This window comes from Ovis aries, chromosome 1 (assembly GCF_016772045.2).
Source record: "Ovis aries strain OAR_USU_Benz2616 breed Rambouillet chromosome 1, ARS-UI_Ramb_v3.0, whole genome shotgun sequence".
Classification (NCBI taxonomy): Eukaryota; Metazoa; Chordata; class Mammalia; order Artiodactyla; family Bovidae; genus Ovis; species Ovis aries.
In genome coordinates this window covers 207,100,443-207,244,621 of record NC_056054.1, presented here as the reverse complement: position 1 = coordinate 207,244,621, position 144,179 = coordinate 207,100,443, and the positions used below count along the sequence as shown (strand labels likewise).

Below are 144,179 nucleotides of genomic sequence, written 5' to 3'. Positions count from 1 at the left end.
CATGGGCTGCAGCCCACCAGGCTCCTCCATCCATGGGATTCTCCAGGCAAGAATACTGGAGTGGGGTTCCATTGCTTGCTGCTGCTAAGTCACTTCAGTCATGTCTGACTCTGTGTGACCCCATAGATGGCAGCCCAGCAGGATTCTCCAGGTAAGAATACTGGAGTGGGTTCCCATTTCCTTCTCAAATGAGGAAGAGTAGTGTGGAAATAAAGATCAACCAAATTAAAACAAGCAAAGCCTATTTATGCAGAACTTGCTATAAAAGAGTTAGCCACTATCACATTTTGGCAGAAACTCAAAGCAGGCAAAGGAATGGGGAAAGCTTTGCAGTGGAAAAAAGAAAAGGTTTCAGGTATTCCTGAATGGAGGCTGTTAGTGTGGAGAAATTCCAGACTGGCTAACTAGAAGTGGGACATCCTATGCAATTAGTTAGAGGTACATATTTGGCTTTTTCTGGTTGGTCCTAAATAGGAATCTGGGACAAAAATTAGGGAAGCTGTTAATTATTAATTAAATCCTAATTTGGAGCAAATTGTAATAGGGTTATTATTTGGTTGAGTTGTTGTTGTTTTTTTTTTTTTAATTGTTACGCGAGGTAGACCCCTGACTTCCTACCAGTCAGATTTATAGAAAGCTGGATTCCTCAGCTGCTTACTATAGGCAATGAGTCAGTTTCCTGGGCAAGTTGCTACAAATTGTGGGCCAGAATTCTATTCATATATATGGTCTGGCCATTATCCATTTGTATATTTTGTCTCTCACTAGCCTTGCTTCTGTTATTCATTGTAAAACTGTACTTTTGAATTTAGTGTAGCTCAGGAATGTCACATGCGAGATGTCAAAAGACCTGAGTCATTATCTCCATTCTTTCACAATTAGTAGTAGAGAAGACAATGACACCCCCACTCCAGTACTCTTGCTTGGAAAATCCCATGGACTGAGGAGCCTGGTAGGCTACAGTCCATTGGGTTGCTAGGAGTTGGACATGACTGAGCGACTTCACTTTCACTTTCATGCATTGGAGAAGGAAATGGCAACCCACTCCAGTACTCTTGCCTGGAGAATCCCAGGGACGGCAGAGCCTGGTGGGCTGCTGTCTATGGGGTCGCACAGAGTTGGACAAGACTGAAGTGACTTAGCAGCAGCAGGATGACCCTAAACTCATCATTAAACTTTTCTGTACCTCAAATTTTCTCGTCCACAATCGAAGAGAAATCAAAAGTTTTAAGCTGCAAAAAATACAAAGAGAAGACAGAAAGGAAAATATGAAGGAAGATGGCAACCGCAGAACAGAGAAAATTAACAATGCTTCCATATAAATAAAATGTAATTAGACAATAAATTATAAATATAAAAATATTAAAACTCAATCTAGAAGTGAACAAGGAACAGAGAAATGAGAAGTCATAGTTAGCCAAACAATGGGAGAAATTAGAAAAAAGTGTATGTCAACAATTAAGACTAAATTACAAAATGTCTATGTACCAACACAGGTAATAGGTGAGAATCAAACAGTGTCATCTGAAAGTCATAAACTAAACAAAAGCCTAAGTAAGAAAAAGTGGTACTGAAGGATATATATAAAGAAAATTATTAGAATTAGTATAAAATAAAATACACTGGAATAAAAATACAAACCTTTCTAAACCAATATAAAAAAGAACAAAGGAAACATAATAAATGTGAATGACAAACACCAAAACATCAATAATATTAACTAGTTCAAACTCATATATTATAAGTACAACCCCCCTCTATACCATATATAAGAGAAATCCCTAAAACAAATTTATTCAGAAAATTTAAATATAAAGAGATGGACAAAGGTATACCAAAATAAAAGCAAACAAAAAAGAAGGAAGGAATAGTGATCTTCATACCTGACAAACTAGAGTTCAGTACCTTAAGCAATAAAATAAATGACAATAAATGACATGCCATTAGCAAAAGAATATATAATAGTTTTGAATACTTATGTGCTATCACCTCATAAAGCAAAAACTATAAGAAATACAGGGGCTTCCCTGGCGGCTCAGACAGTAAAGAATCTGCCTGCAATGCAGGAGACCAGGGTTTGATCCCTGGATCTGGAAGATCCCCTGAAGAAGGGAATGGCTACCCACTCCCTTGCCTGGAGAAGTATTCTTGCCTGGAGAAGTCCATGGACAGAGGAGCCTCGAAGGCTACGGTCCATGCAGTCGCAAAGAGTCAGACACAACTGAGCAACACAAGAAATGTAAGGAAAAATAGCCAGAAAAACACAGTAATGCACAATTTTAATATTCTACTCTCAGTCCAAGACACTTGACAAAAAATAAAGATATAGAAATCCTAAACAACATAAGCAATAAAGTAAATTATATGAATATATATCAAACTTTGCATGCCAAATATATCTTCAAGATCCCATAAACATTCATGAAGACAGTCAATATATTATGGTTCAAAGAAAATCTCAATGAGCATAATAACAAAGTAGAAGTGATACAAAAATAATTCTCTCATATTAAAAACACAGAAATCAATAACAAAATTAAAACATAAATAGACCTTTCCATACAAAGTTAAGTAATGATTAAACAACTCAAGGCAAAGGGGAACTGAAATTTCAGAATTATTTATAAATAAAAATAATGGAAATGAAGTATTATTTATCAGTATCAATGAGATACAATCAAAGTGAAGATCAGAGAAAAAAACCATAGCCTTAAATGGTTATACAGAAAAACATGAAAGGATGGCAATAAATAAATATCCACTTGAATTGACAGACATTTCTTATTCTTAAATAGGACTTATTTAATACAGAGATGTCAATTCTTCACCAGTATATAAAATTTCACTTGGGAGTAATTAAAAATAAACAGAAAATGAAAAAAGGCAATATTAAAAATCATGGCAAAATAATGAGTTATAAATATAAAAAAGAATAAATTAAAATGTTCAGTGTTGGAAAATATTAGCAAAATAAGAATCAGCTAGCTAATTAATCAAGCAAAAAAGGAACACAAATATATAAAAGTAACAATTAAACAGGAACTTTTTAAAAAAAATCATAAGACATTGCATGGTACAACTTTGCTAATAAACTATAAAACCTAGATGAAATATATACATTCAGATATTGACCCTAGTGTATATAAAATGTCCAACAAACTAATTTTCATAAAAGAAATAAATATACTTTTTCACAACAGTAGCCCATAGAAGGCACAAGGCCAAAATGGTTTCATGAGGGAATTCTAGCAAACGTCCAAAACTCTGTCTATCCTCCTCCTAAATACCTCTTTAATTATGATCCATACCCAGAACCATTCATTGCCTGAGCTCAGAGCTTCATAATCTTTTGCCGGGATGGTCCATTCTTTTTCCTTTATTTTTTTCCTATAATCTGATGCTGGAGTGCTATTTTGAAAATGAAAATATGATCACAATTTTATTTACTTTTTCAACTTTAATGTACTGGTAATTGAAGTCATAGGAGTGAAAATTACAATGGGGCAAATTCTGCCATCATCTTAAACACACTCTAGGAAAAGAAAGGAAAGTGAAGTCGCTCAGTCGTGTCCAACTTTTTGGGACCCCATGGACTGTAGCCTACCAACCTCCTCTGTCCAGGGGACTGGAGTGGATTGCCATTTCCTTCTCCAGGGGATCTTCCCAACCCAGGGATCGAACCCAGGTCTCCCGCGTTGTAGACAGACACTTTATCTTCTGAGCCTCCGGGGAAGTCCTTAAACACACTGTAATAAATCTTATTATCAATATACTTTCTGAGTATGTGGACTTAAGGTACCTTTGGTACATTCAGACTGTTTCTTTGGAAGACATTAATAGTAAAGAATCCACCTGCAATGCAGAAGATGCAGGAGATGTGGGTTCAACCCCTGGCCTGAGAAGATCCCCTGGAGGAATAAAAGGCAACCCACTCCAGTGTTCTCGCCTGGAGAATCCCATGGACAGAGGAGCCTGGCGGCTACAGTCCACGGGGTCGCAAAGAGTCATACACAACTGAGCGATCGAGCACACTCACAGAATTGAAATCACAGGTAAAGATGGAGTTCTAGATAATATATCAAAGGAAACTAAAGGGAAAAAAAAAAGAGGATTTAGTAGGGAAAAGATGAGGGCATAAGACACATCTTTCCAGTGATTTTATGGCATAGTCAGGTAAGTAACCATTTCAATCTTAAGAACCTTGTCTCAGGATAGTCAGGGTCATATAGCTAGCATGTGCTATAGCCAGAACTAAAGCCCAGATTGTAGCCATAGCCAGCATTCTGTAAATAACTGTCTTTCTTCATCTACTAGTCCTCCACATATCTATTCTTTGAAATGTCAAGACTTTTTATACTACCTGTATAAAAAGTATACTTTTTATACTTTTGATAACTCACTTCTCTTAAATTTTATTCTCCTTAAAAGCAAGAAACATATTTTATGGTACCCTTTAATCAACAAGGGTACCTAGCATAGTGAAGCATTAATTCATGCTGCTTAACTCTTGTATATTAGTAACTATTATTCTAAAACATATTTTCTTAAATCTATTAGATTTCTGTGAAGACTGGTACATATTTTTAACACAGTTTTGAAAATGTCAAACAATAATCAGTATTGATGCTGCAAAAAACAAAGAGCTTTATTTGGGGGTCTTAGGAATTGCAATTTGGGGACTTCCCTTGTTGTGCAGTGGGAAAGAATTCTGCCAGTGCAGAGGACATGGCTCAATCCCTAGTCTGGGAAGATTCCACATGCTATGGAGCAACTAAAGCCCACGCGCTGTAACTACTGAGTCTGAACTCTAGAGCCCATGAGGTGCAACTACTGAACCTGTGTGCCACAACTACTAAAGCCCGAACACCATAGAGCCTGAGCTTTGCAATGAGAAGCCATCACAACAAACCTGTGCACCGCTATGAAAAACAGCCTCTGCTTGTCACAAGTAGAGAAAGCCCATGCAAAACAACAGCAACAAAGATTCAGCACAGCCAAAAATAGATTAATTTAAAAAAAAAATTTGAAGAATTGTAATTTGGGACACACAGATTCAGGTGAAACCAAAAGACTGTTCTGAAGAAGAGAAAGAGGAGTTTAAAAAGACAAAAATCATAAGGATGTTAAATTGTGAGAGAATTGTGATAGATTCTGGTGCAAATAGATGGGGAAATGATGAAAACAGTGAGAGACTTTATTTTATTGGGCTCCAAAATCACTGCAGATGGTGACTGCAGCCATGAAATTAAAAGACACTTACTCCTTGAAAGAAAAGCTATGACCAAACTAGATAGCATATTAAAAAGCAGAGACATTACTTTGCCAACAAAGGTCCATCTAGTCAAAGCTTTGGTTTTTCTAGTAGTCATGTATGGATGTGAGAGTTGGACTATGAAGAAAGCTGGGTGCCAAAGAATTGATGCTTTTGAACTGTGGTATTGGAGAAGATGTCTTCTGCAAGAAGATCCAACTGCAAGGAGATCCAACCAGTCTATCCTAAAGGAAATCAGTCCTGATTATTCACTGGAAGGACTGATGCTGAAGCTGAAACTCGAATACACCTGATATGAAGAACTGACTCATTGAAAAAGACCTTGATGCTGGGAAAGATTGAAGGCGGGAGAAAAAGGGGACAACAGAGGATGAGATGGTTGGATGGCATCACCGACTCCTTGCACATGAGTTTGAGTAAGCTCTGGGAGTTGGTGATGGACAGGGAAGCCTGGTGTGCTGCAGTCCATGGGGGTCGCAAAGAGTGGACATGACTAAATGACTGAACTGAACTGAACTGATGCAAGTCAGGGGATATTTGTCCTTAAGGAATCACGAGTTGTTTTAGGGTAAGGATTCAGTAAGTATATAGGCTGTCACAAATTTATATTAGGGTACATGATGGATAAGTATCTTGAGTAGGATGATAAGTGTTCAAAAGGTCAGATTCCATCTGGACTGAGAGGTACATAAGTCACATTTCCTCAGTAGCTTCTCAGTCTCCACTTTAGAAAGCTCTCTTAGCAATACTGACTCTATTTTGATTTTCACAATAGAGATTAAGAGGAAATGTGTCATGCATAAAACCTGTACACATAGCAATCTTATGGCTTAGATATTTTTTCCTTAAACCAGAGACAATTTCAAATATTTTGGTCCATTATCACAATAAAAAGTTCCAAAAATTATAGCAGCCATATATTTATTATTAGTTTGAACTGCTGTTGCATGTAAAAATTGTGCTGTAAATGAAGTCAGGAAAATCTAATGACGTGGAAAAATATCTCGACTGATTTAATAAAGTATTCGCAACCTAACGTGTAAATAATACTCTGCTTAATCTTGACTACTGGATATACTTCACACCCTCAGGCTAATACTGAATATCTGAAAGAAGTATGAAAGTATTAGTCACTCAGTCATGTCCAACTCTTTGCAATCCCACGGACTATAGCCCACAAGGCTCCTCTCTGCATGAGATTTTCCAGGCAAGAATACTGGAGGGGGTTGCCATTTCCTTTTCCAGGGGATCTTCCCGATCAAGGGATTGAATTTAAGTCTCCCACACTGCAGGCTGAGTCACTAGCTGTTAATCCATTATGTACATTCAAAGGTTAATTTTTTAATATTATATCAGATAAAATGCTCATCAGTGCTCATCATTCAGACTAACTGAAGTAAAGGCTAATGTGATAAAAAGTTTGAAAGATGTATTAAAGTAAACTTACTACTTAAAATATACACAATAAATACATGATACCTAGTTAACTGCTTCAGTGAATAATTGGAAATTAGCATTTTACAACTATGTCTTTCTGAAGTATATAAAGACCCATGGAAAGTTTGCTCTCTTAAGCAGTTTTTAACATAAAGATGCAAATTTTATTAACATTGTTAATTTTCTTAGGAAACCCTTTTTACATAGATGGACAAAAAAATTTTAAGCAAATTATCAGAGTGTAAATTCAGCAACTGAACTGAACTGAACTGAAATTCACTAGATGTAAATGAATATTTATGTGCATATAGATTGCTGCCATTTAATTTGGTGTGCATTTCTAGATTATTTATTCATTTTTATTCAAAGAAATTCAAGTCACCTTCTTTTTATAACCTAAAGAAGTGAAAATGTAAGTTTGTAAGAGCATTGTGACTCTTACTTAGAGCTGCTATGGATAACAAAGAAGATTCCCATCATGGCAGCACTAAAAGGTAATTTCTAGAAGTGACAGACTAGAAAAGAATCCAAAAAATCTTAAATAAGCCCCAGCTCATATAGATGACAACAGGCCTCAGTTCCCCTCACCAAAGACTTCCTAAAATTCTATGCATTGCAAAAAGTCTGAAGCCTTGTCTTGATACTCAATTGAGCATTCAATACCAAGCAATAAATTATTCAAATAGAAAGACTGATTGTCTTTAAACTACCACATATTTATGTGGTTTATGTTTTTTTTTTCCTTTATATTGAAAGTGAAAGTGTTACTCAGTAGTGTCTGGCTCTTTGTGACCCTCTGTCCATGGAATTCTCCAGGCAAGAATATTGGAGTGGGTTGCAGCTTCCTTCTCCAGGGGACCTTCCTGACCACAGGAAGCCAAGTCGAAGCCAGGTCTCCCGCATTGCAGGTGGATTCTTTACCATCCAAGCCACTGGGAAGCCGAAATAAACAGAGTAGGAACCACTCAGGTCCTGACACAAAGAGATAACTCTGGATTAGCCTGAAATTGGATGACTGAGGATAATTTAATAGACTATAAAAGCATGGGAAGGGTTACAGGAAATCAATTAAGCACAATGCTTTAATCCAGGGCTAGCAGTTGTAGGGTGGTACTATTCCTCTACATCTGAGTGTATGAAGGGAGAAAATGGCTATTCAAACCTGGAGAGAGAAGGACACGACAGGATCTACATCCGCTGCAAGAAAGAGTAAGAACCCCTAAGAATAATAGGGAGTAACTGCCCTGACTTAATCTTCCAGAGAGATTTCCATTGGCTGAACATAACCAGAAGCCAGAGAGTAATAGAACTCTCTGATGAAGTCCAGATAGGTTAGCCCTCTGGGGCATAGACAGAACGGAGAAGAGTAGGGAGTAAAGTTGGAGGGCAAATGGAACATATCTACTATAGTACTCTTTTGCAGATAACATAAAATCTAACTCAAGCTTATCTAAGTAAACAAGGGTATATATTCACCTAAGTATCGGAAAACTATAAAGGTAGCTCTATCTTCAGGCCCTTCTTCACTCAGCATTTCAAAGGATATCATGGGATTCAGTATCTTTCCATCTCTTAGCTGTGCTCCCTTCTGTGTAGATTTTATTCAAAGCTGCAAGATTTTTGATAGCAGTTTCAGGTTGAAATTTTGAATTTCAAAAATTCTTTTTGAAAAAAGTAAAAGAATAATAAAATAAAAATAATAAAGTAAAAAAAAAAAAACAAACAAAAAAACACAAGATCCTTTCAACAAGTTTAAAGAGAGTTCCTGGGCTTAACTCGCAGTGGCCTAAGTCAAGTCACCTGCTCATTCCTAAACCAATCAGTTTAAACAGGAATGAAACATGATGGCCTATAATGAATCACATGCCTATTCTTAGACTCAATAGCATGAGCCACACAAAGCCCAAGTACAGAGGGTGGGGAAAAGGTGGGTAGTGTTACCAAAACTAGTAAAAAGATAGGCATCCGAAAGACAGCGAATGACCACAGAAGCCTATTTGGTAATCTAGTTCACATCTCAGCTCTAATTATCATGACCTTCAGGAATATATGAATCCGCCAGTTTAGGCTGACCATGGAGCATTAGAAAAATATGGTAAAAACTTTCACTTTTCTTTTATTTCTACATTTGATGCCAATAAACCCATGGCACACTTATTAATATGTATAGATTTATATGTACATATATGTAGATATTGCTATATATAAATATGTATATAAAACTTTTCATCTTGGCAATAATTTGATTTGATGTTGTATTAAACATTTATATTAGCTTTCTAGATCTAAAAGCAGTGTGCACATATAAGCATTCTCTTTAGGACACCAATTCTTGAAAAAAAAAGGAGGCATTTCTTTTTTAGTTAGTGTCACTTCTTTCCAAACTATTGGCATAGAAAGATGAATTAGTGAGTCAATTTGGGGCTAATAATAATAAAATTACACTTTGGGATATTTTTCTCTGAAAAGGAAACATCAATACTTTCAAACATAAAGCACACTGTCACAGAAATTTAAAGCCGGAAAAGCCTGGATTATTTCTCAGCTTCTAGCTGAGAACCAAACAAGTTCAAGTGACCTAAAAACTAGGTAACATTTTAAAATCAAATCCTGAAGAAAGGAAAGTCTGTGTCCGATATAAATTAGCCAGGGACACTATATGAACTTGCAGTCCACAGTAAATTAAACCATGTGAGTGGCAAGTGACTATAAAGGCTGAGCCTGGATGTATACTCCCCTTAAATCAACCTGTTAAAGAAAGAAAAGCTCAAAACAGGTAGACACAGAATTTAGTTCTCTCAGATCACATTTATAGGGTAAATGGAGTTTTTTTAACTGCAGCTGTGTATTTGCTGATAAGACAAAGTAAAGAATGCAAGTACTTAATCATCACATCTCAAAAATGATACAGAAATTCATCTATTTTTAACTGTATACTGTGCTTTTTTTACCCTTTCCTCTTAATAACATACCTACATATTGTTTTGAAATTGCTTACCTACACAAAGCACATAGCTTCTCATAGGTTTATAGGCTGCTGCTGTTTATAGGCTGGCTTCATGTTTATTCCTCTACAGAAAGATCACATCTCTAAAATTATCCAGTAACAAATATAAAGCTAGATGATTAGAAAAGCAACTGGAGAGCAGGAAATCATTTTCTTTTAGACTGTTTAACAATAAACAAACTAAGATGTATCAAAATGAAGACTCATTCCTATTTAAGATTGCTTTCCCTTTCTCCTCTTCCTCCTCCCTGTTGAGCTGGGGGACTTAAATATGCCACGATGATATCTGGATACAAGAGCTATCCATTTTGCATTTTAATCAGTCTCATTTTTGGAAAATGGTATCCTTGGAGATCATGTTTCACCATTGTGTTGTTGATAATCCATTGAGATGTGGCACCATCCTCTTACCTTCTCCCATCTCCCTAGGGTTCTTCTTACCCAGGCTGAGAGACTGGTGAACCTCCTGCCAAGTCTGCTGAGTCTTTCTTTCTCACTTATATTCTGGGCCCTTTCTTGTGAACACAGAGAAATGTTAACTGTTTGTTCATACATAAGGTTCCATGGTTGCAGCAGGCACTTGCTGTGACATACTATCTCTAGAGAACACTCTGTTCCGTAATGTTCTCTTGTTGTCATAGTGTGGTAAACCTCAGCAAGTCTACCAAAGTCCCAGACAGAAACAGTGATACATAGAGAGCAAACCCATCAGAGCAAGAGGGGAAGGATTCACGACCATTCTCTCCTCTACCTATATGTGCTCCAGAATTTATTCCAAGGGTATTAGTTTCATTTACATAGAAAATAACAAAGTTATCTTTTCTCTATCTCCATTACCATTCTAAATCTTTATATATATTTATAATAACTGCTTTAAAAGTCCTTGTCTATTAATTCCATCATCTCTTCATTTCTTGGTCTATTTCTATTGATGGATTTTTTTTTTCACCTGACTATGGGTCACAGTTTCATGATTCTCCATATGTCTAGCAATTTTTTAATGAATGTTTAATATGAAGAATTTTATTGTTGAACGACTTTTGTGTTTCATTAAAGGGAGCTGAGTTTTGTTCTGGTAAGTAATTAATTTACAGGCATACGTTGTTTTACAGCATCTCACTTTATAGTGCTTCATAGATACTGTAGTTTGTTACCATTTGCATTGTCAGATGATGGTAAACATTTTTTCAGGAATATTTTTAATTAAGGTATGTAATTTTTAAGGGTTTTTTAGATTGCATTCTTTATAACAGACTCCAATATAGTATAAACACAACTTTCACATGCACTGGAAAACCCCAAAATGCATGTGACTCAATTTATTGTAATACTCTCGTGCTGGGGTCTAGAATGGAACCCACAATATCTCTGAGGTATGCCTACACCTGAAGTATAACATGATCATTTTGAAGCTTCTATTTTAACTTTATTAAGGTTAGTCTGTTCTAACAGATTTTACTCTAGAGATAGTTTTAGCCCTTCTTCTTAGAAGTAAAATGAACAGCATATCCATTTGGTATCTCTATTGAATTCCCTGAGCATGAACAAGCCTTTCCATCCAATTGGTCAGAACTCAAATATCTACCAACCCTGTGAAACTCTGATGGTTTTTCAGTTTATAGCTTTCTTATAGTTGCTCCTTTGCTGGTAGTCATTTGTCTTGTGGAGTCTCACCTCATATATATACAACTTGTGGAGTTCTTGTGGAGTCTCACCTCATATATGTACAGCGTAGTATTCAGTCAAAATGCTCAAAGGGACATCCATACAAATTTCTGGAGATCTTTCCCTACCTCCTTCGTTTTTGGCCCTCTGCCCCATAAATTACAGTTTCCTAAGCCTCTCTGTATGCAGGTCAGGAAGCAACAGTTAGAACTGGACATGGAACAACAGACTGGTTCCAAATAGGAAAAGGAGAATGTCAAGGCTGTATATTGTCACCCTGCTTATTTAACTTATATGCAGAGTACATCATGAGAAACGATGGACTGGAAGAAACACAAGCTGGCATCAAGATTGCCGGGAGAAATATCAATAACCTCAGATATGCAGATGACACTACTCTTATGGCAGAAAGTGAAGAGGAGCTAAAAAGCCTCTTAATGAAAGTGAAAGTGGAGAGTGAAAAAATTGGCTTAAAGCTCAACATTCAGAAAACTAAGGTCATGGCATCCAGTTCCATAACTTCATGGGAAATAGATGGGGAAACAGTGGAAACAGTGGCAGACTTTATTTTTGGGGGGCTCCAAAATCACTGCAGATGGTGACTGCAGCCATGAAATTAAAACATGCTTACTCCTAGGAAGAAAAGTTATGACCAACCTAGATAGCATATTAAAAAGCAGAGACATTACTTTGCCGACTAAGGTCCATCTAGTCAAGGCTATGGTTTTTCCTGTAGTCATGTATGGATGTGAGAGTTGGACTGTGAAGAAGGCTGAGCACTGAAGAATTGATGCTTTTGAACTGTGGTGTTGAAGAAGACTGTTGAGAGTCCTTTGGACTGCAAGGAGATCCAACCAGTCCATTCTGAAGGAGATCAGCCATGGGTGTTCTTTGGAAGGACTGATGCTAAAGCTGAAATGCCAGTACTTTGGCCACCTCATGTGAAGAGTTGACTCATTGGAAAAGACTCTGATGCTGGGAGGGATTGGGGGCAGGAGGAGAATAGGACAACAGAGGATGAGATGGCTGGATGGCATCACTGACTCGATGAATGTGAGTCTGACTGAACTCTGGGAGTTGGTGATGGACAGGGAGGCCTGGCGTGCTGGAATTCATGGGGTCGCAAAGAGTCAGACATGACTGAGCAACTGAACTGAACTGAACTGAAGCCTCTCTGACTCTGTTATTTGTCTCCTCAGTTTAGAAAGCCTGCCATGTTTTGTCTGGGTCCCACATCTCTTCACAACTGTCTGTCTGTGAAGTGCCTCCAGCCAGAAAACTGGGAATCGTAGGACTAATCTAGCTTGATTCCCTTCTTTCAGACACTGTAGTTTTGCACTGCCCGTTGTACGATCTCTGAAAACAGCTGTTTCATATACGTTGCCCAGTTTTATTTATTTATTTATTGTGGAAGGGTGAGTCAAGGCTTTTGATCATCTCATTTATACAAATATTATTGACAACCCCTAAAATAATGGATATCCTTTTATGTAGGTGCCAACTGAGAAGAGAATCACCATTTAATCATTTATGCTAGGAAAAAAATCAATTAATAATTCATAAATCACACTATCAAAACCCACCCTAAATTTCAATAGGTATATAAAATAGATTGTATAGTCAAATTTTATCACAACTGCAATAACTATAATTCAGATACACCATGTAGAGATATCAGCTAGTAGATTTATTCATAAAACAGAACAAAAGAGAAGTTATTGGAAGAGAAGAATATGGGAATTAAAAATGACTTCCTGGAGAACAAAGGAAAAGCAATTTCCTAGAGAACAAAGAAGGGATTAAGTTCTCCTCTTTTCTAATAAAATTGAAAAGTTTCAGAATTTAATAATATGAGTTTGCAGTAAATAACAGGATAGGGAACGGGTGTTTGTTCACTGCAAGGCCTTAGGATAATAAACCCATTAGAAGAGGACAAATAGGGATTTAAGTAAGGAATATCTAAGAGGATTTTCACGGTTCCCTCAAAAACTGAAAATGTGATAAGTTCAGACTATCCTTAGAGAAGACATTTTTAGAAAACTGAGAGAGTGTATGACCTAAATAGGACAAGCATGCCAAAAAGACGTGTCCCAATGTTCATCCCAATGTTCATCTCAGCACTGTTTATAATAGCCAGGACATGGAAGCAACCTAGATGTCCATCAGCAAATGAATGGATAAGAAAGCTGTGGTACATATACACAACAGAATATTACTTGGCCATTAAAAAGGATACATTTAAATCAGTTCTAATGAGGTGGATGAAACTGGAGCCGATTATATAGAGTGAAATAAGCCAGAAAGAAAAACACCAATACAGTATACTAACACATATATATGGATTTTAGAAAGAAGGTAACAATAACCCTGTATGCGAGAGAGCAAAAGAGACACAGATGTATTGAACAGTCTCTTGGACTCTGTGGGAGAGGGCAAGAGCGGGATGATATGGGAGAATGGCATTGAAACATGTAAAATATCATATGTGAAACGAATCGCCAGTCCAGGTTTGATGCATGACACAGGGTGCTCAGGGCTGGTGCACTGGAATAACCCAGAGGGATGGGATGGGGAGAAAGGTGGGAGGGGGGTTCAGGATAGGGAACACATGCACACTCATGGCAGATTCAAGTCAATGTATGGCAAAACCAATACAACATTGTAAAGTTAAATTAATTAATTAATTTTAAAAATAAAAATAAAAAAAAGAAGAGCTAAGGCATCAATGTTTGGAAAAAAAGTTGGCTTGTAAATAATGAGATTGCCCAGAAAATTTCAGCATTTATATGCTGTTAATTCACTTTGTATTTCTTATACAAAATGCATTTGCGTTTAATCATTTTAAATAGAATCTGTCATAAGAATACTTGCTCACAATTCAACATTCTCTATCTCCATGAATGCTGGGAAAGGGGATTATGTTAATTCAGAATATTCCATAAAACAAATTTCCTAGTAAATGGTATAAAAAATTCAATTCCAATAATTCAGTTCTTATCCACTAATTCCAAGGATCCTACAGATACTCTTTTGCCATATAGTACAGGAAATGAATTATCCTTAATTTAATAAGAGCCAATGACAAAGACTTGGAAATATTTTAATTATACAGAAATAATCAATGTAATGACATGTTACTTTGAAATGATACTATACTATTGTGAGGTTTATTCATCTCTAAATCTTTAAATTTTAACAAGAGTGCTAGTCCTTTTATTTTGTATAACTGATAAAACCTATGGAAATAATTCACTTTTGTATCCAGATCCATAGGTTTAGAATTAAGGGAGATTCATCAGGATGAAAGCAAAATACTAGCAATAACCATTCATGCTATCTTTTTCAAATGTGATGTTTCTATGACTTGTTCATCATTGAATTCCCAGCACCTCAAGATGCTTGGCACAAGTGGATATTCAGTAAACACTACGTGAATGAATGAATAAGTTACAACTCTTACACCCTTACTACTCACGATGATGCCAATAATGAATATGACAAATTCATTCAATACAAAAAATGAATACAATAAATTCTGGACCAACAGCTAATGAAAGGTCTAACTGTCACAGAAAAACAAACAAACAAACAAAAAAACAAAATCAAAGACTTTTCCTAACATGATGGTTCTTGGTTTTGTTTGTTATTTCTGGGGATGGGGTTGAAATGTGCCCACAGAAATGAGCATGAGACAGTTTACAGTTAAGGCTATTACCATAAGAAGAGATGTTTTATTCCTGCAACGGGAATCACCTGGGGTCAATGATTCCCAGGCAGGGAATCAAAAGGCAGAAACATGTTTATGCAAAAGGCAGAAAATGTATTACTCAAGGCTCAACATGGAAGTTATTTTGCAGAAATCAGAAGACTGAATAAGAAATCTTCTTAAGTTCTAGATCTTGGAAATAGCAAAATAAAAAACTACAAGTGTAGAAATTTTGTTGATAAAGGCACTTAACTGAAATCAAAGTAATTTCAAGCCAAAGAACAGTGAAATGTCTACAGCTCATACTATAACTCTGACATAAGATGTGATGATTCAACTCAGAAAGATACTGGGTATAAACAAGTGTGGAACCCAGTAGGCCAAACAACGCAGAATTTCTAAACAACCCTGTCCCTTCAGTTGTTCTTCACATGACATTGTCTCTAGCTGCTTTGCCATCATGGGGTTGCACAGCTCCAAATAAGCATCATTGTCTTAAAATGTGGCATTGAAGTACAACGCAAATGTGATAGTTAATTTTATGTGTCACTTTGGCTGGGACACGGTGCCTGGATATGTAGCCAAACATTCTGGGTATTTCTGTGAGGGTGCTTTGAGATAAAATTAATATTTAAGTTGGTGGATTCTAAATAAAGCAAAATGCACTCCATTATGTGGGTAGGTCTCATCCAATCAGTTGAAAGGCAGAATAGCACAATAGACTGACTTCCCTCAAGCAAGAGAAAATTCTGCATTTATACTTGAACTGCAACATCAGCACTTCCTGGATCTCCAGCCTGATGGCCTTCAGACTTGAACCGTAGCATCAGCTCTTTCTGCCTGCCCACCCTGCACATCTTGGACTTGTCAGACTCTATAATCACATGAAGCAATTGCTTAAAATAAATCTCTTTATAAACATATATTTATTTATATATATATATAACACACAGAATACTGCGAAGAGATTATTCCTAGTCACACCTCAGAGAGGACAACCCTTAATCACAGATAAAATGAAATCAACAAAGATTAATACAAGATAAAGAACAACAACCAAATGTAAACCAGGAGGAAGAGAAAAAATTACATTTGCTTTTTCAGTTATCAAACCATTTAACTCATAATTGAGCTAAAGGGGAAAAAAAAAACTCCTTTTAAGTGTTTTTAAAATAAATCAATCCATCTGCCTCTGGAGTATCCGGTTACCATGCTCCTCTTACCTGTCCAGAAAGCACTTTTATTCCACATTGAATAAGTGTGAATCACTTATAAGTGTGAAGAAAAGTGTGAATCACTTTTTTGAAATACCACCTTTTCTTTGTTGCTATAACTCTCAGATGACATGTTTTGTTTGCCATGACTACCCTGCAAGGCAAGAGGTGGTATCACAGCCCAGAATGTGAAATTATTTCCAGGTCCTCTACATGGTTAATTAAGCCTCAGTTCAGTTCAGTTCGGTTGCTCAGTCATGTCCGACTCTTTGCGCCCCAGGAATCGCAGCACGCCAGGCCTCCCTATCCATCACCAGCTCCCGGAGTTCATTCAGACTCACATCCATCAAGTCAGTGATGCCATCCAGCCATCTCATCCTCTATCGTCCCCTTCTCCTCCTGCCCCCAATCCCTCCCAGCATCAGTCTTTTCCAATGAGTCAACTCTTCCCATGAGGTGACCAAAGTACTGGAGTTTCAGCTTTAGCATAATTTCTTCCAAAGAAATCCCAGGTCTGATCTCCTTCAGAATGGACTGGTTGGATCTCCCTGCAGTCCAAGGGACTCTCAAGAGTCTTCTCCAACACCACAGTTCAAAAGCATCAATTCTTCGGCGCTCAGCCTTCTTCACAGTCCAACTCTCACATCCATACATGACCACGGGAAAAACCATAACCTTGACTAGATGGACCTTAGTCGGCAAAGTAATGTCTCTGCTTTTGAATACGCTATCTAGGTTGGTCATAACTTTTCTTCCAAGGAGTAAGCATCTTTTAATTAAGCCTAGCTCAACCATGTATGTGACATGCTGCATATATATGACATGCTACATATATGTGACATGCTACATCCTATCCCTTACTCTGAGTGGGTGTGATATCTACATGTAAATATTTCTTCATTGTTATTCATTCACTCAAACATATTTCCTTAGTACCTTATATACCCCAGACACTGAGCTATTGAGTACGAAGTCCTGAACAAGAGAATGTTCAAACTACCGCACATTGCACTCATCTCACATGCTAGTGAAGTAATGCTCAAAATTCTCCAAGCCAGGCTTCAGCAATACGTGAACCGTGAACTTCCAGATGTTCAAGCTGGTTTTAGAAAAGGCAGAGGAACCAGAGATCAAATTGCCAACATCCACTGGATCATGGAAAAGGCAAGAGAGTTCCAGAAAAACATCTATTTCTGCTTTATGGACTATGCCAAACCCCTTCACTGTACGGATCACAATAAACTGTGGAAAATTCTGAAGGAGATGGGAATACCAGACCACCTGACCTGCCTCTTGAGAAATCTGTATGCAGGTCCGGAAGCAACAGTTAGAACTGGACATGGAACAAGAGACTGGTTCCAAATAGGAAAAGGAGTATGTCAAGGCTGTATAATGTCACCCTGCTTATTTAACTTATATAAAGAGCACATCATAAGAAATGCTGGGCTGGAAGAAGCACAAGCTGGAATCAAGATTTCCAGGAGAAATATCAATAACCTCAGATATGCAGATGACACCACCTTTATGGCAGAAAATGAAGAACTAAAGAGCCTCTAAATGAAAATGAAAGAAGAGAGTGAAAAAGTTGGCTTAAAGCTCAACATTCAGAAAACTAAGATCATGGCATCCAGTCCCATCACTTCATGGAAAATAGATGGGGATGCACCTGATGCAAAGAGCTGACTCATTTGAAAAGACCCTGATGTTGGGAAAGATTGAAGGCAGGAGGAGAAGGGTACAACAGAGAAGAGATCGTTAGATGGCATCACTGACTCAACGGACATGAGTGGGTAAACTCCAGGAGTTGGTGATGGATAGGAGGACTGGCATGGTGCAGTTCATGGAGTCGCAAAGAGTCGGACACAACTGAGCAACTGAACTGAACTAAAGTGAACTACCACCTTCTATCATATTACATTATTTACTTATTATGTTTATTGTTCCGTCTCCCTTCATTAGAAGGTGAGCTCCATGAAAGCAGGAATCTCGGTGTATCTTTCCACTATTATATCCCTAATATCTGAAACACTGCCTAATTCTCAACAAATATCTGATGGATGAATTAAATCATTTATTCAATTAACTGTATTTGGAAAATTGACCACTTGATGTCTACCAATAATCAAATGTCACATTTAAAGTGAATAGGCCAAAACTTCCAGAACTATGTTGAATAGTAGCGGTGAAAGTGGACACCCTTGTCTTGTTCCTGACTTTAGGGAAATGCTTTCAATTTTTCACCATTGAGGTTAGGGTGTGGAGAAAAGGGAACCCTCCTACACTGTTGGTGGGAATGCAAACTAGTACAGCCACTATGGAGAACAGTGTGGAGATTCCTTAAAAAATTGCAAATAGAACTACCTTATGACCCAGCAATCCCACTTCTGGGCATACACACCGAGGAAACCAGAATTGAAAGAGACACATGTACCCCAATGTTCATCGCAGCACTGTTTATAATAGCCAGGACATGGAAACAACCTAGATGTCCATCAGCAGATGAATGGATAAGAAAGCTGTGGTACATATACACAATGGAGTATTACTCAGCCGTTAAAAAGAATTCATTTGAATCAGTTCTGATGAGATGGATGAAACTGGAGCCGATTATACAGAGTGAAGTAAGCCAGAAAGAAAAACACCAATACAGTATACTAACACATATATATGGAATTTAGGAAGATGGCAATGACGACCCTGTATGCAAGACAGGGAAAGAGACACAGATGTGTATAACGGACTTTTGGACTCAGAGGGAGAGGGAGAGGGTGGGATGATTTGGGAGAATGACATTCTAACATGTATACTATCATGTGAATTGAATCGCCAGTCTATGTCTGACGCAGGATGCAGCATGCTTGGGGCTGGTGCATGGGGATGACCCAGAAAGATGTTATGGGGAGGGAGGTGGGAGGGGGGTTCATGTTTGGGAATGCATGTAAGAATTAAAGATTTTAAAATTTAAAAAATAAAAAACTAAAAAACAAAAAAAATAAAATAAAAAAAATAAAGTGAATAGGATCAAAGTTAATCTTTACCAAGATATGCTGGCTCTTCCAACAGATTCCATTAAGAAGGGAATATCCTAAAGCAATAATACATTTCTAGTCTCTGAAATTATTCTGTAGTGTTGCCATTAATAAAATAAAAAAGGGTTACTATTTAAAAATTAAAAGATGATCATCACAAGGATTTACTGTATAGCACAAGGAACTATATTCAATATTTTGTAAAACTCTATTCAATGTAATAGAAAAGAATATGGCACTATACACCTGAAATTAACACAATATTGTAAATGAAATACAGTTAATAATGTTTTTTAGAAATATGATCAATTACTTTTTTTCAAAGAGATGCCAAAATTGCATTAAAAATGAGTATCGAACCAACCCAAAATGTATTGACAAGAAATACTATTTCTTTAGCTTCAGTTAACCTGTCAATTTTTCTTGGTTATAACCATGTTCTCTTGCATAATATTCTGAGAAACTGCCACAAAAGGAGATTTCGAGAAGTGTATGTGTGTGTGTGTTGGTATCTTTATAAACAGTCATGACAAATTACACAAAGCTAAGCATACTGATATGTCCATTGCATGTAAGTATTGCACACATCTTTCAACTGGTCTGTTTTCTCAACAGTCATAATAGATTTGTCCTTAAATATCCTCATTCTATTTCTAAGTATTTTTTGTGAACAAACATGGATAAATGGCTAACTGAGAACAGCCCTGCAGGTGGCCACTGTGTGTGGTCAAGCATTACACATCTCTGGGAGTGCCACATGTATCATGCATGGACTATGATCCTAATGCGTTACCACCACCCTTCCGGAGTCGCACAGTATTTACCCATGGGTCTGTTCAGTCTAACCAGCCCAGAGTGGATCTAAACTCAATGACCTTTTCTCCCATTGCTGTTCAGTCACTCAGTCATGTCCAACTTATTGCCACCCCACGGACAGCAGCACACCAGGCTTCCCTGTCCTTCACCATCTCCCAGAGCTTGCTCAAACTCATGTCAGAAAAAGTAATTCAAAATTACTGAGTTAATCAATCCTAGACAATGAGATATGGACTGATTTACATTAAAATAATATCCTCAAAACATTTATCAGTAAGTAAAAAAGAGAAGGTGTTAGAGACACAAATATCTTTAAATGACTTTATGTGACAGGTCAGTTTCCAGTTCCTGAATTTTCATTTAATGGCAGTTGGTTTTCTAGTAAAGGATGGAGAATTTGATACTCATGATGATCTTATAGCACCCTCAAGTGGCAATGTTTTTCTTAGATGTTTTAGCTTTGATAGAAAATAAAATGAAAAAAGAAAGTGGTAGAAACAAATAATCCTGAATGAATGAAGACGTATGAACCCTTATCACAAGGGCTTGTAGCCATCAGCAGCTTATGCAGCTCAACACCAGAAAAACAAACAAATCAAAAAGTGGCCATAAGACTGAAATAGGCAATTCTCCAAAGAGGACATACAGATGGCTAATAAATACATGAAAAGATGCTCAACATCACCAGTCCATCCTAAAGGAGATTAGTCCTAGGTGTTCATTGGAAGGACTGATGTTGAAGCTGAAACTCCAATACTTTGGCCACCTGATGTGGAGAGCTGACTCATGTGAAGAGACCCTGATTCTGGGAAAGATTGAGGGCAGGAGGAGAAGGGGACAACAGAGGATGAGATGGATGGATAGCATCACCAACACAATGGACATCGGTTTGGGTGGACTCTGGGAGTTGGTGATGGACAGGGAGGCCTAGTGTGCTGCGGTGGACAGGGGTCACAGAGTCGGACATGACTGAGCGACTGAACTGAACTGATCACTCATTATTAGAGAAATGCAAATCAAAATATGATGACGTATTACCTCACACTGGTTAGAATGGCGATCATCAAAAAATCCACAAAAAACAAATACTGGAGAGGGGGTGGAGAAAAGGGAGCCCTCCTGCACCATTGGTAGAGTCAGGGGAGTTTGCAATTTCCTCGGTTCTGTCTCATCACAACAAAAATTTGAAGCAATGGACAGACCAGTGTTACAGCCCTCAGACAGACCGGTGTTACAACCCTCAAATGGGACCAGTGTTACAGCTCCATGTTATAGCTCAGTTTGGGGTGTTTTTTTTTTTAATTAATTAATTTATTTCAACTGGAGGCTAATTACTTTTAATACTGTAGTGGGTTTTGCCATACATTGACATGAATCAGCCATGGGTGTACATGTGTCCCCCATCCTGAACACTCCTCCCACCTCCCCTGCCATCCCATCCCTTGGGGTCATCCCAGTGCACTAGCCCTGAGCACCCTGTCTCATGCATTGAACCTGGACTGGAGATCTGTTTCACATATGGTAATATACATGTTTCAGTGCTATTCTCTCAAATCATCCCACCCTCAACTTCTCCCACAGAGTCCAAAAGACTGTTCTATACGTCTGTGTCTCTTTTGCTGTCTCTCATATAGGGTCATTGTTACCATGTATATACGCTAATATACTGTATTGGTGTTTTTCTTTCTGACTTACTTCACTCTGTATAATAGGCACCAGTTTCATCCACCTCATTAGAACTGATTCAAATGCATTCTTTTTAATAGCTGAGTAATATTCCATTATGTATATGTACCACAGCCTTCTTAGTTTTATTTAGAAAGTAAAAGAAAATACTTCCTCGAGGCATGAGGGCATGCCAACTCAAAAGACGTCAAGAGAAGAGAGGCACCCCACCCCCAGCCCAGTTTTGGCTCCTCTTTTTATATGTTTTTTCTCCTTCCCCTGGACCTGCCCTATGTAAACTGGGCTAGCCAGGCGTGCTGTTTGTTTTACCTGAGGTCCTCACTCCAGTCCTCAGACCTTCCTTTGTTCTATTTTCATGGGCTTTTCCCTTCCTTGTCTTTTAGCCACTGCCATTCTAGACTCCGTTTTCCTATTCTAACTGCCTAACAGTAGGAATCTAAACTGATATAGCCACTATGTAAGACAGTATGGAGATTCCTTTAAAAACTAGGAATAAAACTACCAAATGACCCAGGAATCCTACTACTAGGTATATACCCTGAGCAAACCAAAATGGAAAAGACACATGTACCCCAACGTTCACTGTAGGACAATTTACAGTAGCTAGGACATGGAATCAACCTACATATCCATCGACAGATGAATGGATAAAGAAGTTATGGTACATATATACAATGTAATATTAGCCATAAAAAGGAATGAATTTGAGTCAGTTCTATGAGGTGGACGAACCTAGAGCCAATTATTATACAGGGTGAAGTAAGTCAAAAAAACAAATACTGTATATTAATGTATATATATATGAAATCTAGAAAGATGATACTGATGAACCAATGGCTAGGGCAGTCGGACACAACTACAGTGACTTAGCATGCAATGGAGATGCAGACAGAGAAAAGACTTGTGGACATGGGAGTGGGGAGGAAGGAGAGGGTGGCACAAATGAAGAGAGTAGCATGGAAATATATACACTACCGTATGTAAGATAGATAGCCAATGGGAATTTGCTGTATAATTCAGGGAACTCAAACCAGGCTCTGTGACAACCTAGAGGGGGAGCTGGGGTGGAAGGTGGGAGGGAGGTTCAAGAGGGAGTGGACATATGTATATCTATCGCTTATTTATGTTGATATATGGCAGAAACCAACACAATATTGTGAAGCAATTATCCTCCAACTAAAAATAAATAAATAAATAAATAAACATCTTGTAGTTTGAATTATTTCTTTAATAATGAGGATGGATTTTGGCTGGTCTAAGCATACTTTCCATTTAATATTCTTCACTTTTTTTTGAGTCAATTTAGGAGGACTTTGAATAGAACTCTGAATAGACCCAAGCTACCCTACATACAGAAACCTACCCATCATGAGAAACGATGGACTGGAAGAAATACAAGCTGGAATCAAGATTGCTGGGAGAAATATCAATAACCTCAGATATACAGATGACACCACCCCTATGGAAGAAAGTGAAGAGGAGCTAAAAAGCCTCTTGATGAAAGTGAAAGAGGAGAGCGAAAAGTTGGCTTAAAGCTCAACATTCAGAAAACGAAGATCATGGCATCCGGTCCCATCACTTCATGGGAAATAGATGGGAAACAGTGTCAGACTTTATTTTTCTGGGCTCCAAAATCACTGCAGATGGTGACTGCAGCCATGTAATTAAAAGACGCTTACTCCTTGGAAGAAAAGTTACGACCAACCTAGATAGCATATTCAAACATTACTTTGCTGACTAAGGTCCGTCTAGTCAAGGCTATGGTTTTTCCTGTGGTCATATATGGATGTGGGAGTTGGACTGTGAAAAAGGCTGAGCACTGAAGAATTGATGCTTTTGAACTGTGGTGTTGGAGAAGACTCTTGAGAGTCCCTTGGACTGCAAGGAGATCCAACCAGTCCATTCTGAAGGAGATCAACCCTGGGATTTCTTTGGAAGGAATGATGCTGAAGCTGAAGCTCCAGTACTTTGTCCACCTCATGCAAAGAGTTGATTCACTGGAAAAGACCCTGATGCTGGGTGGGATTGGGGGCAGGAGGAGAAGGGGACGATAGAGGATGAGATGTCTGGAATGGCATCACTGACTTGATGGATGTGAATCTGAGTGAACTCTGGGAGTTGGTGATGGACAGGGAGGCCGGGCGTGCTGTCATTCATGGGGTCGCAAAGAGTCTGACACAACTGAGCGACTGAACTGAACCGAACCCTATATGGTAAAGCGTTAGTCACTCAGTCATGTCTGACTCGTTGTGACCCCATGGACTGTAGCCCACCAGGCTCCTCTGTCCACGGAATCTTCCAGGCAAAAATACTGGAGTGGGTTGCCATTCCCTTCTCCCGGGGATCTCCCTGACCCAGGGATCGAATCCAGGTCTTCTGCATTGCAGGCAGATTCTTTACCGTCTGAGCCACCAGGGAAGCCCATATGGTAGCAAGTCATAATCTAAACCTCTTGTACCACATGCTTTTGAATGAAACCAAGTGTCCTCGTTACAGGAAAAAGTGTTCAAGATTATCTTTAGATGTTAAGATACTAGACCTGCTTTAAATAAAATAAGTTTGATACATATATACTTATAAATTACATCCTTAAGGAGCATAATTTCAGTCGACCCTATAAACGATACAGCATGGTAGAAAGAGTACCAGATATACAGTAAAGTAATGTGTATTCTAAAATTATTTTTGAACAAATTATTAACCTCTCTGTATCTGTTTCTTCACACACACACACACACACACACACACACACACAATTAGAGTAGAAACCAGAGCAGAGAGTAGTTGGTGGCTTCTTCGTGTATTAGTCAAAGTTCTTCTGGTTCCAAGCCCTAAATTTACTCAAGCTGGCTTAGGCAATAAAAAAGAACTTTTTTAACAAAAAAAAAGAGAGAGAGAGAGATGCTGAAAAATTGAAGGGAGGAGTAGTAACACATCACTAGGATGTTTTCAGTTCTACTCACTCTTTTCTGATATACACATCCCAACCTTGACCCCAGATGAGGAATGGGCTTTGCTGAAATTGTTTATATCAGTTCAAGAACCAGAAAGAACCCGTCTACAAATATTTCTTATAAAAGTCATAGATTAATCTGTGTAAATCTTTTCCAAATGGTAATATACAACTTTCTGAGATCCAGACAGACCTTATCTGTGGCATACAGTGTTACCAGTAACCACACGTTATTTTGCGAAAATTGGGGGATCTAAGAAAAGCTACTTTGTAATATGCTCTTTCTTCCCCTACTTCATGTGGCTACCTTTTTTCAGCTAAGTTTTTGTGTTCTTTGCTAAATAAATCAGGAACTTAATCTGTGAGTTGGTGTATGTGTGTGCATTCACACAGAGACAGAGGATCTCTTACCACCAATCTATAATTTGCCTGAAAACCCTTAAATAATCAAAATGTCCATTCTTAAAATAAAAATAAAATATCCCTAATTCAATTTCAGTCTTGCAATCGCCAGAAAGTATTTTGCTTTCATACATCTCTACTCCTTTAATTACGTTGTTCCTCATCCTAAAATACACATACTTGCCCCTCATCCTAAAATACACATACTTGCCCCCTCCTCTCCTCTCTTACCTTCATCAATTCCCACTACCTCATCCCCCAGAAACAAAAGGGGGAAGCAGATGCATAGCAGGTGTTCACAACAATAGTACTTACCATTGTGCCATATTTGTTTCTTTTTGTGTTTATTCTTTTGTTGAATGGTGTGCCAGAAAAGAGCCAGATGTGTTTTTTTCATATTTAAATATCCAGAGCCTAGAGAGCATTTATTAAAAGCTGTAAATATGTATTTATTTAGAAATGGAATTTGACATAAAAATATGCCCAGGATTAAGACACCAAAGATCTAGTTGTCTTTAATGCTCTGCCCTCTCTTACCTCCCATATATTCATGTAATCACTCATACTGCTTAGTGTGGAAAAATTATTTGAAAATATTTTTAATGGTCAAGCAAACAACCAAACAAATTAAATCAAGAAATGAAAAAAAGGGTCAGCTTTCTATGCCCAACTCAAAAAGCCCCATATGTAGGACTAGTTTCTCCTAGAAGCAAAACTAGTTTCCCCATTTTCTCTCAGTTCCTCCAGTCCTACTTCAAAGATCCAGTACTTGGTCCCCTTCAAAGCCAAAAGCAGCCATCCCAGCAGAAAATGACTAGTTTCTCCTAGAAGCAAAACTAGTTTCCCCATTTTCTTTCCTCACTTCCTCCAGTCCTGCTTCAAAGATCCAGTACTTGGTCCCCTTCAAAGCCAAAAGCATCCATCCCAGCAGAAAATGAATTGAAATACACTTGGAACTGTAAAAGGCTCAAACCCCTGCTGTAGGAGTGTTATTTGGAAAGTGAAGAACAATGTTGCCTCTACACTTAACTATCACTACTCCATTCAAGGCACTAACCAAAGATGGAAAACCCCAGCCTGAGCTTTGATTACCCCTGCTTGAAATTTACTAGCATTTGATAAATGTCACTTGACAACAATGCTTATCCTCTAAAAGCAGCTACTTTTTCCTATTTTCATGGCCATATCACAGCAGCTTTAGATGTTCAAAATATGGGGTAGTAACTCTGATGTTGGAATTAGGAAAAGGAGTGTTGCTGTTTAGTTGCTAAGTCGTATCCAACTCTTCTGCAAACTGATGGACTGTAGCACCCCTGGCTCCTCTGTCCATGGAATTTCCCAGGCAACAATACTGGAGTGGGTTATTTCATCCTTCTCCAGGAGATCTTCCCCAACCAGGGATCCAACCCACGTGTCCTGCACTGGCAGGCAGATTATTTTACCACTGAGCCACCAGGGAAGCCCAAGAAGAGTAGCCAGATCCAATAGCAATGTTACTCAAGAATGGCTTTATAAGGGGACATTCTCAGAGTAGGTGCCACATCTGCTTCTCAGCCACTAGCTTCTCAGTCTCTCCAGAGATAATTAGATCCTTAATAACAGATCAACTCTAACTAAAATCACATACCTTATTTATCATAAGGTCCATATAGTTTCTTTTTAGAAGTCAGTTTTCCTTTTCAGCACCCTCTTTCCTAAAAATAGCTATTGTCTGAAGCTATAGCTTAACACAAGTCAGTCTGTACCACTGATTAAACTTTCCTGATGTGCTCCTCCTGACTTGAAAGTTATTATCTTTTAAAGTTACACTCATTGTTTCATTTTCTGGAGTCTCAATAAACTGTTTACCTATTTGCCTGGGTTTTCCCCAAAATAGTGTGGAGGCATTCACTATATTCTGACTGGATCTTCTATCCAGGTGGTGAGAGGGCAAACTAAATTCCCCAATATACATAACTGAAGATGTGACAGAATAACCACCGCTATTTATTTTTGTTCAAGAGGACGATACTAAACTACACGATTTAAGTAGTACAGACGTTTGATATATTTTAATAAGACAAAGTCACATTATTTTAATATTAAAGACAAGCCTTCTAAATGATAAAAAATACTTTCTCCAGCAACTCTGCCGGTGAAGATCTATTCAGTGGTAGGTTGAAATTCTAACTCTAGCATTTTGCCAGCTGGTGATATTGAGCAATATACTGAGAGTCTCTGGGCTTGTTTCCTCAGTAGAGCGGTTAGGATCCAAAGTCAGTAAGTGTGGGGGAGGAGGTGAGAGCCTGTCATAATTATCTTCGAAAAATCACTTGAATTACACAGTAAACCTTATGGGCACTAAGTTTTGAGAAAACACTTAAACTACAACAAATAAAAAGGAATGTATATATACATTTGGGGCTTTCTAGGTAGCTAGTGGGTAAAAAATCCGCCTGCCAACACAGGAGAGGGGGTTCGATCCCTGTGTGGGGAAGATCCCTGAAGAAGGAAATCGCAACCCACTCCAATATTCTTGCCTGGAAAATTCCATGTCCAGAGAAGCCCGGAGGGCTACCAGTCCCTTGGTTGGCAAAAAAAAGTCCGACACGACTTAGCGACTAAAGAACAAAACAAAATATGCATATGTCTAGGCATTAAAGTCATTCTGGTTTTAACACTAAAATCACTAACAGTGAACAGGGTACGGCTAGAAAACACAGCTCCAGTGTTTAATAAATGTTAATGTTCTTCCTTTCTTCTGCCCTAAAGCCTAACAGGAAGTCTCCCAGAGCAATCGTTTAAATGCGGTTATGCCTGAGGCATAGATACTTATCCAGCGATAAGGTAAGAAACTTTGTAACAGTTCAGGGTTCTTTTCCTGACACTGGCACTTAGAAGCGCCTCGCTAAACACAAGGATGAATTATTATTTACCACAGATTAGAACTTGGGCCATTTCAATGTAATAACACCTCAGAAATTTTAAAACGGAAACTTGTTACACACCTCACTATCTCAGAGCCACAACCGGCCCTAAACTCCTGAAAAGTCTTGCCCCAATCCTCCCGGCTTCCGTAATCTCGCTCAATTTCGCGATACCAAAACTGCGCTCCGCAGCACTGCCGCTGGGGGCGGTTCCAGAACACTTCCGGGAGGCCACTCGGGAGGTGTCTGCGATGTGTGCTTCCGGCGGCTTCCAGGCCGCTTCCTCAGCCTCCTCGACCACGGCCTGAAGTTGTGGGCACCGAACCGGGGGCTAGCAGCCCACTGGCCTTTGGTCACGACAGTCTCTAGCCATGGACCGAGACCTCTTGCGGCAGTCACTAAATTTCCACGGCCCGTCTTTGCTCTCCCTGCTCCGGAGCGAACAGCAGGACAACCCGCACTTCCGGAGCCTCCTGGGGTCGGTGGCCGACCCTGCCCGGGGCCCGCCGGGCCAGCAGCAGTTCCCGGGCAGGTAATGGCACGGCGGCGCCGCTGCGAGACGGGAGAGGGGAGGCAGCTCCGGGCTTCATTACCGCAGTCCGGCTCCTGAGCCGAGGCTGTGAGCACGTGAGGACTGCGGCGCAGGTTTCGAGGGCAGGGTGCAGGAGGGTACCTTCTCCCTAATGTGGGCAATGCGGGATGTGGGTTGAACTTTTAAATCTAGTACTGCCACCAGAGGCGCGGATTCTTTAGCTAAAATCTTTGGGGCTTGTGTATATCTGGAACAGCGCGGCTGTGTTTTTAAGTTTCCGCGCCCTCCATCTACAGACTGGCGTATGAGGGGATCCCTGGTTAAAACTTTTTCGGAGGATGTGTGCCCAACAGCTTAGGATGGTCACGATTGGGCGATGAAAGCAGAGAGCAGAAGCTTGTACGTACTAAAAAGTTATGCAGAAAAACCAGTTTTCATAAATTTTGTTTTCTTTTTAAGAAAAGAGAGGAGAGTTGACAACATTGAAATACAAAAATTCATTTCCAAAAAAGCGGATCTGCTTTTTGCACTTTCCTGGAAATCAGATGCACCTACAACTGCTGAAGTTAGTGAAGACAATGATGGTGTGTTTAGTCTTAAAATCGTTGCGTTTTGGTTTAACAGCACTTTGATGAAGCAGAACACAGAGCTGTTGTTAGTAATTTTGTTACTTATTTTTTCAGATTATTATGCAGTCATGCCACCGTTAGAGCAATTCATGGAGATACCTACTATGGACCGGAGAGAGCTGTTTTTTCGAGATATTGAACGTGGTGATATAGTGATTGGAAGAATTAGTTCCATTCGGGAATTTGGGTTTTTCATGGTGTTAATTTGTTTAGGCAGTGGCATTATGAGAGATATATCCCACTTAGAAATCACAGTAAGTTACTCACCTTTTAGTTATTTGATTGTTTTTGTTTTTGATAAAAATGTCATCTCAGTGCAAAAATTATATCTTTTCATCCAGCTGTAATTAAGTGTACTCTGCAGACCTAGTTTTGAGAATTAAATAAGTATTAATAGAAAAATTAAGTACTTTTTTACTTTTAAAAAAATTATTAGCCGTAATGGAATTACAGTTTCTGCCACTGTTTCTAGTTTGGGGGATTTGGTCCTTTGGCTGGCAGAAGTGGGGTCCTGTTTTAAGTGCTCAGATATTAGTGGACCTGGTGAGATTCGTTAGTAGCCTGGGTTATCTCTTCTAGCTGAAAAGTCTTTAATTATTTAGTACTCAGCATTAGATACTTGCATGTGGATAATTTAGAAACAAGTTCCTGTCTTTTCTGTATATTTCCAATAATTAAGTGATTTGTACATCATGATACTTTGCCCAAGGTGAATAGATATAAATTTGAAATACACTATGTCGCTTTTAATTTGAAAGGTTTGCTATTAAGACAGATAGGGAAGAAAACCAGAAGATACCGCAAACTCGATAACACCGAAACCTAGAAGAATTCACGTTTCATATTCTTGGAAGTCTCCTGCTTTCTGGACACATTTTAATTTTATATTTAAGAAGCACAAAATATCTTTTTGTTTCATCATACATACTTATATTCTGTTTCTAAAACTAATTGCAAGTTTCATGAGAGTTTAGCTTTGACCTGAACCAGAAAACTTTTTTTCCTTATGTTTGGGCACAGAAATTTAAATTTAGACTCTAGGGTGCTAGTTGTTTTCTTAATGTTCCTTTCAAGTCTTAGCTGTTTATACTGAACTGCTAGAATAAAAGAAGACACTTCTCTCTGAAGAATAGAATGTCTAGTGTTTTACAGTGCTTCTTGTTGCAGGCTCTATGTCCACTAAGAGACGTGCCTTCAATCAGTAACCATGGGGATCCTTTATCATATTACCAAACTGGTGACATCATTCGAGGTGATCAGTTTCCTCATATTAGTGAAAAAAGTAACTGTGGTTATGTTTATGTTAGTTTGCATTGCTTTGCTAATCAACTTAATTTTCTTATTTTTTAAGCTGGAATCAAGGATATTGACAGATACCATGAAAAGCTTGCAGTGTCTCTATATAGCTCATCTCTTCCACCACACCTATCTGGTATTAAGTTAGGTGTAATTAGTTCTGAAGAACTTCCTTTGTACTACAGGTAATTTTATCCACATTGTCTCAACAAGTTAATTGAAAAACAGTTTCTTGGCTAAAAAATTGCAAATTTTGCCCAACTTCTAACAAGAAGGTAGAATTCTAATTTCTCTTATTTCAAAATATGCTAATTTTATTTTTATAACCCATAAATCGGTTCAAACTTGGCAAAAGGAACCAAATCACAATTGCCACACTTTCATGTACAAAAATAGACTGAATATTTAAATCCCATATAATAATAATATTTCCATAATTAAAATGGGACATGCTATTTAATTGTCTTAATCATCTATATTTTGTGTGTGTTTTTTTTTTTTTTTTTTTTTTAAGGAAAAGCGTTGAACTAAATAGCAATTCTTTGGAATCCTATGAGAATATCATGCAGAGTTCTTTGGGATTTGTTAATCCAGGAGTAGTTGAATTCCTTTTAGGAAAACTAGGAATAGATGAATCTAATCCACCATCTTTAATGAGAGGCCTTCAAAGGTATAGTAAATCAGTATTTGTTCTGTTAAGTGGTGAGGTCTGTGGTGCTGATGTGAGAAGCTGCATAACTGAAGAACATAATTGATTATCCTAAGCCTGGTGGCAGCAGTATGCCAAAGTTTGAATGAACTAGGTTATCCTTTCTCCTTCTGGAGTGGAGTCTTATCGGTGATTGATATGTGCCGTGTGACCAGGTAGATGCAGAAAAAATTTATAAGATGCAGAAAATTTACAAGAATTTCATGTATATGCTAACGGAAAATACTTCTTAATAATAATAGTCATTCCTGAGAGTCCAAAAATTTCGCATTATAAATGGGAATACAAGTTTCTTGCTTGAGATTCAGTTTTTATCTGTCAGGTAAAGTGAGATGTAGTTACCCAAAAAAGTATTTACATTTTGACTTTTATTTTCTTTAATAGCAAAAATTTCTCTGAGGATGATTTTGCTTCTGCGTTAAGGAAGAAGCAGTCTGCATCATGGGCTTTAAAATGGTATGAAGATTTTGTCATTCAACAATTGCATTATTTAACCTAACAGGTTAAGTTAAGGCAAGCATGCTTATGTAATCTTTAAGACAAAATTTGTTTATAAATGAATTTAAATGATACCTTTTTGAGATTAGCTTTTTTATAGATAGAAATGCTAGTATGTTGTAAACTTTAAAGATTTACATTTTAGCCAATGTTTTTTTAATTTTGTTAAAAAGGAATTAGTATATTGATATCTGGATTTCATAAATATTTGTTACAAAATTATCTAAAGACTGTTTCTTAGTTATACTGAGAATATTGAAGACTAATAACTAGTAAATTTGGTTTGCTTTAAAATTTTATTTACACTAACATTTTGTTTGGATATTCTGTGAAATATTTGTTATATATGCTTTAAAATATATTTTTAGTGTGAAGATTGGAGTGGATTATTTTAAGGTTGGACGCCATGTGGATGCTATGAATGAATACAATAAGGCTCTGGAAATAGACAAACAAAATGTGGAAGCTTTGGTAGCTCGTGGTGCATTGTAAGTGGATCATGGGTTTTGAGGAATATTTACAAGATAAATGTATATAAGATTTATGAATAGCTCACAAGATAAATTCCTCTAATTTTGTCTCATATCTATAGATATGCAACAAAAGGAAGTCTAAACAAAGCAATAGAAGATTTTGAACTTGCACTGGAAAACTGTCCAACTCACAGAAATGCAAGAAAATACCTCTGCCAGACACTTGTAGAAAGAGGAGGGCAGTAAGTGTCAGATTTGCTTAATAGTAGAGATCTAATATTTAATAGCCAACTATAAAATCTTGAACTTAAAGAAATCACATCTTTGACTTAGTTCAGATACTCTTAGTTTCAGTTTTGATTGAAAATGTTTTTTAAATGTAGTTCTTTTTACATTCTCTGGTCCTTTTATTCTTCCTTATTAGTTACTTTCTTCATGATTGGAGATATTTTAGTGTCTTGAGTTCACTGTTCTGAGTATGTATTATAATACATAGAAAGTTAATAGGTAAATCTTATCCTGGACACACACCAAAAGCTTTTGTTTAATAGAAATTTCTAACTCATTTCATCATTCTAGTAATTATAATGCCAAAAATATAAATTGAGAACTCTGTAGTTCATTGTACATAAGATTTCACTGTTGTAGTCAACTTATTGCTCTACTTTGTCTAATAAAATCCATGAACTTAGATTAAATGAAGAGGAAAACATTAAGAACAAACCCTGTAACGTAACCTATATTATACTGTCCTGAGATACTGGCATAGTACTTGGCATAATGACTAACAGACTAGTCTAACTTATAAAATATTTTGAAGAAATATAGTACTTTTAACATAAATAATTTCGTAACATCCTGCTTTAGTAATTAAGGGCCAGCATCTTCTTTGCTATCATTTTTTCTTAAATAGAATCATCCCCTTTCTGCCTCATGAATTTGCCAGATCATTAGTTTGTATGATCATTTCAGAACTCCATATAAATGAAATTTTGCAATGTTTGTTTTTAACTGATAAGAACTTCTACTTGGACCCAAGTGATTGGAGCAGCTTTTTTCTTTCTTACATAGCTTACATAACTGTGCTTAGTCGTTCAGTTGTGTCTGACTCTTTTCGACCCAATGGATTGTAGCCTGCTAGGCTCCTCTGTCCATGGGGATTCTCCAGGCAAGAATACTGGTGTGGGTTGCCATGCCCTGCTACAGGAGATCTTCCCAACCCAGGGATCAGACCCAGGTCTCCCGCATTGCTGGCAGATTCTTTACCGTCTGAGCCACCAGGGAAGCCCCTAGGTACATAGGTAATGCCTCGTTAGATGTGGTTGTCTTACTATTCACATACTTGTGATTTTTAGCTCTGTGAATGGCAACACCATCTATTGGGTCATCCAGTCGAGAAATCTTGATCATCTTTGGCATTCCTTCCTCCCCTCATCCTATCTGACACAGAAGTGATTGCATTGAAACTACTGGGTTTATTCATTTGTTTTACAGTGAATACCTTTTCTTACTTTCTAAAAACTGAAAATATTGTGCAAAATCCTTTCACTGATCTGTGTCTAAACTTTCTAATTCTGATATTTCATAACATAGACTTGTGAGCATCATCTAATAATGATGACTATTATCCTTTCTGCAAGCTGGTTGTGATATGTGTGCCTTGGTATTTGTGATGTTAGCAGTGAATTTTCTGGAAAAATTGTTCTGTAGAAAGGAAAACTCTTCATAAACTACTAGGAGAAGCCAGCCTACATAATTCTGTGCTAAAGTTCAAGATCATAACTAAATTTGAGAGGTTGATAGTGTGTTTTCACAAATGATACTAAAATGCCACTGCTTGACCTACAATATGGCTTTAGTTATCAGTAATGAATTCCTGTTTGTTTTTTATTTGTTTAATTGAGATTTAGTTGACACGTAACTTTATGTTAGTTTCAGGTTATGTTCAACACAGGATTCAGCTTATGTATATATTGTGAAGAGTTGACCATTGTGTCTGGTCATCATCACACAGTTATGTTTGTTTTTTTTCCTTGTGATGAGAACTTTTAAGATGTACTCTTTGCAACTTTCAAATATACAGTATGGTACTAACTCTAATCACCATGCTGTATATTACATCCTCAGGACTTTATTTTATACCTGGAAGTTTATAAAATGAATCATTTTCACCCATTTTACCTGCCCCCAACCCCATATCCAGCAACCACCAGTCTCTGTATCTTTGAGTTCAGTTTCTCTGATTGGTTTTATGTAGTTTTATATTGTCTTTTACAACAACACTAACAAAAAAATAGCAGAAGCACAGTATTTAAGTATTGTTCAATTTGGAAAATAATTTGCTAAACATAGTTTTCCCTCATGAACTCACATAAGCTTCTGCCCTATATGCATATTTGAGAACTCCTAATTTTTACCAAAAAAGCTAAATTTTTCTTTCGAATTTAGGTTAGAAGAAGAAGAAAAGTTTTTAAACGCTGAAAGTTATTATAAGAAAGCTTTGGCTTTGGATGAAACTTTCAAAGATGCAGAGGATGCTTTGCAGAAGCTTCATGTATATATGCAGGTGATTCTTTATTTCCTCTTAGAAATGTAGTCATTTTTAAGATTAATGCCAAAACTTCTAGGGAAACTATTCTAGATCACTTAATTATGGCATTATGAAAAGTTTTTTAGATACAGCTTTTCTTAATTGGGTTTGACATTACTTCATAGTTTTGTTGAGAAAATTTCCTTTGCCTGTTTGGTATGAAGTTGTCCTTGTAGAATTGTCCTTGTAGTGAGCTTTCCTGATGGTTACAAAATTCAGTATTATTACTGTAATTGAGCTAATTATAAAAACCATTCTGAAAAATATTTTAAACTGTCTTTTCCTGTAATACTGATGATGATGTTTTCTCATGCATTTTCTTCTGAATTGGACCATTGCTGCTGTGTCTGACATCTGGTGCTGCTCATCCCCATCCTCAAACTGGAAAATGATTTCTTATGTAACCATGCATCCAACTGGGCTGTGCTATTTTTTAAATGGTTTGTATTTGAACATGGTGATTCCCCTCTCAACTCACCATATTGGGATTTCTTCCTTTGAATTTTATTTATAAAATTTGTGTCCTGTTTCAATTTTTAATGGTTTTTTAAATATATATATTTTTTCATGTATTTTATTTTTTCTTTTTCTTGCACTCTGGGTCATGGGTATCAATGCAATGGCTTCCCTTTTTTTCCCATGGAATACCAACTGCAATATGGTCCTCAATACTGTTCTGGCTGTTTAATGATTAATGCCAAACACCTGTGATTAATTTTTATATGTTAAAAATACTTTTTTAATGCTGGATATATGGTGATTTGGGTATACCACATTTGGTTTCTGGTTGGGGGGTGGGTTGGTCTTTTGAAAACTGGATTTTATATATTCTGCTATTTTTAACGTGTGGTTTTTTCCGATATCTGGGTTCTAAAAGAAATCTTTGGAATTAAGAGAAAAACAAGCTGAAAAGGAAGAAAAGCAGAAAACAAAGAAAATAGAAACAAGTGCAGAAAAGTTGCGTAAGCTCTTAAAAGAGGAGAAAAGGTAAACTATAATATTCAGTATTTTTAAACTTAAAGCAAGTACTCAGTTCAACCAAAGTGCCATTTGGGAGATAAAGTAAGTAAAAAAGTGTTTCAAGTCATAATCAATGATTCTTAGCAAGTATGTATACCATAAATTTTTCTGTAAAAGAGATAGAGCAAAGTAGAATGGATGGCTAGAGTTCTGCAAAAAAAAAAAAAAAAGAATTAAAATGTTATTTTAACTATCTGTATTTTAGGGAGAAATGTTTCAAAATTAGAGCAGTAGTTCTCAACTGGGTGTGATTTCCCATGGGACATTTTTGGTTTTCATAACTGGTAGGTGTTACTGGTATATAGTGGATAGAGATCAGAGATGCTGCTAAACTTAAACAATGATGTAGAATTTCCCCACTGCCACCCTACCCTCCAAGCAAAGTTATTTGGCCAAAAATGTTTATAGTCCTGAGGTGGTAAAACCATGAACTAGACATAGCCAAATGTAAAACTTCAGTTCTCCTTTATGTATTCAGATGCTCTTAAATTTTTAAGGTAATTTTAGAAATGTCACTGTGTATTTGAAAAATGATGGATTTGCTTACAGTGACAATTGTCTACACAAGTATTTTTTCCCAAAAGTCATGACTAAGGGTAAAATTGGATATTGTAGTAAAAACTAAACTTATTACTATAATTCTTATATAGGCTGCAAACTTTTATGAAATCTTTAAATAGAGAATAAAATAGAACTAAAATCTTTATGGGTAATTAAACATTTTTATACTCAACATATCTGATGAGTTAACTACATTTTTTTAGGCTAAAGAAAAAAAGAAGAAAATCAACTTCTTCTTCTTCAAGTGTTTCTTCTGCTGATGAATCACTTTCTTCTTCATCCTCCTCTTCATCTTCTGGTCACAGAAGGCATAAGAAACATAAGAGGAACCGCTCAGAGTCTTCTCGAAGTTCTAAAAGGCATTCAGCTAAGGCATCCTCAAATCAGATAGATCAGAATAAGAAAGATGAGTGCTTCCCAGTTCCAGCTAATACGTCAGCATCTTTTCTTAACCAAAAACAAGAAGTGGAAAAACTATTGGAAAAGCAGGATAGGTTACCATATCAAAAGAAACAGGTAAAAGAAAAAGATAAATGTTCTTTCTCATCATCTTCTGTTGAAATTCCGGATGATTTTGGAGGTAGGTCTGAAGATCCAAGAGATTTTTATGATAGCTATAAAACTCAGGCAGGTAGTAGCAGAACAGAAAAGCCATATAAATCAGAAAGACATTTTTCCAGTAGAAGAGATTCCTCAGATTCTTTTTATAGGAATTCAGAGGATAAGGTAAAAATGTATGGTTATAGAAGATTTGAAAAAGATACAGAAGGAAGAAAAGAGCACTATAGAAAGTGGGAACCAGGTTCCACGAGACATGCTACTTCACCAGCAAGCTCAGACTACTCTTGGAAGTCAGGAGAAAAATATAAGAAATCCACTTACTCTGGATCACGTGATCTAAGTAGACATGAGCAAAGATATCAATTAAATAAAAATCAAGGAGAATATGAAAGAGAGGGTAATTATGAGGAGGATATTAAAACAGAGATTCAGGGAGAGGGACTCAATAGCAAAGACCATTCAGAAGGTGGAGTTAAAAAAAATTTACCTCAAAATTTACTCAATATATTTAATCAGATAGCTGCATTTGAGAAAGAAAAAGGAAATAAGCCAAAAAACTAATATGCCAAGGGTATCCTCAACATTACACTAAAGACTTTTAATAAAATATTTGGATCTTTTAGTAATACAGTCCAGTGCAGAAATCTGCTCCCGTGGTTATTTTATTTGTAGACATTATGGAAATCAATTGCTTTTTATAGCGGTTCTCAAAGTATATTTGTTTCAGTTATAGGTCCTCTTTTCATAGCTGATTTTTTTAATGTGTGTATGTTATGTACAGTTATTTCTTATTCTGATGATTTAAACTTCTTCACCTAAAGATAACTCTCAAAGTATTGTTTCTTCATTGTACTATGGTATGTTAGAATTCCTCAGGTTCACCTTATCCTGCTGTTTGACAAAATATTAAATTTGTGCATTGAACACTTGGATCATTTTTATGAAAAATTATTTCATTCTGTTAAAAGTTCTTGACTTTCTAAAGAGATTATTTGAATGTTAAATACCATTTTATAATCGTTATTTGTTTAAAGGTTGATTTTCTTGCATAACATTTTTAAATGGTAGACAGATATGTGTCTTGTCTAATTGACCTCTAAAGCCTGATTTAATTACAATGATTTATGTTCCAGATGTTTTAAAGTACTCTAGGAATAAAGCCATGAAAGTTGAATAGGGGCCCATTTTGCTCATCTCTCTTTTTTTCTTCCTTGCTAGCAGTGTAGCCATAAGAAATTTCTTTAAATACTGACAAGACCATACATTCCAGGCAAGAATAGATCAGAGTAGGAAAGAGTCCTGGCAAAAGCAGCAGTGGCAAGTGAAGCACACTATAAATGTGGTCTTCCACTAAGGGAAAGGAAGTTAGGAAACTGTCCTAGTATTGCAGATGTCCAGTTGAGTGTGTTTTTTGATAGCCTGGAGCTGGCTTCCATTTCTGCTTTTCTTCCTAGAGTCTGAATAAATGATTCAGCTGACAGAAGCTGGACTTACTCAGAATTAATTTCAGCAACTAGAGCTGAAGAAGGAAGAAACTTGGATCATAATGATTCTTCCCAAATTATTAAAAACAGTATAGATGAGAATAGAGAGAGTATACATAGGAGTCATAGGTGTTTAGAATCTCATAGGCTTTAGAATGTTTCCAATTCATGATGACACTGGATGGGTGGGTTGAAGGGTAGCAAGTATCCCCATCTACAAATATCTAAGTGACAGAGAATGCTGGGGAAGAAGACACTTAGTACTTGTTCTCAGTTCTTGCCAGCAATAAAATACCAAAACTTAATATAACTTAGTTCAGTTCAGTTGCTCAGTCATGTCCGACTCTTTGTGACCCCGTGAATTGCAGCATGCCAGGCCTCCCTGTCCATCACCAACTCCTGGAGTTTGCTCAAACTCATGTCCGTCGAGTTGGTGATGCCATCCAGCCATCTCATCCTCTGTTGTCCCCTTCTGCCCCCAATCCCTCCCAGCATCAGAGTCTTTTCCTGTGAGTCAACTCTTGGCATCAGGTGGCCAAAGTATTGGAGTTTCAGCTTCAGCATCAGTCCTTCCAATGAACACCCAGGACTGGTCTCCTTTAGGATGGACTGGTTGGATCTCCTTGCAGTCCAAGGAACTCTCAAGAGTCTTCAACACCACAGTTCAAAAGCATCAATTCTTGGGGCGCTCAGCTTTCTTCACAGTCCAACTCTCACATCCATACATGACCACTGGAAAAACCAACCGTAGCCTTGACTAGATGGACCTTTGTTGGCAAAGTAATGTCTCTGCTTTTTAATATGCTATCTAGATTGGTCATAACTTTCCTTCCAAGGAGTAAGCGTCTTTTAATTTCATGGCTGCAGTCACCATCTGCAGTGATTTTGGAGCCCCCAAAAATAAAGTCAGCCACTATTTCCACTGTTTCCCCATCTATTTCCCATGAAGTGATGGGACTAGATGCCATGATCTTCGTTTTCTGAATGTTGAGCTTTAAGCCAACATTTTCACACTCCTTTCACTTTCATCAAGAGGCTTTTTAGTTCCTCTTCACTTTCTGCCATAACGGTGGTGTCATCTGCATATCTGAGGTGATTGATATTTCTCCCGGCAGTCTTGATTCCAGCTTGTGCTTCTTCCAGTCCAGTGTTTCTCATGATATACTCTAACTTAACCATTCCACAAATACTGTGCTAGGCTTTGGTTGGTGGCTCAATGATAGGTAGAAGCTACTGTGCAATTCCAGGGCTTCCCTGATGGCTCAGTTAGTGAAGAATCCACCTGCAATGCAGGAGACTCCAGTTCAATTCCTGGGTAGGAAAGATCCGCTGGAAAAGGGATAGGCTACCCACTATGCTATTCTTGGCCTGGAGAATTCCATGGACTATATAGTCCATGGGGTCACAAAGAGTCAGACATCACTGAGCGACTTTACAGTTTTACTATGCAATTCCAGTGTGTTGGGCCCTGTGCCTTTATATAAATTATCTGATTTCAATCAACTTAACATAACTTTTACTGTCTCCATATTATAAATGAGAAAAAAAGCATAGAGAAGTAACTTTCCCAAGGTCACAGTACTAGTCCCTGCCTGCTTGGAATATACTTCAACTTCCAAGTAATTTGCAAAGTAAAATAGGGCAAAGAATGAGAATTTTGGTGAACATTCAAAGTGATGGTAAGATTAATCAGTTCTTATATTTCACAAATCTCACTGGAATAATGTTTTACAAAAAAAAAATAAGCTTTTTAGCCATCTTATTCATTGGACTTGGCTGTGCCTTTTGCTGCCTATTACAAGAAATGACAATACACCAGTGATCCAGAGAAACAGGTTTACTACCATTACTGCCTTTCAGAAGGAATTGCAAGTGACAGTTGTAAACAATGACGGTTTTTGTAAGAAATACTTTTTCCCAAGATTTGAAGGAGAAAGTACTCATTTAAGTATATATATTCTGATACATTTATTTGAAAACCAGTTTTATAACATAGTCATACTTCACCCTCTGTTCCAAAGTTCAAAGTGTTGGGCACATGTAATGATAAAGGACTGACAGAAATAACTAATTCTTAATCTGGTAGTCTATCTTTACTGGAAATTTACAGAATTCCTATTGCTAAGCTAATTATGCCTGGCTTTCTTTAAACTGTTCATTAAATCAAGGAAATATTGAAAACATTCTTGGTTGTATCTTGAGAGCAGAATCTTCACTATGTTTGACTTCTTTCAAGATCAGAGTGGCCTCCTAGAAATTTAAGTTCCACTGTTGATACATAGCGGTTCTCTTTCCTTTCAGCTGTTTTCTGGTGGAGGGAGGGGGGAGGTAATGCTAAAAGAAGAAACTAACAGATTTCTTCTCCTAAAGTCTGAGAAATATGTTTCTTGTTAATAAATAAAACCTACTTTCAGGATCATCTAGGCTAAAAGAAAATTTTAATAGTGTTGTAAACTATATAGTACAATAAATCTTAGAGATTTCTTCTGAAAAGATTCTGTTACATTAGAAGTGAGAAGTTTCATGGCTAGCATGAAGTTTTTACATTTTTCACTGGATAAAACTTTTCTCTGGTCATTTTGTATTTCTAACACTTATCTCATTAGGACTATATCAGTATAAGGCACCCAGAAATATAGGGTGTGATATACTATTTTAAAATTAGGAGACTTTTGGTTTTGTGTTAACAACTTGTTCAAGAGAGATCTAAAATTTTATTTGTTGGTCTTTCTGCTTTTACCGGTACTGGAGGCACTGCTAGCACTAGTCGGTCTGGAAGTGCTGCCAGTTAGCGGAGAGGCTGGGAAGTTCAGCTCTAATACTTTGATCGAACTCTGAGAAGCAGAAGTGCTTGTACTCTTAGATGACCTAGAATAAAACCAGAATTACTGTAATTCAGAATTTTTATTTTAGTAGAGACCCCCTCATTAATTGCAAAGATGCCATAATCCCACAAGTACTTAAAGAGATCAAAAAAGATAATCCTGTTAAGAGTGCTAATAATGAATTTTAAAAGATGACCATTAATAGTATCAGGAAATTAAGAAAAAATGATAAAGTTTCAAATCAGTAGAAAAATAGTTCTGCAAATATATTTCTATTTAAAAAATGTTTCAACTATAACTAATTTAGAATCATTAGGTATTAAGTTTGCCAAATCATTCAACAAAAGGTAGGAAAAGAGGCAAGAAAATTTGAGTGCTGGCAAGAGTGATTAAAATGATAGATTATACAATTTGAGCCAAAAAGAAAAAAATGAGGGACCTATTGACAGGATAAAGTGGTGGGGTCATTTGAAAAGCATAACTATCCATACAATTCTGAATGCTAAGTTTTTAAAGTATGCTTTTATGAAAATACTAGGGTGGAATGGGTGAATTTAACTCAGATGACCATTATATCTACTACTGTGGGCAGGAATCCCTTAGAAGAAATGGAGTAGCCATCATAGGCAACATGAGTATGAAATGCAGTACATAGATGCAGTCTCAAAAATGATAGAATGATCTCTGTTCATTTGCAAGGCAAACCATTCTGTATCACGGTAACCCAAATCTGTGCCCTAACCAGTAATGCTGAAGAAGCTGTAGTTGAGTTCTATGAAGACCTACAAGACCTTTTAGAACTAACAGCCAAAAAAGATGTCCTTTTCATTATAGGGGACTGGAATGCAAAAGTAGGAAGTCAAGAAATACCTGGAGTAACAGGCAAATTTGGCCTTGGAGTACAGAATGAAGCAGGGCAAAGGCTAATAGAGTTCTGCCAAGAAAACGCATTGGTCGTAGCAAACACCCTTTTCCAATAACACAAGAGAAGACTACACATGGACATCACCAGATGGTCAACACTGAAATCAGATTGATTATATTCTTTGCAGCCAAAGATGGAGAAGCTCTTATACAGTCAGCAAAAACAAGACCAGGAGCAGCTCAGATCATGAACTTCTTAAAGCCAAATTCAGATTGAAATTGAAGAAAATGGGGGAAATCACTAAACCATTCAAGTCTGACCTATATCAAATCCCATATGATTATACAGTGGAAGTGAGAAATAGATTTAAGGGACTAGATCTGATAGAGTGCCAGATGAACTATGGACGGAGGTTCATGACATTGTACAGAAGACAGGAATCAAGACCATCCCTAAGAAAAAGAAATGCAAAAAAGCAAAATGGCTGGCTGAGTAGGCCTTACAAATAGCTGTGAAAAGAAGAGAAGCGAAAAGCAAAGGAGAAAAGTAAAGATACAAGCATCTGAATGCAGAGTTCCAAAGAATAGCAAAGAGATAAGAAAGCCTTCCTCAGCAATCAATGCAAAGAAATAGAAGAAAATAATAGAATGGGAAAGTCTAGAGATTGCTTCAAGAAAATTAGAGATACCCATGCAAAGATGGGCTCAATAAAGGACAGAAACGATATGGACCTGACAGAAGCAGAAGATAAGAAGAGGTGGCAAGAATACACAGAAGAACAAAAAAAGATCTTCATGACCCAGATAATCACGATGGTGTGACCACTCACCTAGAACCAGACATCTTAGAATGTGAAGTCAAGTGGGCCTTAGGAAGCATCACTATAAACAAAGATAGTGGAGTTGATGGAATTCCGGTTGAGCTATTTCAAATCCTAAAAGATGCTGCAAAAAGTGTTGCACTCAATATGACAACAAATTTGGAAAACTCAGCAGTGGCCACAGGACTGGAAAAGGTCAGTTTTCATTCCAATCCCAAAGAAAGGCAATGCCAAAGAATGCTCAAACTACTGCTCCATTGCACTCATCTCACACACTAGTAAAATAATGCTCAAAATTCTCCAAACCAGGCTTCAGCAACACATGAACCATGAACTTCCAGATGTTCAAGCTGGTTTTAGAAAAGGCAGAGGAACAAGAGATCAAATTGCCAACATCTGCTAGAAAACAAAAAAGAAAGTTCCAGAAAAAATATCTATTTCTGCTTTCTTGACTATGCCAAAGCCTTTGACTGTGTGGATCACAATAAACTATGGAAAATTCTGAAAGAGATGGGAATACAGACCACCTGACCTGCCTCTTGAGAAACCTATATGCAGGTCAGGAAGCAACAGTTAGAATTGGACATGGAACACCAGACTGGTTCCAAATAGGAAAAGGAGTGCATCAAGGCTGTATATTATCACCCTACTCATTTAACTTCTATGCAGATTACATCATGAGAAACACTGAGCTGGAAGAAGCACAAGCTGGAGTCAAGATTACTGAGAGAAATATTAACCTCAGATATGCAGATAACACCACCCTTTGGCAGAAAGTGAAGAACTGAAGAGCCTCTTGAAAAAGAGTGAAAAAGTTGGCTTAAAGCTCAACATTCAGAAAACTAAGATCATGGCATCCGGTCCCATCACTTCATTGGAAATGGATGGGAAACAGTGGCTAACTTTATTTTGCAATCACTGCAGATGGTGATTGCAGCCGTGAAATTAAAAGACGCTTCTTGGAAGGAAAGTTATGACCAACCTAGATAGCATATTAAAAAGAAGAGACATTACTTGGTCAACAAAGGTCTGTCTAGTCAAGGCTATGGGTTTTCCAGTAGTCATGTATGGATGTGAGAGTAGGACTGTGAAGAAGGCTGAGCGCCAAAGAATTGATGATTTTGAACTGTGGTTTTGGAGAAGACTTGAGAGTCCCTTGGACTGCAAGGAGATCCCAACCAGTCCATCCTAAGGGAGATCAGTCCTGGGTGTTCTTTGGAAGGACTGATGTTGAAGCTGAAACTCCAATATTTTGGCCAGCTGATGCAAAGAGCTGACTGATTTGAAAACACCCCGATGCTGGGAAAGATTGAGGGCAGGAGGAGAAGGGGATGACAGAGGATGAGATGGTTGGATGGCATCATTGACTCGATGGACATGAGTTTGGGTAAACTCCAGGAGTTGGTGATGGACAGGGAGACCTGGTGTGCTGTGGCTCATGTGGTCGCAAAGAGTCAGACACTACTGAGTGACTGAACTGAACTTAGGGTGTTCAAGTGGGTGCTCACCATGTTTACATAGAAAGTGTTTTTGTTTTACTTTAAAAATATCTTTTAGGAAATCCTTTCATGACATCTTGCTGTGGAGTAATGAAAAGTAATACGGTGCTGAATGTGGCAGATTGGGAATTTTAAGATGAGGATCATCTTTAATATTAATAATTATTATTTTGTCAGCAAGGCACAGGAATGTTGACTAAATGTGCACCTGATAGAATTCTGGATAAAACTAAACTTCAGAAGAAAGAATAATTTCCTTTTTAGCAAAACAAAGCAGCATAAATAAAATTCTGACTCCTTAGATTTCACAGTGGATTTTAATCTTATAAATCTTACTCAATATCTGTGTACAGCTAAGTGGTCCTTTTATGGATTAATCAATTCACCCCACACTCGGGATGACCATGCTATGTGTATCATCCAAAATTTCACCCTGCTTTATCCTACTGAAATATCTGATAGTCACAAAGCTCTACATGTCAAACTGGAAATGATAACTCCAGACAGAAGCCAGAAGGGAAGAGTCTTGTGCTGCTGGCTGGTTTCTGCCTCTGACACAAACATCAGAAGGTAGGGAAAGCTGGGGAGAGTACTAGCCGTGCACTGGCAGGTCCAACAGCTATGGCATATGAAGTGGCCGAATTTGCTTGGGATGGAAGCTGTAACTGAGTGAATCAGGAGATGGTGGTTTCTCCTTCCACTTACCTTGCTGATAACAGTGAAGTCTGGGAAGGAGATCTAGAACTGTGACGACTACCTTTAGTACTAGCTGTAGGCAGTTCTAAACCACTCTGGAAAAATATTCAAGAGCAATCATTAGTACCATGCCATTTCAGAATACTTTTCAGTAAATTTAATTTTATGTTGAATACCCTAAATTTTTCTTCATGAAATGTTTAAGAAATATTTGACTAGAAGATAAGTCTTATTACCTGTTGAAAGTATGTTTGAAGGATAACACTGATCTCAGCATTTTCTTGTGTGATATCAACTAACATTTCATCAATGATCTTGTGAAGCTGTTTCACTTCACGAAGTTTAATATCTTGTTCTTCTAATGTTTCATCTTTTGTATCTTTCAAAAGACGGACTTCCTTGGTGAGTTTTGCACACTGTTGGTCAACAGCAGTCAGTTATTTAAACCTGTTTTCTAGAACTAAGTATTTGTTAATGGATGAAGGAAGATGTGAGGTTACCATTTGGAACTCCAAAATATAAATATGACAGGTCAGTTTTTTAAAGTTTCCAATACCTGTTTAGTTACTCTCTCTAATTTTGGCTTCTGTTCCTCAGTTTCTCTTTTTAATTGAAGTACGTAAGCTTGCTTCTCTCTTACTTTTTCTTTGACATTATTCGTTAAGTGTTCTATAACTGTTAAAGTATTTTCCATGCTCTGCAGAAAATAAATATAAACAAATTTATTGGTTAGGTTCAGAAATAACTTTTATAGTTGCCACTTGTCAAGTATTTAATTCTGATTCCTTTGTTTTTGTATATATGTGCTCAGTTGCTCAGTTGTGGCCAACTCTTTGCATATATAATGTACATTCTATTGGTAGATAATAAGTATAATGGTTTTATGGATTAAGTTTTATATATAATTCCACTGGAAGGTTATTTTTATGGTATTTGGGAGAAAAACAATTCAAACAATGACTATTGAAAGCACATAGTTTTCAAAGATTCCCAACTCATATAATCTATTTCTATTTCTTTAATCAAAAAAAAAAAAAAATCTCTGTAAGTGCACTCAGTAATGTCCAGGTCTGTGACCCTTTCAACTGTAGCCTGCCAGGGCTCTTCTGTTCGTTGTAATTTTCAGGGAAGAATACTGGAGTGGGTTGCCATTTCCTCCTCCAGTGGATCTTCCCAACCCAGGGATTGCACCCCTGTCTATTGTGTCTGCTGCATTGGCAGGTGGATTCTTTACCATCAGGGAAGCCCTTAAATGTTTATATAGAGCCTGCTTATTACCAAACACATTGTTTTCTCATCTTTCAAATTTTTGCTTTAAGGAACAGTCTTTTAAGGTGATTTTAAAGGATTTAACTGAAAAAAAAGATTAGGGGATATCATAGTTAGCTAGCTATAATTTATCCACTGTACCAAGTAATTGTCAGGGCTTAGCACTGGGATTTTAACTAGTTAATACTTTGATCACTTTTTTCTCATTTAAGTAACTGCTTCTCTAAAAAATTGTATATTAACAAGAGTATAATAATTATAATAGTGATAGTTAACTTTTACTAAGGGCTTATTATTAAAGCCTATAGAACTTACCTGGATATCTTCCTGTAGTTCTCTGATTTGTCTTTGTTTGTGTCTGTATTTTTCATCAACAGCTCTTTTTTGTTCTTCTAGTTGAATTTTTACCTCATACTCAGCACCTAGAATTTAAAAGAATTTTTGCTTTAAATTTTTAACATGCTGTGTAGAAAGCCAATTTAAAATATTACATAATTTAAACTTCTAACATTTTTCATTATGAAAGGTCAACTTCCGTATGTCTAATTTTTGAAAAATAGGATGTGAAATAACTATTCTTATTTTGTCAACATACAGCACCCAGTATACTGCTGTTTTTTTCAGATTTGAAATGAACTCCGTAGAGGAGTACTATGCCACATCACTACAACTAGTAACAGGTGGAATTAACACCTTAGCACTTATTTTAAGTGGGGGAGGGAAGGGGGGTTGTGGTGATTAGGTTTTCCAGCTGAATCAAATATGATGCATTTGTTTTCCTTATCGCATAGTGATCCTCTTTTTAAAATAACTATGCAGCTTTCATAGCATGTACATTAATTTAAAAGTTTCAATAATGTCTGCATACTAGATGGAGTCACTTTCTGAAAAGATTGTTTGTAATTGTTGTTGCAGCTGTTCAGCACTTGCAGGGTGTTTCCTAGAGCATAGATTTCTTTTTCAGCTTTGTTGATCTTAGCATCCAAATTGTCACCTTCCCTTTGAAGTTCTTCTTTTTCTTGAGCAGCCTATTTAAAACAGAATAGAATAGATTGGTTAAAAATATTTTATCATGATGGGGGTGGGCAGAAGAATGTCTGTGATCAGGGCAGGAAGTACTTCACTCACAACAATACCAATTTGCCTTGGGACGTACATGCAGCACCAAGCATTTATTTCTTGCACTTGATTTACCAAATCCTGAAGGCCTTCCAAATATAGCACTTAGGATACAAAACCATGATGGGAGTTAATTAAAACTTAACATGAAAACTCAAACAAAAATGACCAAAAAATATAAACTTTACTGAGAAAAGAAAAGGTTAAGTAGAAGAGGTTTCAAACTAGATATTAAATAAAAGGAATGTATGTTTCTTGCCTGGAAGAGGCTTGGCACACTTTGTCATTTTATCTTAGGAATAAGAGGTTAGCAAGCTAAACCCATGAAAGTAAAAGTGTTAAGTTGCTCAGTTGTGTCCAACTCAGCAACCCCATGGAATGTAACCCGCCAGGCTCCTCTGTCCATGGAATTCTCCAGGAAGAATATTGGAGTGGCTTGCTGTTTTACTCTCTAGGGGATCTTCCCATCCCAGAGATTGAATATTTTTAAGAGGAAAAAATACTGCATGATTCTACTTACATGAGGCACCTAGAGTAGTCAGATTCACAAAAGCAAAGTAGATTGGTGGTTGCCAGGGATTTCAGGGAGGGAGAAATGGGGAGTTACTGTTTAACAGGTACAGTTTCAGTTCTGAAAGATAAAGTTCTGGAGACGGCTGTTGTGTTGACTGCATAACAATATGAATATACTTAATACTACTGAATTGTACACTTAAAAACTATTAAAACAGCATATTTTGAGCCCAATTTCATGTATATATTCCTGGAGAAGGAAATGTTAACCCACTCCAGTATCCTTACCTGGAAAATCCCATGGACAAAGGAGCCTGGTTGGCTACAGTCTGTGGGGTTGCAGAGTCATACAGAAGTGAGCAACTAACACTTCACTTCATGTATATATTATCATATTTTAAAACAGCTTTAATTAAAGACAATTATGATAAATGTGGCCAGGAACAAGTGAAGTGTAAACTGCTGAAAACCAAAAATTCCTCAGTGAGCAGTCAGTGGACTTCTGGATTAGGCCTTCTAGAGTTGTACCAAAACAGTTCCAAAACACTTCTCCAATTAAAGATTGAGAGAGATAATATGCATATATATATTTAAAAATGCCCCCATGAAAAGATGCTCATCACTATTCATTCAGTTCAGTTCAATTCAGTTCAGTCGCTCAGTTGTGTCCGACTCTTTGCAACCCCATGAATCGCAGCACGCCAGGCCTCCCTGTCCATCACCAACTCCCGGAGTTCACTCAGATTTACGTCCATCGAGTCAGTGATGCCATCCAGCCATCTCATCCTCGGTCATCCCCTTCTCCTGCCCCCAGTCCCTCCCAGCATCAAAGTCTTTTCCAGTGAGTTAACTCTTCGCATGAGGTGGCCAAAGTACTGGAGTTTCAGCTTCAGCATCATTCCTTCCAAACAAATCCCAGGGTTGATCTCCTTCAGAATGGACTGGTTGGATCTCCTTGCAGTCCGAGGGACTCTCAAGAGTCTTCTCCAACACCACAGTTCAAAAGCATCAATTCTTCGGCGCTCAGCCTTCTTCACCATCCAACTCTCACATCCATATATAACTACTGGAAAAAACATAGGCTTGACTAGATGGACCTTAGTCAGCAAACTAATGTCTCTACTTTTGAATATGCTATCTAGGTTGGTCATAACTTTTCTTCCTAGGAGTAAGCGTCTTAATTTCATGGCTGTAGTCACCATCTGCAGTGATTTTGGAGCCCCAAAATATAAAGTCAGCCACTGTTTCCACTGTTTCCCCATCTATTTCCCATGAAGTGATGGGACCGGATGCCATGATCTTCGTTTTCTGAATGTTGAGCTTTAAGCCAACTTTTTCGCTCTCGTCTTTCACTTTCATCAAGAGGCTTTTTAGTTCCTCTTCACTTTCTGCCATAAGGGTGGTGTCATCTGCATATCTGAGGTTATTGATATTTCTCCCAGCAATCTTGATTCCAGCTTGTGTTTCTTCCAGTCCAGCATTTCTCACTGATCATTACAGAAATTCATATCAAAACTAACCCTAACCCTAACCTTACACCAGTCAGAACAGCCATCATCATAAAGTCTAAAAATAACACATGCTAGAGAAGATCTGAAGAAAAGGGAATCTTTCTACACTGTTGGTGGGAATGTAAATTGGTGCTGCCACTGTGGAAGACCTGTATGAAGGTTCCTGAAAAAACCAGAGTTGCCATATGATCCAACAATCCTACTCCTGTGCATATACCCATATAAAATGATAATTAAGAAAAGATACATGGACCCCTCTGTTCACAGCATTATTCACAAGACATGGAAACAACTTTTATGTCCATAGACAGATGAATGGATAGATGTGGTACATATATACAATGGAATATTAACTCAGCTATAGAAAAGAATGAAATAATGCAATATGCAGCAACATGGTGGACCTAGAGGTTATCATACTAAGTGAAGTAGAGAGAAAGACAAATATCATAATATCACTTACATGCAGACTCTAAAACAAGCCTATCTGTGAAACAAACAGTCCCAAAGACATATTAAACAGACTTGAAGTTGCAAAGGGTGGGGTAGAGGAGGGAAAGAGTGGGAGTCTGGGATTAGCAGATGCAAATTTAGCCACTGGTCCACCAGGGAAGTCCAGAAGACTATTGGTTTTTAATGACCAACAAATTTGGAAAACTCAGCAGTGGCCATAGGACTGGAAAAGGTCAGTTTTCATTCCAATCTCAAAGAAAGGCAATGCCAAAGAATGCTCAAACTACCACACAATTGCACTCATCTCACATGCTAGTAAAGTAATGCTCAAAATTCTCCAAGCCAGGCTTCAGCAATACGTGAACCATGAACTTCCTGATGTTCAAGCTGATTTTAGAAAAGGCAGAGGAACAAGAGATCAAATTGCCAACATCTGCTGGATCATGAAAAAAAGCAAGAAAGTTCCAGAAAAAAACATCTATTTCCTTTTTATTGACTATGCCAAAGCCTTTGACTGTGTGGATCACAATAAACTGTGGAAAATTCTGGAACAGATGGGAATACCAGACCACCTGACCTGCCTCTTGAGAAATCTGTATGCAGGCCAGGAAGCCACAGTTAGAACTGGACATGGAACAACAGACTCGTTCCAAATAGGAAAAGGAGTACGTCAAGGCTGTATATTATCACCCCGCTTATTTAACTTCTATGCAGAGTACATCATGAGAAACGCTGGACTGTAAGAAACACAAGCTGGAATCAAGATTTCCAGGAGAAATATCAATAACCTCAGATATGCAGAGGATACCACCCTTATGGCAGAAAGTGAAGAGGAACTAAAAAGCCTCTTGATGAAAGTAAAAGAGGAGAGTGAAAAAGTTGGCTTAAATCTCAACATTGAGAAAACAAAGATCATAACATCTGGTCCCATCACTTCATGGGAAATAGATGGGGAATCCTTGGAAACAGTGTCAGACTTTATATTTTTAGGCTCCAAAATCACTGCAGATGGTGACTGTAGCCATGAAATTAAAAGACGCTTACTCCTTGGAAGAAAAGTTATGACCAACCTAGATAGCATATTGAAAAGCAGAGACATTACTTTGCTGACTAAGGTCCGTCTAGTCAAGGCTATGGTTTTTTCAGTAGTCATGTATGGATGTGAGAGTTGGACGGTGAAGAAGGCTGAGCGCCGAAGAATTGATGCTTTTGAACTGTGGTGTTGGAGAAGACTCTTGAGAGTCCCTCGGACTGCAAGGAGATCCAACCAGTCCATTCTGAAGGAGGTCAACCCTGGGATTTGTTTGGAAGGAATGATGCTGAAGCTGAAACTCCAGTATTTTGGCCACCTCATGCGAAGAGTTAACTCACTGGAAAAGACTTTGATGCTGGGAGGGATTGGGGACAGGAGAAGGGGACGACAGAGGATGAGATGGCTGGATGGCATCACTGACTCGATGGACGTAAATCTGAGTGAACTCCGGGAGTTGGTGATGGACAGGGAGGCCAGGCGTGCTGTGATTCACGGCGTTGCAAAGAGTCAGACACGACTGATCAACTGAACTGAACTGATGGTAAAAGCAGGGTTCAGGAATCAAACCTCTAGTTCTCGTTTATTCTAAGCAAGCAAAAAGTTCTCACAGTCAACATTACTGCCTCCTTCAAACCTTATCAAATTTTACATAACTTAAGATCTCCAGTTTTTCTTTTTAAAGTCCTTCTCAGGTTCACTGTTGTGAAATTAACTATATTTTAGTTCTTTCCCAAAGTGTTAGCTATTACAATTGGCTCAATTACACGCAAATTTTGATAAAATATATTTCTAAAAATAAACTGATTGACATAGAGAACAGACATGTGGTCACCAAGGGAGAGGAGGTGGGGAAGGGATGGGAGTTTGATATTAGCAGATGCAAACTAATATATACAGGTGGATAAACAACAAGATCCTACTGAATAAACCATAATGGGAAAGAATATTGGAAAAAGAATATATGTATGTATAACTGAATCACCTTGCTGTACAGCAGAAATTTAACACTAAACAAATCAACTATACTTTAATAAAGTTTTAAAAAAAAAAGTACCAAGACCTATTTTAAGGCAAAATCAACCAATAGTTTCTTTGGTAAAGTTATCCAATCCAAAGTATCTATCTTTAAATCAAAATGTGGTCTCTGGAAGAGTTTTGGTAACATTTCAGTTCTTAACATTTTCACTGTTTGTTTTATTATGCCTCAAGATATACATTTTATATCAAATAGTATGCAATAAAAAGCTTAGAAAAAATTCTGAGATAAATTACATCTAGTTCTTTCAAGTTGAGTTTAGAATTAGCAAACATTTCATTTAAAATATAGTGTAGTGGGGAAAAGAGCTAGAATGAGTCAAAACAGATTTCCCACTAGTAAGCTGAATAGCATTAAATAATTTACTTCACTACTCCAAGTTCAGTTTGTCAAATAAAGGCATTGGATTTGTTCATTTATACAAATTCCTGATCTAGTTCCATATATACCTTAAACTTCTAAACCTTTATGGTCCCATTTGCCTGTAAATCACCAATTATATAATGTTTACCTTTTATCCTGGATTAGAAGACAGTTATTTGGAAAAAATGTTTATACCTTTCTGTCAATATTTTTAAGTAATTTTATTGGGCTGTTTCATTAAATTCTGATCAGAATTGAACTGTTTCCTTATAAAGATAAAAGGGAACTTGGAAATGTGATTTGAAAGATGCTAGATAGCATATTGAAAAGCAGAGATATTACTTTGCCAACAAAGGTCTGTCGAGTCAAGGCTATGGTTTCTCCAGTGGTCATGTATGGATGTGAGAGTTGGACTGTGAAGAAAGCTGAGCATTGAAGATTTGATGCTTTTAAACTGTGGTGTTGGAGAAGACTCTTGAGAGTCCCTTGGACTGCAAGGAGATCCAACCAGTCCATTCTGAAGGAGATCGGCCCTGGGATTTCTTTGGAAGGAATGATGCTAAAGCTGAAACTCCAGTACTTTCGACACCTCATGTGAAGAGTTGACTCACTGGAAAAGACTCTGATGCTGGGAGTGATTGGGGGCAGGAGGAGAAGGGGATGACTGAGGATGAGATGGCTGGATGGCATCACTGACTCAATGCACGTAAGTCTGAGTGAACTCTGGGAGTTGGTGATGGACAGGGAAGGAGGCCTGGCGTGCTGCGATTCATGGGGTCACAAAAAGTCAGACACGACTGAGCAACTGAACTGAACTAGACCTTCACTGAATGCTGATTATATTTTTTTCTGACTCTTTTAAGAATCAGATATAGACTCTGCTAAGGTGGGAAAGATTAAAAGCAGGAGGAGAAGGGGACAGCGGGACAAGATGGTTGGATATCATCACCAACTCAAGGGACATGAGTTTAAGCAAGCTCCAGGAGATGGTGGAGGACAGGGAAGTCTCATGTGCTGTAGTCCATGGGGTCACAAAGAGTCAGACATGACTGACTGACTAAACAATACAAGGTGGGTAAAAGGGAACATGACCATGTGTGTAACATAGACAAGAGGATACTTGCAGGACCAAAAATGAGGACTGTGGGTTGAACTGTTAACCTAAAAAAAAATACAAGAAGTCCCAACCCTCAGCACCTCAGAATGTGACCATATATGGAAATAGGGTCTTCGCAGATGTAGTCAAGTTATGATGAACTCATTAGGGTAGGCCCTAGTCCACTATCCCTAGTGTCCTTACAAAAATGGGAAATTTGAACACAAACACAGACGAAGAAGAAAGGCTGAAGAGACACAAGAAGAATGCCATGTGAAGATGAAAGCAGAGCTAATGATGATGCTTCCATAAGCTAAGGAATTCCAAAAACTGCCAGCAAACCACCAAAAACTAAGAGAGAGGCATATATTGTCCCTCCCAACCCTTAGAAAGAACCAATCCTGCTGACACCTTCATCTTGGACTTCCAGCCACTACAACTGTGAGATGTCTATAGTACAAGCTACCTAATTGTGATACTTTCTTATAGCAGCTCTAACAAATTAATACAAGGGTTCACCAAACAGTATGGGAAAGAGTAAATATTTTAGGCTTTATGGGCCAGTCAGTCTCTAAACCACTAGTACTTAATACCACTGCTATTGTAGCATGAAAGCAGCCAGAGACAATAAATAAATGAATGAGTTTATGTATTGTGTGGTTCAGCGCTTATTTATAAAATGGTAGTGGGCAGCATTTAGCCCAGAGTCCTTGGTTTGCTTACCCCTGAAATAGAGTATGCAGAAAATAAGAGTGGTTTGCTGTATAACCAAACTCCTCTCCCCCTGTGCTATAAACATACATATATGCGCCTATCAGGAAAGACCACCTCCAGGAGGAATGTAAAGGGTATAAGGAAGGGAAAGGAGCCTGAGTTGAGTGAATTTACATCCTAAGTCTACGACATCAAAACTAGAAATGATGTTTAGCTTCTAAGTTTTTTCCAGCAGTGAAACTGCTGAAATCATATTTTCAAAAAGTTAAATATTATGCTCATATGAACAAAAACAGGTCAAAGAGTTTATCCAATTCATTAGTGAAAGAACCAGTAAGACATTTAGACAAATTCAAAAAGAGAATTAGAACAGATTTTACACACATACAGAGTCAGAAATGCTGAAATTAATTTTCTTATAAAACGGGCTAATATCTTTTCAATTCAGTTCAGTTCAGTCACTCTGTCATGTTCGACTCTTTGCGACCCCATGAATCACAGCACGCCAGGCCACCCTGTCCATCACCAACTCCCGGAGTTTACCCAAACTCTTGTCCATCAATCGGTGATGCCACCCAGCCATCTCATCCTGTGTCGTTCCCTTCTCCTCCTGCCCCCAATCCCTCCCAGCATCAGGGTCTTTTCCAGTGAGTCAACTCTTCACATGAGGTGGCCAAAGTATTGGAGTTTCAGCTTCAGCATCAGTCCTTCCAATGAACACCCAGGACTGATCTCCTTTAAGATGGACTAGTTGGATTTCCTTGCAGTCCAAGGGACTCTCCAGAGTCTTCTCCAACACCACAGTTCAAAAGCATCAAATCTTCGGTGCTCAGCTTTCTGCACAGTCCAACTCTCACATCCATACATGACCACTGGGAAAACTATAGCCTTGACTAGACGGACCTTTGTTGACAAAGTAATGTCTCTGCTTATATGCTATCTAGGTTGGACATAACTTTCCTTCCCAGGAGTAAGCGTCTTTTAATTTCATGGCTGCAATCACCATCTGCAGTGATTTTGGAGCCCAAAAATATAAAGCCTGACACTGTTTCCACTGTTTCCCCATCTATTTCCCATGAAGTGATGGAGCCAGATGCCATGATCTTCGTTTTCTGAAGGTTGAGCTTTAAACCAACTTTTTCATTCTCCTCTTTCACTTTCATCAAGAGGCTCTTTAGTTCCTCTTCACTTTCTGCCATAAGGGTGGTGTCATCTGCATATCTGAGGTTATTGATATTTCTCCCGGGAATCTTGATTCCAGCTTGTGCTTCTTCCAGCCCAGCATTTCTCATGATGTACTCTTCATATAGGTTAAATGAGCAGGGTGACAATATACAGCCTTGATGTACTCCTTTTCCTATTTGGAACCAGTCTGATGTTCCATGTCCAGTTCTAACTGTTGCTTCCTGACCTGCATACAGATTTCTCAAGAGGCAGGTCAGGTGGTCTGTATTCCCATCTCTTTCAGAATTTTCCACAGTTTATTGTGATCCACACTGTCAAAGGCTTTGGTAATAAAATATAATGCTTGGGTTATCTTTCCTACAAGCATAAGTGAGTTGTATTACACTGGGCAAAATTCATTTGCATTGTTATGAGTGAGAATCATATGCATTACCATCATTTTTCCATAAGATAAAGTCTATCCCTCTAGAGAATGGTAAAATAGATTAGTCAACAGAAAATCAGTCAGAGGTGTGCATTCCTGTAGAATCAGATAATCCTTGGAGGGCCTGATAGAAAATGGCAAGCCTTCTTTGTCACCATGAAGTGGCATCATTGTACACCCACTGATTGCTTTTCCCTATTTTCAGACCATGGATGATTTTTCTCAACATAAGCCAGACTGACTTTAGTTATTAAAGAAAGTTTCAGTTTGATACATCTGGCACACATGAGGTATAGTGAGTAAAACATTTACTAACACATATATATGGAATTTAGAAAGATGGTAATGATGACCCTGTATGAGAGACAGCAAAAGAGACACAGATGTGTAGAGTGGACTTTTGGACTCTGAGGGAGACGGAGAGGGTGGGATGATTTGGGAGAATGGCATTGAAATATGTATACTATCATTTAAGAAACGAATCGCTAGTCTATGTTCGATGCAGGATACAGGATGCTTGGGGCTGGTGTACGGGGATGATCCAGAGAGATGATATGGGGTGGCAGGTGGGAGGGGGGTTCATGTTTGGGAACTCATGTACACCTGTGGCAGATTCATGTCAATGTATGGCAAAACCAATACAGTGTTGTAAAATAAAGTAAAAATAAAAATTTTTTTTAAATGATTTTCAAACTAAAAAAAAAAACATTTAAATGTGCTATAAACAAAACATGTAAATAACTGTGTGGCAAGCTATGAACCCTGGAGAAGATGGAAAGAGGAATGTGGCATCAGGAAATTGAGAACAACTGACAGCCTTGATTAATGTCACATATTAGTTATATTGGTGCAAAGGAATACTCCTCCTCATATGACCTGCCTGTTTTTTCCTAAAAAGTGGATACTTCCCATCAACATCATCATCATAACAGCAATAACAATAATTTCAGCTAACATTCATTGAGAGCTCATTTTGTTCCAGGCACTGCTTTAAGGGCTTTACATATATTTTCTCATTTACTTCTTACAACAAATGTAACAGTATCCTAATTTTGCAAGTGAGGACATTGAGGCCCCAAATGGTTAAGTAACTTATTCAAGGTCACCTACCTAATCAGTGATAGAATTAAGACTCGGACAAAAGCACTGTAACACCAGTGCTTTTTATGTCACTCTCATCAGAGCCCTTGTTGGGAGAGAAACTTCACTGCAATTGCAGCATCTATCTACTTCCCAAAGAATTAACAGAACAGAGCCTCCAATTCACCCCTTGGGAACCTTCAAAACCTGAGAGGAGGAAAATACTGCTAATAGTGGACAGAAGCCTGAGGTACTAAAGACTGATGAGGTAAGAAGCATTTGAGAGCTGGGACTCATTTCTCATACAGGTTGGATGGAATTTCCTGAGGCAAAGTGGCAGACATATAGTATGTGTTCAGGGCAGCCTAAAAGAAGGGCTACAGAAGGAAACTGAAGAATAAGTAGAAGTCAACCACAAGATGGCAATCAACTCTCAAAACATCAGGAAAAAAACAGTAAATTTATCTGATCTGTTTGTCTCCTAATATGAAGGCAAAGGAACAGCCTCCTTTCTCTTTGGATATCTGCCATACCAGGACAGCAATGGTAAACTGGAGTGTAAGATTCAGAGGTGGTGGAGCTCCAAGAGACAAAATCTAGGTTGTGGTCATATGAGTGGATACAGTGAAGTAAAGCTTTGAGCCTAAAGTGAATGGGTTGTCCCAAGCATGTGATACTGAGAGTGATAGTAGGTTTTAGAGTAAAAGAGTTTATGAACTTTGAATAAATGGGGGAACATAACATGACACAGATGTGAAGAACTGACTCACTAGAAAAGACCCTGATACCGAGAAAGATTGAAGGTAACAGAAGAGGACAACAGAGGATGAGATGGTTGGATGGATCACCGACTCAATGGACATGAGTTTGAGTAAATTCCGGGAGTTGATGGGCAGGGAAGCCTGGGAGGCTGCATGCAGTCCATGGGGTTGCAAAGAGACAGACACAACTGAGTGACTGAAGTGAACTGAACTGAACGTGACACAAATGATAGCCCAAAAAAAAAAAAAAAAAAAAACCCTGTGTCAGAATGGTCTAGGCTTTTCTTTGACCTCATGTGTATAAAACTAATAGTCCTTCAGTACCTCTATCTAGCAACTCATGTTCTATGACCCTAATTATGTGCAATAGCTACTGGAGTGCTATGAATTTTGAAATTCCATAGCAAAAAAAAAAAAAAAAGGCATTTTCATTGATAACAAAGAGCTTTGGATTCATTCCAATCCCAAAGAAAGGCAATGCCAAAGAATGCTCAAACTATCGCACAATTGCACTCATCTCACACGCTAGTAAAGTAATGCTCAAAATTCTCCAAGCCAGGCTTTAGCAATACGTGAACTGTGAACTTCCAGATGTTCAAGCTGGTTTAGAAAAGGCAGAGGAACTAGAGATCAAATTGCCAACATCCGCTGGATCATTGAAAAGCAAGAGAGTTCCAGAAAAACATCTATTTCTGCTTTATTGACTATGCCAAAGCCTTTGACTGTATGGGTCACAATAAACTGAGGAAAATTCTGAAAGAGATGGGAATACAGACCACCTGACCTGCCTCTTGAGAAATGTATATGCAGGTCAGGAAGCAACAGTTAGAACTGGACATGGAACAACAGACTCGTTCCAAATAGGAAAAGGAGTACGTCAAGGCTGTATATTGTCACCCTGCTCATTTAACTTCTATGCAGAGTACATCATGAGAAATGCTGGGCTGGAAGAAGCACAAGCTGGAGTCAAGATTGCTGGGAGAAATATCAATAACCTCAGATATGCAGATGACACCACCCTTATGGCAGAAAGTGAAGAGGAACTAAAGAGCCTCTTGATGAAAGTGAAAGAGGAGAGTGAAAAAGCTGGTTTAAAGCTCAACATTCAGAAAATGAAGATCATGGCATCTGGTGCCATCACTTCATGGGAAATAGATGAGGAAACAGTGGAAACAGTGGCTGACTTTATTTTTCTGGGCTCCAAAATCACTGCAGATGGTGATTGCAGCCATGAAATTAAAAGACACTTACTCCTTGGAAGGAAAGTTATGACCAACATAGACACCATATTCAAAAGCAGAGACATTACTTTGTCAACAAAGGTCCGTCTAGTCAAGGCTATAGTTTTCCCAGTGGTCATGTATGGATGTGAGAGTTGGACTGTGCAGAAAGCTGAGCACCGAAGATTTGATGCTTTTGAACTGTGGTGTTGGAGAAGACTCTTGAGAGTCTCTTGGACTGCAAGGAGATCCAACTAGCCCATCTTAAAGGAGATCAGTCCTGGGTGTTCATTGGAAGAACTGATGTTGATGCTGAAACTCCAATACTTTGGCTACCTGAGGCAAAGAGCTGACTCATTTGAAAAGACCCTGATGCTGGGAAAGATTGAAGGTGGGAGGAGAAGGGGACAACAAAGGATGAGATGGTTGGATGGCATCACTGACTCAATGGACATGAGTCTGGGTGAACTCCAGGAGTTAGTGATGGACAGGGAGGCCTGGCGTGCTCCAGTTCATGGGGTCACAATGTCGGACATGACTGAGTGATTGAACTGAACTGAACTGAACTGAATGGATACTTCATTTTACCACAACTGTAAATCCATTAGAAGTGTAAGTGTAAGTCACTCAGTCCTATGCACCTCTTTGAGACCCCACGGACTATAGCCCACCAGGCTCCTCTGTCTGTGGAATTCTCCAGACAAGAATACTGGAGTGGATAGCCATTCCCTTCTCCAGAGGATCTTCCAAACCCAGGGATCAAAGCCTGGTCTCCTGCATTGCAGATGGATAATTTACCATCAGAGCCACCAGGGAAGCCCATAAATCCATTAAGCTTACCTTTATTACATAGTAGGCCTGTGTTTTCTCCTCTTCTCCTTCAGGAGGCAGCATAACAACAGTAAGAATTTCATATCTATTCTTCAGCTTATCAATTTTACTTAGCCGCTCATGAAACTCAGCACTAACATGAAAAGAAAAGTTAAACACTGAAAAACAAACAATATACTTTTTTAAAAGACTATACTGTTCTTAGAGAAGACATCTGTATTTGTGTTACTACTGAAACAGTTTAAATAGGTTCTCACTTTGCAGTTTTACATTTCAGTTTGAAAATAGGAAATCAGTCCTGAATATTCTTTGGAAGGACTGATGCTAAAGCTGAAACTCCAATACTTTGAGCACCTGACGTGAAGAACCAACTCATTGGAGAAGACCCTGATGCTGGGAAAGATTGAAGGTGAGAGGAGAAGGGGATGACAGAGGATGAGATGGCTGGATGGCATTACTGATTCCTTGCATATGAGTTTGAGTAGGCTCCGGGAGTTGGTGATGGACAGGGAAGCCTGTCGTGCTGCAGTCCATGGGGTCGCAAAGAATCGGACACAACTGAGCAACTGAACTGAACTGAACTGAACTGAACTGTGAAAGGTCTCAGATTCCACCCTATTTAAAAGCTAGCAAGTTAGTCTGCCACTTTCATGGATGCTGGCAGAAAACACAATATATCTGGGTAACAGAAAAAGGACTTTACCACTCATTGGCATACCAAGTAGCATGAGCTGCCTATTTGCATTGGTTCCCCTTGCTCTTAAAGTCACATGCAAGTAAGGAGGGGCTCAAATGGATGCTGCACATACAGTAGGTTTATGTCACAACTGAAGAACTCAAGCTTAGCTAATTCAAATATTTCATAATGGGAAATAAGCAAACATACCTAACCTTTGCTCCAGAGGGAGATACTGTCTCTAGTTCCCAAGGCTACTCACTATCCAAATATCCTTTAAAAAAATATGCAAATCAAAACCACAATAAGATATCACCTCACACCCGTAAGAATGGCTACTATCAAAAAGAAAAAATAATAAATATTGGTGTGTAGAGAAACTGAACCTTTAAGAACTGTTGGTGGGACAGTAAAATGGTGCAACCACTATGAAAAATATGGCAGTTCCTCAAAAAGTTAAAAATAAAATAGCTGTATGATCCAGTCATCCTACTCCTGGGTATATATCCTAAAGAACTGAAAATGGTTTTCAAAGACATGTCTGCACATAGATGTTCATATATTATTCACAATAGTTCACAATAGGCAAGAAGTGGAAGCAAACCAAATGTCCATAGGCAGATGAATGGATAAAATGTGATACATACATACAATGAAGTATTATTCAGCCTTAGAGAGAAAATGTATCACATGCTACATGGGTGAGTCTTGCGGACATTATGCTAAATACAATAAGCCAGTCAAAAAAGACAAATATCAATACTACATGATCTACTTATGTGAGGCATCTAGTGTAGTCAAATTCATACAGGCAGAAAAAATAGTGGCTATCAAGGGCTAGGGGAAGGGGAAAATGCAAAGCTAATATTTAATGGGTATAGAGTTTCAGTTTTACAAGATGAAAAAGTTCTAGAGATTTGTTGCTCAAAAATGTCAAAATAATAATACTACTAACTGTACATTTTTAAATGGTTAAGATAAATTTTAGGTGTTTTTCACCAAAAATTTTTTAAAATATGGTCCAGAACAGGATAGCTATTGCCTCTCCTTGCAAGCTATGCAGAAATATGAGAAACCTTTGGAGAATTATCTCTTGAGATTTACAGCCTTAAAATTGCTGGTTACTTTCTTCCTTTTATTCCAGTAAATTTATATTTTTAAATCATTTTAACTTATTTTGTAATAATACTAATAATGCTAATATATGTACAGCAACATGGAGACTCATTTGCCTGCTACAGCTTGATGAAAATCAGCCTTCTAACCATAGTGAAAAGAAATCTTCAACATACTAGGTTCCTACTCCTAAAGAAAGTTGATGGTAAAATATAGTAAGTATCAGAAGTTATAGCTTTGCTTATTTTTAAGTATTAATATTGTTTCATCAGAAAATATTTACTCATCCTTTATGTGATTGTAAAAGACAAGCCTTGTTGGCCTTTCAGCTTAAGATGGTGGACCAAGCACAAACATGTCTCCTCCTTCCCAAAACAGAAAGTATTAAAAGGAAAAAAAAAAACCTACCACAGCTCTGGAAACAAGAAAGATAATTTTCTTTATGAATGAAAAAATGGAAAACAAATGTGATATGATTGAGAGGAGGAAAAAAAGGAGATACAGAAGATTATGCAGAAATTAGAGCCACTTTTCATGAAAGAAGTCTGTAGAAAATTTTTTCTAGAGAAAAATAAGAAATTTACTAAAACAGATGCAAGAAAAAATACAAGATCCACACTGTCCCATAACCAATAAATAAACTGAACCAACAGTTCAACTGAACTAAATCTTCCTCAAAAAACTCCAGATGTCCAAAGGCTTTACCGGTGAGGTATTCGAAAATTCAAGGTGTTAATTCTGCTCTTTCACAAACTTACCTAGAGTATAGAAAAAAAAAAGAAACACAAAAATCATTTTATAAAAGTAGATGTAACCTTAATAACCTGATAATTTGACAAGGACAGGAAAGAAAGGAACTATAAGCATAGAATGTAAAAATTATATAAAAATATTAGCAAACAAAATCTAGATACATACAAAATATAATATGTGACAGTTACATTTACTACAAGAAGGTAAGTCAGTTTAACTTTGAAAAAGCGATCAATATACAGTTTTCAATTATACTAACAGATTGAAGAAGCTATATCATATCAATGACTGAAAAAAAATCACATAATAAAAGTCAACATTCATTTCTGATTAAACAAATTAAAACAACCTCTTAGCAAAGAATGAAAATAAATGGGATCTCTCTTAATATTGTAAAAAAAAAAATCAAAAAACACTATAGTAAACTTGATACTTAATGATAAAACAATGAACACTTTCCCTTTGAGATCAAGCACCTGCAAGACAAGGGTACCTGCAATCACCATTACTATTTGGCATTGAACTGGAGGTTAAATAGCAAGGACAATAAAGAAAGAACAAGAAAAGTTATAGAGGTTGAAAAGGAAGACAGAAAACTGTGGTTTGCATATGATGTCAATTAAATACCTGGAAGGTAGAATCTACAGATCAACTGTTAGGATTAATAAAAGTTTAAGCAAGGTTCCTGAATACTTAATGAAACCAACTGCATTTCTACATACCAGCAACAAATCAAATATGAAATGCTTTAAAAAGAGATAATATTGACAGTAACACTTAAAAAGTAGCATGTAATCCAGGAAGGTGAAGTCTCTCAGTCGTGTCCAACTTTTGTGACCCCGTGGACTATAGCCTACCAGGCTTCTCCATCCATGGGATTCTCCAGGCAAGAATACTGGAGTGGGTTACCATTTCCTTCTCCAGGGGATCTTCCTGACCCAGGGATCGAACCCAGGTCTCCCAATTGGAGGCAGATGCTTTAACCTCTGAGCCACCAAAACAAATCTTATACAAGATAGGTGAAATCTCTAGGGGAAAATTGCTTCAATAAATGCAGCTATTGGGTATCCATAAGGGAAAACATGTTATTGGACCCTTGGGCATGCGTGCATACTCAGTTGCTTCAGTCATGATCGACTGTGCGACCCCACAGCCATAGCCCAATAGGCTTCTCTGTCCATGGGATTTTCCTGGAAAGAATACTGGAGTGGGTTGCCATGCTCTTTTCCAGGGGATCCTCCCAACCCAGGGGGGATCTTGGGTCCCCTTGCAGGATCCTGAACCCGCATCTCCTGCATCTCCTGCATTGCAGGCAGATCCATTAAGGGAAAGCATGTTATTGAACCCTTATCACGAACTATATATAAAAATCAATTCCAAGGGAACTGGTGATCTTAACGTAAAATGATAAATCTTCAGAACAAGGAGTTAGCCTAAGGAAAGAGAGAGAGAGAGAGAGAGAAGCATAGATTTGCTACTAAAATATGGCCTATGTATTATATTAATCTTCCCTGGTAGTTCAAACAGTAAAGACTCTGCCTGCAATGCTGGAAACCCAGGTTCAATCCCTTGGTCAAGAAGATCCCTTGGAGAAGGAAATGGCTACCCACTCCAGTATTCTTGCCTAGAGAATTCCATGGACAGAGGAGCCTGGCAGGCTACAGTTTATGGGGTCACAAAGAGTTGGACATGACTGAGCAGACACACACACATTATATTAATAGCCTTTTCAAACAAATAAGAAAAAGATGGACAGGGAAGGTGGTGGAGGGAACAGTCAGTTCTTCTAACATTACTCATGTTTTCAAAATTCATTAGCAATATTTAAAAATTCTAATTATTACCTTATATTTTGCCGTTCTTGATCAACGTTTCTTATTTGTGATGCAAGCATTGTTTTGTGAACCTTAATTTCTTCGGTCCGTTCTTCCATAGCTGTGTGTAACTGTTGTTTTCTTTTTTCCAGAGAAAGAACTTCTTCTGCCTTACTGTGAAGCAGTTCTCGAGTACGTTTAACCTCAAGTTTTAAAAGATTGTCTTCTATCATCAAATCCTATCAACATAACAAAATCATCAAATATTGAAACAATTATTTGTATAACCAATCCAAAATATGTTTCTTTTTTATTGCTACAAAAGTCAAACTTAAAAATACAATTTTTTCTAATTTGACTATTTTCCAAGATATTAATTAGCGTTAAGTTTAGATTGCTCTGAGTCATATCTCTGCTTTTTCCTTTTAAGAGAAGGGTTTATGACTATTCCAACTTTTATTATAATGTAATTGTAAATTCAAGTTTTACTATTAATAAAAAAACAAAAATAAAATCGAAAGTTATAATATCCAGAAAATATATGATGCCCTATGGATAAGCATTTTTATATTTTAAACTAATTCTTACAAGATAATGTATAAATACACTTTTATTTTAAAATAGTTCAATCATAAGTAGAATCCTGAAGGAAAATCATGAGTAGAACAGAGTACAGAAGCAGAAGAGATTAAGAAGAGGTGGCAGGAATATAAAGAACTGTACAAAAAAAAGATCTTAATGACCTGAATAACCACAAGGTTGTGGTCACTCACCTAGACTTGGACATCCTGAAATGTGAAGTGGGCCTTAGGAAGCATTACTACAAACAAAGCTAGTGAAGGTGACTGAATTCCAGCTGAGCTATTTCAAATCCTAAAAGATTAAGACTTTTAAAGTGCTGCACTCAATATGCCAGCAAATTTGGAAAACTTAGAAGTGACTACAGGACTGGAAAAGTCAGTTTTCATTGGAATCCCAAGGAAGGGCAATGCCAAAGAATGTTTAAACTACCATACAGTTGTAATCATTTCACATGCTATCAAAGTTATGCTCAAAATCCCTCAAGCTAGGCATTAATAGTATGTGAACCAAGAACATCTCGATGTGCAAGCTGGGTTTCAAAGAGGCAGAGGAACCAGAGATCAAATTGCCAATATGTCTTGAATCATGGAGAAAGCAAAGGAGTTCCAAAAAAAAAAAATCTGCTACATTAACTATGCTAAAGTTTACTGCGTGGTTCAAAACAAACTGGAAAATTCATAAAGAGATGGGAGTACCAGACCACCTTACACGCCTCTGAGAAACCTGGTATATAGGTTAAGAAGCAACAGTTAGAACCAGACATGGAACCGACTGGTTCAAAATTGGAAAAGGAGTATGACAAGGCTGTATATTGTCACCCTGCTTATTTAACTTATATGCAGAGTACATCATGTGAAATGCTGGGCTGGATGAATCACAAGCTGGAATCAAGACTGCTGGGAGAAATATCAACAACTTGAGATATACAGTTGATACCACTCTAATGGCAGAAAGTGAAGAGGAACTGAAGAGCCTCTTGATGATGTGAAAGAGCAGAGTGAAAAAGCTAGTTTGAAACTCAACATTCAAAAAAGTAAGATCATGGCATTCAGTCCCATCACTTCATGCCAAATAGAGGTGGAAAAAATGGAAGCAGTGACGGATCAGATTTTCTTAGGCTCCAAAATCACTGAAGACAGTGACTGCAGCCATGAAATTAAAAGGGAAGCTATGACAAAACTTGCCTGGTGACTCAGTGGCAAAGAATCCGCCTGCCAATACAAAAGATGTAAATTCAATCTCTGGGTTGAGAAGATCCCCTGGAGAAGAAAATGGCAATCTGCTCCAGTTCATGCCTGGGAAATCCCATGGACAGAGGAACCTAGTGGGCTATAGTCCATGGAGTCACAAAGAGTCAGACATGACTTAGTAACTAAACAACAACAATGACAAACCTAGACAGTGTATGATAAAAGCAGAAACACCGCTTTGCCAACAAAGGTCCTTATAGTTACAACTGTGGTTTTTCCAGTAGTCATTACGGATATGAGAGTTGGACCATTAAAGAAGGTTGAGAGATGAAGAATTGATGCTTTTGAACTGTGGTATTGGAGAAGACTTTTGAGAGTCCCTTGGACTGCAAGGAGATCAAACCAGTCAATTCTAAAGGAAATCAACCCTGAATATTCATTGGTAGGACTCAGGCTGAAGCTGAAGCTCTAACACTTTTGCCACCTGATGCAAAGAGCCAATTTATTGGAAAAGACTTTGATGCTGGGAAAGATTGAAGGCAGGAGAAGAAGAGGATAACAGAGGATGAGACAGTCAGATAGCATCACCAAACAATGGACATGCATTTGAGCACGCTCCAGAAGTTGGTGATGTACGAGGAAGCCTGGCTTGCCATAGTCCATGGGGTTGCAAAGAGTCAGACATGGCTTAGTGACTGAACAATATCAGAGTTCTGACGTAAGATCACACTTAATAGATCAATTTTCAGAAGACAAAGCCCAGGAAAAAAAAAATCCAGAATATAAGATTTTACTATTTCAAGACAAAGCTTGTTATTTAGAGCAAAGATTAAACCTCCATATCTCATATGTACCAGAAATAAATTCCAGTTGAATGAAACAACTTAATGTAATAGATGAAACCAAATGCAGCCACTAAAAATAGTAGATATTTTTAGTGTGACTAAAAAGTTTCTAAACATATAAATTACACAAGGAAAAACACTTAAACATATGATGTTTAAAAATGTTTTATGGAAAAAACTGAATAGAAGTTTAAAGACAATGAGACAAATACTTATGAGTTAATATACAAAGATCTTTTGCCAAGTATTTTAAAAATATAAACCACCTAATAGGAATATATGCAAGAAAATGAACTAGAAATCTAAAAGAAAAATTATAGAAAATAACATAGCATAAAAAATGCTTAAACATTTTCAATGAAACATAAATATTTTAAATTTTATGCTTAAAATGTTTTAAAATGTCACTAACTTTAAAATGCAGGCTTCCCTGGTGGCTCAGATGGTAAAGTGTCTACCTGCAATGTGGGAGACCCGGGTATGATCCCTGGGTCGGGAAGATCCCCTGGAGAAGGAAATGGCAACCCACTCCAGTACTGTTGCCTGGAAAATTTCATGGATGGAGGACCCTGATAGGCTACAGTCCGTGGGGTTGCAGAGAGCCGGACAGGACTGAAAACTTCACTTCACTCACAACTTTAAAATGCAGACTAAAAACAATGAAATACCGTGTTTGCCCATCAAACTAACAGTAATTTTATACACTATATTATCCAGGCTTGGTGGTGGTAAATAAAATAGAATGCTTATACATTGCTGGTGGGAGTATTAATTGAACCTTCTAGAAGGCAAATGGTTTGAAAATAGTTTCAAGATACTAGAAATATACATTCTAATTATACAGCTAGAAATTTATCCTAAGAAACTATATGAACAACTGTACAATGAAATATGTGCACAGTACATGAGAGTACTATCTATAACAGCCAAACACTGGGAAAAATACATATCCAAAAATAGACGGTCAAATAAATTATAGTAACTTCATGCAATGGGGTGTAGGATGTCTTTAAAGATACTTAATGTTTGGAAAACATGTATCATATATTTTTAAATTTTTGAATACAATATATAAATCCATTTTCTTTAAAAAACTGAAAGACAATAATTCACTATAACACTGCTTATTATCTGTACAGTGATTATAGTGACTTTTTTCCTTTATAATTTGGTATATTAAAAATTTTTTCTACAATTAGCATGAAAATATGTGGATTTTAATATTATATATAAATATGACTTTATTGCACCTGTTTTAAAGCTTTGGCTTTAGTAAGTTCTTTCTCTGATCTGTCATTGAAAAGGATTAGTTCGTTTATTTTGGTCATGAGGGACTGTTTTTCATCACGATATTTACTATTTGACTTCTTGGTAAAGTAAAGATCATTCTGTAAAGAGGAAAAAAGGTACATAAATACATATTTTAAATAACAACATTATATGCATGACACATTGAATCATATGCTCCATTAAATATTTATAATAATCAGATTTTTAAATCTCACCCCTTCATACTCTGACATCTCTAATAAGATATACATGAATATTCTCATAGAAACACTTTCATTTTTATTATATGTTGATGTTTGGGTTCAGTTTGATTTTAGTAATTCTAGGAAATATCATGTATGATTACCATTCAAACTGAATTATTAAGTGATTGCCCTTTATGGGAAGACATGGGAGGGCAGAGTTAAAGCTTTGTTTGAATACAAGGTTCACCTTCTGGATTTCATCATTTGATTCAACCCAAGCCCCAGAAGGTAAAAATGTTAACAGTGTGAGAAAGCAAAGGGTTTTGGTTAACTACAAGCTCTGGAATTAGACGGTCTTAATTACTTATCCGGAGAAGGAAATGGCAACCCACTCCAGTACTCTTGCCTGGAAAATCCCATGAACGGAGGAGTCTGGTAGGCTGCAGTCCATGGGGTCACTAAAAGTCGGACACGACTGAGCCACTTCACTTTCACTTTTCACTTTCATGCATTGGAGAAGGAAATGGCAACCCACTCCAGTGTTCTTGCCTAAAGAATCCTAGGGATGGGGGAGCCTGGTGGACTGCCGTCTATGGGGTCCCACAGAGTCGGACATGACTGAAGCGATTTAGCAGCAGCAGCAATTACTTATCAGCCATCAAACACCAGTGGGCAACCTATTCTTCCTTAGTTTCCTCATCTCTAAAATGGAGATGATAACAACACCTACCTACCTGGGCTGCTGTGGAGGGTTAAAGAAGTTACTGTAATATGTGCAATAATGTTTGACACAGGACAATGTTGTTATGATTATTATTATGTATATAATCACATATTGCTGAAGAGAAAAATGCTAGATAAGATCTAATTCCATCAACTGAATGAATGGGTCATACATACTCATCAGTCTTCCAGCTTTATACAAGTTTGCATCCTCCTTCCCACCCAGAACTAGAATGAGGTTTGCTCTCTTTGTCCTTATTAGGCCCTCTTAGGGGACCTAAAGCAAAAAGTTTCTAGTGCCAAGATCTCTCTCCCTTTCCCCTCGCTTCCTCTCTCCCTTGCTTCCTCCCTCCCCTACCTTTCTCACTGCCTGTATTTCTCTGAACAATCAGAACCTAGGATTGAAACAAGACAGTAGGAATTTTTTCTTTCACATAAAGATATGACTTCAAAAAATTAACTTTTAGAATTAAAATTTTAATTTAAGGTAAATTTCAACTATAGGAAATTTGTTATTCAAAATAAGAGATGGAGTGGCATGGGAAAGAGAATGTAGAATGACTACAATCTAACGCTACTATCAAGAAGATAAAACCTTCATTAGAAAGTTAACTAGCTTTAATATCTTTAAAAATTCACTTGTATGACTATTAATTTATTTACCTCTGTCAAAACCAGAGTTGCGATAGGCATAAGTACTAGCCTACTGCATCATGGACAGAGCCCCACAGTAGTTAAAATGGGGAACACTAGAACCACTCTCACACAGCAAAACAGACACAATTGAGTTAGCATCAAAAAACACATCCAGATATGAATGTCATCCTCCTATCATTCTATAGCACTAATATTCTCATATTCTATACGATTAAAACAATACTATTTATTGAGAACATACTAAAGGCACTGTGTTAAGATACACATTGCTTCTAATTCTCCCAAATGTCCTAAAATAATATCAAATATTGTTTTCCTTTTAAAAATGAGTAAACTAAGACTCAGAAAAGTTAAAAAAGCAGTACTGTGCTGTGCTAAGTCACTTCAGTTGTGTCCAACTCTGTGTGACCCTAAGGACTGCAGCCTTCCAGGCTCCTCTGTCCGTGGGATTCTCCAGGCAAGAATACTGGAGTGGGTTGCCATGCCTTCCTCCAGGGGATCTTCCCAACCCAGGTAGTTAGGTATAACCTTGACATTCAAAACCAGTTCTGATTCCAAACATGTGCTCCTATTACTAATCCAAGGAAATAGTCTTTTAAAAATTTAATCAGGCTATAAACCACTCAAAACCAATATTTTGTCATATTGAATTTTTTTTCTTTCCTAATTTAAAAAAGTAATAGCTCCCTTTCACCTTTGTAGCTCTTAAGGAATTCAGGGCAATTTTTCATTTAACCACTAGAGGACATTCATCACTAGCCTTTCCAGCTGTTCAACATTTAAAATTGGAGTTCTCCTCCCATTCAGATCCATGCTTTTAACTGGCCTTCACTGTTGCCAGTTAAACATTAGCATAGGTTCTATATTACATAGGTTCCCCTAACACAGGTTTTATATTACCATAAACATATTAAAGTACCTAAGGATGAAGAAAATTTTTAACCTTATTAACAAAAGAGTCATATGAAATATGTAACTAAGTAAATATTTATAAAATATTTTTGTAATAACAAAAGAAGACCCATAAAAAAGCAGCTTCTTTTAGATGCCACTTCAGTGATAAAAAGCAATCAAGTTATTATGGGAGACACATAACAGAAACTAGAACTTATCAATTTTTAAAATCATGTACCATTTAAGACTATTTTTAAGTCACATGGACCAAGGATCAAATCCTCTCTGTGAAGTCATGAACAAGTTACTTATCTGTAAAACAGGTAATAATATCTTCCTCACAAGACATTTATAAGGATTAAATGAAGTAAAACACTAAAGACATAAACATAGCATACAGAAAATGCATAATCAATGGTAACGTTATTTTCATATTTCCATATGAGAATGTAAGCACAGAAATACGGGCATTAGTTCATACATTTATTACATATGTGGGTAGCTTGGCAATCATCCTATCCAAAGTCAGTCTTAGGAACATGTTAACGTAAAATGACTAATAATTAGGATATGTGAAGCATTAAAAGTATTTTAGCTAAGTTACATGAAGCTTCTTGATCTGTGTTTCCAAAAGGCAAAGTGCAGACTTTTTCTCTTCCAATGTCTTCTGAAGTTCAACTGTTTTTGCTTCAAGGGCTTGTTTTTCTTCTGAATTAATTTCTCCCTTTAAGCGCGACATTCGGCGTTCTACTTGTTGAATGTAAAAATCCTGTTACAGGTTTTAAAGAAAGTAGGGAGAAACAGTTAAAACCATTTTTGTAGATGCAAACACACTGTAAATATTTTCACGAGTTTGGTCTGATTTCATCATTTAATAAAGTCACTTTAATTTTTTAGTGATGAAGTCCTTCTTACTCCAAGGGGAGAAACAGTAAACTATTCTTCAACAAACAGAGTATATGATAAAAACACACAACTAATCTGAAAATATAATAGAGCAGTTAGGTGGGTATTTATCATACTATCATCATAGAATATCAGTAAATCTACTAGGTTTACATGGACATGGATTTTGGAGGGTATTTTTCTACAGAGTACAAAGAAGAGACACAGATTGTTAGCCATGAAAGGCTCAAATATGATGAACTTTTAAACAATATTTTGAAAATTATACTTCAGCATCTGTAATTCTGAGAAATTAGGAATATATAAGATGCAGAAATTAAGATGTAGAGAGGGAGGACATTAAACAATTAACATGGCCAGAATATGTAAAGAGAACCAAAATGGAAAACTTTAAAAATACTTTTAACCTATTGGTCCAGGGACAGGGATGGAGAGGTTCATGTATGCATAACATACAGTTCTGCAGGGGTTTTAGGAGTTCTTTTTGTTGTTGCTTTTTGGCTGCACCATGCAGCATATAGGATCTTAGTTCCCTGGCCAGAGATGGAACCCACACCCCCTGCAGTCTGTAGCATCTGTCTATGCCCGCCCCCCACCCTCAAGAGTTCATAGAAATCTTTTTCTTAGGACACTGCGGTATCCTGACCATCACAATTATGACAAATCAATATGAAGACATTTATAAGAGTAACATCTACCTGAGTGTACATAATTTCTTGCTGCTGCAAGGTTTCAAAGTCCAGTTTATGTAACTGATGGTTGAGGTGCTTTAGAGAAGAACGGGTTCCTTCAATTTCAGATACGAGAGCTTTTTCTTTCATTGTTTCAGTCTGTAATTCCTGAACTTTCTTAAATAACACATCTTTCACTATGTTCAACTGAACTTCTACTTCCTGATAATAAGAATAACAATGATTAATGTAATATAATACCTTTAAATGTTTTACTGAATGAATATTATAATTTAGGGGTTCATCAATGAACCTTCATTTTAGCCCTAGAGAGTATAAAGCCCTTCTTACAATTTCAACACATTCCCAACATTGCTTGTAGTCTACTCTCATCCACTATTCCTATATCATATACCTTGATACATCATCTATCCTGTGTCACCTTAGCCTTAGAACTTGACTATTTTCACTGGTTTCTTTGGAACATAAAATACATTGAAAACACACAGCTTATAAGTTCCCAAAGTTTACTAAAGTCTTGAAAATGTTAAGGGAAGAACTCTTCCACCTTCTTTTCAGCACTATTCAGTGGTGAGCAGATAAATGCTTAACCACCAAGTTTCTAGTAGATGGGAGGTTAGGAATAAGAGGCTGATTTCCATAATTATTTATATTCCCACTAAGGCCAATTTCAAGCTACTCACATGATTCCTCTATATTCAAAGCTGGGAAGAGATATGCAGTTGTAGATCATTATGCAGTATATCCACTATACAGATATAATAGTCGGACACAACTTGGTGATTGAACAACACCACTACAGATATGATAGATGTTAGTAATTTTAAGTAACCTTAAAAGCACAGACAACAGTAAAGTGTAGAAAACTAATTAGAAGTGATATGTGCTGAGTACTTTTTACTTTGTTTTTAATATAATTTATTTAATTGTGAGTCTATATAGTTTGATTTTTAATAGTAGCTACATTTAGCAGCTGACTTATAAAATTCCAGAAAATTTAACTATCAGCTTTTGTGAGCTGGTAAGCACTGGCACTAACACACTACTGGCACTATTCCTTACTCACATTTTGCCTGCAGCTGACTTCCCTACCCATGCAGCCCACTAGGAAACAGAAACCAGTACCCAATTTTCACTTCTCCCGTCTCAGGAGGCAGGTCTGTCTTCACCTCAAAGTGTCACATTAATGTATTCTAGACTTCAAATAGATCTCACATGCCAAGATCTATTGAAAGCTCTCATTTTAGAATGTTGAAATAATTTCCTTCTGTGCTGTTATAGACAGGTAAGCATATTTCTCTTTGGCCTCCAATGAACCTCAATATGTAACAAAAGAAGTCTGTGATTGGTACATCTGAATTTTCACAAATGAATAAACCTAATCTGACATACAAGCTTATAAAATATATTGCTTTTCATATAATAGAAAATTTCCACTGGGTTCAGGACCTTCTCAATGACTGCCTGGCTGAGTTTTAAAGTCAGGGCTTGGTGGTAAATAAGTCAGCAAAACATATAGGGCTGAGATTTTTCCCAAACAAACAAACAAAACCCCAAGAACACAGCCCTGCTCACACATGTGGCCAACCTTACTGTTTATTAATTCAGCTAATTTCTTTTTAAATATCACTAGTTTTTAATTCTTTCTTCAGAAGGTTTATTTCATATAAAATTCACAGTCTTTAAGATTTCTAATAAGCTCCAATACTGTCCCATTTCATGTGCTAACAGAAAATCATGCTTTCTGAGGGGAAAAAGTCATAACATTTTTTAAAATAATGTTGTATGATTTGGACTCAAATAACACTCAAATCAAGACTGTTGCATGACATTGTTACTCAGGATTTTAAACATACAACAGCACACTAAGGAAGCTGGATTCTATCCAGATAGAAATGAAACCATGCTTGAAACAAGCCTCTGCAAATGGGAGATTCTACAAGCACCTTGAGCTGCCCTTCCTCTTCCCCCATTAGACAAAAGAGAGTAAAAGCAAGAGGTAGTACCTACACAGTGCCTATGTGACAGATCACACAAATCATTTGTAGTTTTCAAAGAGGAAATGGCCAACTAGCCTATTCCAGTTCCTCAAAAATTGGCTTTAATGCTACCAGAATGCTGAACAGATTATGGTAGAAAGGGGGTGCCAGGGAAGTTAGTAAGGTGTTAGCATTTATAAGCCCATTTACCAATAATGGTGCCAAGCTGGAAGAGGTTAAAGAGAGAGCAGATGCTGAAGAAATATATGTAATGAATGCAGACTGCTGGGAGGGAATTGGATCACAAGCAAAAAATGATAGGCAGGTAGAAATCAGCTGTAAAACAAGGGCATTTTTCAAGATACATTTGCAATTTAAGAAAATACATATGGATTGCAAACAGGGACAAGGACACAGTAGGCATTGGGAGGACATGGAATCTCAGAGGATCTACCTTTCAGAGATGACATCAAAGTTAAATGCTGAAAATGAAGCAAATGGAGAATTAAGAGCTTAAAATAAAAAGAGGTTCAACAACTCAACAATCTAATTACAAATGTGATGACCTCAGAAATCACAGCTTTATTAAAAGACCTCCTGCTCATCTGATCTCAAGAGTCTAGTTTATTCACTATTACTAAATTTGCTGTAATTTCTTAAAAACTGAAACTAAACTTTACCTTCACACCTCTTTCTTCCTCCCTTAGCATGTCTTCCAAGTTGGTAGCTTTCTCCTCTACAGACATAGTTTTCTCAGTTATCTCCTTTAATTTTTTTCTTACAATCTGATTATGATTTTTAATTTTGCGTAACCTATAGAGAATTTGAGGAAAAAGCATAAAACATGTCTAAAAGATATTTAATGCAAACAAAGAAAGAACAGTTTATCCTAAGATTTCTTCATATAACGTGAAGCTTCTTTTGCCATAAACCTTTTAATACCAGCATATATTTAGTAGGTCATAAAAATATTGCTCCTAAGGCTTTGTATTGAAAAACTTAGTAAAAATTGTTTAGGTTTAATAAATTAGTAGCTATAATTTTATAGTTATTGAACCAAAAAACCAATATTCAATGATTTTTCTAGAAATATTAAAAAACTACAAACATTCTTAAATATCTTTTTTCTTACCTTGCTGTTTCTTCATTAATGTCCATCTTTATTTTGGAAATATTTTTCCTCAGAGCTTCTAAATCACTGGAACTTCTATTCACAGTGGCTTTTAAAGAATCCAGCTATTTATTAGTTAACAGACAGAAATGATATATTTACTCTATATCTTATAATTTCATTTCTGAGAATTTTTATTCTGAACACATTCATTTCTAACCTACATAACAGTGACAAACATAATAACCATGTTTCTGTAACATATTTAACAATTTTTCTTTTTGATCTGATAATAAATTTCAAATGACTTGTAAGATACTGACAAATTATAGAGATCTGTATATGAGTTAAAAGCACATAGAACAAAAGCTTCACAATATTGCATTCGGCAATGATTTCTTGGATATGACACCAAAGGCACAGACAATCAAAGAAAAATAGACAAGTTTGACTTCATTAAACTAAAATTTTTTGTACAGCAAAAGTAATATCAACAGAGCAAAAAAGAAACACAAAGAATGAGGTGGAAATAACTACAAATTATATATCTGATAAGGGACTAATATCCAGGATATATAGGGAATGTCTAAAACTCAACAACAACAATAAACAAGCCTGATTCAAAAATGGTCAGAGATCTTGAATAGATATTTCTCCATAGAAGAGATACAAAAGGTAAATAAGCACATGAAAAACTGCTCAACATCATTAATCATTAGGTAAACAAAAATCAAAACTACATTGAAATACCATTTCACAACCATTAATATAGCTACCATCAAAAAATCTCAACAAGTGTGGATGAGGATGTGGAGAAATTGGAACCCTTGTGCACTGTTAGTGCAAATATCAAATAGTACTACCATTGTGTGGTAATTCTTCCAAAAATTAAAAATGTAATTATTGTTTGATAAGGCAATTCTGAGATACTTCTACGCCCATGCTCACAGCAGCATTATTCATTATAGCCAAAACAGGAATGCAGTCCAAGGTCATTGACAGGGGAATTGATAAGCAAAATACAGTATATATGCACAATGGAATACTATTCAGCCACACAATGGAATACTATTCAGCCTTAAAAAGGAACAAAATTTTGACATATGCTGTAACATGGATGACCCTTGAGGACATTATGCTAAGAAAAATAAGTGAAATAAGCCAGCCAGAAAAAGACAAGTATTTTATGACTCCATTTATATGAGGTACTTACAGTAGCTAAAATTATAGAGACAGAATGTAGAATGGTGGTTTCCAGGGGCTGGGAGGACAGGGAAATGGGAAATTATTGTTCGATGGGTACAGAGTTTCTGCTTTACAAGGAAAGAGTTATGAAGATGGTTGATAGTGGTGGTTGTACAACATTAGCGAGGTATTTAACACTAAACTGTCCATCTGAAGACAGTTAAGATGGTAAATTGTGTATGTATTTCACCACAATAAAAAAATTTTGAGAAAAAATGAAGTACTTTTACATGTTACATCTTATAAGAACCTTGAAAACATTATGTAAGTAAAAAAAAACCTGACACAAAATGCATCATGTTGTATGATGACCAAAATAGGCAAATCCACCAAGACAAAGTAGATCAGGAGTTGCCAGGGCCTGGGTTGGAGAAGGAGAGGGACAGAAGGAAAGCCATTGCTAATGGGTATGCAGTTTCTTTTGAAAGACCAAAATACTCTAAAATTAGGTAGTGATAATGGTTTCACAATTCTGTAAAATACTAAAAAGTATTGAATTGTATGCTTTAAGAGAGTGTATTTGATATGTGAATTCTATCTCAATAAATAAATTATAAATAAATGAATACCTATATTTTTTTCTACAGCTGGTTTAAGCTTTAAAATTTTGGAGAATGAGCTATTAGCTATGACATTTAATTTATGTAAGAAATTCACTTTTTTGCTTTTGCAAGATCTTGCTTATTCTCTCCAGATAGAAAAAACTTTCCTTCTTTATCAGAAATATAAAGTATAACAACTTATAAAATGAAAAGCTCTGCAATGTTTCAATTTCCCATCCAAATATCAGTAACTTCAGATAATTTGCTAACTATGGGAATTGCTAACTCTACCCATGGAATAATCTAGTTGACATGTATGCTCAAAAGAAGAACAGACCAAAGCAGAAGATTTTATTCTCTCTGTTTAAAGACATTATACCACTACATTGTCCCATTACTACACTGAAATGTTTTCCCTTAACAAGGTAAAACACTGAACTTCAACAGTAGTTTCTGCTAGAATTTGAGTGGTAAAACCACCATATGCATGTATCTCTGGAAAGATACTTCAAAATATCACCAATGTCAATAATTCATCTTCACATATATCTATTTTCCTTTATCTTATGATTTCCAGCCTAGACTTTTCAGAAGTCTTTTCCCTTGAGTTAATAACAAAACACCACATGTGATAAGAAAGTTGGGCACTGCACAACACCAGGGGAACCCTTTATACCACCTGAATGACAGCCCCCTGTTGCCTTTATCCAATCAAGGTTTCAACAGAAAGTGAAAGTGAAGTCACTTAGTTGTGTCCGACTCTTTGCGACCCCATGGACTGTAGCCAGGCTCCTCCGTCCATGGGATTTTCCAGGCAAGAATACTGGAGTGGGTTGTTGACATTTCCTTCTCCAGGGGATCTTTCCGACCCAGAGATCGAACCCGGGTCTCCCGCATTGTAGGCAGACGCTTTACCGTCTGAGCTACCAGGAAAGCCCTAGTGTATCCTAAAAGTTCAAGTTTCACAATACGAAGGAATGTAACAAAAAGAACTAAAAGCAGGTCCTTAACAAAGGAAAGCCTTTATGCTTATCTGTATAGTTATTTGTTATAAACACAAACCAGTCCTTTTAATTGACATACCTCATCCTTCAGCTGAATTCTATTAGCTTCATGACGTTGATATTCTGTTCTACATTTTATAACTTTACGATCAGCAACAGAAATTTTTTTTTCATACTCTGTGTTATTCCCAATTTCACTTTCCAAAAACTTGATTTTTTCCTTAACCAGATTTTCTTTTTCTCTTATTTCTTGCTTTATCCTTGCTAATGCCTAGAATTTGAAATACACATTAAATACATGTGTAATATGACAAATAAAACTAAAACTAAAAGGAATTCAGTTTTTATAGTACTTATTTTACCAAAATTTAAGGAGAGACTAATTTAAATGAATAAAATAAAATATTAGTATGCCACTAGTATCTATAAGCTCATGTTTTTAAAGAACCCTATATTTTATTTCATCCATCTGGTACTTTGCTACAGGGATAAGAAAAATGTCAGTCTTTTATCAAGAAAAGGTGACATCTAAAAAATAAAACAGTATTGAATAGCTTTCACATTTCAATGCAGTTTTCCAAGACCAGTTTAACAAGACCAGTTTTTTTCATTTTTTGAGAATATTATTTTTGTTATTCGTTTCAATAGGAATATCTTCATCACTCAGGCTTCCTGCTGGTCGTGGAGATACAAAATAACTGAATATGCAAAGTAGTAACTGTGATGTGGACAAAGTACCATGGGAGCAAGGAAATGATGAAATCTACCCAAGAGAAATCATTAAAAGCATTACCTAAGACGCTTCATTTGAGTCGGGCCTAAAAAGGTAAGTGGGGATGCATAAATACTCTAACATGGTTAAAGTGTAGGGTGGGAGGGCAAAGATGGAATGGGGGGATGTTAAGAAAGAGTGGATACAGATGACAGAGATGAAGGGTGGAAGGCAGAGGTTAGGGCCAAATGGTGAAGAATTCAACTTTTCAATTGTCATGTTAAGGAGAGTCAAGTTTTAAGCAACATGGAATAAAGATCTTAGAGTTGGGGAATAAAAAGATCATATGTGGTTTTTCCGGTGATTCTGATGACAGTATGTTAGATGAGTTGGAGAGAGAAGGAAAATTTACCCTAAGATATATTTCTTTCAAGTTTTCTGAAATACAGTCTCACCAAACAACTAATCTCAAGAGAATGGGTCAGGGGAGGCTATGTTTCTGAAGTTGGTAAGTTTTAGAAATGCTACATGTAATATTGTACATATTAGCATATTAAATCAATATACATCTGAAATTCACTGCATTTTAAAACACATTATAGATTTGTTTACTCAAGTATTCCCATATATATAACAATTAACATTTTATAATTATAACATTCTATATCTCTACTGTGTCCATTCAACCAAAGGATAGGTTAAAACTTCCTAAATTTGTATGTGTCGAATAATTATTCTAGAATTCCCTGCTTTATATTAATTTTCTACCACTTACTCAGAAGCTTTAATTCCTACATTACAGGCGTTAACAGGGCAATCTATTCACAGTTAAGTTTTCATGTAGGTGATGCCACAGATCAAAAATACCACAAATCAAGAGCTAGTTGTTAAACACTTAGAGGCATCCCACTACCTATGGAACCACTTCTGAGCACCCTTCCTAGTCTTTTTCAATACATATAGCCAGGAGATGTCACCCTGTGAATAAGGAATCACTGAGGATGTAACCAGAGAGCTGTAGGCTGTGGATTCCACCAAATCAGCAGGCTGAGTAACTTCAGCTACAGGACTGTATGAGCATTCAGATTATGGATTTGCAGTCTTAGATCTTAGTCTTAGATGTGATCTACACAGAGGAAGCAGTCAGGACGTGATGTTTGAAACCAGCATAAAGCAAGAAAGAGAAACCAACATTAGTAGCAAGAAGTAAGAGGAACTCATAGTTAAGACTGATTCTTCCAACTCCCCTCTAAGGAGACATAAGCCATTTTGTTGATAAAATGATTAATCACAGAAATTTAAAATACGGAAATAACATTTTCATATAAGTTACACATAACAAGTAAACCACATCCAGATATCAGAATTCCAAACTTCCAGTGACCTGAATTGCTTGCCAAATGCCTTTCCATGGAGTATATTCAGAATGGAAGTTTGCACGTTTCCTATGTGCCTTCTTTCCTCCTCAATTCCTTCTCCCTCCCCAACTTCCCTAATCTTCCCATTTGCACTCACCACTATTTCACTCTTTAATGACTTCCCCAAAAAGTTTTCCTAAATTACCTCTGAAAGGAGCAGAAGATAACACTAGACCCATGTTTAATCAGCATGGTGTTCCTCCCCTTCAGAACTTTTACCCCATTCTGAATGGTAACTCAGTTTCCAAAGGGACAATTTATTGCAGTCAAGGTTTCTTTCCTGCCTCTCCATCCTTCTTTCTTGGCTACCCATGAGGCTCATTTCCCTACACCTTTTGATTCACACAGAAACAGCACACATGTTAAATCCAAGGCATTGTGGACAACCATGTATATATGAGTCAAGGCATTGGCTTTGCTGCAATAAAGTTGTCTGTTGATTTTCTCTTGTTTCACATTTCAGAGATACTAGAACTCAGTCTTTGGCATTATATACCATAAGTAAATAACCTTCATAAAATCACATTTCCAAATAGATATAGAACCAGCTTTAGAAAAAATTTACCCAAACTATTGGATCATGCTACAAAAGTGACTTTCAAATAATAGTGTGATTTAATTTGAAATGAATGAGTTAAATACAAAAAGAGATAAATACAGCTGAACGTTGAAAGAACCAAACAACCACTTTACCACAGCACAGTTATCGATGTCTTTATCTCTCTTCTGCATCTGTTCTATTGTGCTCTCCCACTGTAGAATGAGTTTTTGCCTTTCATTATGAATCTTTCGAAAATCTTGGGCAGCTTTATCCAATTCTAACTGTAAAATGAAGACCAAATAATATTTCTGTGAATTTCAGTGCTTTTGTGAACATCATTTTGACAATTAAGAAATAAAAATCTTTACTAAACCAACCTGTACACTTAGAGTCTCTGCAAATTCATTGTCAAGTACCTTTCTTCTCTGATTACATTCCACAGTCAGTCTTTCTAATTGCAGGGTCAGGGCCTAGAATGTAGTTACATACAAAAATATTCATAATTATCATTTTACTAATATAAAAGCTGTTAGACAGCATATCCCACATTAATATTATATTATACATATGCAAAGAGTTGGACACAACTGAGCGACAAACTGAACTGAACTGATACATATACATATTATACGTATTATAAGACACATATTCATTTGACATCTAAAATAACTCCAAATAATATATATATTCTTTATCTTCTAACTTCAATGGAAACCCAATTGTTTCTAAAAAGACTTTTAATACTTTTTTAAATGAGTTAGAAAAAAAGATTAAACAATAAATTTTCATTTAAGGTTACTGTAACTAATGCATGCAGTTTTAACTTGTTAGAAAACAGAATGTTTCATGATACTAATATATCACCAGATTTAATCACAAGTAGATTTTTAAGTAGTGGTTATAATAATTATTATTTTATTTAATATATTATAATATATTAAATAATCAATAGCACTATAGTCTCAAATCAGCAAAAATTATCTGTAATATTCAAACTATTATGCAAAATAAGTTAAAATATTAATACATAGTTCTAGTATAAAACTTTATTTTCTGAAATGCTTTTGAGAAACCTTCTCAATCAGGATTCTTAACCTGGAGTCCAAAGATCCTTAAATGGTCAAAGGGCTTTAGAGGAGCTATAAAAGTTGCATCAAGATTGTGTGAGTATTAGAGTACATTCATTTCTCTAGAGAGAGGATAATTGGCTTTATTAGACCCAAAATGTTTAAGCACTACTTTAAAATTATAAGTCCAATTTAAATTACAGGTTGCTTTACCATAGATTCAGAGAAAATCTAACACTACAATGTATAACATCTCACCCTAATCTTATTATCATCTTGCTGAGCATACTTCTGAAGAGTGAGAGCATCACTATCTTTATGAGCTGATTCTTCCAGCCAGGCCTCCAATGCTTGCTGGTCCCAGTTCATTTGACATTTCAAACCATCCAATTTTTGAGTAGTTTTAAATATGGAATTCTAATTTCCAAAGAGAGGGAACAGGGAGAAATAACAAAACATTATTTACTATACAAACTAAAATAAAACATAACATTACATATTTAAAAGGAAGAAAGAAATCTTGTCTCTGTCCCCAGTCTCCAGATGTATACAACATATCATATTTAATTATATAACTATCATACTGTATTTCAATTCTTTAGTTCTGAAATAGAGGGAAGTGATTATCAAATTGAGAACAATAGTTGAGTCAAAGTTTACTTAAAAAGACATTAGGGTATCTCCCATAGAGCAATCTCATTAGTCACTCTACCAAAACTACCTAAGCAGATATGAAATTATAATAAAAATAATGTGCCTCATATGCTAACTCAAGCCCAAGACAAGTTCTCTTCAGCCCCATTTCCAATCAGATTGCTGTCTCTAAAAGGTCTATTATATAGAAATTTTGGAAGCACATTTAATTAAAATGAATATAGTAATTAAGGAGATAAAATATTTTTCAATGTATTTAACAAATTTAGATTCATAAAAGAAAATAGATCAATACACAAACAAATACAAATTAACATGATAAAATAGGTATGTATGTGTATATATAGGATTCCCTGGTAGCTCAGATGGTAAAGAATATGCCTGCAATGCAGGAGACCCAGATGTATATATACAAATATATATGGATATATCCATATATATTTATATATATGTGTATATACTTATTGTTTGTATATATGTTTATGTTTAATATTATATTATTATATTTGTATAAGAATATATATATATTTCCATATATACAAATACATTTCCATAAGTATATACATATGTAAAGAGAAGAATTGAATTTGGAAAGTGCTCCCAACCAAGTAACTAAAAGCTAAGGAAAAGAGAAAAACAGGTTATAGTACTTTAATATTAGAGTCACAGGTTGATAATATGAAAGGTAAAAATTCTGACTGAAAAATGAAATTCAAAATTATAAGTGACGTTTTAAATGTAGATCTTTAAAATGTAGCACTTATAAATAAATTATGCCTAGTATGGTGTAATAGGCAGACAGCAGGGTACCTCACATATGGTAAGGCTCAATGACTACTTGGTAAGTGAACACTGAGAAAATAAATGTAATATTCTATCATTGTTGATTTAAATCACAGCTCCATGTAACTTTCATTGTCGAAAAAACAACATAAGTAAATGTCAGGAAACTAAATGTCTTTCCCATACAGAAAAAAAAAAATCAACGTTTATTTGGTGAAGGAAGAAGGAGCAATTGCACAAAATTTTAGGTAACAGTTCAACACATACTTCCTTATCATTTTTTTTTTCCCGTATTGACGATATCTCATTTTCCAGTCGTTGAATTTCATCCTTCACTCGTCCTAGTTCTCTTTCAGCAATCATCTTGAAATGTTCTTCACTTTCAATCTCGTGATCCCTGGCTTTACAAAGAGACTACAGAATAACATACAAAAGAGAAAGACTTTTTAAATTTTAAAATATAAAATAACACTAAAACTAGACAAAAAATAACAAAGTTCCCACAAAATGCTTAGATGACCTATTATTAATTCCACTTCTCTGAAACTTGCACATTAGATTTTGTGATTCAGTGTAGGCAGTGCTGCTTACTAGCTGTGAGAAAGAAAAACAGCTCATTGAATGTGTGAGGAAAAAAATGTTTTTAGCAGATTTCAGTTTTGGTCTAGGGAAGCTGCTGGAAACCAAGTTTACTGAGACTTTAAAAGAGACATTCCATGTTCCTAGGTAGGAATAATCGATATTGTGAAAATGACGATACTACCAAATGCAATTTACAGATTCAATGCAATCCCTATCAAACTACCAATAGCATTTTTCACAATTCATATGGAAACACAAAAGACCCCAAACAGCCAAAGCAGTCTTGAGAAAGAAGAACGGAGCTGGAGGAATCAACCTTCCTGACTTCAGACTATATATGTTAGAAAGCTACAGTCATCAAAACAGTATGGTACTGGCACAAAAACAGAAATATAGACCTATGAAACAAGACGGAGAACCCAGAGATAAACCCAAGTACCTATGGATACCTTATTTTTGACAAAGGAGGCAAGAATATACAACGGAGCAAAGATAGCCTTTTCAATAAGTGGTGCTGGGAAAATTGGACAGTTACATGTAAAGGAATGAAATGAGAGCACTTCCTAATGCCATACAAAGATAAACTCAAAACGAATTAAAGACCTAAATGTAAGATCAGAAACTATAAAACTCTTAGAGGAAAGCATAGGTAGAACACTCAATGATATAAATCAAAGCAAGATCTTCTATGACCCACCTCCTGGAGTAATGAAATAAAAACAACAACAACAACAAAAAAAAAAACAAGTGGGACCTAATTAAACTTAAAAGCTTTTGCACAGCAAAGGAAACTACAAACAAGGTCAAAAGACAACCCTCAGAATGGGAGAAAATAATAGCAAATTAAACAACTGATGAATAATTAATTCCCAAAATATACAAGCAGCTCATACAACTCAACACCAGAAAAACAAACAGCCCAATTGAAAAGTAGGGAAAATATCTAAAAACGACATTTCTCTAAAGAAGACATATAGATGGCTAATAAACACAATAAAAGATATGCTCAACATCATTCTTTATTAGAGAAATGCAAATCAAAACTATAATGAGATACTACCTCACACCAATCAGAATGGCCATCATCAAAAAGTCTACAAACAATAAATGCTGGAGAGGGTGTGGAGAAAAGGAAGCCCACTTGCATTGCTGGTGGGATACAGCCACTATGGAAGATAGTATGGAGATTCCTTAAAAAGCTAGGAATAAAACCACCATATGACCCAGCAATCCCACTCTTAGGCATATACCCTGAGGAAACCAAAATTGAAAAAGACACATGTACCCTAATGTTCATTTAAGCACTATTTACAACAGCCTGAACATGGGAGCAACCTAGATGTCCATTAACAGATGAATGGATAGGAAGTTGTAGTACATATATACAATGGAATACTGCTCAGCCATAAAAGGAATGCATTTGATTCAGTTATAATGAAGTGGATGAACCTAGAGCCTATTAAACAGAGTGAAGTAGGTCAGAAAGAGAAATACAAATATCATACACTGATGTATATATATGGAGTCTAAAAAGATGGTACTGATGAATTTATATTCAGGGCAGTGATGGAGAAACAGAGAGAGAGAACAGACCTATGGACACAGGAGGAGGGGAGGAGGGAAAAAAAAACTAGACAGAAAATAACAAAGTTCCCACAAAATGTTTAGATGACCTACTATTAATTCCACTTCCCTAAAACTTGCACATTAGATTTTGTGACTCAGTGTAGGCAGTGCTGCTTACTAGTTGTGAGAAAGACAGTTCATGGAATGTGCTAGGAAAAAATGTTGTCAGCAGTTTTCAGTTTTGGTCTAGGGAAACTGTTGAAAACCAAAGTTTATCTACTGAGACTTTAAAAGAGAAAATTCATTTATTTAAAACTAAGAAATTAAATTAATATTAAAATACTTAGGAAATGGTATGCTTATAAGAATTGACCACATATCCAATAAAGAGAAATAATTTTAAAATAATATGTAAACAGTGATGGTTGTAAATATGCCTTAGAGTATGTTAACATACAGTGATGCCTTTGTGTTAAGTTTTACTTAATAAAATTGTATTTGTTGCCTACTGATCCTATAGGACTTCAAAGTTATCACCAGTGGTATTGTTTTTACATTATTAAGGCTGTTAGTGTTGAAAGAAGTTTATTGTCTTTCATCTCTACTAGCCTACTTGAAGTTTGACTATAATGAAATACACCTAAAGAAGATCTCTCCTTCTCAAACCCCCAACTCAGTGGTATAACTTGAGGAAAAGATGTTATTCTAAACTGTTTATTAACTACTAAATCACATCAGGATTCCAAAATCTTGGGATTGTTTTTAAAAGTTCATTAAATTTATAGCTTTCTAATGAGACTTGTAAAAACCCATGAAATAGTTACTTATCTATATTAATTATAAACTGGTATTAGAAACATGACTTGTTCAGTTTTAAGAATTACATATTTGTACTTAAAAAAAAAAAAAGTTTGAGAGAGAAGCTAGTAAAGTCTCCAATGCTGATTTACAGTGCTTTTGGATTTTCTGGGCATCATCAGGGAAAGAGATTCTTCACATGAATAGACTGTCCATAAAACAGATCTTACTTAATTAATTACTCTAAGTTTTAACTTTTATTGTTTGTACTAATATTTCTAAAATGCATTGTACTGTCCCTAGTCACCTTAACTTCCTGAGCATAAATTAACTTTTCTATTATCTCAGGATTGTTATTATAAAATTCAGTCCTTAAACTATGCTAAAATATTGTGGTGTCCTTAGGGCTATTGAAGTGTGTTGACAGTTTGCCTCCTCTCAAAATCACTCCAGGAAGTTGTGCTGAAAATTTTTAAAGTAGACAGAAACTCTATTATAATGTTTTATTAGACCTATTTCCACTTAGGCCATCATTTCTCTGCACTGCCGTCACTGCACCCTTCTCATATAATCAGCTGCCTAATATTATATCAGACTGTCTGAATGATGATATCTCCTGATGAATTAATTGTTCCTTGAATTTGGCGGCAGTAGAGTTCCTAAAAATCTTTTTTTCTACCTACTTTCAGGTTTAATGATTACGTTCATAATCATTTAGTTATGTGAAACTTTCTTATTATATCTCTAAAATCAAATCACAGATGTAAATGCAATGTGAAATGTTCCATGACTACACATGATACAATCAATGTAAATTTCAAACAGTATTTTACCTGGGTAAACAAGAACTCTTGCTTAACATTTTTGAAGTGAGAAGTCATAGCATTAATTCGATCTTCATAGTCACGTAGCTGATCTTGCATGGCTGACCTTTCATCTTGCAGCTTTGATAACTGTAAATAATAAATGCTATGATCAACCAAAGTCCTACTAAGTTCTTACCATATTAAAAAATATAAAATCAAAAGAAAATTAAATTTTCATTTACTTTGCTTCTTTCAATATCCATTTGAATTTCTAAAATCTACTGATCTTTTAAATGTTATAAAATAGTGTTGTGATTTAGAGATAACTGTGGGAAAATTAGCACCATAATATCTGAACCATGAACTTCCAGATGTTCAAGCTGGTTTAGAAAAGGCAGAGGAACCAGAGATCAAATTGCCAACATCCGGTGGATCATCAAAAAAGCAAGAGAGTTCCAGAAAAACATCTATTTCTGCTTTATTGACTATGCCAAAGCCTTTGACTGTGTGGATCACAATAAACTGTGGAAATTCTGAAAGAGATGGGAATACCAGATCACCTGACCTGCCTCTTGAGAAACCTGTATGCAGGTCAGGAAGCAACAGCTGGAACTGGACATGGAACAACAGACTGGTTCCAAATAGGAAAAGAAGTACATCAGGGCTGTATATTGTCACCCTGCTTATTTAACTTCTATGCAGAGTACATCATGAGAAACACTAGGCTGGAAGAAGCACAAGCTGGAATCAAGATTGCCGGGAGAAATATCTCCTCAGATATGCAGATGACACCACCCTTATGGCAGAAAGTGAAGAGGAATTAAAGAGCCTCTTGATGCAAGTGAAAGAGGAGAATGAAAATGTTGGCTTAAAACTCAACATTCAGAAAACTAAGATCATGGCATCCGGCCCCATCACTTCATGAGAAATAGATGGGGAAATAGTGGAGACAGTGGCTGACTTTATTTTGGGAGGGCTCCAAAATCACTGCAGATGGTGATTGCAGCCATGAAATTAAAAGACGCTTACTCCTTGGAAGGAAAGTTATGACCAACCTAGATAGTATCTTAAAAAGCAGAGACGTTACTTTGCCAACAAAGGTCCGTCTAGCAAGGCTATGGTTTTTCCAGTGGTCATGTATGGATGTGAGAGTTGGACTGTAAAGAAAGCTGAGTGCCAAAGAATTGATGCTTTTGAACTGTGGTGTTGGAGAAGACTCTTGAGAGTCCCTTGGACTTCAAGGAGATCCAACCAGTCCATCCTAAAGGAGATCAGTCCTGGGTGTTCATTGGAGGGACTGATGTTGAAGCTGAAACTCCCAATACTTTGGCCACCTGATGCAGATAGGTGACTCATTGGAAAAGACTCTGATGCTGGGAGGGATTGGGGGCAGGAGGAAAAGGGGACGACAGAGGATGAGATGGCTGGATGGCATCACTGACTCGATGGACGTGAGTTTGAGTGAACTCTGGGAGTTGGTGATGGACAGGTAGGCCTGGTGTGCTGTGATTCATGGGGTCGCAAAGAGTCAGACACGACTGAGTGACAGAACTGAACTGAAGAAGAGTAAGAGAGACCAGAGCTCACTCAGTCTTAGCCATGTGAGAACAGAGCCAGAAGGCAGCCATCTACAGGGCAGGAAGAGGGCTCTCACCCAATATGGCACCCTGATCTTGACTTCTAGCCTTCAAAATTTTGAGAAATAAATGTCTGTTTTTTATTGAGTCTATGTTATTTCAGTAAAGCAACCCAAGCTAAGACACTGATTTAAATATAAAGGAATTTAAAGCTACAAGTTTTCTGTAAGATTTTTGCTGTTTTTCATTCCATGGACAGAGGAGCCTGGTGGGCTACAGTCTATGAAGTCCAAAGAGCTGGACATGAATGAGAACACATGGGTGTGGGTACGAAGTAGTCTCCTTTTACTGTCTTCTAAAAGGCGATTTTTTTCCCCTTTCAATGTCTCTTTAATATAAAGCTATCCAGATGCTGAGGGGCAGGGAAGCTTGGTGTGCTACACTCCAAGGGGGGACAAAGAGTTGGATATGACTGGGTGACTGAACAACAACAACAATTCAGAATATATTTCTGAGAAACTTGCCTAAGCATTTAAGATGTCTATCTTAGCTCAGACTGCCATAACAAAAAATCATAGACTGGGTGGCTAAAACAATGGAAGTTTATTTCTCACAATTATGGAGGCTAGGAGGTCCAAGATCAAAGCGCCAGTCAATTTGGTTTCAGTGAAATTTTTCTTCCTGACTTGCAAATGACTGCCTTCTCACTGTGCCCTCACATGACAGAAAGAGCCCTGGTCTCTCTTCCTCTTCTTACAAGAGCACTAATCCCAGTGCAACGCCCTCTCCCCTATATCTTGTTGTCCGTGTTCAGTGGCTCAGTTATGACCAACTCTTTGCAACCCCATGGACTGCAGCATGTCAGGCTTCCCTGTCCTTCACTATCTCCCAGAGCTTGCTCAAACTCAAGTCCATTGAGTTGATGATGCCATCCAACCATCTCATCCTCTGTCGTCCCCTTCTCCTCCTGCCCTCAATCTTTCCCAGCATCAGGGCATCAGGGTCTTTTCCAATGAACTGGCTCTTTGCATCAGGTGACCAAAGTATTGGAGCCCCCCAGTCTAGAACTCCCAAAGGCCCTACCTCTAAAGACCACAGTCTCTCTTACTCTTCTGGTTGTTCAGTCATCCAGTCATGTCCAACTGTTTGCAACTCCATGAACTGCAGCACACCAGGCTTCCCTGTCCCTCTTCATCTTCTGGAGTTTGCCCAAACTCATATTCATTGCATCGGTGATGCCATCCTGTCATGTCACGCTCTGATACCCTCTTCTCCTTTTGCCCTCAATCTTTCCCAGCAACAGGGACTTTTCCTATGAGTTGTCCGTTCACATGAGATGACCAAAATACTGGAGCTTCAGCTTCAGCAACAGTCCTTCCAGTGAATATTCAAGGTTGATCTCCCTTAAGATTGACTGGTTTAATCTCCTTCAGTCTAAGGGACATATAAGAGTTTTCTCCAGTACCACAGTTTGAAAGTATCAATTCTTTGGCATTCTGCCTTCTTTTTTTTTTTTTTTTAATTTTATTTTTACTTTACAATACTGTATTGGTTTTGCCATACATTGACATGAATCCACCATGGGTGTATACGAGCTCCCAATCCTGAATCCCCCTCCCACCTCCCACCCCATATCATCCCTCTGGATCATCCCCATGCACCAGCCCCAAGCATCCTGTATCCTGTATCGAACATAGACTGGCACTTCGTTTCTCACATGATAGTATACATGTTTCAATGCCATTCTCCCAAATCATCCCACCCTCTCCCTCTCCCTCTCCCTCAGAGTCCAAAAGTCCATTCTATACATCTGTGTCTCTTTTGCTGTCTCGCATACAGGGTCATCATTACCATCTTTCTAAATTCCATATATATGTGTCAGTATACTGTATTGGTGTTTTTCTTTCTGGCTTACTTCACTCTGTATAATCGGCTCTAGTTTCATCCATCTCATTAGAACTGATTCAAATTTATTCTTTTTAATGGCTGAGTAGTACTCCATTGTGTATATGTACCACAGCTTTCTTATCCATTCATCTGCTGATGGACATCTAGGTTGTTTCCATGTCCCCACTTGTAAAAGAATGAAACTAGATCACTTTCTAACACCACACACAAAAATAAACTCAAAATGGATTAAAGATCTAAATGTAAGACCAGAAACTATAAAACTCCTAGAGGAGAACATAGGCAAAAGGCAAAACACTCTCCGACATAAATCACAGCAGGATCCTCTATGATCCATTCTGCCTTCTTTATGGTCCAGCTCTCACAACCGTATGTGACAACTGGAAAGACCATAGCCTTGACTATACAGACCTTTGTTGGCAGAGTAATGTCTGTTTTTCAACACACTGTCTAGGTTTGTCATTGCTTTTCTGCCAAAAAGCAAACGTCTTCTGATTTCATGGCTGCAGTCACCATCTGCAGTGATTTTGGAGCCCAGCAAGAGGAAATCTGTCACTACTTCCACATTTCCCCCCCTCTATTTGCCAGGCAGTAATGGGGCCAGACGCCATGATCTTAGTTTTTTTAATGTTTAGTCTTAAGCCAGCTTATCACTCTCCTCCTTCACCTTCATCAAGAGGCTCTTTAGTTCCTCTTTGCTTTCTGCCATTAGCACATATCTGAGGTTGTTGAGGTCCTGCTTACCTTGACTTCAGTTTGTAATTCACCCAGCTCAGCATTTCTCATGATATGCTCAGCATATAGGTTAAACAAACAGGTGACAGCAGACAGCCCTGTTGTACTCCTTTCTCAATCTTGAACCAATCAGTTGTTCCATACAGGGTTCTAACTGTTGCTTCTTGACCTACATACAGATTCCTCAAGAAGCAGGTAAGATGGTCTGGTATTCCCATCTCTCTAAGAGCTTTCCACAGTTTGTCATGATCCAAACAGTCAAAGGCTTTAGCACGGTCAATGAAATAGAGATAGATGTTTTTCTGAAATTCCCTTGCTTTCTCTATAATCCAGCAAATGTTGGCAATTTGATTTCTAGTTCCTCTTCCTTTTCTAAACCCAACTTGGAAATCTGAAAGTTCTTGGTTTGCATAATGCTGAAGCCCAGCATGTAAGATTTTAAGCATGACCTTACTAGCATGAGAGATGAGTGCAATTGTCCGATGGTTAGCAGATTCTTTGATACTACCCTTTGGTGGCTGGCATGAGGATCAACCTTTTCCAGGTTTCCTTCCTCTTTTTATAAGAACACTAATCCCAGTCCCCACCCCATCTAGACCGCATCTAAACCTAATTGACTCCCAAAGACCCCACCTCTAAAGACTATCACATTGGGAGTTAGGGCTTCAGCATATGTATTACTGGGAGAGGAACACAAACATTCAGTCCATAATAATGGAGAGTAATCTTTTAAACTGTTTATTATTAATTCTGTTGGCTTATGATCAGAAAATGTGACCTATAAAATTATCATTCATTTTTAATTGTTGTAAATACATATAGCATAAAATTTACCATTTTAAACATTTTTCAGTGTATATTAAATACAATGGCATTATGTATATCCACACATTGTACAACCATCACTAGCATCCATTTCCAAAAATTTTTCATCCTTCCAAACTGAAATTCTGAATCCATTAAATACTAATCCCACATCCTCCTTATCTCCAGCCCCTGGAAATCACCATTCTACTTTATGTCTATGAATTTGACTACTCTAGGTTACCTCATATAGGTGGAATCATACCTTTGGTAATCATACCTTACCAAATCATATCAAGTATTTGACCTTATGTGTCCAGCTTATTTCACTTAGCATACTGTATTTAAGGTTAATCATTCATTTTTAGGCTTTTGCTCTGGTCTAGTACACAATCTACCTTTGTAAGTGCTTTATGAACATATACTTAAAGAATGTATGTTCTCTTTGTTTTTACTTTTGTTGTATTATTCATATATTGCTTATCTTTATTTTTGCCGTGTGTGTGTGTGTGTGTGTGTGCGTGCGTGCGTGCACTCAGTCACTCAGTCATGTCCCACTCTTTGTGACCACATGGACTGTAGCACACCAGTCTCCATTGTCCACAGAATTTTTCCGGCAAGAATATTAGAACATGTTTTTATTTTCTACTCCGGGGATCTTCCCAACCCAGGGATCAAATCTGGGTTTCTTGTGTCTCCTGCACTGGCAGGCAGATTCTTTACCTCTGCGCCACCTGGGAAGTCCAGATATTGAAGTACCTCACTGCATATTTTTGTCAAGGTCTACTAGCATTTATAATAGCTTTTACTTTTATGTATTTGGCTGTTGTGTTGTTTGGTACTTTATCACTTTTATTTTCTTTGTCAATTATGACTTTTATCACTATATAATTAACCCAAAGCAAAAGAATCTGCTTTTTAAATTAAAGCATAATGATTAATTCTCCACAACTTGATAATTCCTTCCCCATAGAGCTCCCAAACAACATTTGACTGCCTCTTTCTTAAATATAAAAGGATATGCAAGGATCACCAGCTACTTATTGAAAACTTACATAATGTATGGGACATCAAGATAAAGAGATTCCAAAGAAAACAGATAATTCAGGACAAAAAAGACAAGAACTAAAGACACACACATACATACACACTCAGATTATAATTGATAATATACTCCTAAAACAAGACCATGTGACACAAAAAAGCAACAAGTACATAACCTGATAATTTAAAATATGATTGATATAGTTGCCAAAATTAAAGCTGCTATATAAAGATGAAACAAAAGCTTCCAGAGAATGAAAAAGTAACCTACAAAGAAATGGAAATCAATTAAAAAAAATAAGAACTGGAAATCATTTTAATGTAAGATTATTCACCATCAACACTGCTCTAAAGACAATAGGGCAAAATTCTTGATAAATTCTGTGGAAATTTTATTTTTAATCTAGGATTTTTTTATCCAGCCAAATTATCATCAAATGTGAAGATAAAAATATTTTCAGATTCAGAGTGTTTGCCTCACGTAGACACTTCTTAGGGAGACACAAGAAAGTAGTTAATCAAAATAAGGGAATGACTCAAGAAGAAAAGAAGATATATATGTAGGAAATAGACCATCAACCAAGTAAAAGAATAAAGTGAATTCACAGGTTAACAGCTGGGAAATAGGCTTTCAGAAAAACAGTCCACTTTGGGAAACACAGGATTCCAGGAGGAAGTAGTAAGGCAGAGAGAAAGTATCTTGATGATCCGATACTATGATTTAAGGAATATAAAGTTAAAGCAGGCAGTGCAAGGAACCAGACTGGCAAAGCACAGTACTGTGGGCCCTTCTTGAAACAACCACACATGAAAAGTATCCAACAAGTCAAAAGATGAATCAAAAGTGAAAACTTCAAAATAAGATAAACTTAGTAAAGTAGCTGTATAAAAGACCATGAAATCATATTAAATATAAAATTAAGACTAAACACTTATAGTAAATTAAGAGCATTGAATAGAATGCAAATAAAATAAACCTTGATAATATAAAAATAATAAAACCACTATTTTTAATGGTGAAAAGAAGGTAGCAGAAAGGGTAGGAGGGCTAATCTCTTCATTTCAAAGATGCAGAATGAAAGATCAGGGAGTCAACTCATACTGTCTACAAATGAAGCAAAGAATTTTTTTAGAAACAATTTAACCATTTCATTTTTCTTATTTAGTTTTTCTTAAGGTTACAGAAATTTTTTCACAACCAGTATCTCTTATAACCAAGTAACATTCACTGATAGTCAATAATTTCTTTCATCTTCTCTTAAACACAAGTAAAATTAAATTTCTATGCTAAAAATAGCACATATAATAGGATCTTATTTTTATAATATTCCTGTCTTTTTTGTCTATTACCTGTAGATCATGATGTCTGGGATATTTGTTTAAAGCCATGATAGTCATATATATGGTTAACAGTGAGTATTCTGGGGAGAGAATATCTTGTATTTTTTATTTTATACCCTTCTCTTCTGTTTGAGTATTTTAAACTTTCAAGAGTTTCTTTTTTAATATCAGAGTTTATTAGGTGATGTGATTATGGTCCTCATTATTCTTTAATTGTTCTTCAATATTTTTTTAAATAGCTAATTCAAGTAATAAGTATATAAAATCCTGTAAGACATATTATGGCAATAATACCCAAAATGAACATTTTAATGGAACTTAACCTATATTAATGTCCTTAGAGCAGTATAACAACCTTGTGAAATGATTGTTTTACTTATCTCCAGTTTATGTAAGAAGAAGAAACTGACTCAACGCTGATACGCAGGATCTGAACCCAGGACTGGATACTTATTAACATTATTATTCCTCAGTATTCAGTGCTAGATCTCTTACATTTCCCAATGTAGTTCTTCACTTAAAAAGCAAAATCTAAAACCATCTAATTAAATATAAGTAAATAAGTGAGAATATTTTTAAAACTATATTTTCAAGAAGCAGAGCGGAGGATTTTCATTTTCATTTCTCAGAGGAGAGAAGACCTTGTCTTCCATTCTCTAAAGCAGTGTAAGCATCATAGGTTCTTCTTGGACTCTTCCACACAACACATTGTCATGTGATGGAACATTAGACTCAAGGTCTTTAAAAGTTTCCTGAGCTGGTTACAGTTTTTAACAACTGCCATGCTTTGGTTGCAAGCTGGTTAAAATACTCCTTTGTTGTTGTTTAGTCACAGTCCTCTCGGACTCTGCGACCCGCACGAACTACACCCACCAGGCTTCTCTGTCCACGGAAGGATTTCTCAGACAAGAATACTGGAGTGGGTTGCTATTGCTTCTCCAGGGGATCTTCTGGACCCAGGCATGGAACCGCCTCTCCTCCATTGGCAGGAGAATTCTTTACCGCTGAGCCACCAGGGAATCTCCCAAACACTCCTTGCAACGTAAAATATTTTTATACTATTCTATGACAACTTAATCTCACTTTGAAAAGCTGAAAACTGCACACTGAACATACTTACTAGAACATCCCTCTTGAAAACATTTCCTCGAGTCATTTCAAATATCATAGGAAGAAACTCAAAAAGAAAAGTCAACCATACGTGTTTCGTTTACAAACATCCGCAAATAACTGTTGCTACGCAAATCTCAGAAGTCACTTTGCAAACCGCGCTTAATTCTGAGGCAGGAAAAAGCTGGCGCTTTTTTCCTCTACTACTCAGGAGGTTGCAAATGAGTGCAAGAAGTGGGAAGAGAAGGGAGTAAAGATTCAGACTTTATAGTCTTGTATACCAATTATCGTTTCAATTGGATTGACTGATATCAACGCTTATCAAGTACCGAGAAGGGCTAGCAGGTGAGCAAAGAGATGGTACCGAAAAGGTAAACCAAGAAAAGATGGCATTAGGGAAGGAACGAGAGAAATAAGTCCCCCCAAAGGCCCCCTCTCCCCTCGCCCGCCCCACCTCGCCTTCTTCACCTGATCCTTACCTGCTCTTCCAGTGTCTTGTTCTCCTCGTTCGCCACCGGGATAGCGAACCCATCCTCCCAGCGCAGCTCCGCCAGGAATTCACTACTCATGATGACAAATAGATAGGGGACCTCAGAAAAAGTGCAGAAGAAAGAGCCACCTTCTCATTTCACCCGTGAGCGGCACCTGAGGCAACCCCAGGGACTCGCAAAGCTCCAGAGTAGTTGCTACCCGAGCTCTAGCAACCGTTTCGCGCCCTTAGTTACCAAACCGGAAGCGCTCAGGTCCTGAGGCAAAACTTCCGGTCGAAAACACTGTCACTGAATCCAGGGAAACTTTTTCTTCTTGAGCACCCAGGGAAGAGAATCAATTTAGTCTTCCAGAGGTTCCTTCGGAGAAGTCAATGGCACCCCACTCTAGCACTCTTGCCTGGAAAATCCCGTGGCGGGAGGAGTCTGATGGGCCGCAGTCCATGGGGTCGCTAAGAGTCGGACACGACTGAGCTACTTCACTTTCACTTTTCACTTTCATGCGTTGTAGAAGGAAATGGCAACCCACTCCAGTATTCTCGCCTGGAGAATCCCAGCGACGGGGGAACCTGGTGGGCTGCCGTCTATGGGGTCGCAGAGTCGGACACGACTGAAGCGACTTAGCAGCAGCAGTAGCAGCAGAGGTTCCTTGGGGTTGCCAGGTGCCGGCGTAACAGTCCTTCAACATGCAGCTCGGGATAACCCGCATCTGCGGTCCCGGGGGCTGTAAAATCCGGCGCCTGCGGTCTCCCGGGGGCCGCAAGGCACAGCAGATGAAAGCTGACGAAAAGAATGTTCAAGTGGCGTTTGAGTTTCATTAGTGGGTGAAATCTCGGTATGCTGAAGTAAACAGGGATTTTGAAGCAGAATTAACTCCCTGGAAACTGCTGGATGTTTTGATCCTCGTCTGATTTAACTTCTGGTCCTTCCAGCTTACAATCTTAGCTAACCGCAGACGTGAACTGCGCAGAGGTGGCTGGCTGACTTGCAGCGCAGAGTTCCTACACCTTTATTTTCTTTACATTTTCATTTGTTAACATGTGTAAAATCTTTAACTCAGCACAAAAACTTGTATTGCTTCCTAATCTCTAAAAAGGAAATCTAGAATGGCAAACACGTCAATTAACTCATTTGGATTACCTACTTGGCACCGGTAGTTGTTTGAATTTATGCCCTGTGTTGTAGAGCTTCTCAGAACTGGAAAGGACAAAACAGTGAACTAATTTAATCCCTTCAGTTCCTAGATAACAAACTGAAGCTCCCTGAAGAGGGTAAGTGGACAGAACCAGACAGAACCTAAACTAAGATACAGGTCTCAAACTATGCTTTCTGCAATGAGGGGTGTTCTTGGCTGGAATACTCTCTACCACTGCATGTGAAAGTGGAAGTTGCTCAGTTGTGTCCAACTCTTTGCAACCCAATGGACTATAGCCTGTCAGGCTCCTCTGTCCATGGCATTCTCTAAGCCAGAATACTGGAATGGGTAGCCGGTCCCTTCTCCAGGGGATCTTCCCAACCCAGAGATCAAACCCAGATCTCCTGAATTGCAGGCAGATTCTTTACGGAGAGCCACCAGGGAAACCCCTACCATGGCATCCTGAGGATCAAATAATTTTGCTTATCCAATAGTTCACTTATCTGTTGCTTTTTTTCCCCTTTTCTGAGTTTTATTTTAGCTGTTCGTAGTTAAACGTTTATAAAGTTTAAATATATATCCTCATATACTCAGGAACCAGAGATCAAATTGCCAAAATCCTCTGGATCCTCGAAAAAGCAAGAGAGTTCCAGAAAAACATCTCTTTCTGCTTTATTGACTATGCCAAAGCCTTTGACTGCGTGGATCACAATAAACTGGAAAATTCTGAAAGAGATGGGAATACCAGACCACCTGACCTGCCTCTTGAGAAACCTGTATTCATGTCAGGAAGCAACAGTTTAGAACTGGACATGGAACAACAGACTGGTTCCAAATAGGAAAAGGGGTACGTCAAGGCTGTATATTTTCACCCTGCTCATTTAACTTCTATGCAGAGTACATCATGAGAAACTCTGAGCTGGAAGAAACACAAGCTGGAGTCAAGATTGCTGGAAGAAATATCAATAACCTCAGATATGCAGATGACACCACCCTTATGACAGAAAGTGAAGAACTAAAGAGCCTCTTGATGAAAGTGAAAGAGAAGAATGAAAAAGTTGGCTTAAATCTCAACATTGAGAAAACGAAGATCATGGATGGCATCTGGTCCCATCACTTCATGGGAAATAGATGGGGAAACAGTGGAGACAGTGGCTGACTTTATTTTTCTGGGCTCCAAAATCACTGCAGATGGTGATTGCAGCCATGAAATTAAAAGACGCTCACTACTTGGAAGGAAAGTTATGACCAACCTAGACAGCATATTAAAAAGCAGAGACATCACTTTGTCAACAAAGGTCCATCTAGTCAAGGCTATGGTTTTTCCATTGGTCATGTATAGATGTGAGAGTTGGACTATAAAGAAAGCTGAGTGCCAAAGAATTGATGCTTTTGAACTGTGGTATTGGGGGAAACTCTTAAGAGTCCCTTGGACTGCAAGGAGATCCAACCAGTCCATCCTAAAGGAGATCAGTCCTGGGTGTTCATTGGCAGGTCTGATGCTGAAGCTGAAACTCCAATACTTTGGCCACCTGATGCAAAGAGCTGACTCATTTGAAAAGACCCTGATGCTGGGAAAGATTGATGGCAAGAGGAGAAGGGAACAACAGAGGATAAGATGGTTGGATGGCATCACCAACTCAATGGACATGGGTTTGGGTGGACTCCGGGAGTTGGTGATGGACAGAGAGGCCTGGCATGCTGCAGTTCATGGAGTCACAAAGAGTTGGACGCAACTGAGTGACTGAACTGAACTGAACTGACTTATCACCTTAACACCTTTTTTTTCTTGCCATATTAACTTCATCTGTATCTTTTGTTTAAGCATTTTAAAGTAAGACACAAATCTAACAGTTCACTCATAACTGCTTGAGTATATATTACCAACATTTAGCTTATTAATGTTTTATAACATAAACAGTATCATTATCACATCTAACAAAATTAACAGTATCAAAATATCTTAGTGATCAATATCTTTTCACAGTTATATTTCCTCAAATGTCCTGAAAATGTTTTTTCCCTTGGTTTGTCACTATACTTTTGAAATCCTCTTTTCTAGCTTTGGCTCTTTGTGCTCACATGGTTTTCCATGTATTTAGTCATTCGGACTTAGAAGTAGTGACTTCAAAGACTAGAGTTAGTAAGGTATTTTAATCTCTATTTCTACAGTGCCTAAGTTTCCAAAGTGGTTGCAAGAAAACAACTTGTAGAGGGAATATTGACCTATATGAAATAATGGACTTTTACAGCTTAAATAACTTATAGCTTATAGAGACTATATTCCATTTCACAGTAGCTTAATCATCTGTGCTAACGAAAATGTTAGTATCTAGCATATATTAAGATGGCATAGTTTTTTATACTTGAAAATTGTTATAGCAGTGTCTTTTTTAAACAATTATTTTAAAATGTGAATACTGAGGCAGCTGCCTTGGCCTGTGCTGATCTGTTGATCCACCCCTCTCAGTGTCAGCTGTAGCTGCCAACTGCATGACTGCAGCTGTCTTTGCTGGGTACTCCTCTAGGCCCATGGACATAAGAAATTTGACAGCCAAATCCCTGCAAATAGTCCCATTTCCCATAACTCAAGGCTTCTGTTTCCTGAATTTCAGGATGATGATTGTTTCCATGTTGAATTTTGGACAAAATATCCATGCATCCTCCAAATTCTACCTTTCCACCTTTAAATAATATCCCTGCTTCTCCCCTTCATCGCCACAGTGTTTCTATCATCCATTTCCCACTTTTATAAATTCTACAGTTTCCAGATTATAACTGTATTCATTTGGATCTAGATTTAGAAACAAAACCCAAAGTTTTACAAGCCTTGTCACTGACCATGAAATAATCAATTTAATTCCTGAATGCTAAGGTAGATGTTACCCTTTTACTATTTCATTCCCAAGTAGATAACTTCATTCAAATTAGGTTGTTCTGGCTAAAATATTAAGAAATATTTGGTTTTGCAAAAAAATTTGTGATCTTTGTTTTAAAAAGAAAAATACATATAAGTATGAAGTATGCCAATCTCACTCTCAAAAGTTTGCCACATTTTGGCATTTATCCTACTGGCATTTTTTTAAATGAAGATATATATATATATATATATATATATATATGAAGCTATATATATATATTTTCTTATAGAAATAAAACAAAACGTTCTTTGCAAATTCATTTTTTCATTTAACAACAGTGGCCATGCTTCCACATCAGTACACTACATCTTTGGTCTTTTAATGGCAGCTTAAAATTCAGTATTATCAATCAATTTTAACTTTATAAACAATGCTATAATGAATGTCTTTAAAATACTCTAGGTCATCAATTATAGAGTGTAATTATTTTCATATTTTAATATCTCCAAAATTGAAATCCAATTTCAATTAGTGTTTTATTTGGTGAATAAGATACAACCTTACACACTTATGTGTGTCTTAGAAGTAAAATTAATGGAAACAGGTATAAGTGATTTTATTTTTATAGATAACACTAGATTTCTTTCAAAATGTCTTGGATACCCATAAAGTATGACAGTATTCTTGCGTATTCTGGATGTTATGAAGTATCAAATATTTTACAATCTAAGGAGAAAAATATATTATCTCATTGTTTATTGACAATTTAATAATTATGAGTGCGACTGAACATCACATTTCTTCTGCAAATAATTTCTATAGCATATTTTTTGCCCATTTTTTCCCATTAGGCTGTCTTCTCTTATTGAATTATGGCAGTGTTTTTCATGATATAGGTAGTTTCTTTGTGCATTTTTGTGTCTGTGTCTGCTGCTACTGCTGCTAAGTCACTTCAGTCATGTCTGACTCTGTGCGACCCCATAGATGGCAGCCCACCAGGTTCCTCCATCCCTGGGATTCTCCAGGCAAGAACACTGGAGTGGGTTGCCATTTCCTTCTCCAATGCATGAAAGTGAAAAGTGAAAGTGAAGGTGCTCAGGCATGTCCAACTTGTAGCAACCCCATGGACTGCACCCTACCAGGCTCCTCTGCCCGTGGAGTTTTCCAGGTGAGAGTACTGGAGTGGGTTGCCATTGCCTTCTCCATCTGTGTCTAAGAAGAATATTTTTTCACCTAATCTTTTTTGTTTTTTAAAAATTTGTTTTTAGTGTATTTTGCTGTACACACCTCAGACACTGCTCATGTTGCCATCAATATCCTTCATATTCCAATGGCTATATTCATCATTAACTTCTTTTGCTCTCTGGGCTGCATTCAGCTCAGCTATTCCTTCCCTATTAAAGCATCTTCTTCTTTTGGCTTTTATGACTTCTCCCCCATCTCCACTGCCACCATTCCAATTTAGACTATCATCATCTCTTATTGCACCACTGTAACTGCATCCTCAACAATCTGCCCACTTCTACTCTTGTTCCCCTGAAATCCATTCTACCTCAACAGCTAAGGTAATCTTTTACTTCCAGCATCTAATTCTGAAGTACTTCCCATACAGAAAATCTGAAATAATATTACACTGAGCACCATTATCCCCCATATCTAGATGTTTCCTAGGTCCTACCATGAATGGTTGACTATTCTTGTTATCACATATCTATCTATCCACTTATCAATCCATGTTATTTATTGGTGCATTTCAAAGTAAATTGCAATAATCAATACACTTCTCTACTAAATACTTCACTATGCATATGTCAACTTTTGTTGACATTCTTCCCTCTATAGGTAAATTTATATACAAATACACAAATCTTGAGTTTTGACAGATGCATATACCAGGTTAACCTAGACTATGCTCAAGAAGTGGAACATCACCACTACTCCAAAAAGTTTCTTCTTGCTTTTCCACTCAGTCCCTGTTCTTACCCTCCTTTAACCTCCCAGAGGTAACTTACTGTTCTAGTATTTTCTCCAGCATAAATTAGTTTCCTCTCTTTTTAAACTTCAAATAAATAGAACAACATTGAGACTATATCATGGCATATTTACTATATTTACAATTTATTGCCTCTCAGCTTCAAATTCGCCCATTTAGCCGCTCTGTGAAAACAGATAATGGCCCTTAAAATTTTCTCTTTCGACAGCTGGCACACCATCAAGCTTTATCAATTAAGGGCACAGGAGAGACACTGCAGGAGGAGAAAAGCCTTTTCTTTCTCCCTGGTTTCAGTGTGCTCACCTGGCAGGTTCCTGCAAGCATTCACAGTTTCTTCAGCATCCAGCTCCTGCATCTCAAGCAGTTTTTCCAGCATCAGGTTCCAGCAGTGCTTATGGCTTCTCCAAGTCCCAGCTCCTGCTGTGCACAGTAGCAGCTTTCCTAGGCATCCACCCCCACCCCCAACTTGAGAAACTGGCAACAGAGTGCCCCCAGTGAGACATCACCCCTTTAATAGATTTCCCTGGCCCCAAAGAGAACAGATTTCCAACAAGTTCAACCAGCACAATGACTTTGCCATTCATTTAGCTGGGAGGGCTGAGTGAGGAGGTTCCTCCTGGGGCTCACTATCTCAGGTTTAAGGATAGTAACTGCTCTTATATCTGCTGTTTCTACATTCTTTACAGTTTTTCTTACTTCTTAACAGCTAGCCTCTTGTTACTCCATCCTCTATTATAGTTGATGATTCTCTATATTGTGCCTTCTCTATAAAATCACTGTGTGATTTTTCACTCTCCTGATTGCACCCAAATGGATAAAAATATGTACTTTTGATGTTAGCCTTTTTTTCACTCAGATTCATGTTTTTTATATTCATCCATATTGCAGTATCAGTGGTTCATTTCTTTTTATTGCTGAATAATATTCCCTTATAATAAATATAACACATTCTGTTTATCTGTTCTCCTAATGATGAACACCTGGACTGTTTTCAGTTTGGGGAAACTATGAATAGCTCTATTATAAATATTCTTCTTTTTTAATACAATTTTTATTTTATTTTTAATTTTTAAACTTATTTTATATTGGAGTAGAGTTGATTAGAGAGAAAATTAGAGATACCGAGGGAACATTTCATGCAAAGATGGGCTCAATAAAGGACAGAAATGGTAGGGACCTAACCAAAGCAGAAGATATTAAGAAGAGGTGGCAAGAATACACAGAAGAACTGTACAAAAAAGATCTTCATGACCCAGATAATCACAATGGTGTGAGCACTCACCTAGAGCCAGACATCCTGGAATGTGAAGTCAAGTGGGCCTTAGAAAGCATCACTACGAACAAAGCTAGTGGAGGTGATGGAATTCCAGTTGAGCTATTTCAAATCCTGGAAGATGATGCTGTGAAAGTGCTGCACTCAATATGCCAGCAAATTTGGAAAACTCAGCAGTGGCCACAGGACCAGAAAAGGTCAGTTTTCATTCCAATTCCAAAGAAAGGCACTGCCAAAGAAGGCTCAAACTACTGCACAATTGCACTCATCTCACATGCTAGTAAAGTAATGCTCAAAATTCTCCAAGCCAGGCTTTAGCAATACGTGAACCGTGAACTCCCAGATGTTCAAGATGGTTTTAGAAAAGGCAGAGGAACCAGAGATCAAATTGCCAACATTCGCTGGATCATGGAAAAGCAAGAGAGTTCCAGAAAAACATCTATTTCTGCTTTATTGACTATGCCAAAGCCTTTGACTGTGTGGATCACAATAAACTGGAAAATTCTAAAAGAGATGGGAATACCAGACCACCTGACCTGCCTCTTGAGAAACCTATATGCAAGTCAGGAAGCAATAGTTAGAACTGGACATGGAACAACAGACTGGTTCCAAAGAGGAAAAGGAGTACATCAAGGCTGTATATTGTCACCCTGCTCACTTAATTACGTGCAAAGTACATCATGAGAAACGCTGGGCTGGAAGAAGCACAAGCTAGAATCAAGATTGCTGGGAGAAATATCAGTCACCTCAGATATGCAGATGACACCACCCTTATGGCAGAAGATGAACTAAAGAGCCTCCTGATGCAAGTGAAAGAGGAGAGTGAAAAAGCTGGCTTAAAGCTCAAGATTCAGAAAACTAAGATCATGGCATCCGGTCCCATCACTTCATGGGAAATAGATGGGGAAACAGTGGAAACAGTGGCTGACTTTATTTTTTTGGGCTCCAAATCACTGCAGATGGTGATTCCAGCCATGAAATTAAAAGACACTTACTCCTTGGAAGGAAAGTTATGACCAACCTAGACAGCATATTCAAAAGCAGAGACATTACTTTGCCAACAAAGGTCCGTCTAGTCAAGGCTATGGTTTTTCCAGTGGTCATGTATGGATTTGAGAGCTGGACTGTGAAGAAAGCTGAGCACCGAAGATTTGATGCTTTTGAACTGTGGTGTTGGATAAGACTCTTGAGAGTCCCTTGGATTGCAAGGAGATCCAACCAGTCCATTCTAAAGGAGATCAGTCCTGGGTGTTCATTGGAAGGACTGATGCTGAAGCTGAAACTCCAATACTTTGGCCACTTGATGAGAAGAGTTGACTCATTGGAAAAGACTCTGATGCTGGGAGGGATTGGGGGCAGGAGAAGAAGGGGATGACAGAGGATGAAATAGCTGGATGGCATCACTGACTCGATAGACATGAGTTTGGGTAAACTCCGGGAGTTGGTGATGGACAGGGAGGCCTGGAGTGCTGTGATTCATGGGGTCGCAAAAAGTCAGACACGACTGAGTGATTAACAATGTTGTGATGGTTTCAAGTGTACAAAGTGATACAGTTATGCATATACATATATCTATTATTTTTCAACTTCTTTTCCCATTTAGGTTTTTCCATAATATTGAGCAGAGCCTCCTGTGTTATACAGTAGTCCTTGTTGATTATCCATTTAATATGCTTTTTACTTCACAGTAACTTTGATTAACAGAAAACTTGCAAATATAAGATACCCATATATCCCTCATACAGTTTCAGTTTCCTCTAACATTGTCATCACACATTACCATGGTATGTATGACAAAAGTAAGAAGTCAGAAAGAAGTGAGAAGTCTATTACTATAAAATAAACTCCAGATTTTCTAGTCTTTCCATTAATGTTCTTTTTCTGATTCAAGGATATAATCTAGCATGCCACACTGAATTTTATTGTTATATCTCCTTAGTTTCCCCTGGTCTGTAACAAGTTTTTAGTTTTGTCTGTTTTTTGTAAGCTAGACAGTATTGAGAAGTCCTGGTCACATAATTATAGAATGTCTCGGAATGTCTCCTAACGGTTTAAATCTCTTGGCTTTCTCCTGAATAGCCTGGAGTTATGAACTTGGGGCAGAAAACCACAGAGATAAAATACACTTCTCATTACATCATATCAGAGGGCTCATGATGTTAAATTTCATGGCATTACTGATTATTTTAACTGTCATCCTTTTGTTTAAATAGCATTTTCCAGGTTTCTTCACTCTAAAGCTACTATTTCCCTCCTGTACTCTGAATAATTCACTGAGCTCAGTCTGCCTTCAAGAAGAGAGATAACACTCTATCTCCCAAAAAGAGAGTATCTACATATATTATTTGAAATCCTTCTGTAAGTGAGATCATCTCTTCATTTACTTATTCAATTATTTATTTATATTACCATGGACTCATTTTACACTTTGGATTATAATTCAAACTATGCTATGTTGTTACTCAATTTGCTCTAGGTGCTGTTGGCCCCTATTTCTTTGCTATCCTTTCATCTTTTTGTTTTTTGAGTATCTCCTTTCTGGCCTGCAAAATGCTCTAGGTTTATCTCGTATTTTCCCTTCCACAACCCAAGAACTAGCATTTCTCCAAGGAGCTCTGATTCTTTTTATTGGAGAATGGTATGTAGAAATCAAGATCTAGGCTCTGGGCCTGTTTACTGTTGCTGGGTTGTCATTGCTTCTGGGCCCTCTCAGCAGACCAAATTAGATATTATATTGATGTTTACTAACCCAGGAATTCATACATATCTGTAATTGTCTTGTGTCTATGTATCTGCATAAGCTAAACACTGGTACATACTGACGTCTCTGACTCCAATCCAGTACCACAAGTCCATTCTTGCCTTCCCTTCTTATTTATTTGAAACTTCCCTTCTAATAACGAGAAATCTTGCTCCCACTATGCATCATATATTTACTTATTTGATCAACTCCAAAGTATTTAATTTTTTTTTTCAGAATTGTTAATGTGTTCCCTGGTGGCTCTTGATGAAAGTGAAAGTGGAGAGTGAAAAAGTTGGCTTTTCATTCAGAAAACGAAGATCATGGCATCTGGTCCCATCACTTCATGGCAAATAGATGGGGAAACAGTGGAAACAGTGACAGACTTTATTTTTTAGGGGGCTCCAAAATCACTGCAGATGGTGACTGCAGCCATGAAATTAAAAGACGCTTACTCCTTGGAAGAAAAGTTATGAGCAACCTAGATAGCATATTCAAAAGCAGAGACGTTACTTTGCCGACTAAGGTCCATCTAGTCAAGGTTATGGTTTTTCCTGTGGTCATGTATGGATGTGAGAGTTGGATGGTGAAGAAGGCTGAGCGCCAAAGAATTGATGCTTTTGAACTGTTGGAGAAGACTCTTGAGAGTCCCTTGGACTGCAACGAGATCCAACCAATCCATTCTGAAGGAGATTTCTTTGGAAGGAATGATGCTAAAGCTGAAACTCCAGTACTTTGGCCACCTCATGCGAAAAGTTGACTCACTAGAAAAGACTCTGATGCTGGGAGGGATTGGGGGCAGGAGGAGAAGGGGACGACAGAGGATGAGATGGCTGGATGGTATCACGGACTCGATGGACGTGAGTCTGAGTGAACTCCAGGAGTTGCTGATGGACAGGGTGGCCTGGCGTGCTGCAATTCATGGGGTCGCAAAGAGTCAGACATGACTGAGCGATGGAACTGACCTGAACTGAACTGGTGGCTCAGAGCCTGCAATGCAGGAGATCCAGGTTTGATTCCTGGGTTGGAAAGATAGCCTGGAGAAGGGAATGGCAACCTACTCCAGTATTCTTGCCTGGAGAATTCCATGGACAAAAGAGCCCGTCAAGCTACAGTCCATGAGATTGCAAAGAGTCAGACATGACTGAGCGACTAACACTTTGAATTTATCTTAATACAAGCCTTTTCAAGGGCATATGTTTTTATTTCCTTTGGATAAAAACCAAGGAGTACAATTGCTGACCTTAGGATAGGTGCATTTTTAGTTTTATAAAACATGCCATACCTTTTCCAAAATAGTTGTACCATTTTAAGGACATTTTTAAAAATTAAATCAGATTTCTCCCAAGTTAAAACTCTTCGGTGGGTTGCTGGTTTAGTTGCAATTAAACCCAAACTTCTTAACCTGATCTACAAGATCCTATGTGATCTTATCTCAGCTGATTTTTGTTTTTGCAACTTCATCTCTTGGCCTCTTTCCCCTTATTCACCATGTTTTAGCCACCTTGAATTTTTTAAAAGTTATTTCCTCAGAGCTTCAGAAACACCAAGGAGTCTCATAGCCTTTGAGTCTTCATATATGCTGATCCTCCAACCTTGAATATTTTCCTTCCATAATGTCTAGTTTTAGAGTATTCTTCAGGGCTCTACAGTCTTTAGTTTATATATAACCTTCTTAGGTCTTCCTTGTCCATTCAACTGAATATAGCTCTTACCAGTTACTCTCTCTTATAGTAGAATCTTCACATTTGGTAATTAAAATCTGACATTCACCACAATGAGTACTTATGCTTTTATTTCCTTGTTAACTTATTTTTTTTTCTATCATTGCCACTAGACTGTAATATGTAAGACAGTAGGAACCATATGCATTTTGTTAACCCTATATTCAGAGACTAGAACAATACCTGCATATGCTCAATAAAAATCTACTGAAAGAAAAAATATATAAATGAAAAGAGGAGTTTTAAGTTTTTACATAGTTAAATCTGTCAGTCCTTTGCCTGATAACATTTATTTTACATCTCACTAAGGAAATAATTTCCCAGAGGACTACAGAGATAATCTATTTTAGCATATTATTTATACACAAATATTATACATAATATGTAATTTTAGTTATTAAATGTTTTATTCAGTTCAGTTCAGTCATTCATTCGTTTCCAACTCTTTGCGACCCCATGGACTGCAGCACACCAGGCCTCCTTGTCCATCACCAACTCCCGGAGTTTATTCAAACTCATGTCCAACCATGAGTTGATGCCATCCAACCATCTTATCCTCTGTCATCCCCTTCTCCTCCTGCTTTCAATATTTCCCAGCATCAGAGTCTTTTCCAAGGAGTCAGTTCTTCCCATCAGGTGGCCAAAGTATTGGAGTTTCAAGTTCAGCATCAGTCCTTCCAATGAATATTTAGGACTGATTTTCATTAGGATTGACTGGTTGGATCTCCTTGCTGTCCAAGGGACTCTCAAGAGTCTTCTCCAACACCACAATTCAAAAGCATCAATTCTTCAGCACTCAGCTTTCTTTATAGTCCAACTCATGTTAAAATTATTATATTTAATATTAAATTTATATTAATATTAAAATTTAGTATTTAGTCATTAAAATGTATCATTGATTGTACATTAAAGTATTTATATATAAATTATTTATATATTTTTCTGGTACTTTTTTTCAGTACTTTTTTTCAGTACTTCCTGAGAACTTTTTTTTAATTGAAATATAGTTAATTTACAATGTTGTGTTAATTTCTGTTGTACAGCAAAGTGATTCTGTTACACATACATATACATTCTTTTTTTATATATATCCTTTTCCATTATGGTTTACCATATAATATTGAATATAGTTCCATGTGCTATACAATGAGACCTTGTTCTTTATCCATTCTATATAAAATAGTTTGTATCTGCTAACACCAAGTTCCCAAGTAGTTTTATAATTATGTAATTACTTTTAAAATCATATATTTGACATTAAAATTGTAATGCACATAAAATTTATGTTTGTGTATGAGACAAAGTAGATTCATAGTTCTTTTCCAAAACAAATAGGAATTTTCCCAACACCGTTTTTTAAATAGCCTCTGTTCTGTGGTTTGAAATGTGTCCTTTTTGTATACTAAATTCTCATATACACAATTTACATATTTCTGGATGTCTGGTATTTTATTGATTTATTTATCTATATGTACAAAAGTACCAAACTGTTTTGAGTAGCATAACTTCTTATTATGGTAGGGCCAAACACATCATCTATCACCACCATCACAACTACTCTTATTTTCAAACACTTCCTTGCAATCGAGTTATCAAGGTCATGAAAAGTTGAAGAACCCTAGGAATTTTCATTGAAATTCCTTGAATATACATGACAATTTAAGAAGAAATTAAACTTTTATTGTCTTCATATCCAGAAACGTGGTAAACATCTCCATTTTCTCAGATTTTCATTTTTACAATTTGTTCTTAATATAGCTGCATATGACTAGATTCAGAACATTTATATAACCTCAGGATTAGAAGAAAATTCTAAGATTGCCTCCAGCTACAACATGCACCTCAGCAACATGCAATGCTTTTACTTTGCTACTGTACTGTTTAGGTACTCACTCCCTCCTGAGGAAATGCATTTTTTTAAGAAATAGAAAATGACTTGAATTATGAGACAACAATCTCATTGGAAGAAGGTCAGAGGGGTCTTTTAATTGTCCTGTTCCACAATTTCCCTCCCTATATGATATGTGTTTCTAGTACTGAATATCTTAACCAGTATCTATAACATTTTGTAAATTGGCACATTTTACAAGGCTCTATTGGATGACTGGCTGCTCACTTAGTGAAACAAATGGATGTAAGTTTTTACAAAGGAACACTTACTTCAGCCAAATATTATACAATATTACTAAAATTATTGTTCCATTTTTTCAATGTTTTTATCATTGTTACTGAATATAGTAATCCCTTGATTAATACTTGCTGAATTCACAAATGGATCATTTTTAAGGATTTATTTCTCCTCATAACAGAGCCAGAGCTATTTTTTAAAAAAAACATTTTCTACTGCAGAGGAACAGTAGAGGAAAGACCTCCCTGATTATAGACTTTCTAATACCCTTTTCTATGAAATTACATTTACAAATTTAGTTTGCCAATGGCAACCACTGCTTTGTAAAAAAAATTACACAATTTTATTTTTTGATGTGCCTCTGTGTGCATGTGTGTGTACATAAAAAATCAATTGCTATAGATGGGTAACCTAAAATGATACCTACCAATTTTTTGGTGACTATTTCCTAAATGCAAGGACAAAGGGGAAAAGAAGGCCCTTTATAGCAAAGTAGGCTCATCTAATAGTAAAACAATCCTCAAAATCAAAAGAACTGGCTAAACCAATACTATAGGAAGCTTTAATATTCATAGTTTCATACTTTTGCTAGTGGAAACACTTGTTTTACAGATTTTATTTACTTATTCTAATCCAGTAGATGGTGCTACATGTCTGTCTATGTAAAGTACCACAAACGTCTGTTTTTCAATCTTTTCTTTCTTTTAGCTAGAACTCTCATCAAGGTCTACTATTATAATGAAGCTCATTATTCCTGACATCTGAGCCAAATCTCTGGGTGCAGCATTAAGGATGTACTTAAGGAGAAAACCCCCAGAAATAATTTTGGCCCTAATACCAACCTAACAATCTCTTAACAATTTTTCCCCTCATCTCATTCTCACTCTAACGACAAAATCTTTGGTGTCACGCAGAACTCTGTGTCATTCCATTTAAAAACATCCAGATGCAAAATCATAGTCCATCTTATTCTTCTAAACACTGTTAGTTACTATTATTGTGAAGCAACCATAACAATGATAATAATTAACAGTGAGAGTTTAAATGTAAGATCATCATGGATAAATGGAGACATAAATTAATCACTTGGAAGATAATGTATACTAAAAAATTGAGATATGTGAAATTTTATAAACAAAGTTTGTTGTTGAATCTGATTACATGAACCATGAAAATTAATGTTTCATTGTGAATCATGAAAGGCTGAAAGCTGTAGAAAAGTAGGGATTCTAGTTAGGAATTAGCAAAAATAATCCATGTCACCCAGGAACCTACAAATAGTTAATTTATGTTACTCATTTACTGGAAACACAATAATGAAACACTATATGATCTGAATCAGAAATCATCAAGTTTTTTGTCTTTTTTATCTTTGTAGATTTGAAATGTGTATTAGTTCACAGCTTTATGATGATTTGAAAGTATCATTGTATCATAAAATAGGGAGAAAAAGATGTAACTACTAACATAAAAATTAGAACAGTTTTATTATTGCATTAGTTTATTATATAGAATATTGATTGAGTTAACTGTGATGTGATTTCACAAAGTCTTTTCACATACTTCAAAAATTCTTTTTCACTTTTTCATTGTATTGAAAGAAAAATGAAAGCTGTAATCACTAATTTTAGATGAGTTCTATACATAATATAGGTATTAATAATCTGCTGACCAAAGGCTTAATAAAATGAATTTATTCAGTAAATTATATCACTTTAATGACTAGATTCTAATACAAATACAGGGAAGTCAGTAGAAACCTTTCAGATGTCTATTTCATCATTTATACTTTCCTTCATTTGTATCTTCATTAACTCACTAGTCTTTGAATAAACACAAAGAGGCAGAATTGCATAGATTATTCTTGGGTAGGTTGTGCAACATGGAAAAGCCATGATATTAATCCAGCAATGACATCTTGATGAAAAAGCAAAAAAAAAAAAAATACAATTTAACTGGTCAGCTGTAATACAGGCAAGGTAAGGTGAGATAAATCAACTTAGGGATATAAGAGGAGCCACCAGATCAGGGCAGAGTTGCCACTAAATCTTCTTTGTGTAACTAGATTACCTGGAGGGAGTTCAGTTCAGTTCAGTTCAGTTCAGTTCAGTTGTTTAGTCGTGTCCAAGTCTTTGCAACCCCATGGATGCAACACGCCAGGCCTCCTTGTCCATCACCAATTCCCAGAGTTTACTCAAACTCATGTCCACTAGGTTGGATATATCATCCAACCATCTCATCCTCTGCTGTCCCCTTCTCCTCTTGCCTTCAATCTTTCCCAGCATCAGGGTCTTTTCCACGGAGTCAGTTCTTCCCATCAGGTGGCCAAAGTATTGGAGTTTCAGCTTCAACATCAGTACTTTCAATGAATATTCAAGACTGATTTTCGTTAGGACTGACTGGTTGGATCTCCTTGCTCTCCAAGGGACCCTCAAGAGTCTTCTCCAACACCACAGTTCAAAAGCATCAATTTTCGGCTCTCAGCTTTCTTCATAGTCCAACTCTCACATCCCTACATGACTACTGGAAAAACCATAGCCTTGACTAGATGGACCTTAGTTGGGAAAGTAATGTCTCTGCTTTTGAATATGTTGTCTAGGTTGCTCATAACTTTTCTTCTAAGGAGCAAGCGTCTTTTAATTTCATGGCTGCAGTCACCATCTGCAGGGATTTTGGAGCCCAAAAATATAAAGTCTGTCACTGTTTCCACCATTGCCCCATCTATTCCCCACTAAATCTCCTTTGTGTAACTAGATTACCTGGAGGGAGTTACATTCATCCAAAGACCAGATGAGCCACAAGGAAAATGGCTTTTTTTCTTTTTAATTTTTTGGCCGTATCATGTTGCATGTGTGATCTTAGTTCCCTGACTAGGGATTGAATCTATGGCCCTAGCAGTGCAAGGTTGGAATCCTAACCACTGGACCACCAGGGAAGTCCCCAGAAGTGGACATTTATTCACTCATTCATTGTATAGTCACTGAGCACCTATTATGTGACATGCTCTCTGTAGTAAGTGATAGGGACATGTATCATTGAGCAAAACTAGAGTAGGATGCTGCCTTCCAGAACTTTTATTAACTAAGCTAAAGCATACCAAATGCACACATTTTGGCAAAAGTCTCAGAACTCATCAGGGAAGCATGTCTGTCTCTAGGTGGGAGAGGATCAGGGGCACCGCTGTCACACTATTAAAATAAGGTCTTAAAAGAGAGGGTGAGATGATTCATGTTGATATATGACAGAAACTAATGTAATATTGTAAAGCAATTATCCTTCAATTAAAAATAAATAATTTTTTAAATGAGGTCTTACCCTCTAAATTTAAGGCCAGATACTATAAAACTCTTAGAGGAAAACATAGGCAGAACACTTTTTGACATAAATTGCAACAAAAATCTTTTTCAATCTGTCTCCCAGAGTAATGAAAATAAAAACAAAAACAAACAAATGGGACTAATTAAACTCAAAAGCTTTTGCACAGAAAAGGAAATCATAAACAAAATGAAAAAACAACCCACAGAATGGGAGAAAATATTTGCAAACAATGCAACAAGGGATTAATCTCCAAAATTTACAAATAGCTCATGTGGCTCAATATCAGAAAAACAAACAACCAAATCAGAAAATGTGGGAAGATCTAAATAGACATTTCTCCAAAGAAGACAGAGAGATGACCCAAAGGAACATGAAAAGATGCTCAACACCACTAATTATTAGAGAAATGCAGATCAAAACTACAATAAGTTGTCACTTCACACTAGTCACAATGACCATCATCAAAAAGTCTATAAAGCAATAAGAGCTGGAGAGTGTGTGGGAAAAAGGGAACCCTCCTTTACCATTGGTGGGACTGTAGATTGGTATAGTCACAATAGAGTACATTACAGAGGTTCCTTAAAAAATGAACACTAGAGCTACCATATGACACAACAAGCCCACTCCTGGGTGTATATCCAGAGAAAACTATGGTTCAAAAAGATGCATGCAGCCCAATGTTCATTGCTATACTGTTTACAAGAGCCAAGATATGGAAGCAATCTAATGAATGAATAAGGAAGATGTGGTATATATATATGCAATGGATTACTTAGCCTTTAAAAAGAACAAAATAAGTCCACTTGCAGCAACATGATTGGACCTGATGACCATCATACTAAATGAACTAAGACAGACAGAGAAAGACAAATATATGATTTTGCTTATATGAGAAATCTAAAAAAAATGATGCAAATGAATTTATTTGCAAAACAGAAATGTTCACAGACTTAGACCATGAATTTATGGTTACTGGGGGAAGTGAGGGAGGAGGAATAGTCTGGGAGTTTGGGATTGGCATGTACACACTATCATACTTAAAGCAGAAAAGCAACAAGGACCTACTATATAGTACAGGGAACTTGGCTCAATATTCTGGATTAAACGAAATAGGAAAAGAGTTTGAAAAAGAAAAGAAACTTGTATGGGTATAACTGAATCGCTTTGCTACAACACCTGTAACTAATAAATCATTACTAATCAACTATACTCCAATATAATATAAAAATTAAAATAAATAATGTGGCCAATGAGAAAACAATAAAATATATACACTCTATAAAAATAATAAGGTCTTATTTGAAACCTCAAAGATGGGGATACAAAGGTTCCTGGTGAAAAGCTGAGATGAAAGTGTATACCAGGTAGAGAGAATAATAATAATGCAATAATGTGGAAAATTTTGAGCCTAGGAGGTGGAGAGCAGCAAAAAATTACAAGCAGTTCAGTACTGCTGAACGGGGAAGGGAGTGATTTTTGAGGGTAGCATTTGCCTAGGAGAGTAATATGAGATGAGTTATAGAGTTAGTCGTTAAGTCGTCTCCAAATCTTTGCGACCCCATGGACTGTAGCCCACTAGGCTCCTCTGTCCATGGAATTCTCCAGACAAGAATACTGGAGTGAGTTGCCATTTCCTTCTCCAAATATGAGATGAGGCAAGGAGAACTGAAAGGTCACAAAAAAATTTTCATATGGACAATAAGGACACACTGAGTAATTTTAAATGGGGGAGATGAATGGAAAAGAGATCAGTAATGAGGATGCAAAATAGGAAAAGAGAAAAAGGCAGAAGATAAGACTTTGTGACTGTTTAAAAGTGGGACCAACCAAGAGGATGGTCCTCTCATTCCATGGGAAATATTGGGGCTCAGTGGGCTTGGGATAAGAAAAGCTAGTTCCAAAATCTGTCAACAATATTGTGCCACAAATAGAAGTGTTTTCAAAATATCCTTAAGACTGCAAGGAGATCCAACCAGTCCATTCTGAAGGCGATCAGCCCTGGGATTTCTTTGGAAGGAATGATGCTGAAGCTGAAACTCCAGTACTTTGGCCACCTCATGAGAAGAGTTGACTCATTAGAAAAGACTCTGATGCTGGGAGGGATTGGGGGCAGGAGAAGGGGACGACAGAGGATGAGATGGCTGGATGACATCACTGACTCGATGGACATGAGTCTGAGTGAACTCCAGGAGTTGCTGATGGACAGGGAGGCCTGGCGTGCCACGATTCATGGGGTTGCAAAGAGTCGGACACAACTGAGCAACTGAACTGAACTGAACTGAATGTGGTTTTGCTTAGCCTTTCAAACCCTCTATATTCTCCCACTTGCTTGACAATGCCACTCTACATTATCAGAATATATAGCATCACCTACTCGTACCTGTATGTTTGTGTATATCATTGGAGTGTTATTCTCTTGGTCCATGATAGACACAGAAAATTAGAGAAAGAAGACAAGCAGGAAACAATGTCTTGCATTTTATGCTATCCTAGCAGTTAATAAAATATATATATATTGGTATCAGCTTTCTTTGCTTCCAGTACTGTTCTTCAAAACATAGAGATTGTTTTATATCCTTCTTCGCGCCTTTGTGAACTCTTTCATATTCTATACAAGCCTGAATTATTTTTATGACCAAAAGAAAAATACGTTTAACAATACCACCCAAAAAAAGTCCTTGAGAGGTAACATGGAGTGGTGAAACTGCAAACAAAAATGCACACCCACCATACAACTACTGTATAGAAAAAGGTAGGGTAAATATACAAGGAAATGTGTGTTATGATATGTACACACCATCCATGTGAACAAAATATAAAAACAAGTCTAGTGGAACAGGGCTGTGGCTTCCACGCTGCTACATGGACAAAGCACCATTCCGCTAGGCTAAGAAACATGGCTTTTTTATAGTTGTGGCTTTAAGAAACACGACAGAGTGGTGGCCTGCATGAATTCAGTGAGCTATAGCTCTCCACATAATATACGGGTAAGTTTACTCAAAGCACTTTTTATGAGCTATCAATCTGTTTTCCAGCCTGCATTTGGCTATAGTTCAGGTAGCAAAGGAGAAAGGAGGAATTGTTCCATGGTTTTTGTGCTAGGGAAAATAACTGTTACCCATTACTTTAGTGAATTGTATGTGAAGTAATTGCTGTTCTCCTGCTGTGTTTTGTAGTTTTATTCACGTAAACCTATGTAAAGCTAGGTCTCTATGCCATCTACTTAGTTTAGTCAAAAGTGGATGTCTGTATACATGTGCCTGGATAGTTGGAAGTACTAGTTTTGTCTTCTCATGTTGAGACATCTGTGAAGGTATATTGAGTCCTTCTTGAAATCTGTTCAGTGTGTCTACCCCCACTATAAGAAGTTTGTGCCATCATTGTTCTTCTTCTCTACACATTGAATGATGATTTCATGTTAATCCTCTAGCATTACCTTACTCCAAAATCTTTTGTGAATGAGTTTCTTAAGTTTCAGTGAGGATGCTGAAAATACAAACTATCCTACCCTCTTTTCTCATCTTCTTTTAACTCTCTCACTGAGGTTCATGTAAGTGTGGCTAGTAATGTGAGGAGAGAGAGAATGAAAGAGAGACAGGTGGGGGAGAGAGGGAAAAAGATGCACACATTAACCAACAGTTTTCTTTTATGAACAAGAAAATTGGCCGTTTTCCTATTAGCATATGAGGAACCTAAGAATGTCCCTTGTTGTCAAGGCAACAGCTGTTCCTTGGGTAGCTGCAATAGAAAAGAAGCCATAGCAATCTTTATGGGATCAAGTCTTTTTTATCATCAAATCATAGAAAGGAACCTTGAGAGTGTACCCAGTCTATTCTCCTGCCTTTAGTTAAGGCCTACTTAAATAATTTGAAGCTAATACAAAAAAAAGTCTAAATTTAAATAATTCTACAAATGTTGCATATTATTAATTAGTAATCATTTGCAATGTTTTACAGTTCACATTACTTAGAAGTTTTTTTTTTTTTTCAATCATCCTAACTTAAATCTTCCGTCCTGCAGTTTGAAAGCCACTTCCTATTATTCTAATATCAGTGGAAATAAACAACTGTAGACTTTCCTCTCTAAGAGAATCTTGCCTGTACTGGAAAAAAAAAAAAAAAGTCTGACATATTCCTTAAAGTGAATAATGCTAAGTTCTTTCATCTTTTCAGCCATTTGTATTATAGGTCTCCTCTGATGACATCATATACTCTGTAAGACCATACCTATTCAGGAAACCCATTCCTATCTTGTTACTTATCTGAAAGCCTGATCAATGGTGCCCAAAAGAGGAGGACACCACCCAATTCTTAGTCTATCTATTCAAGTCTTTTAGAGTGCAATAATCTTTAGATTTACATTCATGATACACTGTTTTGCACAGACTGGTTGATAGAGCTTTTGCTTCTTGGTTTGATCATAATCATTCATTCCTCACCAGATACTTGGGCAACTGATTTTCCTTCTCCAAATAGACTACCATCACTTTTCCTGGTAAAAGCGTATTTTCTTGCTTCTTTCTTTCAAGGAAAAGCTCATGCTCTCCCTGCCTCACACTGGCAGGCTTAATAAGCATACTTTCTGTGCCACTGTCCAGGTTACTAATTTATATATGCTGAGCACTAGCCACAGGAAAGCATCATGGAAGTATATTCTAAAAGATACCCACATTGTTCAGTCACACAAAAATATTTATCACCTAGAACCATAAATATCCTCCTCACTGTATTTCCTGTATTATTTTTGCTTATGGGAGGTTAGTTCTTCAGCCATAGATGACATACTTTCTGGCCCCTACAGAGTGAAGTAAGCCAGAAAGAAAAACACCAATACAGTATACTAACACATATATATGGAATTTAGGAAGATGGCAATGACGACCCTGTATGCAAGACAGGGAAAGAGACACAGATGTGTATAACGGACTTTTGGACTCAGAGGGAGAGGGAGAGGGAGGGATGATTTGAGAGAATGACATTCTAACATGTATACTATCATGTGAATTGAATCGCCAGTCTATGTCTGACGCAGGATGCAGCATGCTTGGGGCTGGTGCATGGGGATGACCCAGAAAGATGTTATGGGGAGGGAGGTGGGAGGGGGGTTCATGTTTGGGAATGCATGTAAGAATTAAAGATTTTAAAATTTAAAAAATAAAAAAATAAAAAAAAAAGAAAAAAAAATAAATAAAATGGAGGGACTGCAAACACAGACTAATAGTTAGCATTTATTGATCCCTTCCTCTATGAGAGGCTCTATTGTGAATCGTCTCATTTCAATTTCACAGCAATCCTAAAATGTAGATATTTTTATTTTCATTCCTATTTTATATAAAAGCAAAGTGAAGCTTGGCATGGTCAAGTCACTTTTCCAAAGTAACATGGCTATCAGACAATGGAGCCAGAATTTGGCCTGACCTCTCATAGCTCAGTTGGTAAAGAATCCGCCTGCAATGCAGAAGACCCCAATTTGATTCCTGGGTCAGGAAGATCCCCTGGAGAAGGGAAAGGCTGCCAACTCCAGCATTCTGGCCTGGAGAATCCCATGGACTGTATAGTGCATGGACTCACAAAGAGTTGGACACAACTAAGTGACTTTCACTTCACTTCATGTCCTATACTTTTAACTAGTCTGCCACGGGAGCAGGAAAATGGGTACTCCACTCACATGCTGCTTTAATTGGTAGGATTTTTCTGAACGGTAACTTGGTAGTATCAGAATCCTTTAAAAGATGTGCATACTTTTCTCTGGGATTTATTTTTTATTTAACAAAAATCTATATAATACTTACTATTTGCCATTAACTGCCCTAAGCACTTTTTCATATATTAAAAATAAACTTTCATGCCAACTTTATAATATCTCTATTTTACAAAAAAGCAAATTGAGGCACTTGGAAACTAAACAATTTTCCTAAAGTTTCACAGTTTGTAAGATGTAAAGCTGGGTTGTGGCTAGCTCCTGAATCATATATTGATAAGAGACAGTAAGTGAAACACTATTATGGTATATCTAATTTTTATTTAGAAAATAGACATTTATATTCATATATGGACACACAAAAAACTAGAATACAAGAACAACAAAATTAAACGGTGATGAGGCTATATATGGGTGATTTTTTTCTTGAATATATCTATGTTTTTCTTCTTTATACATCTATATTTCATATAGATATATGAAAGTGAAATTGTTAGTCACTTAGTCATATCTGATTCTTCTCATAGTCCGTCAGGTTCCTCTGTCCATGAAATTCTCCAGGCAAGAATATTGGAGTGGGTTGCCATTCCCTTCTCCAGGGTATCTTCCCAACCCAGGGACTGAACCTGGCTCTCTTGCATTGCAGGCAGATTCTTTACTGTCTGAGCCATCAGGGAAGCCTATATACATAGCAATTCTTAGTTTAAAAGTAAACTAAAGAGATGTAATAAGGTTTCTCTGGAGTCTTTTTGGCAGTGTATGATGCTTATATTGCACAAATATATGTGAACAGCCATGCTTGGAACAAACTTTGACTGGAAATCTATCTCAGTAGTCCATCCTTCATTAATATCAGCCTTGCAAGCAAGGAGGATTATTTTATTTGCTTTAATTAAGTTATGTGATCTAGTGAACAACCCTAATTTATGAATTTGGAAAACCTCATCCTAGATCCATCAATACAACAAACCATTTAACTCCTCTTGCTACCTCTCTGGGTCATGTTGAAGTTATTTGTGGTTCTGGGATAGAGTGATGGTTAAGAGCCAGTTTGGAGGGCTGTAGTTCCATTCCTGATTCCACCACATATTTTAGCTGTGTGGACTTGAACTCTATAGGATTCATTTCCCTTATCAATAAAATGAGGATACTAATAGCATTGAGCATTAAACCCTAAGGCTTTTGAAAGTATTAATTGAGATAATCTGTGTAAAATACCACTATGTCAGGTACAGAGTAGTAACTCAGTATAGGATAGCTGTTTTATTATAACTACTTATTATTGCTTAATGTTCATTTTTAAAGTACTTTTGAGATTCTCTAGTAAAAGTTACCATGCACTTTCTTCAGGTATATTCATCTGAGGGATTTAAATTTTTCTTTAGTAAGGAGATAAGAGAAACCAAGGCATCATCTATGATCTGATATACTTAAACACTTGTTAAACTTCAATATTTTAAATGATCCCTATGGTTTTCTAAGATCAGTTTTTATAATGAATTTGATTACTACATCTATAATGATTAGTAATTATTTTATGAACTAGTCAGGATCGAGAACAGAATGGCAACCCACTCCAGTATGCTTGCCTGGAGAATCTCCTGGACTGAGGAGTCTGGTGGGCTGCAGTCCATGGGGGCACAAAGAGCTGGACACAACTGAGGGACTGACACTTCCACACTTTCAGAATCTATAGTCAATTTGTACTTGTTTTGGCTATGCCACAAACTATTTGCTTTTGCGTATAGTCTCAGATAAAGCTGTGGACTCTCATGCATGCTAATCTTAATCAAACACCCGTGCTATATTGTTTGACTATTGCCAGTTTCTATGGGAAAGGAACATCAGATTAAATTCTGTGTGTTATAGAAAATAGCAGTGAAGTAGCTTCATCCTGTAGCACTCTATGGCCTTCTCTGAGACTTCTTCCATGTTTCTATGCCAGTGCAGGGAAGAATGAATGGTGCACACAAACACACACACCCCTAAACCTCTTTCAATAAAACAGATTAAGAGAGTACTATTTGCATCCTTCTAGCACTGTTTCTTCTGAATTCTGAAGAAACAGCTTGAGGAAAACCCTTGCTGTCTTTTGCAAATAGAGTCATTACACCAAAATCTGAATTGTCTTTTCAACTGGATTCGGTCTGTGAGTCAAAGCAGAGCTTGTGTTGTTATATGTCTCCCTACCCCTCTCCACTCCCCACATTAGTTGAGCCTCACTGCTCTTCCCTGTAATCCTCCTTGCCCCACTCTCCAGGTTGGTTGAGGCTCACTGCTCCAACAAGTAATGCACTCCTGACACAAAGGGGGACAGGAGGGGCAGTGTGGGGGAAATCAGATAATGCACACACCAGCTTGACAGACTTGCTTCCCTTCAAGTGTCACATTATAAACTGGCCAAGTGAAACAGAAAGGTATTATTCTGTCTTATCTTGCGGTTGAAAGGGGTTGCAGCCTCCTTATTGGTAAGGTTTTGGTCTTGTTGCCAGAGGATTCTCCCTTTCAACTGCTTCCCATGTTCACCCAGAGCACTGTCTCCTCCTCTCTGTGAGCTGTTTTGACTTGAACTTGCTCCAGGATGAGAGATCATGACCTGTCAGGACCAGCTGATGTCACTGCTACACAGATTTTATGAAGAACAGGTCAATTCTGAAGTCAAATTAGAAATGTCTACAACTGGAGGGAGAGTTTAGGGACTCCAGGATACCTCAGAGATAACCTAGATTTCTTACAGTTTCTCACTCCCTCCCCTGGACCGGCTTTAGTTTTCTCCCAGGGAAACCTTTGCTCTGGGATCACTGTCTTCCTATCTCAGAGAAGAGCGTGTAAACATATACACACATATACACACCCTTTAGAGTCAGAATCTGCTTCTAGTGGCTCCAGAGTTGTTTTTTTTAAGCTTCACAAGCGAATCTGATGCCTAATCTGAACTTTGAGTGAGAATGACTGCCCATAGCATTCCTATAGTCCCAACTAGAGTCAAATTCAAGGACTAACTTTTAAAATTTATGAGCCATTCTAATAGAGCAAAATGCGCTGCAGCTCAAAGTTCCTCTTATTGCTGATAATCAATAATAAAATGTACAGCACTACTTTTGAAAAAATATCCAAACACATACCTAGTTTTTACTCGGTGTTATGAGTAAATGGCTTAGTATGCCAGAACCAAAAACATAGCCTTTTTGCAGCATAATTAATTCTACAGAGATCAGCACAAGACCGTCATCCAATTGTTGTTTGGTGACCTTGAAGAAAATTATCTGAGGTATCTGAAGTTTGGTCTCATTATGGGTAAAATGTATTCTCTATTTCATACAATTTTCTAAAGATTAAAGATAAGTAAATACCCTTGCTCAACATGCGGTTGGTAGATAGGACCATCCAGTTCCAAAGGGAAAGTTGGGTTCCTTCCCTTTTATATTTCTGTATCTCCCTTACAAACAGCTAGACTTTGTTTTCCACTGAACCAAAGACCTTAATTTACCCATTTGTCTGTGATACTAAATAGCTACTCTATGCAAGGACTTAGGAAAGTAATGCACACTATCCTAGGAATTCAAAGGCATATATAGGTAATATTTCATTAAACCATATAGAAGTCTGATGTTGAACGAAGCAAAGATTCTCATTTTCATTTTACAGGCACTTGAATTTTTTGAGGTTGTATGCTTCCAAGAAAACAACCAATCTGTGACCAAGATGTAATTAAGACCCACGATTTCTAATTCTCAGGCTTTGACTCCAACCTCTGAAAATGCTTCAATTCAATGAAACTAATGGCACTTCGGTCTCTGGAATTAGATCCTGTTATCAATGACTTCCACATGGAAAGATCATTCCAAAATGTGTAATTAACCAAGAAAATGCAAATAAACCAATTTGTACCTGCTATTTAGAGGTAAGACACAGAAGTGGCTTGAGTTCATTATTTGAAAACTACCCTTTTTCTACTTTGAATGTAGCTTATGTTCTTCACTTGTTCACATATTTTTCAAAAATTACATTTTCAGTGAAATATTGTAGATCATTAGTGATTCTATTACCAGCACAGGGCTTAGAACAGAGAGAGAAATACATGTCATCAGGCACAATCAAAGAAAACCCTTCTTTGAACAATCTTAACAATTCAATGTAATAAATGTTTTTTTTAAATTCTATTGTGTACTAGGCTCTGTGCTGAGTGGGGTATGAGTCAAGCTTCCAGTCTAGTCCAGTGGGAAACATGGTAACACTTGGCAAATATTACTAAATGATTGAACCTAATGGAATAGGAAAATAATTAGCTATACCTTCAGAAAAAGCAGCTGGCAATTGCATAATAAAGCAGATCTGTAAGGTTACAGGCTAGAAAGTCTTCATAGAGAAAGAAATATTTAATGTGGATGGACCTGGAGGACTATTTATTTTAAGTTACAGATTCAATTCTAAAAAAAGAAGAAGAAAAAGAAGATTATGATTTGGCACTGTTAGATCAAGGTCTGGAACACCCTGACTCTCTCAGTCTCCCCAACTCTCTTATCTTATTCTCTTTGCATGTTGGCCTCAGAACATCCTACTACACGTGAGCTTTCACCTTGTCTTAGGAAACATGGTCACCAGCAGCTTTGGGCTAAATGTCACTCCAAAGTAATGATTCAGAAGACAAGGGTACCTCTCAAGTACCAGCAATCTTGGAAGGACTCCAACTGGCCCAATTTGGATTACTTGCTCACACTTTGGTCAGTTATTGTGACCACAAGCATGATGATGTATATGGCCTCGGTTGGTGGGCAAGGCTTTCGGAAACACATCATTCCAAAGTGAAAGAAGCAAGTTTTCCCAGAAATAGGAGTTCTGGGTGGGTCAAAAGAAATCCACTGCAGTCCAGAAAAATAAATTGGCTACTCCCGTGCTAAGATGGAAAGAAGAGTCATTATGAGCAGATAGTTTGAGCAAAGGCTAAAAGATGGATAACACTGGATGGTATTGGTGGTAGTAAGGTAAGGTTAGACTGAAGTAAGGTAAGGCTAGATTGAAGGCGGGAGGAGAATGGAACGACAGAGGATGAGATGGTTGGATGGCATCACCAACTCAATGGACATGAGTTTGAGTAAACTCTGGGAGTTGGTGATGGACAGGGAGGCCTGGAGTGCTGCAGTCCACTGGGTAGCAAAGAGTCGGACATGACTGAGCAACTGAACTGACTGAAGGTAAGTTTACTTACCTTACCTTACCATAATGGGAAAGAATGGAAGGTTGGTTGAGGTCAATAATGTGCATATCTGAAGCCCTATAAAGAAGTTGGTGTTCCTAAGCAGGATACAGGTTTTTACGGTTTTGAGGATTACATAATACAGTCTGTATTTCAGAAAAATACTTTTCTTATATCACGGAGGATATGCTAGACAGAAATACTAGAGATGAGATTGGGTAGAAAGGTATGGTGGGCATGCTGTTTTGTCTGAAAGCCTTCATTTCCTAGTGAGAACTTCCTCCCCACTCTCTGCGGTCTTAGTGAGACTGTCTGTCAATCAGTGTCTCACAGAACTAAAAGGTTGGGTCAATTTTAATGCTGTATTTCCTGGAACACACAATCGGTTCATGGACAAACATGTGACTCAAGCAAAGCCAATCAGAGTTCTTTCCTAAAGTTAACTCATAGTTCCTTTCAGAAAACTAGTCTAAAGGTACAGGCTAAGAGCTCCCATCCCATGGACAGAGGAGCCTGGTGGGCTTATAGTCCATGGGGTCACAAAGAGTCCGACACAGCTGAGTGACTAAGCACACACATGCACATCCTGTCGTTACACAGGTGTAAAATAGAATCCAACATAAAAGAAAAAAATATGTGAAAGGAGAAAAAAAGCTCTACAGACATTGTGTCAACCCTGGGTGAGGGTGAAATTCCCAGTTGCTTGTGTCAGTATCATTTATCTTTCATTTGTCTCTTAATTGCATTTACCTCAAAAAGTACCTGTCATTTATTGAACACCTATTAGGTACTAGGCATGGTACTGGATACTTTATGTACATTAAAATATTAAGTCTTTACAATAACCTCAGAAATAAATATTATGATTCCCTATTTCATAGGAGGGAAAACCATAGGTTTGAGACTAATACATCTATGCTAGTGTTTGCCTCTAGAGTGGATGAGACTGTTCACAGACAACCTGTGCAAGTGAGCTCAGTCACTTTAGTCATGTCCAACTCTTTGTAACCCTATGGACTATAGCTTGCCAGGCTCCTGTGTCATGGGATTCTCCAGACAAGAATACTGGAGTGGATTGCCATGCCCTCCTCCAGAGGGTCTTCCTGACGCCGGGATCGAAACTGAGTTTCCTGCGTCTGTTGCATTGCAAGCGGATTATTTACCACTGAACCACCAGGGAAGCCCCACAGACAGCCCATAAAATGAGAAAAAAAAGATGGCAGAAAATGACTCTTCTAGATTTGAAAACATCAGCATTTAAAGAGTAAGCCTTTGTTCCTGCCCCTCTAAAGTACTCTTCTCCTTGTCTACCTTGTGTATGGATAGACATTTGTAATGACATTACACAAGCATGATACCTCTTCCATTCTTCATCCTCCAATGGAACTGAACGCTTCAACCTTTGTGCTAGGCCCCTGGAACTTTGCACAGTAATATTCTTATCACAGTTCTTATAATACTTTTATTCTATAGCATCAAGAACAAGAGCACAGAGATCAGATTTAGACAAACCTGCATTGAATTTCCACTCTATGATTCACAAGTTATGTGGCCTTTAGCAAATTATCTATCTTTTTTTGAGTCACGATTTTCTCCTACATGAAAAGAGGATGAAAATATCTCTTTTTGAGAATAAAGGAGATAGCTGTAAAACTCAGGTACAGAAGCTAGCACACAGAAAACGCAGGACTAGGAGTAGACATGCTTTGTGTATGAATCTATTTCTACTTTTCATATCTCTCCCATGTCTTATGCATCTTTATTTCTCTGTTCTCTGACAAAGCATGCGGTACCTGACGACCACTCAGGAAATATGTGCTTAATTCACACAGGACTAGATACGAGTCAGAGAAACAAGAGGACAATCCAGAGAGAGCAGTCACATGGAAAGAAGTAGGAAGAGCATTTCAGGAAATAGGAGCAATGAACAGTACCAAACGCTCTAGAGGGATCTGAGAGAACAAGGTCTGCAAATATGGCGTGAGATTCCACAGGCAGGAATTCGATCATTTAGTGATTCTAGCGAAATGTTGAGTCTCAAAGGAGATTACACTGCCTGAGGCATAAATGGAATGAGGAGATCAGAAGACAAAGTCTAGATAACTTTTGCCATAAGTTGACTAATAAAGGGAAAGAAAGAAACTTGGAGGTAGTTTGAAAGTGAAACAAGAAGGACAATTTTTGCACAGTAGGAAAAAAATGTTAAATGTATTTAACCAAAAGGGAGGACATGATTGGGTCAGAAAAAGTATCTGATACATGTGTGTGTGTGTTCTTACTAGCTCAGTTGTGTCTGACTCTTTGCGACCACATGGACTGTAGCCTACCAGGCTCCTCTGTCCATGGGAATTCTCCAGGAAAAAATACAGAAGTGAGTTGCCATGCCCTCCTCCAGGGGATCCCCCCAACCCAGGGATTGAACCCAGGTCTCCTGCATTGCAGGTAGATTCTTTACCATCTGAGCCACCAGAGAAGCCCCATCTGATACTTCAGTTTAGTTTAGTTCAGTTCAGTCGCTCAGTCATGTCTGACTGTTTGTGATCCCATGAATTGCAGCACGCCAGGCCTCTCTATCCGTCACCAACTCCCAGAGTTCACTCAAACTCATGTCCATCTAGTCAGTGATGCCATTCAGACATCTCATTCTCTGTCGTCCCTTCTCCTCCTGCCCCCAATCCCTCCCAGTGTCAGAGTCTTTTACAATGAGTCAACTCTTTGCATGAGGTGGCCAAAGTACTGGAGTTTCAGCTTTAGCATCAGTCCTTCCAAACAACACTCAGGACTGATCTCCTTTAGGATGGACTGGTTGGATCTCCTTGCAGTCCAAGGGACTTGCAAGAGACTTCTCCAATACCACAGTTCAAAAGCATCAATTCTTCAGCGCTCAGCTTTCTTCACAGTCCAATTCTCACATCCATATATGACTATTGGAAAAAACATGGCCTTGACTAGACGGACCTTTGTTAACAAAGTAAAGTCTCTGCTTTTTAAGATATTATCCAGGTTGGTCATAACTTTCCTTCCAAGGAGTAAGCGTCTTTTAATTTCATGGCTGCAGTCACCATCTGCAGTGATTTTGGAGCCCCCCAAAATAAAGTCTGACACTCTTTCCACTGTTTCCCCATCTATTTCCCATGAAGTGATGGGACCAGATGCCATGATCTTAGTTTTCTGAATGTTGAGCTTTAAGCCAACTTTTTCACTCTCCGCTTTCACTTTCATCAAGAGGCTTTTCAGTTCCTCTTCACTTTCTGCCATAAGGGTGGTGTCATCTGGATATCTGAGGTTATTGATATTTCTCCCGGGAATCTTGATTCCAGCTTGTGCTTCATCCAGCCCAGTGTTTCTCATGATGTACTCTGCATAGAAGTTAAATAAGAAGTTAAATATACAGCCTTGATGTACTCCTTTTCCTATTTGGAACCAGTCTGTTGTTCCATGTCTAGTTCTAACTGTTGCTTCCTGACCTGCATATAGGTTTCTCAAGAGGCAAGTCTGGTATTCCTATCTCTTTCAGAATTTTCCACAGTTTATTGTGATCCACACAGTCAAAGGCTTTGGCATAGTCAATAAAGCAGAAATAGATGTTTTCTGGAACTCTCTCGCTTTTTCCATGATCCAGCGGATGTTGGCAATTTGATCTCTGGTTCCTCTGCCTTTTCTATAACCAACTTAAACATCTGGAAGTTCACGGTTCACATATTGCTGAAGCCTGGCTTGGAGAATTTTGAGCATTACTTTACTACCTAGAAATGGGCAAAAACAATTATTGAATGTCCTACTGGGCCCCCCAAGTGTTTTCCAACTATGTGGAGGTAGAAGTTAACTTGTTTAAAAAAAAAAAAGAAGAAGAAACCTGGGTAGTATTGCAAATTATTCTTGGCAATAGCTGCAAATGGATTTTGTCCAAAAGAGATAAAATTGATTTTTGCGCTATAGAAAAGATAAACCCAAACATACCAATTGGATAATATCCTAAAAGATATAACCAGTTTTCTATCTATTAGTAAGTTTATTTCAGCATTCCCAACTACTCTGTGTTTCAAATTCTCCTTCTCCAGGAGTAATTATTTCAATAACATTCTTTCATTCATTAATGACCTGAATAAACTTTTTGCCAAATGTTTGTTTTATATTGTATTAGGGTCATTTGTATGAGTGGATGAAATTCATATATTAACACTGAAAATTATGATTTAGCGGTGGAAGGCGCTGTTGAAGGACAGAGAGTAGAGAGTTGACTGCACAAGATCCTGGAAAACAAATTCAGTTCAAGACTGGTTTTGGGTGAAGCATCTCCTCTTTAGGAAGAAGGGAAAAGACAAAGAACTTTCTTTTTCTCCTTTTTGGATGTTTAAGAAGTATTTTATTTTTAATTAATTTTTTAATTTAAAAATGTCTGTACAATTTTTAAAGGTTACTTTCCACTTACAGTTATTACAAAATATTGTTATATTCCCCATGTGGTACCTTTGAGCCTCTCTTACACCCAGTGGTTTATACCTCCAGCTCCACTAGCACTATATTCTCCCTTCTCCCCACTGGTAACCACTAGTTCATTCTCTGTATCTGTGAGTCTGCTTGTTTTTTGTTATATTCATGACTTAGTTTTATTTTTTAGGTTCCACATATAAGTGTTATCATGCAGTATTTGTCTTTCTCTGTCTGACATATCTTGATGGAAGTATAAGTCAAAATCTTGATCATGTATTGTCTAATTTACTCTCCACTGACTGTATAACAAAATGATGAGCTCACTTCATACTAGATCGCTTTCATTGCCCCCTGTTTTGTGAGGCCATGGTAAATGCAGTGCATTCAGTTGGTATGAAGAGACACTAAGTACTTTTTTTTTTTTTTATGGCAGGTATCTGTACTGCTGCTTTTCAAGAAAATAACAAAACACATTTTCCCGCAACTCAAATATCTGTTATGTTCTCCTGATTTAAAGACATTACCTGAAATGTTGCTGCTTTCTGGGAACACTCAAACACGGTGTTCCAGGAACACAGGGAACACTCAAAACATTGTTATCAAGTATAAGGTCAATTTGGCATTATCTATTAAGAGACTTCAAGATGTAAATTCTGATTTAGCAATACCACTTCAAGGAATGTATCCTAAATAAACAATCAAAGGCTAATATTGCATTTAAAAATGTTCATTGTCACAGGGTTTATTATGGAGAAAAAAAATAAATTACTGTTTTTCAGTAGGGTATAGATCAAAAAATTTTAGTACAATAGATTACTGTCCTATCAGTACAATTACATTTTTAAAAATTATATGATGACACAGGATAAATGTAAGCAACAAAATGTTAAATTAAAAAATCGAGACAATTACACATGCATTTGAAGCCAATTCTGTGGAATGTACACATAAAAATAGTGAAAAGAAATGCAAATATCAAAATTTATTTCCTGAAATTAGATAATAAGCTTTCAGACAGAAACATTTGTATGTTAAAGTAGTCACCATCTCTGAGTTAGAAATGACATTATTTTCTTCACCTACTTTTGCAGATTATGCACATTAGCTAAATTAAAATACTTCCTTTTTAGTTAAAAAGTTAAGATACAAATATTTCTATTGTTACAATAAGAAGAGATTAAAAGTATTTTTCTTTTAACCTCAGCTTTTAGGAGGTCACTGCAACTCTGTGATTCTATATCATTTCAAATCTAAGTTAAGGTACTTTCTTTTTCTTTGCTGTCAAGTGGTTAAAACGTATATACACTGCTATATTTAAAATAGATAACCAGGAAGAACCTACCGTATAGCACAAGGAACTCTGTCCAGTATTCTATAATAACCTAAATTGGAAAAAAACTTGAAAAAGAAGGTACATGTATATGTACAACTGAATCATGTTGCTGTGCACCTGACCTATCACTATATTGTTGACTACATTTCAATATAAAATGAAAATTTAAAAAAATAATCAAAATCAGATATAACTAAGTAAAGCAACCTATCAATGCCCCAAACTTGTGAATCACCTAGAGTTATCTCTCTTTTCAGTCTACACACATCATCTAGCCTCAAGAATGGTATATGTTTCCCCCTTAACAGTCTTCAGTCTACTTCTTTTTATCACCACCATTATTGTGTTCAGTACACCACCATCTTTTTTCCTAGATTTTTTTCACAGCTTTTTAAATTGTCTGTGTACTTTCAGCCTTGCCCCCTCCCCTTCAGCCCAGCTAGTAAGCATAGTGATTATCCTGAATTTCAAATCTGACAAAGTATCAATAAAATCCTTCAGAGGCTTCCCCATACCCAGTATTCAGGAGACAAAGTCTCAACTCTTTAACACAGTTCATGAGAGCCTCATCTTTTGGAGTCTACTTAATTCTCCAGCCTTATGTCTTCTAGCCTCCTTGTCACACTCTATGCCCCAGCACTTGCAAACACTAGCACCAGAACCCTTAGAATATGCCATGCCCTTAGTCATGTCCTCTTGATCTTGGAACAGTCTGGTCTCTATGCCTTGAATGTTTTCTTCTTTCTCCCCTTCTCATTGTGCCTGGTTATCTCCAGGTCTTAATTGAGATAGCTTTTTCTGCAGGAGGCTTTCCTTGACCTCTTTGTTTATGTGATATGCCTTTCCACTTGCATCCATGTCATCTTGTTCAGAAAACTAAGATCATGGCATCTGGTCCCATCAGTTCAGGTCAGCTCAGTTCAGTCGCTCAGTTGTGTCCGACTCTTTGTGACCCCATGAATCGCAGCACGCCAGGCCTCCCTGTCCATCACCAACTCCCAGAATTCATTCAGACTCACATCCATCGAGTCAGTGATGCCATTCAGACATCTCATCCTCTGTCGTCCCCTTCTCCTCCTGCCCCCAATCCCTCCCAGCATCAGAGTCTTTTCCAATGAGTCAATTCTTTGCATGAGGTGGCCACTGGAGTTTCAGCTTCAGCATCATTCCTTCCAAAGAAATCCCAAGGCTGATCTCCTTAAGAATGGACTTGGATCTCCTTGCAGAGTCCAAGGGACTCTCAAGAGTCTTCTCCAACACCACAGTTCAAAAGCATCAATTCTTCGGCACTCAGCTTTCTTTACAGTCCAACTCTCACATCCATACATGACTACTGGAAAAACCATAGCCTTGACTACACAGACCTTTGTTGGCAAAGTAACATCTCTGCTTTTGAATATGCTATCTAGGTTGGTCATAACTTTTCTTCCAAGGAGTAAGCGTCTTTTAATTTCATGGCTGCAGTCACCATCTGCAGTGATTTTGGAGCCCCCAAAAATAAAGTCTGACACTGTTTCCACTGTTTCCCCATCTATTTCCCATGAAGTGATGGGACCAGATGCCATGATCTTCGTTTTCTGAATGCTGAGCTTTAAGCCAACTTTTTCACTCTCTACTTTCACTGTCATCAAGAGGCTTTTTAGTTCCTCTTCACTTTCTGCCATAAGGGTGGTGTCATCTGCATATCTGAGATGATTGATATTTCTCCTGGGAATCTTGATTCCAGCTTGTGCTTCATCCAGCCCAGTGTTTCTCATGATGTACTCTGCATATAAGTTAAATAAGCACGGTGACAATATACAGCCTTGATGTACTCCTTTTCCCATTTGGAACCAGTCTGTTGTTCCATGTCCAGTTCTAACTGTTGCTTCCTGACCTGCATATAGGTTTCTCAAGAGGCAGGTCAGGTGGTCTGGTATTCCCATCTCTTTCAGAATTTTCCACAGTTTATTGTGATCCACACAGTCAAAGGCTTTGGCATAGTCAATAAAGCAGAAATAGATGTTTTTCTGGAACTCTCTTGCTTCTTCACTTCATGGCAAATAGATGGGGAGACAGTGGCTGACTTTATTTTTCTGGGCTGCAAAATCACTACAGATGGTGATTGCAGCCATGAAATTAAAAGATGCTTACTCCTTGGAAGAAAGGTTATGACCAACCTAGATAGCATATTCAAAATCAGAGACATTACTTTGTCTACAAAGGTCCATCTAAAGGCTATGGTTTTTCCAGTGGTCATGGATGGATGTGAGAATTGGACTATAAAGAGAGCTGAGCACTGGAGAATTGATACTTTTGAACTGTGGTGTTGGAGAAGACTCTTGAGAGTCCCTTGGACTGCAAGGAGATCCAATCAGTCCATCCTAAAGAAGATCAATCCTGGGTGTTCATTGGAAGGACTGATGTTGAAGCTGAAACCACAATACTTTGGCCACCTGATGCAAAGAGCTGACTCATTTGAAAAGACCCTGATGCTGGGAAAGATTGAGTGCAGGAGGAGAAGGGGATGACAGAGGATGAGATGGCTGGATGGCATCACCAACTCGACGGACATGGGTTTGGGTGGACTCCGGGAGTTGGTGATGGACAGGGAGGCCTGGTATGCTGTGGTTCATGGGGTCGCAAAGAGTCAGACACTACTGAACGACTGAACTGAACTGAACTGAACTGTATTGAACATCCTATTATAAGCACTTTTGTGTATTATCGTATCAGAAAGTAAGATGTGGTATGGAATATAGTGTAACATGTTTTATTGTAATTGGTTTTTCTTTGTATGTCTGTTCACTTGATTACATATATTTATTTGTTTGTTATTTGGAGGAGAAGTACTCTACTTATTTACTTCTGTACTCTCAATGTCTAGCACAGTTCCTAATAGGAGCACTGATAGGAGTAGGAGCTCAATTATATCATTCCATGATTAAATGGACAAATGAATGAGAGAATCTCAAAGCCAGATAAAAATGTCTCTCGGGCTACCCACTAGATCCTGAATTAATGTAGATAGAAAGCAGCCACTATTCCACTATCAGCATGGACAGACACTTTTTAAATATAAGACATAGAGAATTACATGGAAAGCAGAGGCTTGCTTAAGAAATGAAATAAATAAATGTTAACTGATCAAAAGTGTCTAGCTATATTTAAATATACCACTCATTGTTTTTAATTGAACCGAATACCTTTATTTTATCTTTATCAGAATTTTGATGTCATTCATGATTTTTTCCCTTGTGATTTCTTTAAATTTGCTCTATGTCTCACTCTAAAAAAGGAAAAAGGAGATGTAATACTCCATTGCTGCAATTCCCAAAAGAACATTGTACACAAGTGACCTTTTGTATGTATTGTGGAGAATGGGAGTCTGGGCCAGGAAACTTTGGGAAATGCTGCTTATTATTTCCTGCTCTTAGAAGGATACAGCACAGATAGCATACTAAAGGCTGAGAAAAATTTGTTAGCTTCACTTTTTTAATGCTTGAATTATCAAACCTAAGTTTGTAGCCCAACTAAAACATTTTAGAAATTGGTGAAATGTGGATAGATTATTGAATTCAAGGTCAGGAGACCAGGCTTCGGTTCTGTCTGCACCAGTTCCTACAACTCACTTCAGTTTCCAACTCACTTTAATCACTAAGTTGCCTGATTTATGAAATAAGGAAATAGATCGAGATAGTATCAAAGATCATTTTCAGATATAAAATTCCATTTCAGTCATGCCAAATAATTTGTTGATCTACTTCGCATGGGAGATACTTAAGAAAAAAATATATGTCACAGATTATTTAATGTAATCATAGAGAATTGAATTTTACTACACTTATATTCTGCTTTCTAATTTTGCATCATTGTCTAGACCTCTAGATGGACATTCACATAACTGAAACCTATTTGATCCTCACTCATGAAAATAAAAAATAGTTAATTTGGCCCTCTCAGCAATGGTCCTCTTAAATATATAGAACCATTTTCTTCTTTTCCCTCCTGATAAATAACTGAAATAAAACTAATGGATATACAAGTACAAAGATATCAGAAGGTTGGGACCTCAAAGTCTGACAAACAAAAAGCCGATTCCACGTCTGCAGCATGCTGTAGACACATCTGGCTTACTTTAGCTCACAATGGAGTAATATGAATTGTGCTAAAAACCACTATTTGTGCAAATGCAAATAATATTCCATCTGCTCAGGATTTTTTTTTTCTTATATAGCTTTTGTTCCAGTGTGGTAAAAGGCTGTTTCTTTACCCTGAAGTGCTCCTGCTGATGAAGAGTGAAGTACATGACAATGAACGAAAATCCATTATCAAACAAATACAGTGAGCTTTTCAGCAAGTCATCACAGGAAATGTTGCCTTTTTCTCTGGCATTAAGTTGAAAGCGATTTGTGCTCATGCAAATAAGACAAAGTGGTGGGGTTAAAAAAAAAAAAAAATATATATATATATATATATATTCCATACACTGTAGTTTGCTTTGTAACTCATCCATTTTTATATCTCTCTTGGTGAGGGAGGGCTACGGAGAAGTGTTTTGGCAGCCTTCTTTAAATTTCCTTTTGGTTTGAGTACAGTGATAAGTTCTCAACAGAAGAATTTGAGCTCTGCCTTATGCTGTCTTGAATAACTTCCTTGGGAATTGGGAGAACTGCCTTCCCAGCTCCTGAGAAAACCTAGGGCAAATTGGAAGAAAATTTAACCCCTATACTGCTGAAATCATAGTAAGTTTCAAGAGCTCCAACTTCAGGACTTCCTGATGATGACAGTCAAAGGTAATGGCTAAAGTTCAATCTTAAACATTTCTGAGTGTTCAGACATTCTTTTCAATGCCCTGAGCCTTAATCTGAGGACTTTGTGAAAGTTAGACTCTTCCTGAAATTAATAGACTATTTCTCTGTTTTCAGGAAGCGTATCTATATGAGTGACAATTACGCCACTTCTGCTATTATTACTGCTACTACACAAGACGTTGATAAGCCAACTCCAGAGAACAGTCAGATTTGGGTAAATGTATGCAGCCTTCTTTTCAGTCCACTTCTCCCTTAGCTTTGCCCTTTGTTTCGCTTTCTTGTCCCCTTCTCCTAAGATCTGTGATTTCTATTTTGACAAAACAGAGAAAAAAAGCAAAAGAACTTGATCCTTTCTTCCTGAGATCAGAGAAGTGGGGCAGAAGAAGATTATAAGCTTGTATAAGCATGAAAACACACTTTCATTTTTACACAAAAACTGAAGGCTTATTTTACAGCATTTCTGGCTGTTTTATTTATGCCTGATGATTTTATTCAATATTAGTTGGATTTTAAATAATCCAACTAATATTTTCATCTTTGTGAAATTTGAATGATTTTTTTTTAAACAGAGCAGTTTTGGAGGTTTTTCCTCTTTTATAATTTTTAGAGTTCATAGATATCAGACTATGCATTTTTCTTTTAAGTTTAAATTTTCTAATGCTATTTTCAATTAACATTGATTTGTGAGTTTGAAATATAATAAAACACATATAGTGATGTTAACATACAATGAAATAATAAATGTAAAAACACTTGAATTTTTAGAGAAAAGGTTGCTTTGAACATATAAGATGGTAATGCTGTAATGCACATAATTTATAATTCTGGGGGAAAATAATTGCCAAAAAAAATAGTATTTCCTTTCTAGAGTATATTGTAAATATCAGCAGATGATTATTTTCTTACAGCTTATTTTCTAGGACATACATTAAACTATCTTTTACAGCCAAGTAAAAACTGAAATTAAGCACTTTGAATACAAAATTACGTTATATCAACAATTTTGCAATAAACTACCTGAAAATAATATTAACATTATTCCCCAAAGAGTTCAATTTCAGAACTAAAAACATGATCTAAATGAATAAGCAATTTAGAATTCAAACTTATTAAACTAAGCAGTTATGTTGGTATAGCGTCTATAATTATATTTACAATTTTTTGGTATGTTTTAGAGCTACTGAGAATTGTAAAGAGATAAAATAATATTTGCCCTATTAAAGCCACTTCTATCAAAGGTGATTTTCTTTTATGTTAAGGCTAGATAACTTTTCACTCCTCCTGACTTCAAAGGAAAACACATTATTCCAAATATGTTTTAAACTTTTAACATAAAATCCTTACACATTAAACCATTAATATATGGTTGGTCAGTAAAATGTCTCATTCCACTCACAATAATGTCTCAGTTTAATTAGACCCTGAGAAGTAATGGATTTAAATTCAAATCCTGGCCAACATTAATTATAGAATTCTTAATATTGTAGCATGCCCTTTACTAAGTTCTTAGGATATGTCCTATGCTAAATAAGAAAGGAAATGAGCTTCTAGGGACAAAGGACTGATTATTGTAAAATAATGTATGTATTGATATGTGGTTCAGTTCAGTTCAGTCACGCAGTCGTGTCCGACTCTTTGAGACCCCATGAATCGCAGCACTCTAGGCCTCCCTGTCCATCTCCAATTCCTGGAGTTCACTCAGACTCACGTTCATCAAGTCAGTGATGCCATCCAGCCATCTCATCCTCTGTCATCCCCTTCTCCTCCTGCCCCCAATCCCTCCCAGCATCAGAGTCTTTTCCAATGAGTTAACTCTTCGCATGAGGTGACCAAAGTACTGGAGTTTCAGCTTTAGCATCATTCCTTCCACAGAAATCCCTGGGCTGATCTCCTTCAGAATGGACTGGTTGGATCTCCTTGCAGTCCAAGGGAATCTCAAGAGTGTTCTCCAACACCACAGTAAAAACGCATCAATTCTTCAGCACTCAGCCTTCTTCACAGTCCAACTCTCACATCCATACATGACTACTGGAAAAACCACAGCCTTGACTAGACAGACCTTTGTTAACAAAGTAATGTCTCTGCTTTTTAGTATGCTGTCCAGGTTGGTCATAACTTTCCTTCCAAGGAGTAAGCATCTTTTAATTTCATGGCTGCAGTCACCATCTGCAGTGATTTTGGAGCCCCCCAAAATGAAGTCTGACACTGTTTCCACTGTTTCCCCATCTATTTGCCATGAAGTGATGGGACCAGATGCCATAATCTTAGTTTTCTGAATGTTGAGCTTTAAGCCAACTTTTTCACTCTCCACTTTCACTGTCATCAAGAGGCTTTTCAGTTCCTCTTCACTTTCTGCCATAACGGTGGTGTCATCTGCATATCTGAGGTTATTGATATTTCTCCCGGCAATCTTGATTCCAGCTTGTGTTTCTTCCACATCATTCTAAAGTCTTCTCTTAAGACTTAAAAAAAAAAAAAAAAACCAGAACTTTGAAGTCCTAGAACTTTGAATTTTGAAGTACTGGAACTTTGTTCCAGTGATCTTTTTCTATATGCATGGGAAACCAAAGACCAGCTGTTTCTAACAGCTAACTCGTCAACATTTTCTTAACCTATTTAATGGGGAGATCATTCTTCCATGTCCGTGTGTGCATGTTCAGTTAGTCATATCCGACTCTTTGCGACCCCATGGGCTGTAGCTAACCAGGCGTCTCTGTCCATGAGATTTTTCCAGGTGATAATACTGGAATGGGTTTGCCACTTTTTTCTGTGGGATCTTCCTAATCCAGGGATCAAACCCTCGTCCCCTGCATCTCCTGCATTGGCAGGCAGATTCTTTACCACTGAACCACCTGGAAAGCCAGAGTCAGACACAACGGAGTGACTGTAGCACACACACACCTGGGAAGCCATGGTTCTTCCTTAATCCTAGTTCCATGGAGAGTTGGTCCGCATACAGCAGCTATGGACACTGCCAGGGAAGAAGTATTCCTGGGCCATTTCATGGATGGTAGGAATAGGACATAGCAATGGCCAAGAATAAAATGTACATCTCAGATTCTCTCCAGATTTATTCTGAGATCCTTGCCAGCCTCCTTTCACTTCAATTAGACATGACTTGCTTCCATGTCAATCAATCAATCAATAGGTTTTTATTAAGCATTCATTTTCATATCAGGACTTCTATGAACCACTCCTCAGGCAGCACTGACTAGATTCACATTCACACCTAAATTCTACCAGTTACAAGCTGGGTATGTGACCTCCTTGGTCTGTCTGTCCATTAGTTGCAGTCTTAACATGGCTCAGTTTTCTCATCTGTAAAATAGTGATAATACCTGCCCCGTGTACCTCTTGTCATCGTTCTGAGATCCAAAAAGTTACATTATGGAGAGAATGCTTTGGAAGTTGTAAAATACAAAGCATACAGAAACTAAAACTATTGGAATTCATTCTATGTGATTTACAAATTTCTGTAACTTCTTGGGAAAATGGGCCTTAAATAATTTTAAAATTGCAAAAAAAAAATCTCTATTATAAGAGGCACTTCAAACATCACTGTCAACTCTAATTTCAGTAAATAGTCCAATAAATTAAAAGTTATTGAAGGACAAACAATAAAAAACATTTGATTTTCCATTTATTTATTTCTTACTTTATTTCAGCCAAAAATTTAGACAATGACTCTGAATTTCCAGGAGTCAAAAAGAAACAATCCCAAGTCAATTAATACATTGTAATTTGGTTTTAGATTTAAAGAATTTTTAAAAATTCAGTAGAGTGTCACTAGTGTTCTGTGCAGGATTCCTTTCTGGTGTTTCTTAGTATGTTTATGTGTTTTGTCATAGCCTATATTCAGAGAAAAGCTCATTTAAGAAGTTGGGATAGGAGGAAATGCATTATAATCATCCTTTGTGAGTGAAGGCTTAACAATCAACACAGAGACACAACTAGTTTCAAGGAATCCACTGCCATCAAGTCAAGAGCAGAAAACACTGAGTATCAGAGTAACCATTTACCCACCCTGAAGCATGGATCTGTGGCCTCCTCACCAGTCTCAAAGCCAAAAAAGAATATTAAGCTATTAAACGATATTTTACAACAAATAGGCAGTACAAATTGACACAGTCTGCTCAGAGGAGAGACCTTATGTTAATAATCCAAACCAATCTAGTTTAAGAACATTTATAACCTGTTTCTAGATAAAAACTGATCTGAAGCAGCAAACCAGGAAGGGAGAAAAAGACTGTAGAAGGGTATTTCATACAAGCAGAGCTTAGTATATTAACAAGACATGACAATAAAGAAGAAAAAGAAAAGGTAGAAACACCATAAAATGCAAAGCAAGGATTCAAAAAGGGAAGCTGTACAAAGTTCTTTACGGTTGGAGCAGTCTCACACACATCACAGGAGCAGTCTATAGGAATCTACCAAAGCCTCTTGGAAGCGTTTCCTTGGTACATAAGTGATTGAAACTTATACTGGAAAAAGTAAAATATAATAAAAAGAGTTGATCATTGAGGGTTTAATCCTTAAGAGGATGAGATGGTTAGATAGCATCACCAACTCAATGGACATGAATTTGAGCAAACTCTGGGAGAAGTGAAGGACAGGAAGCCTGATGTGCTGCAGTCCATGGGGTCGTAAAGAATCAGACATGACTGAGTGACTGAACAACATAACAAATCCTTAAGAAGAGTGCTATATAGTACAATTCACTTGCCAAGAGTTCAGAATACCCAGATGTAACTACACTTAACTTTTTAAAATCATCTGAATTTTTCTACAAATATATATTACTTGATTTTCTATTATAGTATGATATATTATACATATGATATATATTATAATATTAGTGGCTTTTTGTTGATGTGGAAATCATTTAAGAAAATACTTCATGTGATAATTTCCTAGTTCTACCTGCCTTATTGGGCAGAAGTAATCTCATCGATTTAACATGGCTATTTCTTAATTTCCACATTAGCACCAACTACTCTATTTTTGTACTTCTGATTGTGATTATAATTTGTGGCCAGAATAAAAACAAAAGCCCCTACATTCATAACAGTTTATTAACTATTCTATTGCCTAGGACTGATTTTCAATTGTTTTGCTCATGATGGTTCTTTCCGGAAAAAAAAAGTTAGATTTTTAAAAATCAATTCATAATTGATATTTAACCAGTGGATTCCTTTGCAGGGAACTGATATGCCAGGAGGACAAAGAAAATCTATTGACATATGGGAGAAATAATAAGTTTATCTTTATCTTTAAAAAAGAATAGAAGAAACCTTATAGTGTTTAACATACAGTTGATACTGACACTCTAAATTGGCCAGCCTATCATAAAAGGTTTGTCAGTCTGGCTAAGGGAAGTATGTGGTTTTAGCAATGCCAAGGATAAACAGGAAAGCCTTAATTCATTTACAAATTTATTATGGCCTATTGAAATTTATGCATGAGGCCAAATATCCATACAGATATTGCTTTAAAGAATGGAGTCTTTACACTGACATTAGATTGGGAAGGAAGCCTAATATATTACAGATTTTGTTGGTAACTTCTTCAAAAAGTACTTAAAAGTATTTGAAGTACTTAAAAGAATTTGGAGTTGTGACTTTTTTTTAAAGACAACTGTTCATGATTTATTGACCCTTTCTGAGACAATAAGGATTGGATAATGGTGTGTGATCCAATAGATAATTTTATAAAATAAATAAACAAATTTAATAATGATGCTATTAGTGGGGAAGAGTTTCCTGTAACATTATTAAGTGAACAAAATAAAATTATTTTTAAATTAGTCATTTCATCTTTATCTCTTCCTAGTTCCTTCCTATTTTGTGAATTTTTATAATGAATATAATATGTAATGTTAATTTATTATATCTAATATATATATTTTATATATCACATAGATATTTACAATAATGACAGTAATGCATTTACTAAGTAAATATATTGAAGCTACATTCTCAAAATATTTTGTTAAAAGAGATGTGTGATCAACTAACTCATGCCTAATGACACAACGTTTCATATCTAATGACGTCTTAATGATGACAATCACGTTTTGGTGCATCCTGGTGATATTCTAAAGCACTATGGAATCATGCTTTTATCTGCTTATCAAGCTAAACCAGGAAGAGATAATATGTATCAATCAGAATGGTTTCAGTTGCAAGTAACAGCAACCTGCCAGAAGTAGTGTGGGCTTCAAGGACAGATAAGGGCTCCAGGCTGCATCTCCTGTTATTTTCCGAATGTTCCCTGTCTTTCAGTCAGTTGTAGTGTCCTCATACTGGTTTGTCTCATAATCTCAAGATGACTGCCAGTAGAAGATAGGGAAATGGAATTCCTCATCCATGTGAAAGGGAAACGTGTGTGTGTCAGAGAGACAGACAGACAAGCAGACAGACAGACTGAAACCACTTCTACCCATCTGTTAAAGCACAGGAAGCTTCTTGTCCAGTAGACTGAGTAAGACTTTTCTCAAGTTTTATTGGCCCAATTGGTTTAGAACCTTATCTAAACTAATCACTGTTAAGCATGAAAAGGCAGTCATAATTGGCCGCTAAAGAATTTGAGTGAGATGCTTACTGAAGAGTCAATCATCATATTCAATAGATACTGTTCTCATTTTACAGATGCTTCCCACTTTACTTAGCCCAAAAGGGTAAGTAGCTTACCCAAGGACACAAATGAGTCATTGACTTGGTGATCATTCTTATCCTAATCCTAATTATCATTTATTGTAATTATTACTATATTATTGCCAAAATAGTGATAAAAGGACAAAGATTTCTATTGCACAAAAGTTCACAATATTAGGGGAAAACTACCAAAAGATAAATAGGTAGTCTAATTGATACCTGAGAAGTAAGTCAGAAACTTCCAAAAATCCATGAGAAATCTAATATAACATGTAAGGAAAATGTGGCCTACTCTGTGAAAAAAAAAAACCAACTAACACCCTACCTCTTCATAAATACAAAAATAAATTTCAGGTAGTTTGTATAAAGTGTAAAAAATAAAACTATAAAAGGAGAATTAATTTTAAGCAATAATTTTTCTACTCTGAGCAATATTTTGGAAATAATATTTATTAAAGCATGAAAATTTTATTGTTATAAATAAAGGATCTATTTTTTAACTATAAAAATATAAAACTATATTAATTTTAAAACACTATAATATTAAAATGCCAACAATAAATGCAAAATATCAAATGCTTTTTATTTTATTATATAAGTAGTTCTTATAAGTCAAGAAGTAAAAAATAGTTAAATAGTTAACCAATAGTTAAATGATAAAAGGATGACAGGAGATGATTCACCAAAGAAGACAATTCAAATTCCAATAAACACAGAAAAAAATTATTCAAGCCCACTAGCAGTTTTTAAAAGTTCTAATAAAAATGAACATACATTTCATTCAAAAAATAAATTTCACCAAAACCTTTAATTAAAAATAACCTTGTTCTGTTGATAATGTCCAGTGCTGATTTGGTTTACTAATATACTTTTGATAGGAATAGAATTTTTCATTTATTAAATCCACAAAAGTTTCAAAAAATAACATGCTCAATTTATGCAATGGGCATTTGAGAAGGGTTTTATTTCATTTTACTTGTGGGAATATAAGGTATTATAACTCTTGTGGAGTTTGGCATTAAATTCCAAATACCTCAAAAATGTCTATATTAATTGACAACTATTTTACCAAAGAAGGAGACAAAAAAAATGCAGACAAAAATTTGTTAGTTAAATAAATTTATGTAAGAACCCTAAATTAAAAACAATCTAAGCATCCAAAAATAGTAAATGGTTTGGTAAATTATAAGATTATTCAATTGACTATTTTGCATTCTTCCCAGGTGGTTCAGATGGTAAAGAATCTGCCTGCAATGCAGGAGACCCAGGTTCCATCTCGGTCAGAAAATCCCCTGGAGAAGGGCACTCCAGTATTCTTGTCTGGAGAATCCCATAGACAGAGGAGGCTGGTGGGCTACAATCCATAGGGTTGTCAAGAGTCAGACACATCTGAGCGACTATCACATTTTTCAATCATTAAAAATTATGCTTATAAAAATATTTATCATGAGAAAGGACTAATATGTTATTAAATGAAATGTTTATCAAACCTTAGCAAATATAATATGATCTCAGTTTTGTAAAAAAAATATGGATATGTATAGAAATAAACTGACAACATCTTCAAATGTCTTTGGAATATGGAAAGAAAGAATATTTTCATTTTTTTCAATTAATATCATTGTATAATTCTCAAATATTCTACAAGGAGCTCAAGTATTTTCTTATTTAAGAATGTATTTAAATCTTTTGTATTTTCAAAATCCTTGTCCTTTCTAAAGAAGCAAACTCTTCTTTCCATCTCAGATGTATGTACTGAGGAATTTTAAGGAAATCATAATAATACACTACAAAAATATATATTACATTTAAGTACAACAGCAAAAATTTTTTACATACTTACAATTGACTAAAGAGAAGTTATGTATGGAAATCACATCTATAATTAACTACCAAAAATACATAAAATCTGAAGCCCACTTTAAAGTCTTACATACCTGAAGCTAGTTAAATGCACTAAAGAAAGTCTAATTTTTATTGAGCACCTACATACCCATTAGTCAATCATTTTCATGCATGACCTATTCAATCCTCCCAAAAAATGTAAGGTATTATCCCACTTTTACCAAAGAAGAATTGATGCTTTTGAACTGTGGTGTTGGGAAAGACTCATGAGAGTCCCTTGGACTGCAAGGAGGTCAAACCAGTCAATCCTAAAAGAAATCAGTCCTGAATATTCATTGGAAGGACTGATGCTGAAGCTGAAACTCCAATATTTTGGCCACCTGATGTGAAGAACTGACTGACTGGAAAAGACCCTGATGCTGGGAAAGACTGAAGGCAGGAGAAGGGGACAACAGACGATGAGATGGTTGGATGGCATCACAGACTCAATGGACGGGAGTTTGAGCAAGCTTCGTGAGTTGGTGATGAACAGGGAAGCCTTGAGTGCTATAGTCCATAGGGTCACAAAGAGTCAGACACGACTAAGTGACTGAACTGAACTGAATTATCCCACTTTTACAAAAGAAGAAGCTGATGCTTAAATCAGGTTATGAACCTACCCAGCTAAGTAACGCTGTAGCCAAGTTTCAAATAAAGTCTGTTAGATACAAAAGTTCCTAGCTTTTCACAACTTCATGCCGCCTTTCAAGTCATTTACAGGGAAAAAACTGAACGATTAAATGATGCATTAATTCAAAGCAAACAGTTTATAGGAAAAGCAATCTTTAGTTTTTAAGGAATAGCATGTGATTTATTTACTTGCAAAAGTTTATTTTAGCTTTTTTGCCTGAATTATCCTAATAGATTAATTCATCTCCTATTTTCAATTTAGATTTAAGTTTCTTCCCAGCCCACAATCCTCACAACTGACGAGAAGCTGTGTCTACAAAGTGCCAACCATGCTGTTACCTTAAACTTTCTAAAAGAATAGATGCTTCTCTTTTCATGCAAGTGTTAGGTTTTATGCAGATGCCTGGGGAGTAATGACACACTAATTATTTGTCTTCCAGGGGATTTTTTGGCTCAAACCACTATTGCCAAGGTAAAACACAAGTC

The 144,179-nt window shown here is 37.1% G+C and overlaps 2 protein-coding genes across 4 annotated transcripts; one reads left to right on the top strand and one right to left on the bottom strand.

The window, feature by feature from the left end:
- Positions 1-28,307: 28,307 nt before the first annotated feature.
- Positions 28,308-38,141, top strand: TTC14 (tetratricopeptide repeat domain 14). 2 transcript variants are annotated; one of them, XM_004003115.4, is made up of 12 exons: positions 28,308-28,625; positions 29,085-29,209; positions 29,309-29,508; positions 30,422-30,506; positions 30,606-30,735; positions 31,065-31,220; positions 31,644-31,715; positions 32,126-32,245; positions 32,350-32,472; positions 34,679-34,796; positions 35,698-35,807; positions 36,605-38,141. In XM_004003115.4, exons 1-12 carry the CDS (start codon positions 28,465-28,467, stop codon positions 37,521-37,523), a joined length of 2,319 nt encoding a protein of 772 aa, XP_004003164.2. In that variant the 5' UTR covers positions 28,308-28,464; the 3' UTR covers positions 37,524-38,141. The 2 variants fall into 2 exon arrangements, 1 of the variants encoding a protein (XP_004003164.2); XR_003586082.3 differs by lacking the exon at positions 36,605-38,141 and having other exon boundaries at positions 34,679-35,260; positions 35,698-35,808.
- Positions 38,142-40,399: 2,258 nt separating this feature from the next.
- Positions 40,400-96,120, bottom strand: CCDC39 (coiled-coil domain containing 39). Of its 2 annotated transcripts, XM_060393378.1 has the most exons (21): positions 95,889-96,120; positions 86,918-87,037; positions 83,406-83,552; positions 81,960-82,118; positions 81,012-81,104; positions 80,787-80,915; positions 78,043-78,234; positions 75,194-75,297; positions 74,742-74,874; positions 72,089-72,283; positions 71,089-71,253; positions 67,986-68,123; positions 64,149-64,357; positions 59,769-59,892; positions 47,289-47,448; positions 46,736-46,842; positions 45,708-45,848; positions 45,388-45,567; positions 45,161-45,246; positions 41,187-41,314; positions 40,400-40,754 (listed from the first exon to the last, which is right to left on the bottom strand). In XM_060393378.1, exons 1-21 carry the CDS (start codon positions 95,976-95,978, stop codon positions 40,744-40,746), a joined length of 2,811 nt encoding a protein of 936 aa, XP_060249361.1. In that variant the 5' UTR covers positions 95,979-96,120; the 3' UTR covers positions 40,400-40,743. The 2 variants fall into 2 exon arrangements, with proteins under 2 accessions (XP_060249361.1, XP_011953835.2); XM_012098445.5 differs by having other exon boundaries at positions 40,400-41,314.
- Between the last annotated feature and the right edge of the window lie 48,059 nt (positions 96,121-144,179).

Bases quoted from the DNA above. Each gene is read 5' to 3' on its own strand.
- TTC14 (XM_004003115.4), top strand. From the start codon at position 28,465: ATGGACCGAGACCTCTTGCGGCAGTCACTAAATTTCCACGGCCCGTCT. The intron at 31,221-31,643 runs GTATAGTAAATC...TTTCTTTAATAG, and splicing joins TTAATGAGAGGCCTTCAAAG to CAAAAATTTCTCTGAGGATG. The intron at 32,246-32,349 runs GTAAGTGGATCA...TCATATCTATAG, and splicing joins TTGGTAGCTCGTGGTGCATT to ATATGCAACAAAAGGAAGTC.
- CCDC39 (XM_012098445.5), bottom strand. From the start codon at position 95,978: ATGAGTAGTGAATTCCTGGCGGAGCTGCGCTGGGAGGATGGGTTCGCT. The intron at 72,284-74,741 runs GTAAAGTTTAGT...TCTTATTATCAG, and splicing joins AGGAAGAAAGAGGTGTGAAG to GAAGTAGAAGTTCAGTTGAA. The intron at 59,893-64,148 runs GTAATAATTAGA...TTTTCATGTTAG, and splicing joins CAAGAACGGCAAAATATAAG to TGCTGAGTTTCATGAGCGGC.